General features: G+C 39.3%; 1 protein-coding gene across 3 annotated transcripts; it reads left to right on the top strand.

Moving 5' to 3' along the window:
* The first annotated feature begins 68,768 nt into the window (after window positions 1-68,768).
* Window positions 68,769-143,867, top strand: ENAH (ENAH actin regulator). Of its 3 annotated transcripts, none has more exons than XM_063304193.1 (14): window positions 68,769-69,205; window positions 98,110-98,275; window positions 102,453-102,630; window positions 107,732-107,816; window positions 120,813-121,153; window positions 131,463-132,224; window positions 134,615-134,907; window positions 135,274-135,407; window positions 135,819-135,873; window positions 136,108-136,156; window positions 138,293-138,359; window positions 138,917-138,995; window positions 139,459-139,516; window positions 140,965-143,867. In XM_063304193.1, exons 1-14 carry the CDS (start codon window positions 69,201-69,203, stop codon window positions 141,000-141,002), a joined length of 2,310 nt encoding a protein of 769 aa, XP_063160263.1. In that variant the 5' UTR covers window positions 68,769-69,200; the 3' UTR covers window positions 141,003-143,867. The 3 variants fall into 3 exon arrangements, with proteins under 3 accessions (XP_063160263.1, XP_063160270.1, XP_063160278.1); XM_063304200.1 differs by having other exon boundaries at window positions 68,775-69,205; window positions 132,114-132,224; XM_063304208.1 differs by lacking the exon at window positions 131,463-132,224 and having other exon boundaries at window positions 68,776-69,205.
* The last annotated feature ends 312 nt before the right edge of the window (window positions 143,868-144,179 follow it).

The raw sequence follows: 144,179 nt of genomic DNA, 5'->3' as shown, positions 1-144,179 counted from the left end.
TGTTTTTATTGTTTCTTCATTGTGAATTTTAATTAGTTTGCTTATTTTACTGTGAATTTTAATTATTTATTCAATTTCTTTTAGCCGCATGGCTAAGCTTGTATGATTGAAGTCTGGAGGTCTCAACGTTCCTCTCCCACCTATCTTCCACAGAGTGCCTCACCTTGCATCCTCCCTTAATGTCAATTTGTGAGAGAGATACAGCTCTCTACTCCTCTGCTGCTTTTCTGGTGATTAAAAGATAAACATGGAAAACAATGAAATCATTTATGTAAATACAACATTCTGGTCTCGTAGCTTAGAGATGTGTGGCTAGAGGATCTAGCCCTTCTTTGTTCCTGTTGGGAGATAAACCAATTTCGTAAGAGATAAATGCAATCAACTTCATTAAAAGAAATAAAATAATATAAAATATAAAGCCTGTTTTCAACTTTAGCATCTTAGAAGACAAACATTCAGTAGTACTGGAGGTAATAACAAAGTTGTTCAGATCACAATGACATCGCTTACACATCATTTTTAAAAAAGGGAAAAATACAAAAGCAAATGTTATGCTCTCGTTAGAGCACAAGATGTTGCTGGTCCACTACAAAAGGCTTGTAAGGTTCAAGAAAAGGTTCAAGAAGTCATAGCAGATTACAAGAGGATAACATTATCATCTCTGTGCCCTGCCCCCAAAATGGATAAAGCCTGAGCTTTAAAAATAAAGACAGGACACTTAATATGATACATTAAAATTCATCATCATGTAGATTCCAATTTAAACTCACTACCTATTAATTCAGAACTAGAATACCCTTGAAATTGATATTACTTCTGCCCCGATTACTGAACACTGCCCTGATTACTGGCACATCAAAACTCCCTGAAAGGCTTGGAGATGTGATAGAGTCCCCTTCTTTTCCTCGCTTCAGTCCACAGCTGATGTGGTTCTGCCTGATTTTACAAGGATTCAAAATGTTCCTATCTCCAGCAAAGAGGTAGCAACTGTGGGTATATCTCTGTGCCTAAGTAAAGATGTAGGTTTTGTCTATGATGATGTATAGTCTGTGTCTGGCATGAAGGGCTGGCAGGCAAGTAATCTCACAACACTTTTATGTTACGATCATAGTTTATTGTAAGCCTTGGGCAAACTCACATTTGAAGGGGGGTAGGATTACAAGAATTTAAAATAAAATAAATGCTTAGGATGTATCTTCTAAATTGTAGATGGTACATGAAGTTTACAGTCATTGCAGACTATCTTGCTGAGTCATATTTTTCCTGAAATTACCACACATTTATTCCCTCTCTTCCGCTATTTGCTATATAATGTAATAGTTTTCATAAGAAAATTATTTTTCCTTGCATACTGTTGTGCTTTTAATTTTTTCCTTCAGAAAACCTTAATTAATCCAGCCTTGAAATATATATCCTCTTTTGGGATGCTGGGGGGAGGAGTATTCTATCATATATGGATAGCCAGCAACCACTGAGGACAGAAACTGAAGATCTGCTTCTCCATATGAAACAAGAGGAGGAATTTTTAGACCAGCCAGGATATAATTACCTATGTTGGAAGAGTGCCAAGATCACATAAGCTTAGCAACAGCAAAGTCCTAATGGTGCAAAGGGGATTGAGGGAAGCTGAAAAAAAAACATAATAATGCAAGAGGGATGTCTGTTTTTACCATATGAGTAGCAGGAGCTGCTGGTTACTGAATATATACTTTCAAGGACTAAAATATGAGAAAATTGATCAAAGGCAAGGGGAGGGTGAACCTTCTGTATAGAGTTAGTAGTGATGGGGGACCTATGGAACTGATTAAGAAATCACAAAGGTGTTTTTTCACTGAATCTGCAAAGACTATGCTCATTCCATATTGAGTGGAGTTTTATGAATAGGAGTTAAAATCTGTTCTTGATTGTGTGTGTGATATATACATTCATTCAGTTCCTGTTCAGGAAATAACAGAGTACTGATATACAATTATTCATTTCAATTCCAGTTCAGGAGATAACATGTTACTGACATACAGTAGAATACCGTGTAAACAAATGTAAAGGAATAATTTGATTATATCTTTATTAAGAATGTTAGTAACAGGCTCAGCATGTCAAAGGTCTGGTGTCCTATCCTTGGTATCTCCAGATATGGTGAACAGGGCTATGCAAATCTTTCAGGAAGAAAAAATGCTTTGCAATGCACAGGAGTAAACATGAAGCGCCTTTTCAAAACAATGAAGTAGCTACATCTTCCAGGCTCACAGCCTTGTAAGCTGCTCCCAGATCTCTCGATGTATGCATGCAGCACAGCCATTTTGCTTCAATTTTCCTCCAGCAAAGTTCCTTTATTAGTTTAAAGAGAAGTGTTTTTTGCATGTGTGGCTGAACACTTCTTTCTAAAGGTTTGCAAGAACAGCCTTAACATTAGAAATATTCCTATCTAAAACAAAGAGATGCCACCAGTCAGTATAAGCTGGGTTGCTTAGACCAACAGTCTGCCTCACCATATTGCAGCTCCCTATGTTTCTGGGTTAATACTTTATATAGCATTTTTCAAGTGCCAGTTAAGGAAAGCGGGGCATGTACAGCTTATATTTCTAACAACATGTAATTTGTTTATTGAAACATGGAACATCTACAGCTGTACTGGCTTGTAAGTTGTTCTGCACTTTCAAAGGTCCCATAAACATTAAAGAGACTTCTGTAAATGACTTTAATGCCTAAAACCTGTTCTTGGGGCCTTTCCTCAGAGCTCAGTTAGTGCTGCCCACCTGTCCTTGAGCCAGCAGGAAACTATACTGGCATAACATTTGTTTTGCCTACTGCTGATCTCTGCCTTGCCTCTATAGCCTCTGTTCTGGCTTGGTACTGTACGTGGTGTTCTGATTCCAGGCATATTTGTAGTATTGTCCGATGCAAATAAAGAAGGCCCTTAGAAGAAATGTGACTTCATTTTTCTTGCAGTAGCTTAGATACAGCATATTATAAATAATTTTATTTGCAATTTAATCGTGAATATATTCAAACATTTCCATTTTGTGAAGAATCACTTTCTGTTACTAAAATCTGAAATGGAGTTCTTATTCAAATGGGTGTATCTTCCTTATATCTCGGATTTTATATCTCTGATTTTCCACAAATATTGTGAGGAAGATGTATCTGTGTGATACTGCCTTTCCTAAGATACTTTCTTTACTCATTGACTCTCATCCTGCTTTGTTCACACCAAAGCACAAAGCTCACTGTACAGCCTTATAGTCTCCTCCAATCTCATTGACTTCACTGGCTTTTAGGAACTTCACTGAGCACCTAAGTCAACGTTTTCAACCAGCTTTAGCAAAGCCAGTTCATTAAATATATTCTGCCATTTTGGAAATGGCATCATATGGAAGATGAAACATTAACATGCTTGGAGGAGGCAGCATACTGAATGTTGGTAAGTCAAACATTTCCAGCGAGCTAAATGGAAAGAAGTGTTGTCTTATGAAACAGAAAGGCAATAGCAGAAAAGAAGCCAGTGAGACTAATGTTATTTATTTGTAAGAAAACACTTAAAATGTGGATATTGTACCCAGATTAAAAAAAAAAAGGCTGGCTCTCCCCATAGTTCTGGACAAAAATGGTAAATAATATACAGATGGAACAGGACGAGGGAAGGACTACAGTTCAGTGAATATAACACATACTTTGCCTGCCGAAGATCCAATTCAAAGGTAAAACAAAAGATAATGAGAAATACCCTCTCTTTCTGAAATAGCACCATTCAAGATGGAAGAATGAACCCAGCTGGCAAAACAAACACAATACTACTTTTTAATGTTTGGTAGCAAAGCTTTGTCTAAAGATAGAGGCCATGGCATGTAAAGGCTGGTGAGCAATAATGCAGTCCAAGGATTTCCACAGAGGATTAGTCTGACAAAAAGTTTGTTCAAAAATGACAATTACTGCACATGTCTAAAGGATATATATATAGATACATAGCTTCAAATTAAGGTATTGAATATCTTTAAAAATTCCAGTCCTTATAGTTAAAAATCCCATTACTAACAAACTAAGGTTAGTGGCAAACAAACAGGCTGATATCAATGTTTGTTTTAAATATTGACTGCAGTGACAGGAGCTGTAGTCCCAGCACTTCTGGAGGTACCAAGTTAGAAGAGAGTGACCTGCACTTTGCACTCTTAAAGGGTTAACATGCTTTTAAAAACAGATTATTCAAAGTTGGGAAACTTTAGAATGTAGAACTCTTTGCCTGGTTGCCTTCTTGTTGTCTTCAAATCCAGACAGACTGTACTGAGGTTTATACATTTGTTCATCTGGAGTTTCTGCAACCCAAACACTGTAGCAGTGATTATCATGGAAGAAACTGAATCCAATTAAGCTCATCTGTGTGAAACATGTCAGAGGAGAAAAGGTTTAGCAAGGCAGATACTTGAGAAGAAGGAAGCAGCACAATGTCTTTTATTGTGTATTGGCCAACAGAAATGCAACACACTGAGTAAACAAAAGCTCAAGGAAAATCAACCTTCCAATTTCAGGCAGCTAAAAGGGAATTTAAAATAAAACAAGAAAGTAAAGAGCATCTTATGTCACACATTCTTTTGAAAAGCCAGCATTTAAAATTGCTTAGGTTCTCATGCAAGAAAAAAAAATCATAAGCTTTAATATCACAATTGATGCCAGTCTTCTCACTTGTAATCTTCTGAACAGTTAATCAGAAGCAAGCCCCACTCAGTTCCTTCAAGGAACAGGTCTATAGCATTGTTTCCTTATAGTGTTTTTAGTCTGAAACATAAACTGGTGATTGTATGAATAATTTTAACTTCACACTACTATACAACAGTGTAAAAATCTTAACTTCCCTAAACGCTAACAAATTACTTAAGGCTCTTTGCTGTTTTGTCCTGTGTACAATTAATGCTACCTGGTACACACTTTAACAGATACAATCCCTGTTTAGTATTTGCATTACACAGAATACTTATGCACAGCACCTAATCAGCCCTAGTTAAAGGATTTTTAAGGGGTGTGATAGATACCAGGCTCCTTAGTGAGTTAGCTGTTCTGCCTTTCCATCTCTAACAGAACTTCTGTGATAAGTCGACTGATAGAGACACTATCTGGGTAATTCTGTAAATGAAACAAGGGGATCACACAATAAAAATATTGTCTCAAGGCATCTCTATTCTTTTGAATAAGAACACTTCACATGACAGATTAAACAATTAAAAGATGCTTCCTGAGGGACTGTCTCATCCCCATTACATTGACCTGTCCCACCCGGTCATGCAGAGAGGGCATGTAACCGAGCCTGTCCGTGAGAGAATGTCGATTGGCGGGGTCCCAGAAGCATGCCTTCTCTGCCGTGGCCCTCGCCCTATGGAACACTCTTCCCCCAGAGGTGAGGCAGGCCCCCTCTCTCCTGGCCTTCCAGAGGAAGTTAAAGACCCTCCTCTGCCATCTCGCTTGGGGCAGGAAGGGGGGTTGTCAATCCTGGGGCTGACTCGTGCCTTAAAGTGGTCCCTATATATTTATAAATCTGAGTTAGAACTTTTAACTGCCGTCTTGGATACTATATTATATTTTATATTTATATTTCTACGTTATTTAATGTATCTTATTTTTATTGTATTTTAATCTTTTTAGCTTTTTTTATAAACCACCCAGAGTCCCTCTTTTGGGGGAGATGGGCAGTGATGAAATTTGATAGATAAATAAATAAATAAATAGTTCCTAATGCTAGTAATCAAAAGGCATTGTAGTTGAAAGGAACTCAGAAATTCTAGAAGCAGGGTTACTGCAGGACATACGTGTATGAGTGCAAACATTCATGTGTTCAGGCACATGTGTGCCCTTGTTTTTTCACCACTGTCATCGATTGGGGCTTGCCACAGCACCAGTTCTGTTGGGAACTTTATACTATAGCTTATAGCAATCTTCTTGGGGTAGTATTGTAAATCCAAATTAGTGGAGGACCCTGACAGGTCTCTGGCTGGGCTTAAGTCCAGCCTGGGGGCATGTTAATCTGGCTCTGGGGGGCTCAGAGAGGCTTGTTTCTGGAATAAGGAAAAAGGTTGGCAAGTGAGGGGGAAAGTTCAAGGCTGGCTATCCTCTGTTTCTTCTGAGGGATTTCAACTATGGAGAGATTTACAAAATGTGAAGTTCTCTTTCTTTCTTGCCATAAGACAAAAGTATTGCTAGTACAGGTAGAGAAAAAAAGGAAAAATGGGGTGCAAAAGAGGTGATCAGGACTAACAAAAGGTCGAGCCAAGTTAGATAACTGGGTCAGGGGAATGGTTTCTGGCCTGAACAAAAGAGTTGTTGTTTCTGAACACGTTTTCCAGACTTCTTTTTGTTAGCAAAAGAGGACTCAAGGAAGAGCAGGTGAGTTGCTGAAAAGCACATGCCTACTGCTCTAATTAATAAAAGGAATGGCCCAAACAACATTATCCCTTTCCACCACTGTTTTGCTAAGTTCCAGCAATCAGTGATGCAAATGGGAAGAGTGGAGGGGATGTCTTTGCAATCTTAGTTTGGAAAAGTTGTCTTTGATCTGTTTTTAATCCATTTATTTCCCGTTGCTAGCAGCATTGCTGTATGCAGGAGATCAAGAAATGACTTCCTTTTCCCCTGTGAGGCTGATAGGAAAAGGGAACTGTTCCCTGTAATCATTGGTTCTGATATCTCCTTCTGACCATAGTTTGAGCAATGATCGAGCAAAATAGGGGGTACAGTTTAGAGGGGTGGGAACCAAATCATGAAACAGAATGCTACAGTGGTCAGTCCAAGAAATGTATGGACAAATTGTATGGACAAGGATTTGTTTTACCATGCAGTATGGGGAAAGTGGACATAGTGGGCAGCACATTCTAATAAGAAAGTTATTTTTTCTTGATCTCTTTAATAACTTTTCTGATGCAATTTTCACTTTAGATAAAGTCTGCAAACAAACAAACAAAAATGACTATATGACAAAATAATCTCCCACATTAGATTAGATTTCTTCTGTTCCAAATTGTTTAAAATTAATATGAAGGAACAGAAGTTTTTAACTGAAACAGATCTAGTCTTTGTCTATATTCCTTAACTAATATATAAGTTCCATCATCTTTTTATTTCCTATTATTCTGATTACAGTATTTTCCATGCAGAATTAGCTACAACTATTGTGTTTGCCACTACTTTCTCTACGTTTTACTCTTACTGTTGATAGTGGTCAAAAATAGAAGCAGGGGATCACAAGCTGTCCAACAGCCTAACGTTGTACTCCTTTGTGTATTATGATTTTTTATTGAAGAATTGTTTTTTTACAAAAACAATACAAATTTAAACAAAAGAAAGAAAAGAAAATTGTAAGTGAATAAGGAAGAAATAAAAGAGAAAAGGCAAAAAATAAATAAAAAGAAAAGATAAAAAGCAGTTTCCGATCTTTACAGCAGTTAAAAATGCATTTATATTTTACTCTCTCTCTATAGATATATTGTGGCTTCCCTTCTTTCCATATTCTACCCTTTCTAATCATCAAATCCATAAATCACAAGTTCATTTTTTCCCATTTTCAGCAAAATGTCCATAAAGGGCTTCCAGTCACTGACAAATATAGTTGATGTCTTTTCCCTAATCAAGCAAGTCCTAACATTGTCCTCCTTACATGAATTAATTTGATTTCCAGTCAATTGATTTTGAGGAAGTGCCACTCTGATGAACCATACTGAGCTGAAGACACATCTGTTTAGTCAGCAGCATCTGGAGGGGATAAAAAAACCCAAGGTATTGGTTGCAGAGCAAAGTCCCACACTCTTTTACATTTACATGCAAATATACAAAAGGGGAAGAACTTCATTTGTGCTGTTGCGACTGCCATCTTGATTTTTTTTTCAACCACTCCCACCCACAGACTCTATTGTGTTTAGCGCTGAAGTAGTAGCTACTGAGACACTGGTAATCACCAGAGTTGCCAAAATTCAGAATCAAACTGTCATATTCTTTTCAACAATTTGGGAGGCAAAAGTTTACCATTCATTAAATATTTACAGAAATAAGATTATTTGCTTTATTAACAAAGCAGAATAATTTGTTATGAAACCTTAATTTAATTTTAGCTTGATGCTTCTCAAGCTAATATTTGCAGTCAACCCACAAACCCAATTTCTAGTCAGGAAGGAAGCAAAAGATTTGATCTGGTTTCTTTTTTTATAAGAATTTTATTAGATTTAAAGCAAAGATAAAAACTACAAAAAAGAAAAAACGAAAAAGTGTGAAAACACAAGAAAAAAAGAATTTTGAAGATTACATAAAGAGGTGACTTCCAACTTTTAACAGCATGAGTATACAGCAAATTCCATAAACAATCCCTTACTCTATATCAAACCAAAAACACATTATTTCTATAAATCATTCTATTGGCACATTATAAAAATCAATTTCTCCTTCCCCTTATATTAAAAGAAAAAAATATATATATAAACCTCTTAATCAACTTCCTCCCCCTAAAAACAACATTTATTTAATTATTTCCTTCCTACCACTATTTCTATACATTTCTGTCCACTATAATAAAAATCAAACTAAAAGACATATAAATCGTCTACTTTCAAAATTATTTATTTATTTATATTTTAATCACCGCCCATCTCCCCCACATGGGGGACCATGCGCGGTTCACAATAAAAAGTTTAAAATTCAATAAAAACATAAATAATATCAATAATCAATAAATACAGACATAAAATATAATAAAATCCAAGTAATGGCAGATTTAATTCAACCCAAAGGGGATGAGACTGGCTCCGGCAGGCCTAGGGAACCAACCAAGCCCAAGAGTGTCTCTTCCTCTCCCTACTCCAAGCATGATGACAAAACCAGGTCTTCAACTGTTTTCTGAAGTCCAGAAGAGAGGGAGTTAACCTCACTTCTGGGGGAAGGATATTCCAAAGGGCAGGTACTATTGCAGAGAAGGCCCGCCTCCTGGACCCCATCAGATGGAATTCTCTTATAGACAGGGTCCATAGCATGCCCCCTCTGCATGACCAGGTGGGACAGGTTGATGTAACAGGGATGAGATGGTCCCTTAGGTAATCTGGACCCATGCCATGTAGGGCTTTAAAGGTGATAACCAACACCTTGAATTGGACCTGGAAGCAAACTGGCAACCAATGCAGCTCACGGAGCAAAGGAGTAATATGTGCTGATCTTGAGGCACCTAAGATTGCCCATGCAGCCGCATTTTGGACCAGCTGTAGCTTCCGGATAGTCTTCAAGGGTAGCCCCATGTACAGCGTATTGCAGTCTATATGGGAGATGACCAGGGCTTTAGTGACTGTCCAAAGGGCCTCTCGCTCCAGGAAGGGGCGTAACTGGCGCACAACACGAAGTTGTGCAAAGGCCCTTCTGGCCATGACTGCCACCTGCTCTTTGAGCAGGAGTTGTGAGTCCAAGAGGACCCCCAAGTTACACACTGGATCTGTCTGGGGCAGTGCAACCCCATCCAGAACTAAAGATGGCAAATTCCTAGAAGCCAAGGAGCCATTAACCCACAGCCACTTTGTCTTACCAGGGTTCAGCTGAAGCCTGTTGTTCCCCATCCAGGCCCCCACAGCCCCCAGGCACCTGGAGAGGGTGGTCACAGCATCACTTACTTCACCCGGGATGGAGATGTATAATCGGGTATCATCAGCATAGTGATGATACCTTACCCCGTGGTGATGGATGATCTCACCCAGAGGTTTCATGTCGATGTTAAAAAGGAGCAGAGAGAATACTGAGACCTGCAGCACCCCACAACGTGGGGGCCAAGGGCCCGATCTCTCCTCCCTATTAAAACCGACTGGGACCAGCCCTGGAGGAAGGAGGTGAACCAGCATAAAACTATGCCGCCCACCCCAACTCCCTGAGCCAACCCAAAAGGATACCATGGTTGATGGTATTGAAAACCGCTGAGCGGTCAAGGAGAGCCAGGATGGATGTACTGCCTCCATCCTGCTCCCGCCAGAGATCATCCATAAGCACGACCAATGCTGTCTCTGTCCCATACCCAGGCCTGAAACCTGACTGAAAGCGACCTAGATAATCTATTTCCTCCAGGATCCTCTGGAGCTGCAGTGCTACCTTCTCAACCACCTTCCCCATAAAAGGGAGGTGGGAGACTGGGTGAAAATTATCCAGTACGGTAGGGTCCAGTGATGGTTTCTTGAGGAGGGGGTGCACCAGTGCCACATTAAAGGCCGCCAGAAACACCCCCTCCCACAAGGATGCATTTACCATCAACTGGGCCCAACCACACATCACCTCCCAAGCTGCCTTCACCAGCCAGGAGAGACGTGAGTCTAATTGACAGGTGGTGGCATTTACAGTCTGGAGGATCTTGTCCACTTCCTCAGGTCCAACGGGATCAAACTGTTCCCAGATAACTTGGTAAGCACATTCCCCAGGCATCTCCACAGACCCTGTTCCACGCTTGGAGTCCAACTTAGAGTGAATCTGAGCAATTTTATCCTGCAGATGCTCCAAAAACTCCTCAGCATGGCCCTGTAGATGATTTTCCAGATCCCCTTTCCCCAACAGGGAAACAGGGCCGCTGGGCAGCATTCTGCAGATGCAATACGAGCGGAGAAAAACTGATGTTTCGCCGCTCTTACTGCCACAAGGTAGGCCTTAATCACAGCTCTAGCTTGTGTCCGATTGGTATTGGTCTTCATCTTTCTCTAGCAGTGCTCTAGGTGTCTCTTAATCCTCTTCAGAACCTTAACTCTTCTGTGAACCATGGGGAGTGTCAGGTTCAATGGGATAAGAGAGGCTGCACAGGCGTGATCCTTTCCAAGGCCCCGGCTGCCTCCCTTTCCAAGGCCCCGGCTGCCTCCCTATTCCAAGAACCTGGCTGCCTCCCTTTCCAAGGCCCGACTGCCTTCCTGTAAGACTGCAATTATAACAATCTTAATTCTATTAGACCTAAAACTGGCATGTATTGTTTATACCTTATTAATCTTAATCCAAATTGTTGAAAAAGAGTATGAAGTCAAACAAGCCTTAAAAGCAATCCAGATAAACATTCTCAAATCCTTACCCCACTTTGAAATAGACCAAAACATTCATATATCTCCACAAAAGGCATTTTGCACAGAAAGATCAAAAAACCCTGCACCCCTTAAAAAGTCTGACTTCTCGGCCAAAAATCTCCCATAGGAAAAAAACCTCTTTTTCCCCATAACTTTCCATCAGAAAAACAATTCCATTGCCAATTTGCAACTCAATCTGTCCGTTTAATTCCTTCAGTTCCATAATCTGATCATCATCATCAGAAACTTCATTCTCACTATCAATAGAGACATCTTTAAGGTTGTTGTTGAATTCCTCAACTTCTTCCACAACTTTCCCAGCCTGATGACACATTTTAAAGCTGATTTCTCCAATATCCTGAATATCTTGCAAAATAGCTTGACAGGAGTTGGAAAAGATCTGTTTAAAGGACTGTTTAAGCTCACAACGAAACTCTGAGAAAGTCTCCTTGAGATCCTCCATGTTTCAGGCAGAAGATTATGGTGCCCCCTAGATACTTGACTAGCAAGAGTAGGAGTTAATGAGTTAATGGAAAATTTCCGAAAGTTGTTGACATAAGAGAAAGCATGCTAATAAGCAGCTCCCAAGGAAAGTAGCAACAGAAAGCTGATGTGGATTTTGGTGCTGCCACTAGCTCTCAGAAAGGAGGGAACGCATTCCAGGGAGATAAGAGAACTCTCAGTAGTCCAGGGGCTGTTGGTGGGAAAGCAAAGAGACTCAAGGTGGCTCTGCCCTAGAGTCTCTCAGGTTATTTGTGCTTGGGTTAGTTAGAATAGCTTTAGTCTGGCAAGATTCTGTCTGTATGGTGAGAACAATAAAGAACTAAAGTAGGAAGACACTGACTCAGTGTGGTTTTTGGCCTGGTTCTGACAGCTGAAGATTCAGAACAGCAGATTCAAGGTGTAGAAAAATATTAAATTCTTCATTTTCATTACAAAAATAATAGCAGGGAGGTGATTATTTATTCTCAACCCTCCAATTTGATCTAGTTTCTTGAAAGCTGAAGCAGCCTCCTATTTACTTGGCTTTTTGTATTGAGGCAGAGAAATGAGTGAATGAGTAAATAAATACAGTAAACTCTCAGTTAACCGGAACTCAAGCCACCGGCACTCTCAAGCAACCAGCAAAAAAATTGAAGAAATAATACTTTTAATAAAAATTAAAATACAATCAATTTCTAGTGGAAATGTAAGTTTAAACTTGGCACGCTGCACCATGCCATGAGTAAGCCCACGCTTCACACACCACGTTTGTCTCCCACTCCTGCCAATTCACTGTGTGTAAACATACCGGTCGGTTGGGATCTATTGTTATTCAAATGTTGTGTTCTCACCCAACCCCAAGTATGCCGAAACAGGTCCCAAGTAAGCATAAACGCATAGTGCTGTCATGTTCATCGTTTCAATGTGTCTGTACATCGTAACGGTTCGCATGCCAGAGCGCTGACGCGCGTTCCTAGCTGGGAGGGAGCTGCTGATAAACCTTGCACCGAGTGCTATATCTCTTTGCGCTAAGCAGGAATGTGTTTGGGTTATCTTTTTGTGTCAAGGTCTTTTTGCCCGTTGATCAGCAGAACTCGTTAGGTGCACCTGGGAATGTGAATTTGAGACGATTGAAGCGGGGGGTGGGACTCTGTTTGTAACGGGGCTATTTAGTTTGATTTTAGGCGCGCTTTTCTCATTCTCAGCTTTCTCTGTGTTTGCACTCTATTCTTAATAAAATCAGAACTTAAACTTTGTTTTTGAGTCTGAGCAATTTATTGGGAAAGGCATTCATTACAAGTGCTTACCCTCAAGCAGAAGATAGAAATATGCAAGAGAAAGGTAAGAGTTGTGCAGTGGTCATGGGGGAATTTAATGTTGGTTCATCAATGATCTATGACTTTAAGGCTCAGTCTCAGAAGATAAAGGAGTTTTATGTTAAGTCGGAGAGTGACAAGAGTGTGGAGAAGCATCATACTCTTCATACACCAAAAATGGAAGTGCTTGACCAGGCCCTGTATGAATGGTTTTTGCTAAAAAGGTCTGAGGGTGGTTGTATTTCTGGACCCATGTTGCAGGAAAAAGTGAGAGAATTTCATGAGAAAATGAACATTGAAGGTCAGTGTTCATTTTCAAGTGGCTGGCTTATCCAATTCAAGGTTTATCATGGCATCCGTAAGCTGGACTTGTCAGGTGGGCAGAAATTGGCTGATTTTGAGGCTGCAGCTTCATTTCATGATGTGTTTAGTGAATTGGCTTGACCCCAGAGCAGATTTATAATGCAGATGAGACTGGATTAATGTGGAAGTGTCTGCCTAATTCTACTTTGGCTGGTGATAATGAGAAGGTAGATCACGGGTTCAAGCTAAATAAAGAGTGTATAACTGTGCTCGTTTGTGCAAATGCATCAGGAAACCATAAAGTAAAGGTCTGTGTGGTCGGCAAATTTGCTAAACCAAGGTGCTTTAAAGGCATAACTAACCTTCCTGTAGATTATCATGCACAGAGTAACAGTTGGATGGACACAGAAATTTTTACCAAGTGGTTTCATTATTCATTTGTCCCCAGTGTTAAAGAAAACTTATGAAAGAAAAGAATACCAGAGAATAGTAAAGTTCTGTTGCTCCTGGATAACCGTTGTGCGCATCCTCCTGCGGAAGAGCTTGTTAATGGCAATCTTTTCATATGTTATCTTCCAGCTAACGTCACAAGTCGGATCCAACCAATGGATCAGGGAATGATACAGAATGTAAAAATGTTTTACAGGCATAACTTCATGCAAAAAATGACTAATTTTGACGGGACAATTCTGGACTTTCAGAAAAAAATATAATCTCAAAGATGCTATCTACACTGTCAGTTGTGCTTGGTATTCAGTGAGAAGTGAAATATTACAGAAATGTTGGAGAAAGTTGTGGCCAGCTGTGATGTCTGTGGAATCCTCCCCCTCCTCTGTCGACTTTGAGGGGTTTCCAGTCAATAGTGCAGCTGCCAGTAGCAGAGTTTATGATCAAATCTGTGAGTTAGTTGACTCTAACAATAAAATGAATTTGTCTCGAGATAAACTCAATGACTGGCTTGCTGTGGATGCAGCTATTCCAGTAACTCATACACTAAATACAGAAGACATCATAGAAGCTGTTGTGAATTGTGGAATAATGAATGTTGCAGAGGAGGAAGAGAGTGATGACGATGGGTGTGAGGTAGAAAAAGCATCCTGGCAGAGAGCTACTGCAGCATTTGAAACTGTAATAGCTTTTGCAGAACAGCAACCCTTCTTCACTTCTCAGCATGTTATGCAGCTGCACATCATGCAGAACCTGACTTTGCGTGAGAGGCTTAGGCCCTCAAAGCAAGCTGATATTCATTCATTTTTCAAGAAAGCTGCACGCAATTTTGCCAGTACAGCATCACCTACTAATGTAGTTCCAACACCATCCACATCCACTTCTCCTGATCCTGTCCCAGCTACATCATCAGATCCTGATGATCCTGATGCAACATCTACCCAGTAAACTCTCTACCCCTACTGTAACAATTTTAAGTCTGGATGTGTGTGTGTTTTTTCTAAGTTACTTGAAGTTAAAAAAATTATGTTAGTGAAGTTCATTAAGTTGAAAAGTTTGTTGACTGCCATTTGACTAAAATTGCACACTGCATTCACAAAGCTGTTTTTATAATAAAACTGTGTTACATTAAGTTTGTCTTTATTTGCTTTAATTACTGTATTTCAATATTAATATCAAGTCAATACAGAGTTTGTGGTATAGTATGGTATAGTATGGGGTACAGTATTAGTTAGGCCTATTTTTAATAGTAACTCTCAAGCAACCAGAAACTACATTTATCCAGCATCTACTAATCCCCATGGGTGCTAGTTAACTGAGAGTCTACTGTAAATAAATAAACAGTTTAAAAATAATTAATTCAATGATAGAATCACAGTATACTACTACAAGGATCCCGGCCTATAGTTTCTCCTCAGACAAGGAGGAGGAAAAACAGAGTTCCTTCCCAGGCTTAAACAGAGAGCCAAATGCAGAAGGTCCAGTCTTCAACATGATCAAAGAGGTTACTTTAGATAGCACTTCAGCCCCTGCCCCCACAGTCTCTGGGCTTGAATTAAATCCCATATTTCAGAAATGTTGCTTGCTTCAGTGAGAAAGCCAGAAGATCAAAAGAAGAATACCCTTGCAGGGAGAAGTACAAACCAAGGGCAGGATTACCTGCTTTGAAGAATTATTTTAATGAATACTGAGCTTGGACAGAGGGTGAGAAGGTATGCATTTAAGGTTTTATCCAAGTGCAGTTAGACACTGAAATAACTTCTTGCTACAGTCTCTTCCTAAGTGCCTCAGAACTTTTCTCCACTGCTGAATTCCTCTGCTATCCCTCTATCCATAGGGTTACTCAGATAGTTGAACAGGCAAAGGAGGACACATGGGGGGAAAGGAGGACACACTAACTTTCTTGGCATCTGCAACAAAAATTACAGCGAAAAACAAAACAAAAAGTGGACCTAGGGCTACATGCACCAGACTAGAAACCAGGAGACCGAGAGTTCTAGTCCCGCCTTGGGCATGAAAGCCAGCTAGGTGACCTTGGGCCAGTCACTCTCTCTCAGCCCAACTCACCTCACAGGGTTGTTGTTTTGGGGAAAATAGGAGGAGGAAGCAGTATTAGGTATGTTCCCCACCTTGAGTTATTTATACAAATAATAAAAGTGGGATTAAAAGAAAATCTGGAAAATAATTTTTTAAAAATAAATTACTTCTTCTAGCATCAGAAAGACTGATTTTTCAATCACAATATTTTTCCAGCAAATCTTTATTTTCAAGAAAGTAGTCTAGTGATAATATAGAATTGACAACAATGCACTTTTCAAATTTCACCATGGGAACATATGACAAGTCATGTGATCTACAGACTACAATGATCATATATTTGAAGGGGCTAGATTGCAGTCGATTGCTGGAATCAGGAAGTAAATTAAATAATGCCATAATTAAATAATTAAATAATGTAAATCTAGGCTGTTGAGTGTGTTGATGGACAAGGGAAAGAAAGAAGCAGACAATTTACAAGGTCATAATTGTTGTTTATTCGTTTAGTCGCTTCCGACTCTTCGTGACTTCATGGACCAGCCCACGCCAGAGCTTCCTGTCGGTCGTCAACACCCCCAGCTCCCCCAGGGACGAGTCCGTCACCTCTAGAATATCATCCATCCATCTTGCCCTTGGTCGGCCCCTCTTCCTTTTGCCTTCCACTCTCCCTAGCATCAGCATCTTCTCCAGGGTGTCCTGTCTTCTCATTATGTGGCCAAAGTATTTCAGTTTGGCCTTTAATATCATTCCCTCAAGTGAGCAGTCTGGCTTTATTTCCTGGAGGATGGACTGGTTGGATCTTCTTGCAGTCCAAGGCACTCTCAGAATTTTCCTCCAACACCACAGTTCAAAAGCATCGATCTTCCTTCGCTCAGCCTTCCTTATGGTCCAGCTCTCACAGCCATATGTTACTACAGGGAACACCATTGCTTTAACTATGCGGGCCTTTGTTGTCAGTGTGATGTCTCTGCTCTTAACTATTTTATCGAGATTTGTCATTGCTCTTCTCCCAAGGATTAAGCGTCTTCTGATTTCCTGACTGCAGTCAGCATCTGCAGTAATCTTTGCACCTAGGAATACAAAGTCTTTCACTGCTTCTACATTTTCTCCCTCTATTTGCCAGTTATCAATCAAGCTGGTTGCCATAATCTTGGTTTTTTTGAGGTTTAGCTGCAAGCCAGCTTTTGCACTTCCTTCTTTCACCTTCATCATAAGGCTCCTCAATTCCTCTTCGCTTTCAGCCATCAAAGTGGTATCATCTGCATATCTGAGATTGTTAATGTTTCTTCCAGCGATTTTAACTCCAGCCTTGGATTCCTCAAGCCCAGCATGTCGCATGATGTGTTCTGCATACAAGTTGAATAGGTAGGGTGAGAGTATACAGCCCTGCCGTACTCCTTTCCCAATCTTAAACCAGTCCGTTGTTCCGTGGTCTGTTCTTACTGTTGCTGCTTGGTCGTTATACAGATTCTTCAGGAGGCATACAAGATGACTTGGTATCCCCATACCACTAAGAACTTGCCACAATTTGTTATGGTCCACACAGTCAAAGGCTTTAGAAATAGTCAATAAAACAGAAATAGATGTTTTTCTGAAACTCCCTGGCTTTTTCCATTATCCAGCGGGTATTGGCAATTTGGTCCCTAGTTCCTCTGCCTTTTCTAAAGCCAGCTTGTACATCTGGCAATTCTCGCTCCATGAATTGCTGAAGTCTACCTTGCAGGATCTTGAGCATTACCTTACTGGCATGTGAAATGAGTGCCACTGTTCGATAGTTTGAACATTCTTTAGTGTTTCCCTTTTTTGGTATGGGGATATAAGTTGATTTTTTCCAATCTGATGGCCATTCTTGTGTTTTCCAAATTTGCTGGCATATAGCATGCATTACCTTGACAGCATCATCTTGCAAGATTTTGAACAGTTCAGCTGGGATGCCGTCGTCTCCTGCTGCCTTGTTATTAGCAATGCTTCTTAAGGCCCACTCAACCTCACTCTTCAGGATGTCTGGCTCTAGCTCACTGACCACACCGTCAAAGCTATCCCCGATATTGTTATCCTTCCTATACAGGTCTTCTGTATATTCTTGCCACCTTTTCTTGATCTCTTCTTCTTCTGTTAGGTCCTTGCCATCTTTGTTTTTGATCATACCCATTTTTGCCTGGAATTTACCTCCAATGTTTCTAATTTTCTGGAAGAGGTCTCTTGTCCTTCCTATTCTATTGTCATCTTCCACTTCCGCACATTGCTTGTTTAAAAATAATTCCTTATCTCTTCTGGCTAACCTCTGGAATTTTGCATTTAATTGGGCATATCTCCCCCTATCACTGTTGCCTTTTGCTTTCCTTCTTTCTTGGGCTACTTCTAGTGTCTCAGCAGACAGCCATTTTGCCTTCTTGGTTTTCTCTTTCTTTGGGATGTATTTTGTTGCTGCCTCCTGAACAATGCTGCCAACTTCTGTCCATAATTCTTCCGGGACCCTATCTACTAAGTCCAGTCCCTTAAATCGATTCCTCACCTCCACTGCATATTCCTTAGGAATATTAGTGAGCTCATATCTAGCTGATCTGTGGGTCTTCCGTAATCTCTTGAGTCTGATCCTAAATTGTGCAAGAAGAAGTTCGTGATCTGAACTACAGTCAGCTCCAGGCCTTGTTTTTACCGACTGTACAGATGTCCGCCACCTTTGGCTGCAAAGGATGTAATCAATCTGATTTCGGTGTTGTCCATCTGGTGAAGTCCATGTATAAAGCCGTCTCTTAGGTTGTTGGAAGAGAGTGTTTGTTATGCAGAGCGAATTGTCTTGGCAAAATTCTATCAGCCTATGTCCTGCTTCATTTTGTTCTCCCAGGCCATACTTACCTGTAATTCGAGGTGTCATTTGACTGCCCACCTTAGCATTCCAGTCTCCCGTGATGAAAATAACATCTCTTTTAGGCGTGTTGTCCAGTAGGTGCTGCAGATCCTCATAGAACTGCTCTACTTCAGCTTCTTCAGCATTTGTGGTTGGGGCGTATATTTGGATCACTGTGATGTTAGATGGCTTGCCCTGAATTCGAATTGAGATCATTCTGTCGTTTTTTGGGTTGTATCCAAGCACTGCTTTAGCCACTTTACTATTAATTATGAAGGCTACTCCATTTCTTCTGTGGTCCTCTTGTCCACAGTAGTAGATCTGGTGGTCATTTGATGTGAAGTGGCCCATTCCAGTCCATTTCAGTTCACTGACGCCCAAAATGTCTATCTTTAATCTTGACATCTCACCAATAACCACATCCAATTTGCCCTGGCTCATAGATCTTACATTCCAGGTTCCAATGGTGTGTTGATCCTTAGAACATCGGATTCGCCGTTCACCACCAGCACTGTCGGCCGCTAGCCGTCCTTTCGGCTTTGAGCTAGCTGCGTCATCACGTCTGGGGCTAGTTGAGCTCATCCTCTGTTCCTCCCCAGTAGCATTTTGACCATCTTCCAACCTGGGGGTCTCATCTTCCGATGGTATACCGACATATCTCTGGTTGTACTGATCCATTTAGTTTTCACGGCAAGAATACTGGGGTGGGTTGCCATTACCTTCCCCAGGGATCGCATTTAGTCTGACCTCTCTGTCATGACCTTCCCGTCTTGGGTGGCCCTTCACGGTTTAGCTCATGGCATCATTGAGGTGCTCAAGCTCCAGCACCACGACAAGGTAACGATCCTTTGCTGAAGAAGGTCATAATACATGAAAGTTTATATGAATACTATTATAAAAACAATCCAATTAAAAAAAAACAGGATACTCAAAAAGCTGGACAACATTTGATTTTAAGGCTGTGCCTAACAGATGGAGGACATGAGGACAAAATTGCCATAAGTCTGGTAATCCTATCTATCCATGGGTGGGCCAAAAGGCATACTGGCATGAAATTTGCTGCCCTAATTGGTGACCTTTATGTTACCTTTATGGCATCAGTTCCAAGTCACTGCTGAATGGGTATGTGAATAGGTATGTGGTAAGCAAAGTAATTGGATGATTGCTTCTGCTTTGCTGCATTTCCTCATCAATGTGTTGCTAGCTAGCAGGGAAAACATCCACCAATCATCCACAGCAGTAGAAATGGGGTGGATCTATATGCAGGACTATGTCTGTTATCTCTAGGCTCCTTCCTGTGCCCTTCCTCCTACACCCTAGGAGGTGTTGCTCCTGCAACAGAAACCTGAGCTGAATAAGGATATAAAATTAGTGTAATGAAAGTAGTTGAGTCATAGGTAGACACCTACCATATCTGGGTTGTAGAAGTCTGGACAACCACTAGATGATAGCAAAGAGAAACATATACATGATAATTCTGCACAAACAACAAGTTTATTTAGGATTTTTGTCACTTTCTTTATAAAGATGATAAGTATTGATTTCCACATTCCTACACGTTGTTCAGGAGGCAATGGGGTGCTATCATTCCACTATTGTGTTCTTTGAGCCTTGCACTGAATGAATTAGGCCCTAAAGCACTTATTCAACCACTGGAGCTGTCTAATGCCATTAAATAATAATAACAACAACAACAACAATAGCAGCAACAGCAGCAGCAACAGCTGCATACCATCAAATAATCTCAACTCATAGTGGCTTATAACAACAAAAAATATCTTAACACATCCACAGTAAGAAAAATTAACATGATAGAATATCCTAGGTAAGATAAATTAACTCACAGCCCCAAGTACCATCATTATACAGAACAAGCTCATAACAAATAAAAATCCCAAATAATTCCAATGCATGAGAAAAAGTCATAAAATATTGATGGCAAACAATCATACACCAAAGGCCTTCCAGGAAAGTTCAGTCTTCATTAACTTCCAGAAGACTTTTATTGAGAGGAACAGTATAGCTTCTAGAGGGAAGCTGTTCCAGAGCATTGGTGATAAAAAAAAAAGCAGCACTTCCTGGCCTCACTGCCACCCCCGCCCCAGCTCATGGAACTGGGACATCACTGGCAGCTTCTCCCAGGAGGACCTCCAGATGAATTGACTGTGGTTGGAGCAGAAAGTTTAGAATAATAAACATTTATCCATGAAATAAAATTTGATGGAAATCTAATTCTTTTCATAACTTGTTCCAGAAATTTACTTTGCACCATATCAAAGGCTTTTGCCATGCCTAATGAAGCCATTATAGTTTTATTATTTCTGGAGCATGATGCTAAAATATTTATTAATAATCTAATATTGTCAGAGGCTTGACACCCATTCACAAAATCAAATTGTGCAGGATGAGTTATTGAAGGGAGTTGAATTATTGAAGGAAATACTTTTTGTAACCATAATGCCAAAGTAACAGTAAAAAACTTGGCATCTGGATACACCAGTATCCAGGGATAGACCAAAGAGTGGAGGAGAAACCTTCCTAACTTCACAGGCTCAGATATATGAAATAAACCTATTTCACCCCCCAAAATGATTAATTTATAACTCAGTGGACTGCTTAGGTGTTTCAGTCATAAAGTGAATGTCCACCCTTTGTTTCAGGTACTTGGCAGCAGTTTCCAGCAGTTCCCGAAGTCATAGAATTTCTTCACACCACTGTGCAGAGATAGATCAAAAATTGTAGGGAAAAGAAGGAAAGTATTTACTTGCTGATGTCTGGCAACAAAACAAAGTTCATGTCATTCCCAGTTGTGGACTTCCCTCTGCCCCTAAGACAACTCACCTGTGTATTCACCACATTTTCTGGCACCAAGGGCAATCATCTCACCTCTGACATACATTCAGTTCATGGCCCAGTTTTGGAAGGCACTTTTCCAACTCATAGGTGTTGAAGTCCAATTTTCTCCTGCCCATCATCTTCAATCTGATAATGAGATTGAGAGGACAGATGGCACTCTGGAGTGATATTTTCCTTCATATGTAAACTACCAGTAAGACAGCTGGCCTGAATTTTTGCCTATGGTTGAGTTCACCTGCAATAACTCAGTTCATTCTTGTATTCTCATGTCACCATTTCAGGGCTTGTAGGACTACTGCCCATACCAGTTGCCTAGCACTTCTCCTTCCTTCTCCATGCCTGAAGAGACCTTTCTCCAGGATCCCCAAGCAGCACAAACAACGGCTCAAGAAACTCATCTTAGCTTCCTACAAACTTTGGCAGAGCAACAAATAAACTCTTGATCAGTATCACCAGGAAGGTCTCCACCCCACCCAAAGCTGTTGCAGATTGCATCTGGTTTTCCTCCCCTATGCACGACTGTCTAAAAAGTTGATGCACAACTGTCTAAGTTTATTGGGCCATTCACCATAGTTGCACAGGTCAATCTGTTTGCTTTTTGCCTGCAGCTTCCAGCTACAGTGAACATGAACATATGCTTAGCTTTCCATTTTTTATGGCTGTAATAAGAAGAGAGTTTATTTCCAGGACACCCGGTTCAGTTCCCCACTTTACATCATCCTGTCAGACCCAAAGGAACTATTCCTGCCCCTAAACAACCCCTCCCTCCAATACTTCACTTGCTAAAAAGAAAGTATTGCTCACCATTAACAAAGGCAGAATGAGATTGACTAGAGGCAGCAGAGATCCAGCCCTTGTGATTCCCTAAGGCAGACCTAATAAGGACATTGCAACAAAGTAACTTGACCAGTAATCCCATCAATGTTTCTTCACTCGCTAACAAGGGACAAAGACTTTCCAGTGCCCTTGCCCCCTCTGAAAAGCACAGTGTTTCCTAACAATAAAACGGCTCTTCTTACACAATCAAATTTATCCAGTTTTCCCTATATGGTTCCAAAATCCTGAAAGCAAATCAGTTCCTAGAATTTCCTGTGTTGGACATATCCCACTCACCCCTGCCTGCTCTCTGTTTTCTGGAGGAGATGAAAATTGCTCTACCCCCCACTCCCCTGGATAAGAAGGGAGGGGAGATTTCTTCAGCTCCAGATGATAAACAGAGGAAGGATCACATTCTGTTCTGGGTCTGCACTCCTAAAGGGAGGCGAGTAAATGGAAAGGAAGATGGTGTGAGCTCTAGACTGGGCAAGATCAGAAGCAAAGAGCCAGGGAGCAGACTGGTCTGCTACAATAACAATGCACAGATATCAGCCACTCCTCCTGCCTAAGAATAAGAAGCTGTCAGTAGCTCATTGCAGTATGCTGCACAGGCTGGAGGAAGAGGCATACAGTATGATACAAATCTTGCTTCTTCTATATACAGTACATGGCTTGTTTCTTATGCTAGCGGTTGCTGGATTTCTTAATAGATTTTCTAGTGTCTGTAATAAATTAAGAGAGGTGTCCTTGAATCGCCACCTGCAAGTCTTCTAATTTCAGCATTGGTTTGGATAAAGCCTGACATTAGCTACCCTTAATTTACGATAGATTATAGAGCTGGAAGGCTAGGAGAACTATAAATATATTTCTAATACTGCTGTGATGTTCTAATCAGATGGAGGGTATGCATAAAAGAGGGAAGAAGAGATACTTATGGAGAACACTGACTTCCTCTTGCAGTTATCTCTGAAGGAAACTTGCCATTAAGGTGTAGAGGTGGTTGCAAGCATCACCTGCAATCCTGAGTGCATTGCCATCATGCATCTACCAGTACCAACACTCCCCCAGCCTTTGCTACCCAGTCAATTATTCACTTTGGGGGCCTTCTCAACATGTGGAACTTGGGTCTGATAATGCTCTGGACGTCCACAGTAAGCTCAGGACTTATCTCAAGGACTCCTCTGAGCAATACATGGGGAAAAGGACCACTGTCTGCCTTGTTTTGAAGATGTCTCGGGACTGAAGATGGTAGCCCCTCCGGAAAGCAACAATCTTTTCTCAATGCCTTGTTCAGTGTGGCTGTCAAAACAAGATACAAGGATAGCTAATAGCTCTAGACAGCTGGTTGGGAAGAGGAGGGGGGTCACCTGACCCCAATTCATCACTCTTCATAACCTGCCATTAAAGCAGACTGCCTCAATCTGCATAATGGTAGAGCTGGCCCTGGTCCCTTCTGGATGTCCCGTCTTATGAAGGAGAATCTGGGGAGTCAAGCTGAAAGACTTTAATCCAGGTACCTTTTCTCAAGGAAAAAAAAAAGTGGCTCAGCCACATGGGGTCAAATTAGGCAACTACCCCCTTCAGAAACACCCTTTCTCAGGGAAATTATACTGTCAGCTTAGCCATAAAACATTTAGAAGACAGTTGTTGTTTGTTGTTTATTCGTTCAGTCGCTTCTGACTCTTCGTGACTTCATGGACCAGCCCACGCCAGAGCTTCCTGTCGGTCGTCAACACCCCTAGCTCCCCCAGGGACGAGTCTGTCACCTCTAGAATATCATCCATCCACCTTGCCCTTGGTCGGCCCCTCTTCCTTTTGCCTTCCACTCTCCCTAGCATCAGCATCTTCTCCAGGGTGTCCTGTCTTCTCATTATGTGGCCAAAGTACTTCAGTTTTGCCTTTAATGTCCTTCCCTCAAGTGAGCAGTCTGGCTTTATTTCCTGGAGGATGGACTGGTTTGATCTTCTGGCAGTCCAAGGCACTCTCAGAATTTTCCTCCAACACCACAGTTCAAAAGCATCGATCTTCCTTCTCTCAGCCTTCCTTATGGTCCAGCTCTCGCAGCCATATGTTACTACTGGGAATACCATTGCTTTAACTATGCGGACCTTTGTCGTCAGTGTGATGTCTCTGCTCTTAACTATTTTATCGAGATTTGTCATTGCTCTTCTCCCAAGGATTGAGAGTCTTCTGATTTCCTGGCTGCAGTCAGCATCTGCAGTAATCTTCGCACCTAGAAATACAAAGTCTTTCACCGCTTGTACATTTTCTCCCTCTATTTGCCAGTTATCAATCAAGCTGGTTGCCATAATCTTGGTTTTTTTGAGGTTTAGCTGCAAACCAGCTTTTGCACTTTCTTCTTTCACCTTCATCATAAGGCTCAATTCCTCTTCGCTTTCAGCCATCAAAGTGGTATCATCTGCATATCTGAGATTGTTAATGTTTCTTCCAGCGATTTTAACTCCAGCCTTGGATTCCTCAAGCCCAGCATATCGCATGATGTGTTCTGCGTACAAGTTGAATAGGTAGGGTGAGAGTATACAGCCCTGCCGTACTCCTTTCCCAATCTTAAACCAGTCCGTTGTTCCGTGGTCTGTTCTTACTGTCGCTACCTGGTCGTTATACAGATTCCTCAGGAGGCATACAAGATGACTTGGTATCCCCATACCACTAAGAACTTGCCACAATTTGTTATGGTCCACACAGTCAAAGGCCTTAGAATAGTCAATAAAACAGAAATAGATGTTTTTCTGAAACTCCCTGGCTTTTTCCATTATCCAGCGGATATTGGCAATTTGGTCCCTAGTTCCTCTGCCTTTTCTAAACCCAGCTTATACATCTGGCAATTCTCGCTCCATGAATTGCTGAAGTCTACCTTGCAGGATCTTGAGCATTACCTTACTGGCATGTGAAATGAGTGCCACTGTTCGATAGTTTGAACATTCTTTAGTGTTTCCCTTTTTTGGTATGGGGATATAAGTTGATTTTTTCCAATCTGATGGCCATTCTTGTGTTTTCCAAGTAATGCTAATAAGCTAGAAAAAGACACTGGAAGTGAGCAGAGGAAAGCAAAAAAAAGTAACTCCCTAGAAAGAAACTGCTTATGGAATACTGCCCCTTTGTACTTTCAAAACTCAATTGTCTTGTACTCCCCCAGTCACCTCATAGTTACACTTTAATTGTCCCATTGACCTCACTAGACACATAATGTGTTATATCCAATCAAATACTTGCTGTTGTTCATATCCAATCAAATATTTTGCTGCTGGATCCAATCACATGTATATATAATATATGCAAATTATTATATAATAATTTGCATATATTATAAATGGGGTTTAACCCCTCCCCTCTTTAGGCCTGCCTTTGCCTCCAGCACTGTCAATAAACCAATTTGGACTTGGTCTTCAGTTCAAACCTAACTCTGGGAAAATTCTTCTGCACTTAACTGAACTTTGTCAGCTGCATCCCAAGTGGATTTTTAGATTAGATTAATCTTTATTATGTCTTTACAGCCAGAAGACACAATATACATCAAATATGTATATCAACTGGATATTTATGGGCTACATTTTCTTTTCAGCCTCTGGAGCCCTGAAGATGATGTCCTTGAAATTAATTCAGTTGTGAATTATATCATCTACCTATTTAGATTTATTTTAGGAATGGTAGATTTCCAATAGGTTTAACTTATTTATTTTACTGAAATCTACTTGTAGCACGTCTACTCCCATTTAAAAAACTGTTCAGTGACATCATCTTGTTTCCACCAGCCCTCCCTAAATAGTGTAACCTTTGTCAGTAAAAAGATTGCAGAACCTAAAAGGATACCTCCTGTAGACTTTGGTAAAGATTTTACTGTCTCCATTATGGTCTCACTTGCTTATTAATGCTGTGTATACTGTGCAAACTCTTTAAAAAGTGCTACTGCTTTAAGGGTTATTTTAAATCTAATGAGTGGAGTCTTTAAAGCAGCAGCGTCTTCTTTTCAGGCTAAAAAAGACTGGGTACTTTCCTGTGTAATGGAGAGGTGCTGAGGTCACTCAAGGTCTTCCTAATCATTATTAAGTGTGCATAGCCCAACTGTCTGCTTATTATGTGGCTCATACATTAATTATTATAGCACAGAGGAGCAAAAATCTACTTGCCCCACCATGTATAATTGCTCATTAAATGCTGAGTATTTGCTTTTTAGCATGTTGTTAAAAATAAAATTACGTAGGTTTTACAACAAAACTATTATTAGGGCCAGTAGCAGGCTGTAGGTAGGACAATCATGTGAATTTCGAGCATCTCATTGTGTTTTCTTTATCATTTGCCATAATTCAACTGCAGTATTATTGCTCCTGAAGGATCGCAAACCATGCCCCCTTTCTGGATTGGAATTACTTTTTTCAACATGCATGTTGTGAGCACTAGTCTTAGCTTGCCCTGAGATTACAAAGGGGCTCAGGCTTCCTGCCAATGAAATTGATGACAAAACTTCCTGTGGAAATGGAAAAGAGGAATATAATGAAGATGGCAAAGAGAAAAAACATTATTTAGAAACAGGGAGCAAAAGATGAAATTAAATAAATGTTCTAATAGGCTATCTGGGTTGCAAAATTCCAGACAACCTCTTGATGACAGCAAAGAGATACTAAAACCTCTACTTCTTTCCTCCAGTAAGATAATCATTCTGATTTTTGCAGCCAAGATCTCGTAGCCCTAGCAAAAAGACAGAAGGAAATTCTTGAATGTGACAGCAGTTAAGGGATTTTCAGGAAACAAAATGACCAGGCTTAAATGATAATAATTTGGATGCATTATGCAAAGATCTAACTCTTTTTTATAAGAATTTTATTAAATTTCAAGCAAAGATAAAAACTACAGAAAAACAAAAAACTACAAAGAGAAAAAAAAAGAAACTAAAAAGGTGTAGAAACACAAGAGAATTTTTTTAAAGTTACAGAAAGAGGTGACTTCCGACTTTTAACAGCAAGGATATACAACAATTTTCCATAATCAATCTCTTACTCTATATTAAACCAAGATAACATTATTTCTATAAATAATACCATTGGCACATTATAAAAATCACTAAATACAGTTGCTCCCTCCCCTTATATTAAAAGAGAAAAGAATATACATATAAAAACCTCCTAATCAACTTCCCCCCCAAAGATAACATTTATTTAATTATTTCCTACCTACTGCTATTCTATACATTCCTTTCTACTATAATAAAGATCAAACTAAAAAAAATATAGTCTACCATTATACTTCATAATATTTATTTATTTATTTATTAAATTTTATCACTGCCCATCTCCCCACAAAAGGAGGGACTCTGGGCGGTTTACAGTAAAAGCAAAATATAAAATTCAATACAATTATAAATACCATAAATATAAATAAATACACAATAAAAATATAAAATGAGCTAAAATCCAGATGGCTAAAGATTCTGTATCGATCCATGAGTATAAAGGGCCATTCTAGGGGCTAGCCATCCCCAGGAATGACTATTTCCCTTTCCACTCCAGGCATGCTGGCAAAACCAAGTTTTTAGTTGTCTTCAAAAGTCCAGGAGTGAGGAGGCTTGTCTCACCTCCAGAGGAAGGATGTTCCAGAGGGCGGGGACTACTGCAGAGAAGGACCACTTCCTGGACCCTGCCAGGTGGAATTCTTTTACAGATGGGGTCTGTAAGATGCCCTCTCTACATGACCGGGTGGTATGGGTCAATGTGATGGGGATGAGATCGCCCCTCAGGTAACCTGGCCCTATGCCATGTAGGGCTTTAAAGGTAATAGCCAACACCTTGAATTGGACCTGGAAGCAAACTGGAACCCAGTGCAGCTCGCATAGCAAAGGTGTACATGTGCCGACCTTGGGGCACCTAGAATTGCCCGCACAGCTGCATTCTAGACCAGTTGTAGCTTCTGGATATTCTTCAAGGGTAGCCCCATGTAGAACACATTACAGTAGTCTATATGGGAGATGACCAGGGCATGAATGACTGTTTGAAGGGCCTCTTGGTCCAGGCATAACTGGCGCACAACATGAAGTTGAGCAAAGGCCCTCCTGGCTACGACTGCCACCTGCTCTTCAAGCAGGAGTCATGAGTCCAGGAGGACCCCCAAATTACACATTGGGTCTGTCTGGGGCAGTGCAACCCCATCCAGAACCAAAGATGATAATTTCCCAGATACCGAGGAGCCATTAATCCACAGCCACTCTGTCTTACCAGGGTTTAGCCAAAGCCTGTTGTTCCCCATCCAGGCCCCCACAGCCTCCAGGCACCGAGATAGGGTGGTCACAGCATCACTTACTTCACCTGGGATGGAGATGTATAATTGGGTATCATCAGCATACTGATGATACCTCACCCCATGGTGACAGATGATCTCGCCCAGCGGTTTCATGTAGATGTTAAAAAGGAGCGGACAGAATACCGAGCCCTGTGGCACCCCGCAAAGAAGGGGCTGCAGGCAGGATCTCTTGCTCCCTATCAACACTGACTGGGACTGGCTCTGGAGGAAAGAGGTGAACCAGTGCAGAACTACGCCACTCACCCCCAACTCCCTGAGTCATCCCAAAAGGATACCATGGTCAATGGTATTGAAAGCCACTGAGAGGTCAAGAAGAGCCAGGATGGATGCACTGCCCCTATCCCGCTCCCACCAAAGATCATCCATCCAAGTGCGACCAATGGTGTTTCCGTCCCATAACCGGGCCTGAAACCTGACTGAATGGGGTCTACATAATCCGTTTCATCCAGAATCCTCTGGAGCTGCAATGCCACCACTTTCTCTACCACCTTCCTCAAAAAGGGGAGGTGGGAGACTAGACAGAAGTTGTTCAGTACAGTAGGGTCCAGCAATGGTTTCTTGAGGAGTGGGTGCACCAGCACTTCCTTAAAGGCCTCCAGGAACCCCCCGTCTCCCAAGGATGTATTTACCATCATCTGGACCCAACCACGTCATCTCCCGAGCTGCCTTCACCAGCCAGGAGGGACATGGATCTAACTGGCAGGTGGTGGCATTTACAGTCTGGAGGATCTATACATAATACAGAAATTTTAATAATCTTAGTCATGTCAAACCCAAAACCAGACATTATTTTTTTATTATACCTTAATAATCTCAATCCAAATTGTTAAAGATAAATGAAATCAGCCAAACCCTTAAAGCAATCCAGTTAAATATTCTTAAACCCTTATCCCACTTCAAAATAGACCAAAGCACTTACATATTCCCACAATACATACAATACTTTTTTCTTAAAGAAATCAAACAGCCCAACTGCTGCCCTCAAAAACTCTGACTTCACTTCAGGAAACCTCCCATACATAATAACCCCATCTTTTCCAAGGCACTACATCAAAAGATCCATTTCACTTATGGATTGCAACTGGATCTCTCCCTTTAATTTCTTCAACTCAGCTATCCAATCTTCATCCAACATCTCAGCAAAAGTCGAAGAGATATTCCTGTCATGTTAAATTCCTCAATTTCATCCACGACATTCCCAACCAGATGATACATTTTAGACCTCATATTTTCCACAATGTCCTGAATGCCTTGCATAAAAACTGGGTAAGAATCAGAAAGAATCTGCTTAAAATCTTGATGGAAGTCAGAGAAAGTCTGTTTAATGTCCTCCATATCTCAAGCAGTAGATTATGATGCCCCCTAGGAGCTTAACCAGCGAAAGTCAAAGATATGAAGGAATGTGTTCACTTAAGCAAAAGTGAGATTAGCAGGCTACTTTCCCCAGGGAAAGTAGAAGCAGAAAACTGAAAGTTCAAAACAGCCGATTCAACGTTTAGGAAAATGCTAGTTTCTTCAAATTTAGTACAAAAATAATAACCGGGAGACAATTATTTACTCTCAGTTCTCCTTAATATTTGGATAGAAAACAAGCCAAAACTTAAAAAGAATTTTTAAAAATTAATCCCAAAAATAACAATAAGCACCAAAAGAGCTCGCTTCTCCTTGCTGTAGAAAGCCTCTCTTTATACTTTAAAAAATATAAATTGGGCGATTTAGAAATGGGGTGGCCAGTCTTACTGTCCCTTTAATGCTACAGTGTGGCTTGGAAATGGTGACATCCCAGCCTCCTGGCTAACTCTTACCAGACAAGCGCAAACGCTGTTTGTGATCTTCTGGTGGCAAGCAGCCATCCAGAGGACAGATGGGATGATTACAAGTGTTTTCCTTTCCTGGAAAAACACTCCTGGGCTTCAGGAAAAACCTCCCTGAGCCCCAAAAAACTGCCACGTTGTCAGTTCTGCCTGCGGGCACAGCTGTTCAGTCTGCCATATTCCCACTGGAAGTCCGCAAAGATCTAACTCTCTTGAAAAGTTTTTTTAATTCTGGGAAAGGTGGAAGGAAAGAGAAAAATGGGCAACCAACAGCAAGATGGATGGATGGACTCAGTTACAGTAGTGATGGGTGCATTGCTGGAAGATCTGAAGGATCAAGTTGAGGTCTGGTCATCCTGGAGAAAATCTGCATTTTCTAAGAGCTGACACCAACTTGACAGCACATAATCAAACAATGAAACATCAAGCTCTTTATTACAACAATTCAGGATTTAAAATTTGTTATATATTTATTTTCCCAAACTGTATTCAGAGGAGTGAGCAAAAGTGGGAATGATATTGCAATCCAATGATCCTAGGAATGGTGCCCCAAGGATTGTATGATGCCTTTGGAGAGATCATTTTGAACTTGGAAGGAAGGATCCTGGTTTCTGAGGGCAGCCATTCCTTATGTCAAAATTGTCTGATATCTGAGATAGCCAGAAGGAAATGCATTAGGAAAGGAGCCCTTGCTCTCTCCTACATGCACTCCCTCTTATTACTTGTGGATAAGCTGAGAATTTTAGGTGCCAAAAAACAATCCAAAAAATTGGGTTCAGCCCATCTGTGGATGGGCTTATCTGTATGTATATACAGTAATACTTTTTCAAAGTGCCCATATATCCTGTATATATTCACAGATAAGCCCATCTACAGCTAAGCAGATCATCAAATTTTAACCAAAATACCATGAAAAATGTGGATTGGCTTATCTGCGGGTGGTGCATATTTCATGATATTTTTATTAAAAATTTGAGGGTCAGCTTATCCATGGATGGGCTTATATGTGAGTATATACTGTAGCAGACAATTTTAGATCCCAGACTTTAGAATTTTAAGCTATCTATTCAGTTGTAATTGTGGAGCCCACAACTAATATTTACTGAATCTTCTTCCTCTACTTCACCCTTCATCTGTCATGGCCAGCTTGGACTCTGACAAGGAGACCGACAATGAGCAGCCAGTTCCAGAGTTGCCAGACGAACTGCTGCCTGAGGAGCTGCAGGCAGAGGAGGTTGCGCCGCCCAGGAACCAGCAGGCACAGCTGCCGCCCGTCTCGGAAGAGGAGGACTCTGAGCTGCCCCCCGGCCAGGGCAAGGGCTCACCGTGCGGAGAGGAAAGCAGAGCAAAGGCGCTCTGCAAGGCTCCTAGCAAGAAAAGAGCCTCGCCCTCCAGACAAGCCACACCCGGGTGGCTTCTATTTAGGAAGAGCAGCGAGCTCAAGCCTCTCCGCTGGCAACAGCCCTTCGTTTCCCAGACTCCGTGTGCCTTGACTCCCGACTTGAAACCTCGCGACTGTGGCTCTTCTACGTCATTTGGACCCTTGGACTTCGCTTGACCACTCTTGGGCCCGCTGTTTTGGATTTGGACTCTCTCTCAAGGCAAGCTTGCGGGACTTTGGAGGACTTGATTTCTCTACTATTTGTGCAGGTGCGTTTGAGCTCACATTTCCTTTGCCGCTTGTTTATTTGCTTCACCAACTGCTCAGTAAAGTTTGTAACCACCTCTCTGTGTGTTTGTGGGTGCGTGGCCTGAGACAGGACATTATCACTACTGTCTACTCTTTACGATTCCTTCTACGTTCTTGATAACTTAAAAGAATGCAAAGAAATATTCTGAGCATGTATATGTTCCCATCGTATTAAACTAATATACAGGTAGTCCTCGCTTAATGACTGCCTCATACAGTGACTGTTCGCAGTTACAATGGTGATGAAAAAGTAATTTTGCTACTAATCCTCATGTTTATGACCTTCTCAGGTCTGTAAAGCAAAGGAAAGCTGAGGTAAGATCATAATTACAGTCACAGTTTCACTTAGCTACCACTTTGCTTAATGACTAAGTTGCCAGTTCCAGTTGTCATCACTAAATGAGGACTACCTGTAAAAGATAACACTATCAAGACTGAATAAAGGAGAGTCTGTTTCTTTGGCTCTTGTGGTAAAACAGTTATGTAGAAATAACTGCTAGGTTATTCTAGAAAAGGATACCATATTTTTAAAGGGCAAATTAAATGAGTATTTTTAATCATAAAGCTGCTTGTCTTGGCATCGCTAAAAAAATAAGAGAAGGAAGAAAGAAAGAATATGGCAGTGGTGGCTGGCTGGCTCGGTGATGTCCTAATTAGCCAAGAGGCTTCTAGGTGACACTTTGCACTGAGCTGCCAAACAGACCCATAAACGCAGTCTTGGAACCTAATGGCCCTGGTCCAAATGGCTCCAAGTTCTGTAACTGATCTTTAGAGCCCCAAGGGAATTTGCTCAAAGCTGGGATCTGGGAAAGACTTGTGCTTTTATGCCTCAGAGAGCAACTGCCAGAGCAGACAGAAATAGCGGTAGCCTTATATGTTACTTTATATAAATTGATTGTCCTCAGTTCTTTCTGTTTCATGTGCCTTTGTATCTGGCACAATGAGCAAATGCTCTGCCCACTCCAGAGGGCAGGCTTTCTGAAAGGGAAGGCCTCATCCTCTCCCAACTTGAAGCAGTCCCTTCTTATGTTCAGAAAGAAGTTGGGGATGAAAAAAGCAGGAAGAGGAATGGAAGGAATGGAAACGCAGAGCCTTCGCAGTAACATACCCTGCCTAACTGATTCCTCTTATCAGCAGTAAGTCTCAAAGCCTGGCTTTTTTGGGTGGGACTTGGATAACAACCCCCCTCCCCAATATAAAGGAGCTCTGAGTTTCAAAATGCTGAAGAGTAATACATCTGGCTGCAGCAGAAGTAAAAAAAACAAACAGCACTTTTAAATATGATTTTTTTAAAAGAAAACAGCGGCAAAACTGCTTTTGGAACATTTTGGGACACTACATAAGAATGTGTCGATCTCATCTAAACTGTTATGATATATAACGGTGGAGACTTAATGGCTATGAAATATTCATCAGCAGTGATATATATAAAAAGTAAGTGATACACTGCAATGGAATTTCTTCTTCCAATTACATAGCCGATGTAACCAATGTGGTTGGTGACACAGCTCTGCTAGATTTTTTCCATGTTTATCTAGCCCTTGCTTAGTAAGCACATCATGCATTCCATTCATTAAGTCTGTGCAGGAAAGAATAGAATCTGACCCTAAGCCATATTTTTACTACTTGTGAGCTTGTCAAATGGGGGGCCAGCTTAGGTTTCTGCCAATGCTTTCTGTCAAGCATTCTTTCTTTTGGTTTAGGCCTTGAGTGCTGCCGAGGAGCTATAAAATATCACTCTTAGGGTCTCTCCTACCTTCCAATTATACTGAGGTTATTCCGGCTACTTTTGGTGGAATCGCGTCTGAGAAATCTATGTAAGGAAAACAATTCGGGCTCAAAATATTGTCCATGGAAAAACTTAAGGATGATGCATATTCAAGCCCAAGTGGTTCAACTCTCTTCGCTGTGAAAAGGCACTGTTCCCAAGTTATTTTTATGACAGTAAAGATATTTTAAAGCTGCGGGTGGACAAGCTGTCATGCTGGCTGGGATTTCTGGAAGTTGTAGTCCCAACCCTTCACAGGGAGCCACCAAATCAGAGAAAGCGCCCAGAGTCATCGCTACACAAGATGGGCGGTGAAGAAATTCAATAGACAGACAGACAGACAAAATAAAATAAAATAAAATAAAATAAAATAAAATAAAATAAAATAAAATAAAATAAAATAAAATAAAGCTACAGTAGTGTACAACATGACACAGGCTTTCTTTTGTCCCAAACACGAGCTAGAGATGCTATTAAGGCCTACCTTGTGGCAATAAGAGTGGCAAAACGTCAGTATTTCTCCACTCTTATTGCATCCACAGAATGCCGCCCAGAGGCCCTGTTTAAGGTCACATGATCCCTTTTGAGGAAGGTGGGCTCAGTGACCCACCTACAAGGCCGTGCACAGTTTTTTGGGCATTTGCAGGATAAAATCATTTGGATCCATTCCAAGTTGGACTCCAAGCATGAGACATGGTCTGGGGAGATACCAGGGGGGTGTACTTACCCAGTTATCTGGAAACAGTTTGATCCTGTTGGCCCAGAGGAAGTGGACAGGATCCTCCGGACAGTAAATGCTACCACTTGCCATCTAGATCCATGTCCCTCCTGGCTGGTGAAAGCAGCTCGGGAGGTGACATGTGGTTGGGTCCAGGCGATGGTTAATACATCCTTGAGAGAGGGGGTGTTTCCAACTGCCTTTAAGGAGGCATTGGTGCACCCCCTTCTCAAGAAACCATCACTGGACTCTACTTTGCTGGACAATTTTCATCCAGTCTCCCACCTCCCCTTCTTGGGAAGGTTTTCAGCTTCCTGTGTCATTTTCAAGATCCTTCTAGATACAGCTATCCAGTGAATGTTCTCATGAAGGAACCTCCAACAAGTAATGAGTACTTTCTGATGAACTGCTTTTAAATATATCCTTTAGACCTTTTTGGTCTGGTGAACATAGTCTGAATCCTGAGAACATGTTCTAGGCATGCTTGCAAATGCCTGCTAGGTGGGGCTTGTCTACTCACAAGACGGTTTCTACAGGAGACATAAGCAGGTACAACACACTTCTTTTCTAGAATACCACCTACTTCCTCTATTTACTTTGAGGACACTCTATGATACCTGTTGGCAGTCAGGGGAATCAAGGAAACACATCAGATATAAATTAATAAATAAATAACCAAGCAGAGGTTGATCCCATGGTTTGTTACAAATTAGTTCATGCGGGACACTCTCTGATTAACTGTGCTTGGAAGTACATTGCAGATGACATGAAAATAATGTTTCCTGATAACAAACTGTGGATAGCTGCTTTATACTCATGCCACCAGGGGAAATGGAAAAGAGCCAATAGCTACAAGTAGGCATATTCACATATAGTATAACTCATGCTTCTGGTTTGTTCTGTCATCTAAAGGTGGTTTATGGAATCTCAAATATATTGTGAGGGTACTGTATATTCCCATGGCATTATTAGATATAATGTGGGTCATTTTGCTTTTCTGTTTCACATCCTGCGTGCAGAGATTTGCACAATAGGGAATCACATACAGAAAATAGACCACACATGCTGAACATGTGTTGGTGCTCTGGCCTCTCTGCATGCTTCTCAAAACTACAGGGAGTAGCAGCTGCTAAAAAATCAAGGCCATTGTTTAGGAAACAAATCCATTTATTATAGCTTTAGCCAGTCCTCAAATATCAGGGCCAATTGTGTGGTGGCAACCTTTGAAGTACAGGAGCTCCTCATGAAGTACTAATAGCTGTAACTGCAAGGAGAAACCTTAGTTACTTCCAGGGCATCCAAAATACTTCATTCATCAAATTTTGCTATTATATCTTCAAGATTTCACTACAACCCTGCAGATAGTTGCCTAAGCTCTGTTGAAGCTTACTACATAATTTCAGCTTGTGAAAGAGTGGGTTTTAATAAAAGATCTTCAGCAACTGAAATATAACATTTACTTTTATTTAAATAATGCAAACATTCATGCATATGTTTTTTATGATTTAAATTACTAGTAAAACAGGAAGAAAAGAATCCAATCATTACTTGATTATGTTCTTCATCCTCTGACCTCCCTTGTTAATTTGTACTTAAAAGCTCTGTTACCTCATTCATTTGCCAAGGGAACATGTTTAACAATTATTCTGGTTCTCTAGCAGATGGGTATCATTGCTCATGCTCAGTAAAAAAAAACAAAAAAACCCACAGCTAGCCACTGCATTCTCTCTCTACAGTTCTGATGATGACAACATATCTGTATGCCATCTAGAACATTCAAAACACAGAACTGGCTTTTCACAACAAGAACAATATTGTGATACAGTTCCAAGATTCTTTGAAGTGATTGAAGCTAATCAAACCTTTCAGTCTTGGAATTGTTGCCTGTCTCATTTCTACAGTAATGAAGTCTTTAAAAAGCCCATATGGAAACAATTCATGAAGCTTCTCCTTCCCTTGTACTGAAATTCCAGTGACTGGAGTTTACTTACAATTACATTAATGAAGCGCTTCATATTTTAGAAGTTTATTGCCAAGCCTCAGTTTATTCAGAGGCTTGTTGCTACATAAACATTTCAGATTTGACATTCTTCTAAAATACTTGAGGATGAATGTTTTACTTTGAAAAGAACCACTTTCATTAGAAATTAACTGTATAAAATATTATTAAAACAGCAGGAAGTAAGGACTGCAACATTTACTCTACCTCTCCAGGTGATATTCAGCTTGTATTAAACATGTTGAATATGAAGGGAATTGTTGTTGTTACTACTACTATTACTACTGCTACTATCCTACCTCCAACTTGTCCCCCTTCAGATGGATTGAATCATGCTGTCTGGGAATTCTGGGAGTTACAGTCCAAACACATTGGACTGGTTGGGAAGGATAAGCTTGGGTCAATCAAGGTGTGTTCAATTAGGGTGTGACCAGCTTGCCATCCAAAGCAGAAGTCTTCAGTGCAGTCCTATTTCAAATTCAAGACATCTTCCAGAAATCCTTTCCCTTCTTCCTGGCATAACTATAAATGCATGGCACTGGGACTTAAGCAGGAAGAGAGCAAGTGCAAGACATCACAGACATGGTGTCATGTTCGCCGTTTCAATGTCTTTGATACATCGTAACGTTTCGCGTGTCATTAGCTGGATGCGTGTTTCATCTTTCTCGGGAGGATGGGAGTCTTTATCTTTTGGCTTTACTCTGGAATGTATTTGCATTATCTACTGCGTTCAAGGTTACTTTCCCAGGCTAGCAGCTCTGACGATTGCTAGCACCTGTGACGGGCGGGGCTGTTGTGAGGGAGGCGGGATACGTTTGCACCAAGGGTTTAAGTTTGTATTTGGCGCGCTTTTGCTCATTCTCAGCTTTCTCTGTATTTGCCTTTAGTTCCTTAATAAATCAGATTTCATATAGCAGCCTCTTGTGAGTCTGAGTATTTGGGCTGGGGCAATCATTACATAAAGCTGAGAATCTAAGATCCCAACTCCGCTGGCCCCTGTCCAGGGAAAGACAAGTTGTCTAACCCTGTGAGGGAGAGCGCCAGCGATGACCGAACCCGACATCGTGATGATGGAAGAAGGGGAACCGGACTCGACCGTGAGGCAACCCGACCGACCGTCCCAAGGGGGGGAGCTGTCAGCCATCCTAGAAGAGGCGAGCTCCGAGTCGGAGGGTGAAGCCGGGGGCATGAAAACTGCCCCGGAGACTACCGTAACTTCTCCGGGTGAGCTGGTCACCTGGGATGAGACCCAAGGGGATGTCACGGTGGCGGGGGGCCCATCCTGGAGGCAGAGATACCCATTATCCCCCACCGTGGTTCAAGTGCAGCCAACGGAGGGCTCCCCCACCCCGGATCGTATCCGAGTGCTGGAGTCAAAAATGGACTCGTTAGAAACGATACTGAAGCAGCTGAGTCTAGATGTGACCTCGTTGAGAGAAACCCGGGAAGGATCAAGCCAACGGCATTCAACCCCTTCGTCCCATGGGCAGTCCCCGGAGCGGCGACGGCCGGCGCGGATGCGCGAGGGGGACCAGACGGTCCTGATGTAAATAGCAGCATCGCCGGTGCGGCCGCCCCAGGGCCCCGCGCCGCCGCGAGCCCGGGAAGCACAAACCCCTGTAGCCCCGGTGGCGGGGCACAGCCCGGCGGGGGGCGGGATGAGAGACTTCCCTGTCAAGTTTGATGGGGACCCGACCAAACTCTCATTTTTTCTGACGAATGCTAAAGCCTACATGGAAGAATGGGGCTCGCTTTTTCAATCGGAAAAGGCAAAGATCATCACCATTGCCACCAAACTGAAAGGGAGGGCGGCAGACTGGTATGTCCAGATGTGCCAGTCGGAAGCACCCGAGCTGGAGAAATTCAACGAGTTTCTCTGGGCATTGAGGCAACACTTTGAGGATCCCCTGGCGAAAGAGAGGGCAAAGCGGGCTCTGAAAGAACTTAAGCAGGGGTCAAGATCCGTGGCTGATTATGCGCTAGAGTTTAAAGCGCTGGCTGGGAAGGTGGATGACTGGTCCCAAGCCACCATCATCGAGTTATTCAAGGACAGCCTGAACACAGAGGTGCTGCGCTGGTCCTTGGGGAGGGATGACCCATATACGCTGTACGAATGGATCCAGCTGGCGGGAAGGGCTGAGCATGCCCATGAGATCTTCGCCCATCGAAAGACCGCCAAATCGGGGCGGGAGGTGAAGCCCAGCCACCCACCGAGCACCGGGGGGCGACCAGGACAACAACCCTGGGATGAGGAGCGAGAGAAGCGGTATGCAAAAGGTCTGTGTCTGAGATGTGGTAAGGAGGGGCATCGAGTGGCGGCGTGCCCGAAGGCAAAGGGAGAGGAACGGCTCGGCAAGCCGCCGACGAAGTCCCCTGCCCTGCCGAGAAAGCAGAAAGCCGCGGTGGCTAAAAGCGAGGGAGACGACTTGATGTTCTACGAGGATGAGGGTGAGCCTGAACTACTGCAGCCGGCGGGAAACGCCAGCCACCTGCTTTAAAGGGCGCCACAGGGCAGGTGGTGGAAGAAGGGCGCGAGCCTTCATCGGTGAGTGGCAGTTACCGCATTCTCACGGTGAAGTTGAAGTTGGGCTCCCGATCCAAGACTGTAGAAGTATGGGCCATGATTGATTCGGGGTGTTCCCAGTGTCTAATGCAACCCGATGTGGTAGCGGCTCTGGAGCTACCTACTTTCCCTTTACAGCGACCCATCGCCTTTACACAGCTGGATGGGTCCATGGCAGGGGGCAAACCGGTCACCCATTTCACAGGGCGGGTAGCCTTACAGCTGGGCAGCCATTGGGAAGGTTTGTCTTTTGTCGTGGCTCCAGTAGGGGGTCCCCTGGTGGTGTTGGGGGTGCCCTGGTTGGTTCAGCAAAATCCCCAAATAAACTGGGTCTACCGGACTATCACGTTTAGGGATGGGTTTTACCAAGCGACAGAAGGGAAGGGTGCCCCAGAGGAGATGGTGGGGGTTGCGGCAGCTGCGACTCCGCATTTCCCGGCCCCTCCTCTGGAAGGCTTGCCGCCGGAGTACCGGATGTTTGCTGATGTGTTTGGCGAAAAGGAAGCAGATCAATTGCCCCCTCATCGTAAAACGGATTGTGCCATTGAACTGGTGCCCAACACCCAATTGCCCAAGCCAAAGATTTATTCCATGACACAAAAGGAACTGACTCTGTTGAGAGACTTTGTGGACAAAAATTTGGCACGCAGATTCATTGAGCCAGCGAATTCACCAGTGGGGGCGCCGGTTCTCTTTCGCCCAAAGAAGGATGGGACATTGAAACTTTGTACCGATTTCCGCGGATTAAATGCCGTCTCAGTTTCCAATAAATATCCCCTGCCATTGATCAAGGACATGTTGTCACATCTGGCTAAGGGAAAAATCTTCTCTAAACTCGATTTAAGAGAAGCCTACTATCGTGTACGAATCAAGGAGGGCGATGAGTGGAAAACTGCCTTCAATTGCCCATTGGGTGCATTCCAGTATAAGGTGTTACCTTTTGGTTTGGCCGGGGCCCCGGGGGTATTTATGCAATTGATCAATGAAGTACTGCATGAGCATCTGTTTAAAGGGGTATTGGTGTATTTGGATGATGTATTGATTTATACTGAAACCATGGAAGAGCATGTCTCTCTGGTGAAAAGGGTGCTGAGTAAACTCAGATCAGCAGAATTGTATGCCAAACTATCTAAATGTGCATTTCACCAGACACAAATTGACTATTTGGGGTATAGAATTTCAGATAAAGGCATTGAGATGGACCCTGCTAAGGTGCAGGCTATCATGGACTGGGAAAGTCCCCGCACCCGCAGGCAACTTCAAAGTTTCCTGGGGTTCAGTAACTACTACAGATTATTCATAAGGGGATTCGCTGAAATTGCCTTGCCACTAACCGAATTGCTCCGAACCAAGGGTTTGGGAGACACTCGAAGAGTAAAGAATCCAGGGGCGCTGTTGCGCTGGACGCCTGCTTGTCAAACGGCGTTTGAGCGGCTCAAGGCAGCTTTTATCAAAGAGCCCATTTTGCAACATCCTGATCCCTCAAAGCCTTTTGTGGTTCAGGCTGATGCCTCCGATTATTCTATTGGGGCATTGTTGATGCAACAAGACGGGACAGGATGCCTCAAGCCATGTGCCTACCTGTCCCGCAAATTCTCCGAGACTGAGCAACGGTGGCATGTATGGGAGAAAGAGGCATTCGCAGTAAAAGCTGCGTTAGAAGCTTGGCGGCATCTGTTAGAGGGGGCAAATCATCCCTTTGAGGTGTGGACTGACCATAAAAATTTGGAGGCTCTTAGCACCCCTCGAAAACTGAGCCCGAAACAAGTCCGTTGGGCTCAATTTTTTAATCGGTTCAATTTTCAATTGAAGTTTATTCCGGGGAAAAAGAATTTCCTGGCTGATGCGTTGTCAAGGCAACCTCAGGACTCTGGGGTGGCGCCAGAAGTGGTTAGCACCCTGTGGACGGCGCCCCAATTGGGCATGCAGGCTGTGACGCGTAGCCAAACGCGCGCACAGCAGCCACCCGCTGCAGACGCCGCCCAGCCGAGCGCTTTGTCAATTCCTTCCCAGTTGCAACAAAAGTTTCTAAAAGAGCTGAAAACGGATACTTGGTTGCTTGCGAATAAAGACAATGTTACTTTTGACCGAGGCTTCGCTTGGAAATCTAACCGCCTCTACGTCCCTGAAAGCCTAAGAAAAGAGGTGTTACTACGTTCCCACGATGACAAACTAGCGGGTCACTTCGGGTTTGTAAAAACCTTACACCTTGTTAGGAGGCAGTTCTGGTGGCCCACCTTACGCAAAGATGTCAAAGACTATATTGCATCCTGCACTGTTTGTGCGATGTCAAAGCGCAAGGTGGGGAAGCCTCAGGGACTGCTGCAGCCGGTGGCTGCCCCTTCTTGCCCCTGGGATGAAATTTCCATGGACTTTATTGTTGAATTACCACCCAGTCAACGCAAAACTGTCATTTGGGTGGTCAAAGACTATTTCTCAAAACAAGCCCACTTCATCCCTTGCGTGTCCATTCCGTCGGCACGTCAATTGGCCCGCCTATTTCTGGTACACATGTACAGGCTACACGGATGTCCCTCCCGCTTGATTTCGGACAGGGGCACACAATTTACCTCACAATTTTGGCGGGCGTTCCTCAAATTGTTAGGAACGAAGCAAGCCCTGTCCACGGCGTGGCATCCCCAGACGGACGGGGCCACAGAGGCTTTAAATTCTACTCTGGAGCAGTACCTTCGCGCTTTTGTAAATTACCAGCAGGACAACTGGGTAGACCTCCTCCCTTTTGCTGAAGTGGCTTACAACAATGCGGTTCATCAAAGCACCGGCCAAACCCCATTTCGTGTTGCCCTTGGCAAAGACTTTGTACCTATCCCGGATCTACCGCAACCTCCAGGTAGATCAACCACTCCGGGTGATTGGGCAACGCAACTGGCAGACTCCTGGCCGATGATTCAAAAGGCACTAGCTGATGCACAATTGGATTATAAACAGTATGCTGATCGGAAGCGTGCCCCTCAGCCAGCATTTCAAGTCGGGGACTCGGTTTACCTGTCCACCAAGTTCATAAAGTCCTCACAACCTTCCAAGAAACTGGCTCCTAAATTTGTGGGTCCTTTCACAATTACCGCTCAAATTAACCCTGTGACTTTTAAACTTGACTTGCCTCATAACCTCAAACGCTTACACCCTGTTTTTCATTGCAGTTTGCTCAAACCGACTATTCGTTCTGACCGCTGGCATCGCCAACCTCCACCTCCAACCCCCATCATGATTGACGGTCAGCAACACTTTGAAGTTAAAGAAATTTTGGACTCTAGACGCCTTCGTAATACTCTACAATACTTAGTTCGTTGGAAGCATTTCCCTCATCCGGAGTGGGTGGCTGCACCAGATGTGGCTTCCCCTCTCCTAGTGGCCCGTTTCCACTCTGCTTATCCCACTAAGCCGGGTCCCTAGGGGTATTTTTAGGGGGGCGGTATGTCATGTTCGCTGTTTCAATGTCTTTGATACATCGTAACGTTTCGCGTGTCATTAGCTGGATGCGTGTTTCATCTTTCTCGGGAGGATGGGAGTCTTTATCTTTTGGCTTTACTCTGGAATGTATTTGCATTATCTACTGCGTTCAAGGTTACTTTCCCAGGCTAGCAGCTCTGACGATTGCTAGCACCTGTGACGGGCGGGGCTGTTGTGAGGGAGGCGGGATACGTTTGCACCAAGGGTTTAAGTTTGTATTTGGCGCGCTTTTGCTCATTCTCAGCTTTCTCTGTATTTGCCTTTAGTTCCTTAATAAATCAGATTTCATATAGCAGCCTCTTGTGAGTCTGAGTATTTGGGCTGGGGCAATCATTACACATGGTGTGTGTGTGGGGGGGGGGGAGCAAGAGAGCGTGCTACCTCTCCATTGTCAACTTCTTAGTTACAAGAAGAAGGAACCTAGAAGTGCTTGCTTCCATTCAGTCTGAACTGCACACTAGATTTAAGTATTAACAGTGGCTTAGGTCATGGATAGACAACATATAACCCTTCTTTTTGACAGCCTTCAGAGTTCCTTCCCAAAATCTCACTGTCAACATTTATTAGGACATTGGCAACAATCAACAGTGTATGATTTCCCGTGATTTCCATGGAAATAAAATAAATTACACATATTGAGTCTTCAGATAGACATAAGACATTTAAACATCATTATCTTTCCTACCCCACAAGAAAAACTCCCAAAATAAAGAAAAAAAGCTTGCCTACTGGCATGACATCATTGCGCCCTTGTCCCAGTTGTCTGCAGCAGAGTATGGTCAGCTTTTTCCAAGGCTGCAAAAAAGCATCAACCAATAGATGGCAACAAGGAGAAGCAGAAAACTCTGACCCTTTTTTGCCATCGAGTGGTTCTCCCAGTGTTTTCAGCCCAGGTCTGGCAGCTTTACATAAAATACAGTTAATACAAAACACTATTTACTTCAATTCAGACACAACAATTAAAATCTAAGCAAAGCTTGTGATCGCTACTTTCAACTGCTCCAAAGGAGAAGGGGGAAGAACCTTTTCTGCCATTGCCCCCATCCTGTGGAACATCTTGCCCCCTGAGGTGAGGTTGGTCCCCACCCTTCTGGCGTTCAGGAAGAACATCAAGACCTGGCTCTGCCAACTAGCTTGGGGGTCCAAGAGTGATAAGCAGCCCTGGGGGTGGTTGGTGGCTTAAAGATGCTCCTTCCTTTTAGTTTCCCTCTTTTATCTTCTATTTTTGTACTTTTTCTATTTTTTATAATGGTTTTATAACTTTTATTTGTAAGCCTCCCAGAGTCACTTTTATAGTGACATGGGCGGTGTATAAATTTAATAATAAACAAACTAACAAACCTGGTTGGGTAGCTCATTTACATTCTGCTAGGGACTTACACTTGGCAGGTCCTAGGAGGCGGGCCTTCTCTGCTGTGGCACCCACCTTATGGAACATTCTTCTCCCCGAAGTGAGGTTAACTCCATCCCTGTTAATGTTCCGGAAGTCAAGATCTGCCTATGTCATCAGGCCTGGGGGGTCCCAGTGGACCGGTGACATTCTAAGATGGCTCCATCATTGTAGTTAATATTCACTCTCTCCTGTGACTTTTTATTTTTAATAATGACTGTTCATATTTTTAATAATAATTGTTTTTATATATTTATTTACTTAATTGTTGTACGCCTAGAGTCACTTTTTGTGAGATGGGCAACTATATTAATTTGATAAGTAAATAAATATACATTATGCTAACACACAAGGCTAGAGAGTATCATCATCATCATCATCAATCATTGAATTTACTTGGCCATAATACCAGGATTAGAACTCAGTACCAAAAGCAACATATCAAGACTCTCTAGTTTTGTTTCTGAAGACCAAAGTCTTCAGGCAGATACAAAAAAATCCCTATAGCTGCAAGGCGGTGCCCTTGTAACAATGGAGAGATAGAAACTACAGACCACGTGCTTCTCCGTTGTCCTTTTTATAAAGAGCTCAGGAGTAAACTAATATTACCTTTGATTAGTAAATGCCCTAGATGGAAAGATATAGCTTGTATGCAAATGTTACTTATAGATGAATATCCAACTGTCACGGTGCAAGTAACCAGATTCTGTGCAGCTGCTATAAAGATACGTCAGATTATGATTGGAAAAATGTAGTAATGTATCCCTTGTAATAACTTTGTGGTCTATATAACACATTTTATATATGATATTTTACTCTTTTTATCACTCCTTTTAATATTTTACATATATTTTTATAGACACTTATACCTGATAGAATATTAGTCATGATAATGCAAATTAGTAAGATTGTTTTTAAACTTGATTAAGGGCCTCACTTACATTGTGATCCAAACGTATTTTAACACTTAATTGGAACCTGTAAACTCAAATTTAAAATTATTTTAATTTAGATGGCTCATATTTTATGGCTAATGGCTAATGTGCATATTTTTATAGAATTGTATCTTGTACTGGTCAGTGACCGTAATAAAATCAATTGAACTGAAGACCAAAGTTGCAGTTCTCAGGATCAAGAACATGGGCACACTGAAAGCATAAAGATTACAGGTTTCAGCAGACTTTTCACTAGGGGAGATTTGAGCACATTATTTTGTCACTCTGGGGTATAAAACATACACAATAATCAAATAATTTTATTTATTTATTTAACAAATATATATATAGTTGCCCATCTACCCAAGGAACTTTCAGCAGCAAACAGAAGTGAAAACAAACCAACTATCCAGATTGTCATGTCCCCTGTTGCGATGTATACATACATCACAACGGGGAACATGCCTTCCCGGGGAAGGGGAGGAAGGAGGAAGGAATCAGTGATAATCTCACAAACACTTAAAGACAAATACAAATAAAGGACAAAGGAGCCATACCTTTGTCCTGACCTGAAAAGCCATCACCCTATTTCCCTGACATCTCTGCATTACCACGGGGGACACACCTGCTCCGGACACAGGAAGAGGACAGAGGCAATCAGCGCTAATCCCCCCGATCGCCCATCGAGACTCTGGAATCGCACCATGATCACCCATCAAGACTCCGGATCAGGACTTTGGGACAATAGGGGGTGGGGAAGGATCAGGCCTGCACCGCGGGTATTTATCGGATACCTCGCACGACATGTGCTCATTCCCGTCTTTTTTCGTGTATGCATTCTATTCCCAATAAACCAGAAATCCTTAGCCCTAACTAGTGAGTCTGTGTTTCTTTGGAAATAAGGCAACCATCACACAGATCCATTGAAAAGAAACTGGGTGAAGCCCCTAAAAATCACATTATCATATCCATCAACCTCCCACCCCCACTGCCTGGGGGAAGAGTCTTGTGGAAGGTCAACAGGGTTGGAGCCATCCATATGTCAGACAGGCACAATCACAGAGAAGCAACACTTCCTGGGGCCCACCAGGTGACATTGTTTCACCAATGGGACCTGGAGCATGCCAGCTCTGCTAATCTAGTGGAACGGATAGAACACACCAGGGATAGGCAGCCCTGCAAGTAATCTGATCCCATGTCATGTAGGGCCTTGAAGGTGATAACCAGCACCTTGAATAACCCTGGAAGCCCATGGGAGTAAGCGTAGCTTACATAACAGTGGTGTTATGTGAGTGTATTGTGGTGCATCCAATAATGCAAGTGTTGTTGCATTTTGGTCCAGCTGAAGCTTCTGAATACTCTTCAGGGGCAGACCCATGTACAGCATGTTTCAGTATTCCAAACAGGAGGTGACTAAGGCGTGAGTGACTGTGAGAAAAGCCTATCTAGGAATGGGCACAATTGGTGCACAAGATGTAACTCTGCAAAGGCCCTCCTGGCCACAGCTGCCACCTGCTCCTTGAGCAGGAGTCATTAGTCCAGGAGAACCTTCGAATAGTGCACCAACTCTGCCTGAGGGAATGTTACCCCATCCAGAGTTAATGATGAAAAATCACTGGATAGGGGAGGACACTAAAACCCACAGCCATTCAGTCTTGTCAGAGTTGAGTCAATGCTGGTTCTTTCTCATACAGACCTATACAGACTCCAGATCCTGGAAAAGCACCTCAATAGCATCACTTGGATGACTAGGCATTTCTTATACTGTTTCATCTCCTGGAATTCCTCTGAGAACCAGGGAGTAACCAGGATCTACCTGCATAGAGAGTTTGCACAGGCATGATCTGATCCTTTCCAAGGCCATTATTGCTTGCTCATTCCAAGCATTAATTAAGACCTCTGTTGAACCATGTACCTATGCTTCAGGAGCTACCCCAAGTTCCACCTAGAATCCCACTGGGTCCACTAGGCATCTGAGGTGTACTGGTTGAATAGTCCTTCTCCACTGCAGCAGAGGGCAGCCCTGGAAAACTCCAAGGCTAGCAGGGAGTGATCCATCCATGAGAAAGAACTGATGACCATGTCTCCCAACTCCAGATCATGTTAACATAATCTAGTGTGTGGCCGCCAGTAGTGTGTATATATTCTATGTACACAGTACACAGAATACAGATTATTCATATAGATTGGGTCCAGAGTACACATAATTGCAGATATGATGTAATCTGGAAATACAGTATGGCAGAAGGGGCAGTTTGAATGAAAAAAATACCTGAGTGCAAGAATAGTAAATATAAACCAGCTCAATAAATATAGGATTGCAAACAAAAGGTTATTTCTGACTATTATACAGTAGATACAACATTGTGGAATTGGTTTCTTAGAAAAGTTTTGTAATTTAAGAAACTTACAGATTGGTATTTATTATTTCCATTTCTGGTCCACTTTGGCAGTGGCAGTGGGGATTTCTCCCTGGCCAGTTTAAGATTTGGAGTTATCTCCTCTTCCTACTTCAGGTAAGTAGAAATGCTGCATGCCATACATGGAATGGAGTTTTGTCTCAGTAAAGTTTTCTTTTGGGAAAAAAATAGAGTACATCTTCACATGTAGTTGTTAGATTTCTTAGATCAATATTGCTTTTGTGTGACAAATTTTATGGACAAAGATAGGTGGAAATGAATGCATAATGCTTTTGCAGTGATAGTAGCGATATGATGAAAGAGACATTTTTGCATTAATTATAATTTATGGAAGAGAAGCAGGAAGCTGTTATTTGCACTGACTTCAGAGATACTGGGACTGCAGATTTTATTTTGAGGCTGCCTTTAATATGAGCTTAACTATCTATTTTAAACCTGTTTTGACAGATTATTTTAGCCCTGCACTTTCAGATATCCCCTATCATGTAGCTGTGGTTGAAAAGAAAAAGAGCCCTGATAAATAACAGTGAAAAGAATGTGTGTAGTAACAAAGCGTTGAAAGATTTAAGAGTAAAAAATGGAGCTATTCAGCTTGTTTGCCCATGCCAGTTTCCAAGCAAAAGTGCTAGAGAGACAATGCAACACAGGACATGTCCTCTTATTAGACCCAGAGATCTAGCCTTAAATCTCAGGGGCTGAATTGACAAGACTTAAGCACTCCTGGGACAGAAATTCATTAAATAACAATGGATTCAGCAGCCAATGAAGTATAAACGATTGGGTAAAACCAGAGCAGGAAGAGCTAGTCATGATAAAGAATCCTCTTCCCAGACGTTCCTCCTATGTTTCATGTAAGTTTCTTACACTAAAAACCTTGATAAGTTTCTATGTGCATTTTGTAGCTCAGTACAAATCTATACTATCCCCTAAATGGCTGGAATTAGTAGCACAAGAACAGAACACATATAATTATTTGGGCTCCCTTCTTCACATTTACCACAGTCCTATTGGAGATATCACTGCATGGTGTGTGGGGGTGAATTAGACACAATTGTGTTTTGGCACAGAAGCCCTAACAGGGACACAGTTTCACGCCCTCTGAAATCAGTGTCTGATTATTCTAATGTTTTGCTTCTCTGACATCCCTCTTACTTATGCAAAAGGAACTCTGGAACTGGTAGTTCTTGGGAGTACATGTCATGGAGGGAAGTATAAATCATTCTGTCTCCTAAATTATTTATTTTGGCCCAGTCACTGTCTCTCAGCCCAACCTACCTCTCATCAGGGTGCTGCTGTAGTGAAGAATTGGAGGAGAGGGTGCTGTGCATACTGCCTCAAGCTCTAGAACAAAAAGGTGGGATAGCAATTCATCAATCAAACACATTCTAATGCTGCTTCTGACTGGCTCCAGCAAATCTCAAAGATCTGCACAATCATAGAAGGTGATGTAAGTTTGCTTTAAAGAACCTCAAGTAAAAAAAATGTATTTATCCTTTGTTTTTCTCATGTTAATAGGATTGTAATCTGAACCTCTAGATCTAGATTACATCTATGCTCGGCCTTTGCTACAAAATTTCTAACCAATCCACAGAGGGGAAAGGCTAGAGCAGCTTTAAAAACAAGATGGGGAAAGCATGCAGAGCTATTTCCAATGTCTGAACGTCTCTCTGGGTCATGTGACCTCAAGAGAATGGTGGGAGAGGAGCTTAGAATTGAACAGTTGCCAACATTCCATGGAACTGCTTTCTCCAATAGAGTTGGATGGGGGGGCAGCAGTCTGTATTTTTTTTCTCTGCAGCCCCAGGCCAAATCTGGCCCATTTTCAATCTCGGGGTTTTTTGGGGGTGGGGGGTGCATTGTCCAGCCTCTCCTACAATATCAAATTTGGCCCATTCTGTTTAGTTTCTGGAGAATTATCCTACAGAATTCTGAGATCCTTTACATAATTTCTCTCAAAACTTTCTGCTGGGTTGGAAAGAATAAAGAGACAATGTACCAAGAATTAGTCAAAATCCTGCCATTATCTTGCCTATCCTTGATTGTAACTTATTTCTGATTTATAAACTGTGGTTAAAACAAACCATGATTTAATATGTGTGACCACACTGAGCTCTAGAAGGCTCAATTTATTAAACTACAGCAGGGATGTTAACACCTGCTGTATTCTGAGCAAGCACATGAAACTTACCTACTTCACAGCAAATCATGGTATTTGAATTTCTCTTTCAACCATAATCCCATGGACTTCCAATTTCAACATACATTTTCAACATACATAAACTTTTTGTATACTGATTCTCATGTTTGAATCAGATTGAATACAAATCCAATTTTACACATGGCGAGGGATATAGATGATATCTCCTAGGGGTGCTGCAGCAAAGCAGGAATAGTTATGGAAAACTGCAGTACTATCATTGCTCAAGCCCCTCCTTTATATGCCCATGCAATGACAGCACCTCAGGATGGGGCGTGTGTAGTGATGTCACTGGGTGTGCTCAGCCACCTTCAAAGCACATCTTGTTCCTTGCTTGCTGGCCAAAGCCAGCCCACCTGGCTAGTTTTTTGCCAGTTTTCTGTTGGATGGGGTGATAATACAAGGTGGGTAGATCTGTTTCATCTATGTGCAGGACTATGATTTTCCTTTTTTTCTGGTTTAGGGAGCTTGGGTTTTTGTTTAAAAACATTGACAACAAAGAAGATTAAGCTATTTGGGGAGTTTGGTTACAGTTTTCGTATGTTTCCTGCTTCAAAATGGCAGGAAATTGCATTATTGATTTTCAACACTTGCAGGGACAGAATTCAGTGGTATGATTGGAGGAGGATTGGATGACTGAAACCTGCATGGAGCTCTGGGGTTGTAGGTTGCAGGTTTCCTAGGCTTGTTACAAGATGCCACAAGACCTTGTAAATCAAGTTCCAAGACAGTAAGTACAGGGAAAAGAATTTCCTACAGACAGTTCTACTACAATTCTTTCTTTCTCTACCATTAGAGAACTAGCTCAGGCCTTTCTTTTTATTCAGCTTAAAGGGGCCTGAGGAAGAGAGAATGGCACAGCATTCAGTTGTATCCTGTTCTTCCGAGTCCTATCTGTTTTGTTCTGTAGCAGGCAAATAAGAGGCTTTGTGCCTCTTCTGGTAAGTTTTCTCCTCCAGGAGAGGCCTAGTTCTCTGAATAGCACAGAAACAGAGCAAGCAGTCCAGTGTCACTTATTAAAATGCCAACTGATCTCACAGCAAAGAACAACTTCCTCAGAAAGTATGTTTTTTCAGACAATTGGGATTATATCTACACTTACATATTGCCCTTTGCCACCCTGCCTTCCAAATTCAATTACATTTGATACCTGTCCTCCAAATGCTTGCTAATTCTAAACTCCCAGTGGGTGGTGAGATGCAAAAGATTATGGTGGTGAGATACAAAAGACAGTCCTTCCACTATACTTTTGTTATTAAAATTATACCTTCAGACTTTATAAATCTAATGAACCCAAGGCCTTTCCACATACTGGCACAGTCACTGGAGAATTAATGGTACAGCTTTCCAAGAGTCTTCGCTCAAGGCAATTTCTCTGGACAATTATAGGATTAGGGATGTTCAGCCAGTCCCCACAATTAAATAAACTGAGGACTAGAACATCCCTAAGGCATCAGTGTTATACATTTGTTCCCATAGCTAGACTTACTTCTGTTTGTGTGTCTTCCTAGGATGGCAACACCCTTTCTATAACTATTGTAATGGAAAATGGTGCTGGCAACACAGACAAAGAATGCTTGGCTGGGATCCAGTGAGTTGCCAAACTAGTTCTTGCCTGAGAGGTAACATTTTGGATTTTGTATCTAAAAAAGCAGACTTTCATCTCATGAGCATATTCTTTTTGAAACCAAAGAGAATTTCACAAGCCAGATGAGATAAAGCATGAAGTTCTGCTGTTTAAAGAGGAGGAGAGTAAAAGAATTCCTCTAGGCCTTGGATATATCCACAAAACTGGCTGAATTTTAGCCACTGTACCTCTGAAATACATCTCATGCAGAGACACATTTCACATTTGGCAAAGCTCCTGTTGCTCTTGGGAGGCTGAAAAAGTGGAATGTTTGAGCATGTCTGACTTCTCAGAGCCAACAAAGGAAGACAGGAATGAAGTCTATTTAGTGGCCTGCTAGAACCACTGAAATGGAGCAGAGCTTATAACACAGCTGAGAAGCTGGCACAGAAAAAGGAAATTATCTTAGATAGCTTCAATGAGCATGCCAGAGAAATACAGGTTATTGATCTTACACACTCAGCCCTCCCAAGCATAAAGAATCACACGCTTAGACAGATTAGGTTAAGGTAAGTAAAAGAATTCTTACTGACTTTATTGTTGCTTCTGTAACATCCATCTTGGTGGAAAAGATGAAGTTCCTTTGTTCTTCTGTTCTTTCTAAATACTTAGTTTGCCCTAAACTCTCAGCCCTACAGCTGCCAAGAGCTGTATGAAAGAAAGGGGCAGAATCCTTCATCAAGGCCCGAGCACATGGCCCTGATGAATGGAGAGCAGAGCAACATGCTTGCTTCTCCCTGGGTGAAGAAGGGGAAAGAGAGAAAGAGGAAGTGGGAGTGGCCACAAACAGCTTCCTCAGAGTTGCATTGTGGGACAACTCAATTTACATTCTAATTCACATGCTATGAGGCATGCTGGATTTGCCAGGACTTCCAACAAGTAAAACCTTTCAAAGTGAAGATGATCTTTCTCAACAAGGAGAGCATTTGAAGTGTTGTATCAAATTATCTATCATATTACTCTTGGAATAATATGGTGCAAAGAATCCTCCTTCCACCTTGCTCATGTTCTGACTGAGGCTGGAAGCTATTGAGGCAGAGATTTTAATTTAAATAATTAACGGGCACTGGTATTGCTTAAAAACCAGTCAATCAACATGAAGCTTAAATGAATAAAGACAATTGTTCAGCAGGCCTACAGAACTTTATAACCTACTAAACTTTATAATCTCACCAAACATCTGTTGTAGCCTTCAGATTCCATACCCACCCACCCACACACACACACATCACCAATATTTGCATTAAAAACAGAAGATGTACCCAACTTCTGGATGTTAAATCGCATCTTCATTTTCACAAGGAGGGCACAGTTATCTTTTACTTTAAGATTGAGAAGACAATTAAAAATGTTTGTAGATTTGATTTGCATGAGGTAAGTCCTTTCAGCTCTGACCACATAGTCCCCAGATAAGGAGCCTTTTTATGATAAAGAAGCAATGAAAATGGAATTAAGAGTTGTAGGAGAAGAATGTACGGAAAGGAAAACCCTAATTTTACCAGCTCAGGAGAGCTTTCACAGGATTAACCCACAGGCTGCATATAGGATGAGGCATTCATCCTCTGTATGAAATGTCTGAGAAACAACAGAAATAAAGTATTTTAGTTGTGTAAAAAATACACACACTTACAAGGAGCGTGAAGTTGAAAGTGACCAAAGATTTGCATAAAGCTTTATTTCAAGGTGAATTTGCTGACAGTGCAATACATACATAGGATCCTCAGGCACACCCCACACCATTCTCCCTGGAATTTAGGTCTCAGTCAAAAACTCCCTTAAATCCCCTGAACTCAATTAATTCCCTAAATCTTTCCCAAACAGAAAAATCTTTTTCTGACAAGAATGCACATATCTGCTTTCCAACTGTCAGCTTATGACTGGTCTTCTGGTCTTTACCTTCCTCCATTATAAGTCATTAAAGCATGTTAATTTTAATTGAACCATACTGGACCTGCTCAGGTATTACCATCACCTAGACTCCAGTAGGACCCTTTAATGAACTGATTTTGGATAATACCTAGTTTTGATTTTTTTTATTATGGACTATTCTATCATGTTGCTATCATGTTTCTTTCCATATGTTTTTCAAGTCATGAATCTTAATATAAGCTTCTGCATGCAGTTAAAAGCAATCACTGCTAAAAATTCTGGAAGTTGTAAGTTCACACTTCAGGAGATATGTGAGGGAACATGTACTGTATAAACATGTGGAGATAATTGAATGTGTGGTATTTCTTCAGTTTAAAGCCTTTATAAGTTAAAAACCCAATAGGTGTCAGAACCAAGCTTGCCTCTGACTCGGAAAGTGAAACTATTTCTGAGTCAGAGGAGGAATTGGAAACTTACCGGGCTGGAATTGGAGAAACGAAACTCCAGTATGACTCAGCAGAGCGGGAAGAATCGACAACACTGATTGGGCAAGATCTGGAGGAGGATTTGAATACGCCAATCAGCGCGCGCCAGAGACGGGCTGAAAAATGCGCGAAGGAGAAGGCAGCCCAATGGCTGCAGGAGACTCCAAGCGCGCCAAAGATTGGGATAAAAGGCAGCCATGAAGAAAGCGAGCTGCTGGAGACAACCGATCCTCTAACTCTGCAGCTTCGGGAGAAGAGTCCTTACCGGTATCGGAGTCAGCGTCTGTGGCCGAAGAGGAACCAGCGTTCAAGCTCCACTCTGAAGACGGATTGAATCCTGCTTCTGCTGCCAACGAGGAAACCGAGTCAGCCGTGCCCAGCAGCCTCCACTTCGCTTCTAGCCCTGAATCTCTGTGAAACTCTCAGCAGTGTGAGTTGGTTTCAGCTTCCCAGTGCTGCCGCTTGTCCACAGTTCTACATGACCATGCTTTGCAGACTCCAGCGTGTTCAGAAGTTTCATACCTATCCTGTTTGGGATCTGGATTTGTGGACCAGGAGGTCCTTCCAGCTGAGTCCAGCCTAGTTCCAAGTTCCAAGCCTTGCTCCAGATCTTCAGTCCAGAGGTTCCAGTCCAGTCTGGGACTTCCAGCCGAGCCCAGCCCTGTTCCAGTTTCAAACCTTGTCTTCAAGTCTTCAGTTCAGAGTAACCAGCCTAGTCCAGAACCCCCAGCAGAGTCTAACCTTGCTCTGAGTTCAAGTCCTGCTCCAAGCCTCCAGCTCATCCTTGTCTGCTGTTTGTAGTCCTGTTCCAGGTCCAGTAACTCAGAAATTCAGTGTCAGCATCGTTCCAGTACTGTTCCAGTTCAAGAACTGTTGCCTCCAGTCTTCGTGTTCCAGTTGGATCCAGTTGGCCCAGTTGGGTTTGTTTAACCCAGTATTGCATACCAAGGATTTACTTATTGTAAATAGTTATTAATAAAGAATATTCTCTGAGAACCTGTCTGGTGCTTAGTCTGAACAGGACAATAGGACAAAATAGCAACAAAACAAGTAATTTAGAAAAAACAAAAACTACTATCTTTATCCGGGATGAGTTCTAGGCCAGTTAGGCACTCAGGAGGTAGACCTAAGTTACTTCCGAAGCTGGATTTTTTTTTCCAGGTAACATGTACATTATCAAAGACACTCTGGGAAAGAAAGGGGAGAAATTGTCAATACCAACTGCCACTTAGCAGGTGATTTATCATATGGGTAGGAAGTATATGATGTTAAAAAAGGATGAGTAGGAGAGAATGCCATGAATATTGAAAAGTGACTCATTGGCTTGCTGTACTAGGATCTTGGTGTCTCTTCAGAGAAACAGGAAACTTGGTTGTCAAAATGTATTCAAAACTTAGTTTCCAGATTGGTGTTGTAATGAAGCATTGTTGCCTGCTGCTGAATATTGCTGAAATTAGACTGATTCGAGCAAAAGATGAAGTGGGACCACCTTACTGCAGTAGCATAGGAAAGGGGTGTAAAGGAAGTATTTACCAGTATTGAATTAATGTTTTATCTCCATGGTGGTCAAACTATAACGTCCTACTCTTAAAACTAAAGTGGAGGGCTTTTATGAATTGTTCTTTATAATTTATTTTATAGATCGCACTTTTCCCTGAAGCTTAAAGTTAGCTATAGTAATTATAACATCACGTGTTAGAGTTATAGAATATTGTAGGACACTTTCTGTCTTTTTATAGAAATGTTAATTTATCTGGCAACATGTTTGCAGTGTTCTTTCTAAAACATGGAAAGGATATTTTTGCAGTAGCGACTCTGTGTATTTTGCATCTCATGGATGATTGATCACTTACTAAATTTGAAATCCAAATTGTGAGTTTGGCTATTGCTGATGCCAGAAAACAAATGCTTTAACAGTACAAGAAACAATTATCATCTCTTTAACTTTCCAATTTTAAGCTTGCTTCAGAGTAGTCACATTTTCAATATAGCAATTACATTTTATTTTCAGAAATGACACGATACATAAATATGACATTGTGTGTATGGTTCTTAATGTAAGCATGCACAAAAGAATAGATTTGTAAATGACTCACACATAGGACAATATATATGTTTCCATGTGGTAGGGTATGTGGCTGACCTCAGATCTCAAGGCAGAGGGAAATGGATTTAATTTCCATCTGCTCCATTCCATGGGGTGGAGCAGATGGGTCTGAACATGATATATTCCATTCCAGTATTGAGCCTCAACAAATCTCTGGTCTAATCTGTTTCTCTGAGAAGCAGATAGTAACCATAGGATAGTAACTACAGGAGGAGGGGGGGGGAGTTAGTTTTAGGTGTAATGACTAACAGCTCTACTTTCAAATGAGGATTGCAGTCAGACCACCACTGTCAACCCAATAGTAGCATCTTAACAGATGGAGAGAACATGAGATAGAGAGCTTTTGTAATTGTATTATTTACTCCTTGTGGGTATGCATGAATGTTGTCAGTCTGTCATCCTGATTATAATGGTCTTCTCTGAACTGTATTTGCTAGCTGATTTGACCTACTAAGTAATTTATCCCTCAGAACAGACCAACAAGTTAATCCTTCTGCTTCCTTCTCAGCCTTTAACAATGGTCTCTAGCTTGTTCAGGAAGGGTCATGATTTCTTGTGAATGCCATTTCCTTTGCAGTGTCTGAACTTTGGCATGGCTGTTCCCACAGAGCTACTTTACCACGGCAAATGTCATCACATACTCTCCCCAAATGATGACATTTTGTAGGTTTTAAAGAAGCATAGCTCAGCCCACTTGTACCAATCCCTATGACATTGGCATGTTCAATTTTCTCATAAAACTGTAACTTGTCTGCAAATGTTATTTCAATCTCAATCTAGTGAAAATTTTGAAAAATGTATAGCTGCCTTTATTTTCTTTGTGATAGATTGTGAGAGAATGAGTTATGCTTTCCCAAGCTGGATTGGGTAAGCTCTTCTCACTGCTACTGTCATTCCATTTGATCCCATACAGAGTTCCACACTTGGAAAGAATGGAGACTTAAACTTAGTCATCTCCTTTACCATAAGAGATGACAAAGCCACTCCCATGCTGCCTGACATTCCTCCTTCTGAGCACAAACAAAAAAGTTCAACGAAGTTCGACAAAGTTCAACTAAGAAAAGGCTACCACATTTACCTTCAAGAGTTCCACAATCCATGCTGCCAGTGTATTATCGCAAGCAGTGCATCCAGAATCAGCGTGTGCGGAGAAGATGCCTGCCTCTTTAAAGCTTTCCATGGATGGAAGAAGTACAGTCTGGAAGGGGAACAGTCTGTTCTCATATCTTATTGGAGTAAGAGGCTCATTTGAAGTTATGATAGTGGTGCTCCAACCCATTTCGTCCCCTTCAAAGTCTCCTTCATAGTACTTTGACAGCCTCAATTTTATAATAATTTAGTTTTACTACAATTTGTATTTACTATCTCAGAATTTGTTTTCGTTCTTCTTTTTTGAATTCATAAATGACTGTAATCAAGTTTATTGGTTGACTGAGCTCTCCTTCCATGTCTGTCCTGAATATGCAATTATATGCAAAATCATGTTCCTCATTCTGTATTACTGCATTGAATTATTATTGTTATCATTGTATTAAGTTTATTATGGCTGCCTACTCCAATAGATTCTAGGTAACTTGCAATATTGAAGCATACAATTAAAATGGTTAAAAACAATTGACAGTCACAGGAACATACATAGCACAGCAGAAATGTGTTTGAACCAATAGCACAGAATTCTTAAAGACTGGTTTAAGATTGGGAAAGGAGTACGGCAGGGCTGTATACTCTCACCCTACCTATTCAACTTGTATGCAGAACACATCATGCGACATGCTGGGCTTGAGGAATCCAAGGCTGGAGTTAAAATCGCTGGAAGAAACATTAACAATCTCAGATATGCAGATGATACCACTTTGATGGCTGAAAGCGAAGAGGAACTGAGGAGCCTTATGATGAAGGTGAAAGAAGAAAGTGCAAAAGCTGGCTTGCAGCTAAACCTCAAAAAAACCAAGATTATGGCAACCAGCTTGATTGATAACTGGCAAATAGAGGGAGAAAATGTAGAAGCAGTGAAAGACTTTGTATTTCTAGGTGCAAAGATTACTGCAGATGCTGACTGCAGTCAGGAAATCAGAAGACGTTTAATCCTTGGGAGAAGAGCAAAGACAAATCTCGATAAAATAGTTAAGAGCAGAGACATCACACTGACAACAAAGGTCTGCATAGTTAAAGCAATGGTATTCCCAGTAGTAACATATGGCTGCAAGAGCTGGACCATAAGGAAGGCTGAGAGAAGGTAGATAGATGCTTTTGAACTGTGGTGCTGGAGGAAAATTCTGAGAGTGCCTTGGACTGCAAGAAGATCAAACCAGTCCATCCTCCAGGAAATAAAGCCAGACTGCTCACTTGAGGGAATGATATTAAAGGCAAAACTGAAATACTTTGGCCACATAATGAGAAGACAGGACACCCTGGAGAAGACGCTGATGCTAGAGAGAGTGGAAGGCAAAAGGAAGAGGGGCCGACCAAGGGCAAGGTGGATGGATGATATTCTAGAGGTGACGGACTCGTCCCTGGGGGAGCTGGGGGTGTTGACAACCAACAGGAAGCTCTGGTGTGGGCTGGTCCATGAAGTCACGAAGAGTCGGAAGCAACTGAACAAATAAACAACAACAAGGGTACAGTTTTATGAAAAGAAAAGCTATTAACTGATCTTATTTCAGTGCCTCTGATTCAATCAAAAATTGGGTTCTGGGGGAACTGAAACAAAGGAGTAGATTCAGATTTAGAGTGGAATGTTTCAGATCAATTGGACTTGTTAGGTTAACTTAACCCATTGATTCAGTGGCTCTATATTAACAATGACTTAATCTAGATTCAAACCTAGGCATGACTGACTCCACAGTTGGCTCTTATGAATAACATTCTGTATCAGTGATGGTGACTTATGAACAGACAATGTAATTAATGATATGGAGTTGCAAAGTTTGGTTTCTCCAAATCCCTATCCAATCTGATGTCAAACTACTTCGCCAATATAAATGAGGAACGAATAACTGAGAAAAATTGACAGAAAAACACAAAGGATGAAATTGCATACATAATTGTATGTACTTATATGTACATACTTTAATATACATATAAAGAGACTAATAAATAATACCATTAAGAGGCAGAAAGAGAAATAAGAGCTTAGATCTGCACGTAACAGAATGAGGTGGTGATATCAGACACTGAAATGCTAATGCAAACTATAGGAAATACCAAAAGTGTGAGAAATTTGCAGTGCACTATCTGCAAGAATAAATTATAGGACAAGAAGACCAATACATCAGATGTATTGAATCTAAGCACGCTACAACTTAATGTATAATTGCTATGCTATTGTATGAAAAACATTTTCAGAAGAGACTTTGCACAGGAATTGTTAATAATGCATAGTATACTTTGAAGCAAAAAAAAATGTTACTGTAGAAGGAAAAAATAAATATTTTGCTAGGCGGCTGCCCAATAACAAGTTTATTCTCCTTAACATAGGGGTGTTACCAAAATAAGGAATCATAGAATAAAATAAATTCATGTAGGAAGGACCTCTTCAGTTGGTTATAACCTACAGTGGTTCTAACCTGGCCCCTCAATAAAAAGATTGTCCACTTTTGCATCTCCTCTCTTTCAGCTATGCACATGAGGCAGGGAAACATATTTGCCTGTGTTACTGAGCAGAGCAAATACAGAAAGCCAGGGCTGGCGCCAACACTTAGGTTACCTGGGCAACTTGCTCAGAGATTCAGCAGACAATGCCAGAGGCACATGGCAACTTTGGAGGAGGGGAAGGCCTGCTGCCACACTGCCATTGGCATTAACACCAAATTAGAATCAAGTACAACATATCCCATATTGTAGCATAGTAAGAAAGTCACTCCAAGTATCCGCTGCTAAGCTGTTTTTTGCTGGAGCCAAGCCCACATTTTGGAAGCAGAAATAAAGCTGCAGCAGCATCTGACTCTGTTGCTTGAAGCAGAACTTATATTTAAAAAAACCTGGGATCAAGGACAGAGACAACACTCAGCTGAAAGTGATTTCAAAGAGAAATTAAAGTTTGGAAACAGGACCTAAGGGGTGTGTTAGAAACTGGATGATTGGCAAAAGCTGCTATGGTGCAGGGCTTTCTTCTTTAGCAACTATTACATGAACTGTAACTGATGGTGCACTCTTAAGTGTCCACTTAGAAATAAGACCCAGTATGCTCAACAGATATTACTTCTTGTTAAATGGGTACAAGATTGCATACTGAGTCTGTTCTGATCTTGAATCAGTTGGACCAGGACTGTTATAATCAGAAGCTGGTGTTCTGACTGGGAGCAGGGAAGGAAGGAAGGAAGGAAGGGGAAAACCATGGACACATGGACATATATGTTTAACAAATTACACATGGGTGAAATCTGTCTGCAGCATCTTGTTTCCCACAATATGTACTGGAGAACAACTCACCACCTTCAACCAGTGTAGCTATGCTGCCTTAGGATGATGGTAAGTGTAGTTCAACACAAGTGGAAGGCAACAGAATGAGGAAGTCGAAATTACATGTTTCAAAGTATGTCAGGACCAGTATGGTTTTCTAATCTGTAATGACTGTGTGTTGGATTTATGTTGAACTTCTCTTCATTGCTCAGCAATGAAAGTCATTGGACTAAGGCATGCACAGAAACCCCTCAACGAGTTCAATGAACTTGGGGAAGAATACCTGGAGACAAGCTGTCTAGCCTTGCTGACCACTAAAACAGTACACAGTGCCCCTTTTAGAATGAGTTCTCTTAAGGAGGCACTATGATTATGTGGGATGCTACCTTGAATGTAGGAGCTCTCCCTTTCATTGTTAGCAACATAAATATAACAGAAATCTTGCTAAAATGATTCTGCATATTTGGAATCATAGTGAATGGGAGACTGATGAGATAAACTATCATGATACTATGTTTTATCCATAACAATTAAAAACGTCAGTACCATTCTTTCTATACTAGACATGTCTAGATGAGGACTCACAATGATAAATTTATTTTTCAATAAGAGATGTCTGACAACTGAATCCAATTTATGGAGTGCATAGTTTGATCTATTTTTGATGTACGCACTTATTTCTATAAGTTCTTCAATCATAAATAATGAGGGTGGTAAATGGATACTACTTCCCTTCAATAATTTGCAGGCTTATTAATACTCAAGTATCTGTTTTATAATTCATTTTGGTTATGTTTTTCATACTTGTGCAACATTTTATTCAAGGTCAGAATGTTTTTTTCTACCAGTACTCCCCCCTCTTCCTTTATATACTATGTCCAAGGAAGGGCCCAATGTCTGGGATAGGTTTCATCTATATTCCAAAAAGTAACTTTCAGTAAAAAAAAATACTGGTTTAAAAATACACATTGAATGAAACAAATAGAATTCTAGGGTAGTAAAACGTCTCAACAGGATTTTTTTTTAAATGGAGGAATGGATCTCCATTAAAGATATCTACGCAGAATTAAATTGCAAAATGCCTATTTTATATAAGAAAAACAGGACCTAAGGGCAACCAACTACACTTTGTTACAAATTCTTTAAGCTAATAAAATAGCTGGACTAATTTGTCTATGCATAGCTCAAATAATTTTCCTAAAAGATAATAAGCATTGGATAACACAAAAAGGACATTAGGATCTCAGTTTGCATGCAGCTATATTTAGAACAGAGATGTTTTATACAGGTGATTTTATGTGGTATATCATACATACACATGCAATGGCATCTGTAGGGCCAGTAAAAAAAAAAGTTAAGATGGTATTCATGCCAGGATGAAGGAATCCCTGATCCTTTTGTATGTGAGTAGGTGTCCTACTGCATACATGTTGCACTGCTCCAATTATCACCTCCATTTTTAAAATCTCCCTTAGACACCATTTCCACATGTGTGTGCATACACGGATATGGACTTGTGCAAACATATCTTATTACCAACAGTTGCAACATAGACATGAGTTCTGTATAACCACATTGGGATGGGGGAGTAAGAGAAGAGCTATATACCATGTATGTGCTTTATCCAGGACAAAATCACCATTATAACCAATTAAATATTCCTGACAAGACTCACATGCCATTGATACAAGGAAGAATCCAGTAAACTCAAAACAATGGGGCTGTCTCCAGCATATACCCAGCATTTTCTTACAATTTAAGCAATATATGATAGAACAGAGACATCAATCCTTAAATCCAGCAGTGACAGAATTATTCAGTCCTCATAAGGGTTTGAATCTCTTTTTATGCCATACATATGAATTATTTTTTGATAGAATAACAAGGGGAGGAAAGTCACAAGAGTATACCTACATACTCACTTGGCAGTACTTGTGTGAAGGATGCCAATTAGTTTGTTTATTCATTAGATTTATATCTTGCCTTTCCTCCAGGAAAGCATACATCATGTGCCTCCATTTGCCCCTGTGAGATAGGTTTCACCATGAGGTATTGACTGGTCAAAGTCAATCTGTGACTTTCTATGGCTTTCTATACCAAGTACCATGAGCATAGCATACCTGAGCCAATCAAAGAAGTGTGTCATGAACCAATAGATTGACTAGTTCTTTTGGCTCACCTTCCCCCTCTGTGAAATCATGAAACTGGTCTACCTTCTTGCTGGATACAGCAGTTCTGCCAAGTAGATTTCAGAAGGCCTGTCTTTCTCTTACATCTCTCCTTGACCATGTCTCCCCCTTTCCCCCCACTCCTCCCCTCATTGATTGATAATATCCTATTGTAAATACTGACAGTCCATGTAATAAAAAGAGCACTGCAAAAATACAAATGACCACATCACCTCTTTGTGTGTGTTTTTGTGTTTTAGCCTAATACTTTAAGTACCAACTGACATCATCAAGCTATCTTTCACATTGGAATGCAGGCAGATATATTAAGGGAATGAAGACCATGCACCAAGTGTAATGTAATAACATGAGTTATTTTTAGGATTGTTTTTGATTCAGTCAGTTCAGTGTGCCTCACTATGGACTTTGTTCAGGGAAGGGCAATTGAGTCAGATGTCAGCCACACAAAAGAATAGCTCCAGATGGTCTTGGCATGTGGGGACATGGGTAAAGGTAAAGAAACATTTTGCAATGTGACTTACATCTTATAGTTATTTATTTTACATAATCAATCATTTATATATTGTGTTTTGACCCTCAAAGGATGTAGTTAACATTACAAATTAATCAAACAAATCATTATAACTGGAAAGTATGAAACAAGCCGTCAAAACAAATCCACAAGAAAGCAGTATTAAAAATAATCCTAATCATCTGATTAAAAATGAACAGAGAAGGAGCCAACTAGAAAGGAGACTCAGAATTGGACTGCTAAAATGAAAAGGCTGTGTCCAACCTAGGTTGTTCATGGATAAACATTCTCAACTATTTTTGTTGAGCCAGTCATGGAAGGTCAGAGGGCATGATAGGTTCTTCCTACTGACTTCAGTAGCTCTGTCAGGAAGATTCTTAGTTGAACTATTTTACATTTATTTAAGAAATGGGTTTGAGCAGTATGTATTTCAGTCAAAGAAGATTGAAAGAATCAACCTGACAGGTATACACTAGAGGTTTCAGTCCTCTGGGCATGGAAGGATGATGGTACAGTATTGTATAGATGGTTTGGATGTCAGTGGATTGCCAACTTATTCTGGGAAATAGGAAGATCATCCAGGGGCAATTTCATGAAGATGGAAGCATGGATATTTGTCCTGAAAAGGAGGAGTCAGGAGAATCATTCTGAAAAGGAGGCTGAACTTCAAGGCACTTGGAATTGGAAGTGCTAATGACACCCAGCATAATGGCAGTATAGTAGTGATAAGAATATATCATCCATAAGAATACATTAAAAGGTTAGATTCTGTAAAGTAAACCTCTCTGCAATATTAAAAATGTATACTTTTTTAAACTGCAAAATTGTGAGTGGAGAGAGAGCATATTTTAATTGTTTCCAGACTGTTTATTTTATTTTTTTTCCACAATACAATCTAGTCAAGCCTCCATCCCAAAATAGAGTTGTAAACAGGGAATACAATATAGTAATCCTCAACAGAAATACGTACAAAAAATCTGACAAAGTTAACTCTCTAACTTTCCTTCGAGGAGGACAAAACTGTGGACTGAAAGGGCTTTATACAGTAGCTAGTAAGACCATATCTCCTGGGTCATCTTCCCCTAATAGAGTCAGAATTCTGAGAGCTGTAGTCACAACATATCCAGAGGACAGCAGACTGTTATAGAGAGGGACAATTTCTCTCTATATGGCTATTGATACAGTATATTATTTATACCTCAGTACAACAAAGGGATTTGATTGCAATTCTTCTAACTCATACCTAAGGTCTTTTATCTCTCAAACTTTTGGCCTGTAAGCACCTCAAACTTTAAAATATTATTTTAAAGCAATTTATAGGTACTTAAAAAAAAAAAGGCCGAGGTTACCTCAATGGTATAGTTGAACAGGATTATAAAATACTTTGGGGAAGAGTAGACCTAGCTATGTGGTAGCATTTAGCCAACCATGGCTGATCCCTGAACACTAAGCAGGACCGTTTTTGATTGATATTTGAATGAGAGATCACCAGGAATTATCAGGGCTGTAGGACAGATTGCAAAGTTGCCCAAATAACTCCATGGATATGTCACTGATGTTGTCAGGAGCTTTTCTTTTTAAAATTTGTAGACTTTACTGTACCTGACTACTGTGCATCAAACTGGTGCAGATAGAGTAAAGTTTGTTAATTTTCATGGTAACTATTAAAAATATTGACCCATTTTGTTCTTTCGCTAGTTAAATCTCTGAAACTTCTTTGGACCTGCCGTACAACTATCCTGAAATTTAGTAGTACATTTCAAAATCCCAAATAGACCCTATAGTCAGAGAGAGTAGAAGGCGTGAACTGTACTTGCAGCCTTGACTTCTACTCGTTTACTTTTATATCTTCATAGATAGGTAAACACTTGAAAAGGGCTTTTGTGTTCAGTCTATATAAATAGTTAAATCATAGGGTGTTGGATCCCACGTTATGTTCATTATGCTTTATGATTAACTGTTCCTTTGATTTTAGTAGTATTGAAGCATGGCTAGCAGCGTAAATCCAACTCATGTTGTTAATGGCATTTATTTATTCAGATTCATTCACTTTTTAGAGCATTTCTATCACTTGTGAAGGAAAAACTCAGAGCACTTCCATGTCACCACCATTTTCAAAGCAGTTTGAAAGTGACTTGCAATTGTCTTCATTGCTGCCAGCCTCAAAGGGAACATGCTGAGATCAGGGTGATCCAAATCAAACTTCCCTCCAGATGACCAGGAGGAGAGTGCAAAAATGTGACTCAGCCAGATTCTCCCAGTTTAGTGTGGAGCCAGAAGAAGCTGAGTCAGCTCTCAGAATAAGCCATCTTCATTTGATCAAACCAATCCAGAGTCCATTTTGAACTGACACAATGTCCTCAAGCTGAGATACCCTTTCTCTGGTTTCTATCATGACAAGTTTTCATTCAGCTTTTACTTAAATTGTTCACATGGAGATTTGAAGCCTTTAATCTCTTCATAAATCCCCCATTAGCCAACAGTTCATTTTGGGGGAATGAGAGGCTTAAAAAAAAAAAAGAAGACAGTCTCATTATATGCTAAAAAGCAAGTAGCATGAATAATGATGACATAAGCAAACTGCTTCTCTTGTAAGAACTGATTCAACCAGTAATGCATCAGACATTACTCAAACCATCCAAAATACAATATACAGTGATATTCATGAATGATTACTGGGTGGAGTCATTCTTACTTTTTTTCAATTCTTTGCTAACAACAGGATGCATGATTTAACCATTCCAACTGCTGACAACTTTTCCAGAATAAAATATAGGTGCTTCTGGCCACTAAAACTGAGTAAAACTGGCCCAGTAGAACTCAGATTAAGCATGTTTCATGTTTTAACTTTACCCCTGCCATCTGGAGTGTGCTTTTTGACCCAGAATTGTGATAATACACATATGTAGTTTGAAGTCTTTTCTAGCAAATGCACATGTTTTTAGAATAGGGATAACCATAGTGATACATTTGCCATGGTTCTCACAACCTTAAATAGGTCAAGGATAGAGACAATGTTATGTGAACTTGCTAACCAAGTTAGTTAGTATTAGGCCTAGGTGTCAGTTGATTGCAGACATAGTTGGCAACCTTCTCTGGGAACCTCCAGCTTTCACTAGCATTACAGAGTTGGTACAGAAGCCATTAGAAGAGTAGCTGGCTTAATGAAGTGCTAACTGTACTTCAAGCCCATATTCTGCCTTGGCCAGAAAACAGAATAGGGAAGAAGCTGGGGGAAGAGACTGGCTGGGAACACGTCCTTTGGCGTCACTAACTGGCCCACCCAACTTCTAGGTGAGATTTCCAGTTCCGTGGAGTGATCATCCAGGATGACCAGAACGATTACTCCATTTTCCTTTCCTCTTCTGTTGCTGGTGAAAGTTGGGTGGGGGGGAGGCAAAGCAGGTCTCCTGATCATAGTTCCCCCCACTTCTCCTGGCACTGGGGGGAGCGTGGGAGAATGGACCTGGTCCCCTTTCTTTTGCCTTGGCAGGCCAAGGAAGGGAGCTGGGTCCTCTTTCCCTATGCTGTACTGAACAGTTGCTGTCCTTTGCTTTCTTTCCTGTGGAAGGGAATCCTGGGGTGGGGGTGAAAGATCTTGAGCCAGCACCCTCCCCCCCGGCAGTTGATGAGTGCTAATAATAAAGATGGGAGAATAAATAAATAAATAAATCTTGCTTCCCTTCCCTTACACCAAGGGAAGTGGGGAAAACAGCTCTTCATCTGGCACCTCAAGGCAAGTCATGGGCCCCACAAGGGGCACCAAACGAACAGCCACTCCTCCCCCTCCCCCCCCCCGGACAGCTTTCCCCTGCAGCTTTGCACTGAAAGAGCAGGGGAGGCTTTTACACATGTGTTCAATTGTCTTCTGAGCCTGTATATAAAAGACCCCCCTCCCCCTAGCTGAGGCACTGCAGCTGTGCTATGTGGGGAAGCAGCTCTGCTGTAAAGCTAACATCCCATGGGACTGCCACCTGATTTCTCCTCCTGCATCAAAAAGGTCCACTTCTCCTGCCACTTTGGCAAGAAAGATGGGACAAATTGCTTTTTGGCAAAGTGGGAGAGCCCTCATTCTCCCACTGCCCACAGATAATGGTCCCAAAAACTGCTGTTTGTGTATGTGCCCTAGCCTTAGCCTTACTTTGATATGATGCATTTTAGACAGCCCAGATGGCATGGTTTGTGCTGGAAGAAGCTAGAAAACAATTTATAACTGTAGGAGGAAAAGACCACCTCAGCTGCTTTCCTGGAGGTCAGGGTGAGCTGAATGTAACATTAGCTGTTTGCTGAAGGACCTCCACTTCATGATTAGCAGGTTGTGTGGAAGAACTTAATGTAACTCCCACAGTATCAGCACAATTAAGAGTCAGGTAATTAACCTGTCCAGTCAAATGAGCAGCAATTCCAAGCCCTGCCTTATCAGTCGCCCAGTGTCAGGTAGCTGAAAACACAACTCCCTAGAAACACACACTCTTACAAAACACAGTGAAGCCTGGCAGCCATAAAGCATGCCTCCCCGAGCTTGGTGCAGTCATGCTTGGTGCCACCTGGCTGGACAATGGGGAAGGGACTATTAATGTAATGAAGCCTTATTGTCAGCTCTTTGAAGCAAGCCAGGTCAGGAAAAAGAGATCACATAAACTACTAGAACTCTCCTTCTTTCAGGATTCTGTTACTACTAGGATGTAGTAACACAATCTTGAAAGACATACAGAGTTTCTCCCTCCTTCTTATACCAAACAGAGCCAAGGTGGGGCAATCTTGAGTTTCTTCCTCAGCCTCTCCTGTCTTTCTGGACTAGGTTCACATTCTCCTTACACTTGCTGTATACCTTCTTCAAGGCTATCTCAGCACTCTTCTACACTTGCCAGTCCTTAGACACAGTAAGAGTAGGTGAACTTTTTAATTAATTACAGTAATCTGGTTTCTTCATTGATCATTCAATTGAACAAGACAACTGTCATCACTGAGGATGGGTTCCCATTTTTAACTGTGTGGGAAGAGAAAGAATAAATAATTTTCTAAATGAAAATTAGACTTTAGTCAGGTAGCTATAGTATTGTGCTATTAGAAAAGTCAGTCACATAACTTTCTGATCTGTGTGTTTCCTAATTTAATAGCTGTCCTTATGTGTACATACTTCATTGAATTCAGTTGGGTTATTTCCAAAGGCACAAGTGGACTTTAGCTGGAGCCAGAGTATTTGGTTGCAATTAAATGTATAGTCCAATCCTATGAAACCTACCTAGTGTGAAGCTAAGTTGAAGTAATTATGCATGAAGCCATAACCAAATTTACTTGGAAAAAGTTCCAACAAAGTAACAGAGTTCTTCCTCAAATTTAGAATAGGTTTAGCATTAAAATATGCATTGTGTATTTAGCTACATAAAGATGCATCAGTGAGATTTCATCCTTATATTTAATATATTTTAATGATCCATGGCACAGGAGTGATTTCAGGAGGTAGAACAGGAATGCCTTTTCTGTTGTGAGATAATCTGTACAGAAGCATACTTACAAACGATCAGGAAGCTTAAAGTAGATGTGGCATAAATGACAAGCTGCTTGATAACTAGGTAAGTCAATAAACGATCAGAACATTTAATTATTAAGAAATCTAAAGCCAACTGTAGAGACGACTGTACTTCAACCATATTGCTTGAACGGTAATATATGCAACCCAAGAGTATTCAGCAATTAATACATGCATTATAGGATGCGCGCAGAGGATCAATCAGACAAAGAGACGCTTTAAAAGCGCAACTCTGTGGGAAAAATCAACAAGAGAATTAATACTCCACAGCCACAGATGTATAATCACGACGCACGAACGGCCTACTCCAGACCAGTTTCTCAGACTGCAGGTTTCAAGCTTTTAAGGGGGCTGTAGCCCGCGACCACCGCCTACAAACGAAGAATGGGAGAGGGGTTACACTGAATGCGCGCAGGAGTTTGCAAAGGAACCGGGCAATCACCGAAGAACATACGCCCATCCAACTGACATCTTCCCAGCCGGCAGAATCTCCACGATACCAGTCCCGCATTAGAACCCGCAAGGAACGCACAGAGAATGCAGACCAGCTAAGTAGGCGCGGCTTCATCCGCTCCACCCCTTGGCGTCCTCCTGCGTGCCTGCCGCCGCGCCTCCCCACCCCCCGAGCCGGTGTGTCTCAAGCGATCCGCTTGCGCGTTGCGTTATTTTCTGCTTTCCCAAGTCTCCCACCTTCTCTTGTTCTCTTCTCCTCCTCCCCGCCCCTCGCACGCCAGGCTCGCGGCGCTTCCAGCGTCGGTTTATTCCCTTCCCCCTCCCCCTCCCTCTCCCTCTCCCTGCTATTCCTTCCCTCCTTCGACTCCCCGCTGTGGTCGGGGTGGGCCAAGCAGCGAAATCGGAGGGTGCCGGCAGCCGAGTCAGCCCGAGGGTTGCCAAGGCAGGGACTGGCTGGCGCCTGAAGGGGAGACCCCCCTCCTCCTTCCTCTCGTCCTCGGCGCCTATAGAGAGCAACCGGGCCGGCTCATAAGAAGAGAAGAGCAAGGAGCGGCGGCGACGGGGGGGGGGGAAACGCCCCCCCGGACCTTGAGCAGCAACATGAGGTGAAAGGGGGCCTTCTGCGATCGAGAGAGATCACTGGGGAGGGTGGGGAAGGCATCTCACCCGGGCATTCGGCTCGTCCTTTCATTTGGTGTGGGGGGATGCTTGGGGAAACCGTGTGCGGGTAAGTTTGAGCAGGGGCCCTGCCCCTCAAAACGAAGCGAGGGCTTGACTGGGAAACCCCGGCGAAATGGAGAAGGAGAATCCTAATAGGGAAGCCTCGTGCGGGATTTGACTACTGTAATGTACCTCAGTTCGGAGGAAAGATGCGTGAAAGACCACCATGAGTGGGCTTGGGGGGGGGGTGTTCTCCACTCCCTCCCTCTGCTGGACATGCATGTTCACTATTCACTACCTCCCACCCCGGTATCTGGCGTTGAACTGCGATTTCCCCAGTGTTGTGATTGGGCTTCCTTTCTCTCTAGAAAGTGGGGGAAGTTTGTGTGTGAGTGGATGTTAGTAGGTGGATGAAAAAGGAAAGGGATTGCTGATGGTGTGTTCGCAGGACCAATGGCTCATTTGATATGTACAGCTTTTGTTGCAAACCAGGGTCGTAAAAGAGGTATAGGGATGATAGAAGAAGGGAGGGAGATGAGGTCACTGCATTTAAAGGGGTTAAGGACAACATTTTTAAAAACCGGAGGGAATGATTGGAACCGGAGGAGTGTGAGGCCCTGGCTTTTTTCCGAGGTTTTATGTGCTTTTAAAGGCAAAATATGCACCTTTCTAGATAGTTACCATTACTTCAGAATTTTAGGTGGAGGAGTGAAAAAGTAACACCCCCCCCCCACTTTCAAATCGACGTGTGTTGCATTGCAGCAGCCCCTGCTGGGTTTTCCTTTGTGTAATCGATAAATAAGAAAAAGTCACTCACATAATACCCCAGCAACGGTATGTATTTGCATATAGAATTTATAAAGGGGATTCTTGTCCCCATCAAAGCACCATTATCAGAACTGGTGTTCTCTTTTCTCTCCCCCCCCCAAGGGTTAACCCATGAGGAGATTCCTTTCATTTTGAAACATTTTTTTCCTGTGTATTTTGCATTCTGTGATCACCTCTTTGGCTTTGACGCAATACTTAGAAATGGGACTTGGTAGGCTCTACATCAGCTCCAGGGAAACCTAGCCTCTTAATATAAGCAGTGCAAGTTAGGGATAAACTATCCTTTCTTTCCAGATAGTTGTCATTTTTAAAAAAAATTCAGGGTAAATGTTGGTAAGATTGTAGAATATAATATAATTCCCATGATACAGTCTGTCTTATCTGTTGGTGAGACAAAAACTTGACTGTACATAAAATTTAAATACTTTCTCTTTTAAACTTTTTCTCCTAACAAATTGGTGCCCTTTCTCCCTCTATGACAGCTATATAATCTTCAGGTTATAAATCTGCAGCTGTGTGTGTGTTGGAGAGGTTTTTCTAAGTTTTTTTGTTAGTATTATGAAAAAATCAATTAGCTATATGTACACTGTTTGAGACTACAAGGTATTTATATGCTTTAACTGAACTTGAATGTATATGTTAGATGTTTGGTATCATTAACACATACTTCAGTCAGACTAATTTGGTTTTTCAATACTTCATGAGGTTATGGCTAGATACTGCAAAAACTGTTTTCTGGAACTTGTATTTCTTTTGAGATTTCCTAGGGTGGCCACTATTAATTATAGGGTGTGTCTGTATAATGAGTTGAACACATGGTAAAAAGAAGTATTAGTATGTGCTCCAGTAATACCATCTGTTTAAGTAAATGTCAGCTCATTCAAGCAAATTGTATTCCTTGTAAATATGACTTCAGAATTATCACAATACAACATACACAAAATTGGCTCCCTTTTATCAGTCTGCTAGTCTATTGCCCTGTTTTCTTTAGTTTTGGTCTACTAAGTACCTCTGAAAAATAGACTATAAATTCATTGGATTTATTGTAAGTATAATTAAAAAGGTAAACACAGAGGTTATCCTAATCTAAACAAAGGTCTACTATTTTATGGCTTGTGGCCAAGATGCAACATTAAATAGTACTGCTTATTTTGGGGTGAATTATCTCAGTGGATTCTCTAAGTGGTTAAATAGATTTATAACAATAACTTTTTTCACTATTTATTGAGAACAGATACTCCTTTGATATGTAACTTAAGTTAATTAGAAACTCAGTCCTATGGAGAGAAATTGAAGAGGCTGGGTATATTTAGCCTTAAGAAAAGACAACTGGGATGCGGGTGGGGGGGGAGATATGATAGCATTTTTCAAATACTTGAAACAATGTCATATGAAAGAAGGGGAAGACCTGTTCCTGCTCATTTCAGACTGCAGGACACTTAGTAATAGATTTAAGTTACAGAAATATTCAAATCCCAGTTGAATATTCTTAAAAAACCATTTCCTAACCCTAATAGTAACCTAGCCGTGGAATTAATTTATATAGAGAGGTAGTTGGTTACCTTACATTAGATGTATTCAAGCAAAGGCAAGGCAGCTATCTAGAAAGCTTTTATTTGACTTTCTGCATTGACAAAATTGTTGGGTAAACGTTGATTGTATGCTGTTTCCTCCCATGGTATAGCAATTGCATATATACAGGTAGTCCTCGCTTAACAACCACAATTGGGCCCAGAATTTTAGTTGCTAAGCAAAGCATTCATTAAGCGAATCTGACCCAATTTTATGACACATTTTGCGGCGGTTAAATGAATCATCGCAGGCATTAAGCGAACCACATGGTTGTTAAGTGAATCATCCGGTTCCCCATTGATTTTGCTTGCCAGAAGCTGGCTGGGAAGGTTAAAAATGGTGATCACATGACCACAGGACGCTGCAATGGTTATAAATGTGAACCTTTTGCCAAGTGCCCAAATTGTGATCACATGACCACAAGGATGCTGCAACATTTGTGAGAACTGGTCATAAGTCGGTTTTTTCAGCACCGTTATAAGTCTGAACTGTCATTAAACAAATGGTTGTTAAGTGAGGATAACCCGTAATGGAATTGGAACATCTGTTTAAAACGCTAATGAATGCAGTTAACTTGTATGATAATTTTTATTATATGTTTATATGAAACCAGCGTTGCTAAGATTGTCTATTCTCTCAGGAAACAATGAAGTCCCCTCTTCTACCTTCTATTTAATGTGTGTGTATGTAATATAGCAACTTTGGTTACATTCTTTTAGGACCAAGGCACTATGAAAAATCAGGCTACTTATTTATACTCTGGTGTGCTGTGATAAGATGGTGATGGCAGCAGGCTAATACAAGAAAAATGCACATTCTACTCTTTTCTTCCTTGTTTAGGATTCTGAAAAAGGATATGAGAAAATGCAGAATTCCCTGTTTCCTCTATTAGCTTACTGCACTCTGAACAAAGACTAGTAGTCCAAAAAGGTGAGCTAGGAAGTATAGTAATGCAGAATTACTGTAGTTTTTTCCTTCTTTTATTGGTGACTGCTACATTATGTGAAGTTCTGGAAGTCTGCATGATAAAGCATGAATTTTACAGGTTTTGATTAGAGCTGTGCAAGAATTCTCTGACCTGCTTTGAGATCAAATCCTCAACTTGGAGCTTCATCTCCTATATGTTGCTTAATGGATAGCATGTCTTGACTGCTCTGAGTTCTACAGCCCCCGCTTTTGGGGGGAGATTGTCCTAACAGCCAGGAACCACGCTGAGACAAGGAACTGGTCTCTAATGTTTTATTGCTTGTACATAACAGGAATCCTAACAAACTGAAGAAGCGTGGGAAAACCCCAGCCATATAAACCCCAAAGGTTAAGGCGGTCCCGATCTGTGTCTCTTTGAATGGCTGCCCAATTCCTCAGTGCTACGCATGCGCTTAACAGTCTGGATGGGAGCCCCCTGCTCGCCATCCTTACTCATGACAGAGATGGGTGGTGGCAAAATTTAATAAATAAATATATCTGAAAAAAAGAGAGCCCTGATAGAGGCCTTGCTCTTCCATTATCTAGATGGGAAAAAAAACTATGACTTTTTGTTTTTTATCAGAGCAGGATAAACTTCTCGGGATATTTAGAATAGCAGAGAGGTTTTTGAGCTATATGCTTCTGTTTTTTTCCTTTTTTTAAGCACCCATAACACTTTTCTTTGGTGACAGATTATAATGAAAATTGTATGAAGTTTCAAGCAGGCATGTTGAAGAGATTTTGCAGAAAGAAAAGAGTTGATGGAAAGGAATAATAATATTCCTTTGTAAATGGTTTGGAGCTATGCACAGGAAGAAGTACAAAAGAGTCATTCATCTTTTTTATAAAAATATATTTCTTTAACAAGATAAGTCATCCACAGAACTTCTTACAACTTCTAAGAGTGGGAGCTGGGAAATAGTGAGGTAAACAAACAGTTAATTTATCCTAAGTTCTCTTCACACCAATCTCAACATGCTGCAACTGATGGCCACCTGATTACAGCCATCATTCTGATATGAGGGAAGGCCTGTCAGTCACTGAGTGTAGTACTCCCACTTTCTTCCTTCCTAAGATTTTTTTTTAAATAGAAGAGAATATCTGTAGCTCAGGGTTGAACTGTGGAGTTCTTGGTGTTCTCTGAGCCTGATTGTTTGTTTGCAGAAGTTTCGTTACCCAACTAAGATTTTTTTTTAATATTAGAAAGGCCAAATATACTGGGTTTTTTTTAGTGTCAGCTTTTTTTTATGGTCAGTTACTTCCATTCCATGCAGCGCACTAAATTTTATTCAGTTCAGTGCACTGAATTATATGTGAGAGGAGTTTGTAAAGGACTTGAGTTTGAGGGCAGGACTTCAGGTGTTAAAAACACCCTAAATCGCCCTGTACTTTTTTGGAATAGCTTTACAGTGAGGTGGTGCATGCAATCTCAGTTTTGATTGTTAACATGCATTTGCATAAACAAGGGGTTATATATGCAGATTATATGCTATTGATTATTTAAATTACTTGGGGAAAATTATTATTGCTGCCTTTCAAAACATTGTTTTAATCTATGTCATATTTAGTTCTTCTTGATAAGGCTTTAAATAGGAACAGTTGTTGAAAATAGTGAGATAACATGATTATAAATAATCTGAAATATTTATAGGTAGACCAATCTATATGAAGACCTATTAGTGAAAAAGTGGTATATACAATTTTAAACTTAAGCTTATATTGAAATATTGGTATTAATAATTGATCTTGAACTCTACTTTCAAGATAATTTCTATATATTTATTAAACTTTGAATTTAGGCAACACTATAGCAATTCAAAATGTAAACATTTCCATTCTTAAAAAGAAAGTATTTCACCATTACCTTAATCACAAAGAAAGTAATATTTCTATAATAAGGTTTGTTAACTAGCATTGCTTAAATTTATTTTGTAATGGGGAGAAGTAGAAATAGGTACATATGATCTGGTTTGACCTTGTTAAAACTGCTTATATTTGAATCACAAATGTTTTCTCTTGGGATACAATTGGAATGCAGATGGAGGATAACACTTCTCAAATGCAATCAAATTCAGGCAAGAGCTCATAATCAAGTAGTGATGGAGGTAAGGAAGCAGTTTTTCTTCCACTATTGTATCCTTTGAGTGTCATTCTGCAGTGCTTTCCTGAGTAATTTTTGGCTTTTTAAGGTCTGCTTCACTGGAGATTTGACAGAACCTTTTACTCTGGAATATTTGTAAATATGAAACAAATATATTTACATTTGTTATAACTTTGAGCTCACAGCTCAGATAGTTTAGTTTGTGGGGTATCCCACATCACCATCTGATCACATTTAACTGGGTAGCTTTAAATTTCTAGGGCTAAAGATGACTATAAAGTACTTAGTATAGTTGATGGGCTACCTGCTTGCTCAGTTCTTACCTTGTAGGGATTATTACATCCAATAAGGAGAGGATCTTTTAAACAAATGTATCAGTGGAATATTTATGGGCTGTTGTTAACTTTGTTCTATGTTTCTTTTGATGCACTAAGGAAAGCTATTTTGGCCAGTGCTTGCATATGATAGAAATTGTTTTCTAGAAGATCTGGGAAATACCAGATTGAGCAAGGATCTTATGCTTTTACCAAGGATTACTGTGATATGTTTATTTGTTTATTTTATTTAATATGTAAGTATGGAATGACAGATAATAGCAGAAGCAATATACTTTAATATATAAATATTTGTAAATTAGAAAATAACTATTTCAAGTTGTATATTATAGATACTCAATGCAGAAATTGTGAATTAAATCAACACATCCTTTGAATATAAGAATCTCAGTTTCTCTGGATGGTTGCATTACACAAATACCATTAGTTTCTACTTTGAGAAAAAATAATTAAATTGTTTTATTCAGCAAATTATCAAAAATGCTTTGTTTGCTTTGGAAATGTATGTTTTCCATTGATTTTTTTAAAAAAATAATATTTGATATAATAAAATGCTCCACACTATATGATATTTAAGTCATATCATGTCCATGTATCTATGTTAATCCATTTTCTTCCAAGTTTAATTTAATGGAACTTCTGAGTAGAAGTCTGCCTAAGGGTGGTAAGTAACAACCAAAACACAATTTGTTGGACCAGTTATAAATTGATAAATTAAGTAATAACAGAAATTAAGAAATTTCCTGGGACAGATTGTTTACCTCTTTGTTTACAATTTTCAGTTGGCAGCTTAATATATCCATCTAGATGGTTGGGAAAACAACATATTAAAGTCAAATTTTTTGTCCCTTTTCAATGCTAATAGTAGAGGTTTAATACATGTGAAGCCAGTGCACTGTCAACCCAGTGCACTGTTTTATGTTTTAAGTTGTGAAGAAAAGGTTTGGAATATAACCCCTGAAATGATTTGGTTCATAACTTGTTTGGTGTTAAATATGCTTGTTCCTCAGTTAGGTGTTTTATTTATTAGAAAAGTTTATGTGCCACTTGGTATTTTTTTAAAAACTTCTTGAGAAAGTCCCACACATTTTTCAGAAGCAAAAATACTGCAATTCCGTGATGAGCATATGAGTAGAATAATATATATGTAGAAGCCGTCTTGAGCCATCTATTTTGGCAGCGTTGCCTGACAATAATTCTATAAAACTTAACACTGATTTTTTTAAAACATCAGTTATCTGAGATCTTCTAAAGTCAAGAGGTTGCATACAAAATTGTTCCTTGTCGCAGATAGGCATATGTTCTCTCTAGAAATATAATTTTTATGCTCAGTAGCTATAAAGCTATAAATCCAACTATACTATTAAACAATATCTTATATTGTCATTGACTTTGTTCACCCATAAAACCAATGCAAGGGTTTAGTATGCAGACCTTGTTGCTAGGCAAGTGCAAACCATAATTTGCTTGTTCTGATGTAGTAATGTGATCTTTGAACCAAGCAGGTTCTGACAAATTAACCATGGTAAATGGGCTACCATTTTATGGAGAATGTGATATCGACAAACTTTATTTCAGTGCTGAAACTATAGAATGATAGAGAGTATTTAGTAATTGCCTGGTAATCTTTCCAAGATTGGAAGAAGGATAGAAGGGCATTTTGGTAATTAGGGCATTTCTGTCAGTTAGGAACAAATCATCAAGTTCTATGTTTCTGTGCTTCGGTGCAGGAAAGGAAGACAATAAGTCAATTTCTTTGGCTGCTACACGAGATATTTCTGTGCAACAGTGGCTAAAATTGGCTTGCTCTGTTCTACCTTTTCATGGGGAGGCATAGAGTTCCTTAATTGCTCTTGTCAGAGGGACAAGCGAAATAAGGTGGCAGTCATAATTTTGGTTGGGCTCCCAGTGCTTCACAGAAGACTTTGAAACTAAGCCAAACTGCAGATAAGGAATTCTAAGATCTTTATGTGATATCTAAATCGATGGGCTGTAGTTTAAAATTGATCATCAGAGAACCATCTGAATTCATAGCTTGAAGATTTTACGTATTTCCAACATTTATATGCTGCCTATTCAAGTAACTTGGTTAAATAAATAAATGAATAGCTAAATGGAAATGTATTGTGGTTTGATATAAAGCTTTATCGTATAAAGTTTTATTTTTCTGTGATAGTTAGGATAGGCAGAGTTGTGACCCATGTTTCTAACTGAGCAGTCATGTTTAGCAGTCATTGTGTGGGGTATAAATCCCTGAAATAAATATGCATTCAAATAGTTGAACAAAATGTTTAAGGTCAAATTGTAATTCATTTATTTCTTATAACCTAATATAAATATGCAGTGCAAAAGTTATATGGCTGTGTAACTAATTTTAAGATAATTAACCGCCCAGAGTCCCTCTGGTGGGAGGAGATGGGCAGTGACAAATTCGATGAATAAAATAAATAAATAAATAACAGTATTTTGTTACTGTAGTAAACTCATTAGTGCAGAAGTATTGTTTTAGATTATTTCAGGTATATAAAGATACTATTAAGTTGGCATGCTTTAAAACAAAGTCTCAGGACATCTGTATGAAAATTCCAATATTCAGTTAATCAATCTGCCTAGAAAAGGGCCAGAGGGGGAAGATAAGGAACATTTGGGAGGCTATAGAGGGAGAGGGAGCAATTTTGTAGTGGCTGGCCCTGTCTACTATATTACACACACCCACAGCATGTTCTCATAATTCTAAAAAAATGCCCATTACCTCTCCTAATGGGATTCCCTGACTTACAAGATGAAAAATATGTTTTACAATATTGTTCCTAAAACTGATAACCTCCAGATATGTAAGAGTACAACTCCCAGCAGTTGTAACCAGCATGGCCAATGCTTGCACATGGTAGATTCCCTGACTTACAAAATGAAAAATATAATTTTTATCAGTTACGTGCATATATTGAGAATCAGTTTGGTATAGTGGTTAAAGGTACAAGGCTAGAAACCAGGAGACCATGATTTCTAGTCCTGCCTTAGGCATGAAGCCAGCTGGGTGACTTTGAACCATTCACCGTCTCTCAGAAAACTGCAACTTATGAAGAGTCTTTCTATTCTTGCTTTAGGATTCCCCCCCACCTCCCTCACTCTTTCTTGCAGAATTCTTCGGACTCAAAAGTGTTCTTATGCCTACTTGTACATAATCCCCACTGATTTTCAGTAATATTCAAGTCTGAGAACTATTAAGGCCATTTTATTTTTCTTTTCTGTAATTATTTCATGGTTGATTTGGAGGTATTTCTTGCATTGTTGTGTGGATGAAATAAGCAAATCTATTTTCAGCTTTACCTTCTTCTGTGATGTGGGCCATCATTGCATAGGATAAGTTGATATTTAATTGAATCCATGTTTCCTTCCCCCTGCATGTTATTTCCTGCACCATTGGCTGCCACACAACTCCAAAGCATAATAGAGTCACCCTCATGCTTAATAGTTGGAAAAGTGTTTTTTCTTCAAATACTTCACCTTTTTTTTTCTCCAAATGTATCTTATGTGGTTGTGGCTGAACAGTACAATTTTTATATTGGTCTAGACATTTTGTTCGAAAAGATTTCAGATTTGCGCTTGTTAGGCAATGACTTTTGTGATGAGATCAAAGGCAAGGTTTCCTTCTGACAAATCTTCCATTGCAGATCATGGTTATATAAACAGTGCTGTATTGTATATAACTTCCAACAACCTAAGAGACGGCTTTATACATGGACTTCACCAGATGGACAACACCGAAATCGGATTGACTACATCCTTTGCAGCCAAAGGTGGCGGACATCTATACAGTCAGTAAAAACAAGACCTGGAGCTGACTGTAGTTCCGATCACGAACTTCTTCTTGCACAATTTAGGATCAGACTAAAGAGATTAGGGAAGACCCACAGATCAGCTAGATATGAGCTCACTAATATTCCTAAGGAATATGCAGTGGAGGTGAAGAATCGATTTAAGGGACTGGACTTAGTAGATAGGGTCCCGGAAGAACTCTGGACAGAAGTTCGCAACATTGTTCAGGAGGCAGCAACAAAATACATCCCAAAGAAAGAGAAAACCAAGAAGGCAAAATGGCTGTCTGCTGAGACACGAGAAGTAGCCCAAGAAAGAAGGCAAGCAAAAGGCAACAGTGATAGGGGGAGATATGCCCAATTAAATGCAAAATTCCAGAGGTTAGCCAGAAGAGAGAAGGAATTATTTTTAAACAAGCAATGCGCGGAAGTGGAAGAAGACAATAGAATAGGAAGGACAAGAGACCTCTTCCAGAAAATTAGAAACATTGGAGGTAAATTCCAGGCCAAAATGGGTATGATCAAAAACAAAGATGGCAAGGACCTAACAGAAGAAGAAGAGATCAAGAAAAGGTGGCAAGAATATACAGAAGACCTGTATAGGAAGGATAACAATATCGGGGATAGCTTTGACGGTGTGATCAGTGAGCTAGAGCCAGACATCCTGAAGAGTGAGGTTGAGTGGGCCTTAAGAAGCATTGCTAATAACAAGGCAGCAGGAGACGACGGCATCCCAGCTGAACTGTTCAAAATCTTGCAAGATGATGCTGTCAGGGTAATGCATGCTATATGCCAGCAAATTTGGAAAACACAAGAATGGCCATCAGATTGGAAAAAATCAACTTCTATCCCCATACCAAAAAAGGGAAACACTAAAGACTGTTCAAACTATCGAACAGTGGCACTCATTTCACATGCCAGTAAGGTAATGCTCAAGATCCTGCAAGGTAGACTTCAGCAATTCATGGAGCGAGAATTGCCAGATGTACAAGCTGGCTTTAGAAAAGGCAGAGGAACTAGGGACCAAATTGCCAATATCCGCTGGATAATGGAAAAAGCCAGGGAGTTTCAGAAAAACATCTATTTCTGTTTTATTGACTATTTCTAAAGCCTTTGACTGTGTGGACCATAACAAATTGTGGCAAGTTCTTAGTGGTATGGGGATACCAAGTAATCTTGTCTGCTTCCTGAAGAATCTGTATAACGACCAAGTAGCAACAGCAAGAACAGACCACGGAACAACGGACTGGTTTAAGATTGGAAAACGAGTACGGCAGGGCTGTATACTCTCACCCTACCTATTCAACTTGTATGCAGAACACATCATGCGACATGCTGGGCTTGAGGAATCCAAGGCTGGAGTTAAAATCGCTGGAAGAAACATTAACAATCTCAGATATGCAGATGATACCACTTTGATGGCTGAAAGCGAAGAGGAATTGAGGAGCCTTATGATGAAGGTGAAAGAAGGAAGTGCAAAAGCTGGCTTGCAGCTAAACCTCAAAAAAACCAAGATTATGGCAACCAGCTTGATTGATAACTGGCAAATAGAGGGAGAAAATGTAGAAGCGGTGAAAGACTTTGTATTTCTAGGTGCGAAGATTACTGCAGATGCTGACTGCAGCCAGGAAATCAGAAGACTCTCAATCCTTGGGAGAAGAGCAATGACAAATCTCGATAAAATAGTCAAGAAAAGAGACCTCACACTGACAACAAAGGTCCGCATAGTTAAAGCAATGGTGTTCCCCGTAGTAACATATGGCTGCGAGAGCTGGACCATAAGGAAGGCTGAGAGAAGGAAGATCGATGCTTTGGAACTGTGGTGTTGGAGGAAAATTCTGAGAGTGCCTTGGACTGCAAGAAGATCAAACCGGTCCATCCTCCAGGAAATAAAGCCAGACTGCTCACTTGAGGGAAGGACATTAAAGGCCAAACTGAAATACTTTGGCCACATAATGAGAAGACAGGACACCCTGGAGAAGATGCTGATGCTAGGGAGAGTGGAAGGCAAAAGGAAGAGGGGCCGACCAAGGGCAAGGTGGATGGATGATATTCTAGAGGTGACAGACTCGTCCCTGGGGGAGCTGGGGGTGTTGACGACCGACAGGAAGCTCTGGCGTGGGCTGGTCCATGAAGTCATGAAGAGTCGGAAGCGACTAAACGAATAAACAACAACAGTCCATTGTCATAATTATATCATTTTTATGAGAATTTTTTACATAGATAAAAGATAAACATGAAAAAATATATAAAGAAAGAGTAAGAAAGAAAAAAAGATGAAAGAAAAAGTGCAGAAAACAATATAGATAAAGAAAAAATATTTTAAAAAAACTTCTGATCTTTACAGCAGTTAACAAATTTATTCTCTCTCCTCCCCTTTTAAGTTTACATATATAATTCTCTTCTTCCCTTATTCAATCCTTTTTAATCAGCAAACCTAGAAATCATCAAGTCATTTTTATCTCATTTCAACAAAAAGTCTATAAAGTATTTCCAGCCTTTTATGAAAATAATTCTTGCTTTATCCCTGGTCATCTGAACAGAGTAGCATCTTTTTCTGTTTAAATCTAATCCCTCTTTCCAATTTGTCCCATCAGAATGGTATTCTTTTCTGTTTGACTTTATCAATCAGGAAGATGAGTTCTTTTCTTTCATGCAGTTGCTGTAAAGCCTGGTTTCTTGTCTTCCTGACAAAGTGCACAATGCCTCTTGGTACATTTCTTGACTTTACATATCTTGTATTAATTTCATATACCTTGTCCAGTTCTGCATCCATGTCTTCTTTGTTCTATTCCAAAAAAATTGTTAAGACTTCAACAACCCTCCTTAATATCCTCACCAAATTGTTCTTTTTCCATCTCTTGGTTCTTTGTTTCTATCTTAGTTTCCAAAATTTCTATTTTTCCCTTAATTTGTTCAAGTTTTTAATTAATTTTATTCCATATTTGCAAATCTTTCCTCCATTCTCCCTTCAAGTGTAAGCAATTTTCTCTTAACAGATTCAGTCACTGATGCTGTCACTGATGCTGTGAAACTCTCCCCTAATTCTTCAAACATCCTTTTCAGAATCTCTGGTGCAATCCCTATTGTTTGCTCTGTTAACAATCCCCTCTCCTCTCTTCTTTTGCTGCTTTTCTAGTGATAGCCATTCCTCTCTTTTAATTTATTTTAATTTAAATTCTTTTTAATTTAGAAAAGAAAAGCAACAAACAAAAGAGAGCTCCCCACCCCCTTTCCTCTATGTCCTTAAGTCTTTGGTCCCCTTCAGGACTCTGTAGCTGTATAGTCTATGATCTTTCGCAATTTTCCTTATCTCTTTGTTTAAAAAACTCAACCGATCGTTTCTCTTGCAAAATTTAAACAGTCCTTTTTCCCACGGAGGTATGCATTAACTAATTCAAAAATACGTTAAAGTAACAAATTTTCCAAATTTGACTGATCCCTTTATCTTTTTAAAATTTTCATAGTTCAAAATCTTGGTAAGCTTTTTGCTTTTAATTATTTTTAAATCCTTATAGTTGTTTCTTTGTGTTTCACTTTAATCACACCCCAGGCCAAAGGAACACTCACCAGGTGGTATAGTTGTTCTGCTGCCTAGAAGATCTCTGTAGCTTTTAAATTATTTGTAATGCAGATATGCTTTAGAAAGTAGAGTTTGGGTAAATCCAGTGTCCTTCAGGAGGCATCACTTGAGACTGTGAGCTTGATGTTTGTTCCTCATCTCACATGGCACTCTTACCTGTGGGTTGCCCTCAGGTTCCCTCCAGATCCTGCAGGTTTTCTCACAAAGAGCTGCCTTCTGAAGCACATGTGGGTGATCTGTTAGCTTCTCCTTATCCGGAGAAGCTCTGATGAATTGGGCTTGCTTCCTGGTCACCGGCCGCTGCCTCAGCATCATCTCAGTTCGCCAATTTTCTCCATTTGGAAGTCCACTACTAGTCCATTGTCAGCTAAACTTTTTGGCAGTTCATTTGCAATTATATTTGGGTTCTCTCGCAGATCTATCCAGTTTTTGTGTAGTTTGAGCAGAGATTTTTCTTGATCTTCACAGTAAATGTCCAGCAGTCAGTGAGGAAATTGAAGCTGAAAAGAGATTGGATATTTCAGGAAGACAAGCCAATGATTTGAAGCATAACTCCAAATCAACCATGAACTACTTACAGGAAAGAAAGACAAAGGTTGTGAAATGGCCTTAACAGTCCCCAGGCTTTTATTTTACTGAAAATTTGTGGGGAGATCTCAAATACACAGTGTATGCAAGGAAACCCAAGAATATTTTTGAGCTTGAAGACTTCTGAAAAGAATAGAGGGGAAAAAATCCAAAAGCAAGAATAGAAAAATTCTTCACTGGCTATAGGGAACATTTGAAGTATTACTACAGTATTAATAAGAGATGGTCATATTTAAACAAATGATGAATGGTTATCTCTTCCTGATGTTATAATAGTGGATTCTGGTACTTGGCAACTAGATGATCTCCAAGGTCTTTTCCAATTCTTACATTCTATATAACTACACACAACTGCCATTATCTTCATTGCCCAAAGACATCCAGGAAAACAATTGATGTTGAATTTATAGCTGGCTGTCCAAGGGTTTTGCTGAATAACTATTCAGAATATGAATCAATATATTGATAAATAAAATGGTTTACATTAAAAAGAAATATGTATTAATATATTGATTCATATTCTGTCTTTCTGCTCATAGGGCAGTACATAATGAAGCAGCACTCTAAAAGGTGAATGCTGCTGCTGTGGTCACAAATGGCGATCATTTTATTTAATTATTTAATTAATTATTTATTTATTATTCAAATTTAATTACCGCCTATCTCCCCCAAAAGAGGGACTCTTTTATTACAATTCATATCCTGCTTTTCTGCCATAGAGCAGATGAAGTGGCTAAAAAAAATAAAGCACTGAAATTTCTATTAAAGCTAACTCAAACTGAAAAGGCTTGTCTGAAGAGAATGCCACCTCCTTGTGATTTTATTTCCACAGTGTTAACCAGATGAGATGAGTAGATCGCTCTGAAAGACAGTGTTTGGCCCAAAGTCATGCAGAGAGCTTCCATGAAAAAGTATAGATTTGAACCTGGTCTCCTGCTTCTTCTTTAAAAAATAGAGAATGGAGACCTTTTTAAATCAATCAATAGAAAATTTGGGTAAAACATTGTGGACAATGTGGCCTAATACTACCTTTGAAGAAAGAGGGGTGGAGGGGGGAAATGACCTGGAAAATTATATCCTAAACAAAACAGCTTTAAAAAGAACAAAATTTCTTGAAAGTCTTCTTTTTTGCCCTGTTTTTGGAAAAAGGAAACCTAACTTGCATGCTGATACTAGATTTTCAGGTTAAGCCTAAATATTTTTTTTAAAAGAGTAATAGTATTAAAAAGGCTCTCAAGTTAAGATTGACTCTTGATGGCTTCATGGACAGTCCTCATTTAGCGACTACCTCATTGACCATTCACAAATATGATGGCAATAAATAGTAGTTAAAAAATCATTTTCTGACCAATGTGTGCACTTCCGACCAAATTTCAGCACCTGACAACAATGCACATCAGAGAGTAATGTTGGTGTTGCTGCACAAGCGAACTTTATCTAAGTGAGATGGTAGGAAGCAGTGATCTTTGCTGCATTTTTCTGTTATGTGATTCACTTAGCAACCATTTTGCTGGAACAAATTCTTGTCCCTAAATGAGGACAGGGTAATCATGCAGTGATTTTTTTTTTAATAATATAGAAGTGGTTTGCTGTTGCCTTCTCCCAGAATGTTTTTCAGCCTCCTATACAAACCTGATATTCCTTGGTGGTCTCCTATCTAAGTACCTATTGAGCCTGATTTTGCTCAGCTTCCAAGCTTTCAAGGAGAAGCTGAATTCTGACACTGGCCAAAGGTAAAATAAATGCCCATGATAAGTCTGAAAGTTTTGAGAATTAAATGTACCATTCCCAACAAATAGTTGTAATTTACACAGTGAAAACCTTAAGGGACGCCCATGCTCCATTAACTTCATTAATGGAGTACGCATTTGCTTAAAATAATTAAAAATAGGGAGAATCTCTTAAAATATAAATCAACCTTGGGGTTAATTTATTTTCTTACATCAGATACTCAAAGGACTTTTAGAACTTCTGCCTAGATCTTTTTTATTTATGGCAAATTTGGGGAGAACTTCAAATTTGCTAGTTGAGAAAGCTTCCTAACCTTCTTCAGAAATCTCCACAAAACCATATCGAAAGCTTTTTGACTTCCAACCAAATAACAGCTTCTACATTCAATCTATTTTTAATTAAACCAAATTATTTAAGTCTAAAATGTAATTATTTGAAAGGCTCCACTTTTCCTAGTATCACTGTTTCTCTACAATGCAATAAAAATGTTTGGAATACAGTTCATAATGAACAAAAATCAGAAATCTGTGTTACAGAAGACATGATGAGGTTATTATTTTTTTAAAAAAATTCTCCCTGGGGATTTAGCTTTGAATTATATGCCAATTAGCCTGCTGAGTATTATCAGCAAATTATGTGCCATTTATTTATGCAGGCAATAATTCATTGGAGCACAGAATTGTGTAGCTGATAAGCAGGCATTAGAATCAGTTGGGGATCTTTAGACCATGGCATGATTTAAATAATCTCATAGAGTAACCCATAGCCAGACTGGAGGGAGTTCTGTACATGGCTCAAATTTGAAATGCTTCACTTGGAGTGTGAAATGGGTTGTTCCAAGCTCTTTGGAAATGATTCATGCTTGAAACAGTATTTCACACTTGAAACAGAATGCTTTACATTTCAGACTTTTCCCATTATGTTTGGTTTGTGCTCAGTCTGTTTTGTGCTCAGAACAACTGTTTCATACTTGAAATAGGGTGTTCTGAATTAAACGAATGTTTTGTATTCAAAATTGTTCAAATTCAAAACATTTTGCATTTGTAATAAATACTACCATTTGTAATAAATAGTAATCATATGGAACAGGTGAGATTCTTTATTTCAGAGTTGTTTTGCAATATATCAATACATTAGAAACATTAAATACCCAAATATTTTGGGGTGAATGTTGGGCAATTTATCTTTGCAGTACTTAAAGTTCTTGAAACCAAAGCAGCACTGCATCTCTTACATGGTGCTTCAGTTTATAAATCTGAAGATTAGGATTATTGATATTGTTCAGTTTAATTTTTTGTGATCACTTTTGACCGTGCCTAGATGTGTGCCTAACAATAATGGTGAGGGCATAGTTATACTCTTTCAATCTGACTGAAACGGATTTGTTTTTTTTCCTGCCTAGGCTAACTCTGCTACAAGACATCTTTAAAGATACTGTAACTAGGGGGGAGAATGTTGGGAAAACTTCATCTTTGTGGTTTTTTTCTTGGAATTAATGGCCTCTTTAAGTGTCAGGGAGTCTAAGGAAACTATTAAAAATGAGCATGGGATTTCATCTTCAGTTATATATCGCCATATGGAACAGTAACAAAGTTTTACTTTGGCTAGACTTAATGCTATGACATCAGCAATTTAGTGGATATAAACTTGAAAATCCCACATGAGCAGTAAGTTTGCCCTTGTGACAGAAATGATTGAATTGTTTGGTGGAGGATGTATTATATATAGCACTGTTCCTTTTATAGGCAAGTATGCTACCTGTGCCATGTGTAGTATTAGGAATATTGCCATGCATAGTATTAGAAATATTAAACAAGAAACTTGTTTAACTTTTAATAATGGAAGGTCTGTTTAATTGGTAAGAATAAGTTTAAGGAAGTTAGGGCAGAGAAATTACAAGATTAAAATATTTTTATATGTTTTATCGTCAGCTTGTAATGGAATAGAAGGCTCATTCGTACATATGCCTGTACTGTACAGTTTATAATGTGTTAGTTCTCTGCTTTCTGGTCAAATTTTGTAACAAAACTGATACAGGTAATCCTCGACTTACGACCACAATTGGGACTAGAATTTCTGTTGCTAAGCAATGCGGTCATAAATTGAGATGTCACACGACCACATCGCTTAGCAACCGCAATCCCAGCAGTCCCAGTTGCTGTCGTTAACCAAGAATCATGGGTCATTAAGTGAGTACCCACCCCAGTCTGAGCCATTCTGGGCTTGGTCCCTCCCAGCCCTGAGCCTCAGTAGGGTAAGGGACTACCTCCAACTCCCCCTACCTACCTATCTTCCCCCATCTCTGCCCTTTCGGCTGCCCTGCACCCTGCCTTGCAGAGTGGCAAGCAGCCCCAGAACTGCGCAGCTCTGGGGCTGCTTGCCACGCCCCAGGAAGCTGCAGCCGCCCCAGCCCAGTCCCAGCCACAGTTGCCCTCACCACCCTGCACTCCAAGACTCCTGCTGCCCTGCACTTTGCCACCCCAGCTGACTTTTATTGTCTTCTTGCTCCTGCTGCTGACAAGGCATGCCAGGCCTGGCAACTGGGCCAGGCTGGAGCTGGGCTTCGTGCTGCAAAAAAAAAAAAAAGCCTGTGAGCCACAGTGCCAAAAAGCCATCTCGGTTGCACCCATGGATCGGAACTGCCCACGAATTGCAAGGAAAGGATCCAGTGTAACTAAGCCAAACTGGGGCCTGACTTTGCCACCCTGCTCCTCCCTGCGCCTCCTCGCCCCTCTTCCCAGCCCTCATTCACCTGTTGGGTTTTTCCAGGATAAAAGCAGAGAGCCTCTCTAACCCTAATGTTAGTCTAAGACTGCAGGGAATGGCTTCCCCCCTTAAAAAATATCTGCTGCCAAATGAAGACCCAAAGGAATGAGGCAAACCTGAATGGGAATCCAAGCTCCACGCTTCCTCTTCTCCATCCAACCCTCCGATTTGGAAGAAAGACCTCGAAGAGGGTTCGGGCCTTGGGTTCCTTGCAGCCAATGAGCGCGTGATCGGAGCTTGCTAGCAGATCAAACACAGCCTCCCACACAGGGTTCGGTTCCTGCATGGACTGCCTCCACCACCACCTTTGTTTCCTTGTCTGAGGGGAGAGTGCCTGTCCCTAAAAAGCCACACTTGGTCCGGAACGAATGGTTGTAAGTCAAGGAACCCAAAGCCTGTAATGTGAACTTTTAGCTGTTGCTTATTTTTAAAGAAGCATTTATCATAATATGATCTTGAGCAAATGCTTCTGTAATAGCCTGTATTAAAACCCAGAGAAATTAAGATCCTATTGATGAAACACAGCCCGCACCCCCCAACAGTATATTCCCTCTGCTTAGTGAGGTTATACCATTAACAAAGATGTGTTCCATCCAGGACCAGTGAAAACATGTATTTAAATTATTGCCATATAAGGCAATGGACAACAGGTTTGAAGTAGTTACAGCATTTTTGTCACATATTTAGATGCCAGTGAATAAGTTACCAGGAAATAGATGAAAACTTTTATATACAGAAGAAAAGAAATTATAGTTGTGTGGGGAAGGATTAATGTAATGCCAGATATCTACTTGATTATATTTGCACATATAATCTTGAAGCACAATAATTGAAGAATATAATTTGAGTGGGGTGGTGTCATGACCTAGAAAGAGATCAGGGTCTGATTCATATTGTATCTAGCTATTATATGCCAATTACTTGGTATACTATAATATAGGAAACTGTTACATATTTGTTTTAGAAAGTTGTGGTTGGACTAAATTCAATAATGCTATCCACTCCCAGTTTAACAGTGTGTGTTAAAAACTCTTCATCTGATAGTTTGTCATTAATTAGCTTAGAAAATCTATATAGGTTTGGAGCTTATATGTCAACATTTTTGAGAAAGCTGTGTGTTACAGTTCTAAAATTTATGTTTTTACCTTCCTTGAAATAAAGATGCACTCTTGAGTTGTATGTCAGTAGTAATTCAAAAAGGGATGCCTTATTTCAGTTAGGAGTTGAATGAAGAATTTTTATGGAGATGCACTTCTGCAACTACAATACCATGAGCATAGGAGGTTTTACAGTACTATGCAAAATATTCAAAAGGAAAATTCCACAAAGTATATTAGCACAAACAAATCACCCCTCCTTGAAAAATTTAAACAGCCATATTGCTTGAAGGGCTTGTGTAGCTGAAAGGCCTCCATGGCTGCTTTGTAAACTGTCCTCAGATATTTTGGTGTCAATGTGTATGTCCAGTATGCATGCATACAGAAAGTACTTCTGCTGGGCCCACCACTGAAGCAATTGAGACATGCACATCTACAGTCGGGTAGCTTTCAAAGTAGTTACAAAGGATAGATGTGTGATTCTGGGAAAAGACACAATTTCAGACAGGTGCTATATTCATCCTCCTGTGTACTCCAAAGCATCTTGTAATCAAATTCAAAGCATTTCACAGCCCTTTTACTGACTTTGCAGTTTCTTAGGTCCTCCCCTTCCCCCCCTTTTTGAAATGTCAGCTTCTTCCAAACATAAATATATGCTAACTTCAGAAGATTGGGTTGCAATCTGTCCGTCATTCAAATCATATTATGGTTTGAATTTGCTTTTTAAGCAAAATACATGGTTAGTATAGTTTATTATTGATTAGCCATTAGGCCATATCAAAATACAGAATATAAAACATAGAACATTAATAAGATCATATATAAAAATAAAATAAACAAATTAGACAAGAAAAGGAATAAAAATGCAAATCATACTTCTGAATTACCCCTACAGTTTACCCCAATCAGGCTTACATGTGCAGATCTCAACTGAACTGTTTTGTTCAAATAAAGGGCTTTATTACATGTAATTTTTGAATTCTGACCACACATGAAGTATGTTGTTTTAATATAAGGATCCCAGTAGGTTGTTTGTCTAATGTGCAGTCTAGATACTGATCTTTCATTCTTATACAATTGACATTCAAATAATATCTGTGTTATGTCTTCTATCTCTGGAACATGGTTTGGACGCTTTGTTAGTCTCTGAACCAACTCTACACATCTTCTGAAGGCTAAATTAGATAATTTATGATATAGTTTAGTTAGGGCCATTGAATTTGTTAGGGTCTTTGGGTTAGGTTCAACTCCTGGTGGCTGCACAGACCATATTTAATATAATTACTATGCTATACAATCATATGAGTCTGGTGGCTAACAGCAGTTAAGATAAATAAAACCATAAAACACAATTCCATTAAAAGAATAAAATTAATAAGACCAACTGATAAAATAGATGAACAACAACTTAAAATTATTTTTCCCACTGGGCTTTTGGATTTTAATCTTAAAATTCAAATGCCTGGTAGAAGAAAATTGTTTTAAATTCCTTCCTAAATGTCAGTGGGGGGACCATTGTAAGGAGCAGACTTTTTCATAAAACTAGTCAGCAAGAAAAAGACACTTTTCCTAGTTCATACCCACATATCTGTTTTTTGAGAAGCAGCTACCATGGGCAGAGATTTGAGAAGAAACAAGAGTTTTTCACATCAAATAACAATTTCTGAAATCCAAGTGGTTCTTATTTCTTGACTTTGCTAGCCTCTCAAGGTTTCATAGATGCTTACATTTAAGCACATGTCACTGCAGAAAAAAGATGCAGTGAAACATTTTAACTGATTAATTTGGGGGATAGGGTTCCATTATTCACAAAAGTTGTGTTAAATTGGAAAGTATATCACCTGCATTGATTTGTATCATTTGTGAAATGATGTGATGATGCAAATTGTGTGATTTGTGGCTTGATTCATTAAATAGAGATCCTGTATTTATAAAACATAAATAATAGTAATAATAACAACAACGAGGAGGAGGAGAATGGAAGGTTCAAGTCAGTTTCTGTAATTTCATTCTTGTGAATTGTACATTTAATTTTGCCATGATAAAAAAATAGATTATTATTATTATTTTTAAATTTGCCGTTGCAGTCATGATAGTTTTTCTTAATTTTTGAATTTACCATATTGGAAAGGATAATTTTTTCACTAAACAGGAAATATTTTTTATGTTAGTCTTTAAGCATAAACTCTGACATGTTACACTTTATTAACAATATTGGTCCAAAATTTTGACAGAGGGGATTTTTAATTAGTATTTCTTTGTGTTAGTTATCTAGGCCAGGAACAGTAGCTGAGAACAAGCTTGCTGATGTGTCTTTTTACTTTATTATCTCTATTTCATACTTGTGTTAACTGACCAGTTTGGATTTTTCCATTCTTACGTTAACAATCTGTAGTCCTGTCAATTTTTTAAAATCATGGTGGTGCTAAACTTAGTTTCCACAAACCATTGCAACATTATAGAAAGTTTATATTCTGGGCTCTTGTTTTATCAAACTAGATAATCCTTAGTCCCATGTAGATGTTTATATATTTCTGTAATGCAATATATATCATGAAACTAATTTTTACTGCAGAATCTTTTATCTGATAAGAATTTTAGAATTAATATGACCTTGTTTACAGAATACCTCTAAATAAATTATAGTGAATTTCACTAAGATCTTATTAGCAGTACTTGTATTTTAAATTTTGCAGCTGAACCAAATGGCTGACAAAGCAAATATAGCTATCTTTCCACCTGTTCACAAAGCTCTAAAATAGATTTTAATTTCTATTCCATATGTGTATTTAAATTCAAATTATTTTTGACAGCAAAGCTATAGCTTGAAAATCCTACATTTTCACAGTGATAACTTGCTCTATTTAAACTAACTACTAAAGAAATAATATGGATCATTTTTTTTCAAATTACATCAAGCAAATGATTAGAGTTTTTCATCTTTCATAATGTGCAGGAATGAAACTGTGGCTTAGGTGTTTATTGGTAGAAGCTTCCTATCTAGCTACATTAGACACCTGACATCATTCTGCCTACAGCTCAGTTTCATTTATGACTGATTGGAAAACAATACAGGGTTTTTTGTTGTTGTTGCTGAAATTTTGTGTGTACTAACAGTAAATTACATTGAGGATGGTGACTGTGTTTTAACAATCATACTATGTGGGCTTCCTACATCTTTTGCCTGTATATATCTGATCATATGGATATATACAGGTGAAAGATGTAGGAAGCCTGTATGTAAGAAAAAAGTCTGATTTCCTCAGAGACTATAATTATCATTTTCAGAAGAAACCAGTAGATACAGTGATATTGATTGAATATTCTGACTTAACCCAAAATTGGTAAAAAATTGAAACAGGAAAATAGGATCAGATATTTCCTTTGTGGCTTATAAGAATGGAGTAGCAATGGGGCTAGATGCATATCTGTATCTCACTTTTATAGAGATATGATCATACAAAGCAGGCTGTTATGTTCCTAGAGGAAACAAACTTACCTGGATCCCTTTCAGTCAGGGTTTGGGCCTGGCCATAGAATAGAAGCAGCACTGGTCTCTCTGGTAGATGACCAGTAGATGACTTTTGTGTACCCTTCCTGGTTCTTTTAGTGATCACAATAGGAGTAGAATGTGGAAAGAAGACTGTGGAGATGGAGAAGAAGAAAGAATAAAGGAGGGAAATTGAATGAAACAGAAGCAAGAAGGATAGACCTGTGGCACACAGCAGAGAAATTGTGAGAATATCTGAAGAGAGAGGTACAGACAGAAGAATTGACAGTTTTTTGTATGAGACTGAAGTAGAAAGTCAACATGTGAGAAAGCAAAAATGGGATGAGTGGGCTAAAGAAATCAGTAGAAATCAGTGACCTCCTGCGTCACTGCCTGTGCAGGGTAATGAAGGGATGGTGTTAGGAAAAAAAATAAAAGAAGGTTGCTGACATCATTAGTGAAGAGGCAGTTCAGACTCATGGGTGAGGCTGTGTGGGAACTGCTGCTGCTACCACTGCTGGCAATTTATTATACAGCAGCTGCTAAATACTGAAATTCTTCAAAAAAAATTTGGTAGGAGACCATAGAACCTGGCATGTGTGACTGTCACAAGCAGCTGCTTGGTTCCCTCTGAGAATATATCCAGCAAAAGGTTAGTGGGGGAATTAGGTGGAGGGCTCCCTTTTTTCCAGAATTGGAAGCAAGAACTGAGCAGTGAATTAGAACTGACATTAAAGTGCACCAGTATCTGACTATCTGAGGAAGTACATTTGTTTGTTGGCAGGAAAAAGTACAGAATTGAAGGTGGTGAGTTAGCTGGACTGGCGAAGTTGGTGGTGAATTGGATAAAGGAAAGTATTTATTTACTGGAGGTTTTATGTCACTGTAATCCAGCAGGACTCTGAGCAATGGGGAAGGGCTAGTGTTGGCATCATGAATTTTCATATGGATGAGAGACAAAGGGTGGTAGTAGACTAACATTCCCTTCTGAATACTAGTTCTGGGAAAACCTCCCCTTACTTGACCTTGGTGAGAGCAGAGTCTGGGTTGGAGAAGTTAGGAATTTGTAGGAGATACAAATTGATAGACAATGTCTTCTATTGCCATGAGAGCTTTTGCACAATCACATCTTGTATACCAGCTGCAGCCTTTCCTGGATAGGTGGCTTTACTCGCTGCCACTCGTGCCCTTGCTGCTGGATTGTTGCAGGGTGCTGTACAAGGGGCTGCCTTTGAAGACTGTCTGGAAGCTTCAGTGTGTGCAACATGCAGCAGTCTGTTGGTGCATAGGGTGCACCAATGTTCCTCCTTGTAATACCACTAATACGGAAACTGCACTGGCTGCCAGTTAGTTTCTAGGTACAATTAAGATGCTGCTTATCATGAATGGGTAGATTCAACTCTGTGAACGCAGTTACAGAAATAATGCTGTAGCTGCCTTCACATAGTTGAATCTGCCCATCCAGTAAGATCTGGGAGAGAGAGTTTGTTGAGGATTGTACCACTAAAGAAATGCTATCTGAAATGACTCTGGGCTTGAACCTTCTCAGTAATGCCCCCTCTCTGTAGAACAGCTTACTCCCGGATACTCAAACTGCCACTTCCTTATTACATTTTCAGAGAGCTGTAAAAGGCATTTAAGGACAGATAAGATCATGCTGCCTGAATGGTGGTGCATTGGACTGATCAGTTATAATTAATATATTTCTGTTTTTAATCTAAATAGTTAAAATGTTTTAAAGTATTTTGTTTAGTAGCATCAAAGCCTGACCACAGAAATGTATTGGGATGGGGAGGTAGACTTTATTAAAGATCACAAAATATGTGAGTCTTCCTATAGGAAGATAGGTGAAAGGTCCCCTGTGCAAGCACCGAGTCATGTCTGACCCTTTGGGGGGATGCGGCTTTCACAATGTTTTCTTGGCAGACTGTTGGGGTGGTTTGCCATTTCCTTCCCCAGTCGTCACCTTCCCCAGCAAGCAGGTACTCATTTTACCGACTGCGGAAAGATGGAAGGCTGAGTCGACCTGAGCCGGCTACCCAAGAATCCAGCTTCCGCTGGAATCAAACTCGGGTCGTGGGGAGAGTTCCAGTTGCGATACTGCCGCCTACCACTCTGCACCACACAAAAGTTGGGCATTAAAAAAGAAGAATTGTTGCATTTGAATTGTGGTGGTGGTGAAGATTATTGAAAATACCATGGACTGCCAGAAGAACAAACAAATCAGTTTAAGAAGAAATACAACCAGAATGTTCCCTAGAGGCGAAGATGACTAGGCTTAGACTCTCATACTTTGGGCACATTATCAGGAAAGACCGATCGCTTGAAAAGGACATCATGTTTGGTAAAGTCAAGGGCCAGCAGAAAAGAGGAAGACTTTCAATGCAATGGATTGATACAATTACAGCAACAATGGATGCAAACTTTGGAACAGTCAGGCATATAGCGCAAGACTGAACAGCATTTCGTTCTGTTATACATAGGGTCACCATGAGTTGTAAACAACTCGATGGCAACTAACAACAGCAATAGGAAGATATTCAAGAGAGCAGATTCTGAGAAAATCCAACCTTGGAAGTCCACCTCAAAAGGCAGTAGTGACTGTAGATGAGCTTAATGAATGGTAAGAATCATGCATAGGAAAACCCTACCTTAAATAACTTTCTTGTTATCCTTAGCCCCAAACTATTACAGGCATTAAAATTATTTACCAGCAATTGTATTTTGTCCAAATGCAAATTTGCAACCTCTGTAATGATTTAAATAAGTAGTATAATACCTTTACAAAGAGAAAACTATGGCTGTCCTCTCCCCACATGCAGCCATCCATTTTCAGGGGGCCATGCTACACCCTCATGGACTATTTCTATTCTTGCTACTGAAGGGCTACTTCAGGCCTGGTGCTTCCTGCAGAAAAAGGCAAAATGAATTTGTTTCCTGAGAGGAGGGCATCAGCCTTTTGGTGTCCCGGTCTAACCATTAAGAAGTGATTTATCTCACTGTTTGCCCCACTGTTTGACATCCAGAGGGAAAAAAAACTTCAACTTGGTCATATCCAATCTGACTAGCTCCTTTAGCAACCTTGAATGAAATTCATTTGGTCTGAAGTTTACAACTCATTTTAAGCAGCTAGTAAGTGTTCTTATTTGAAAATCCCTTTTTATTTTTTATTTTTTAATCTGTTCAGTCGTGTCCGATTCTCAAAGACTGCCTGTACAAGTCCCTGCAGTTTTCTCAGCAAGGTTTTTCAAGTGGTTTGCCATTGCTTCCTTCCTAGGGCTGAGAGATGTGACTAGCCCAAGGTCACCCAGCTGGCTTTGTGCCTAAGGCAGCACTAGAACTCACAGTCTCCCAGTTTCTAGCCTGGTGCCTTAACCACTACACCAAACTGGCTCAATTATACTGTATTTTTAATTTTTAAACTGTATTGTTAATTCTACTTTTCCTAAATCAGTCCATTTTGTGAGAGAAGATGAAGTTGCCTGGGAATTAAGTAGTTCATTTCATACCTCATCCAAGCAGTGGATCCCTCCTTAGCTCTTCCTGATGCAGTGATAGTTGGAAAATAGAGCATTTCCATTTTGAAAACACTATCAATGGCATTTTGAGATGTTTGAAATTATTATCTTTTTAAACTTTATACAAATACGTTGTTCATTATGCAATTACTTTTTTTGTAGTTGATCTCTATAACAGATCTTCTAAACAGATTTACTGCTCTTGAAGTAAATAACATAGTATGTTGGTGTTCTCTAAAATTAGCTTAAAATAACTTCTACTTTATAGAAGGTAACTCATAGATATAAAATATAGATATGCAAGTTTCAGTAAACAAGTTATTGGTTTGAGATTCAAGACTGAAATAGAATTGTAATATAGGAAAAATACCATAACTGTTTACTATGGATTGTATGTTCAGTTACCTTAAGCTCCAGAAAAGCTAACTTAATAAAAATCTTGAGCGTTATATATTATGGACCATTATATAATAATGAGGTAATGGGTATAACTTTTGGATGACCTGGGTTGGAGATACTTCATCCCGGAGAAGACCTAGCTGGTTGATGGGAGTTGATACTAACTTAATGGCACACAATAAGATATAAATGAACCAGTGTGTAATACTGTCAGTGTTAATAGTAGTCATGTTTGATGCTACATAATTAATGAACAAGGCTGCTGCATATATATTTGGTGATAGTGGATGCTTTGGAGAAATTTGTAATAGTTTAGAGCAATGACAGAATAATCCTGTTCAACTGAGTGGGGCTTCCGTCTTGAGCAGAGAAATATATGATTATACTCTAACTAGCTAAAATTGCATTCTTCCAAGTTTAAATCCATATCTCAATTGCATAAATTTTAAAGAGCAGATAGAAAGCTGGTTGTAGTTGTGTTTAAATTATATACGTGAATGACTGGATTTCAGTGCCCTTTAAGGATGACATGAACTAAGTCTTTTCAAAAGGCTTTCTAAATTGGACATTTCTATTGATCTGGAAGTCGAACTGTTAGAGCTGAAAAAAAGCTAAGCAAGTAACAGCTGGGAAACTATGCATCAAACACCACAAGCTAGTTTGTCTCACAACAGATGTCACTGAAGTTTCTTTGAGGCTAAACTAAGTATACATTGTTTCTAATGTTTCTTGTTCATATTTTATTTTAAGTCTTAAAGTCATGGTAAGCTTTCCTTGTAGAAGGATAGAACTTGAAAAGATACTTTATATTAAAAATACAGAAGTAGGATGTGATATAGTTTCCTGGCTTAGTACAGTGTTATTCATTTTCTGTAGAGGCTTGAGTCAACATTTTGCTTTCCCTGTCTTAAATCTGTGGAAAACTGCTTCTGAAATCACATTTAAGTTTAATAAATAAATAAAAACTAATATATTATAAAAGTATCCTAATGCTTTATCAATGGCAGAGATTTCTTGAACTGAAATATCTGATGAGGGAAGAAGTTTATATAGGTTTTAGGGGTAGTTCCTGAAAAAAATTAATTACAATCTTTGATTTTAGATGTGATTAATGATACATCTATTTGAGTTGTTTATTCTGATAAATGACATCTTCTTGGCCAAGGTGCTAAAGCATGTGATGAAATATCAGCTCTGGCTGGTATGGGGTTGTCCACTAATCGTTTAGTGTTGCAAAATGGTGACTTCATTTGTCCTGTGGTGGCCTGTATGGAAGTTCATTGAATTGATTAAGCATAGTATGTGTGCTGTTTGTACTGTATTCAGCCATGCTTGTTATCTTCAATTGCCATCTGTGCCTCTCATGAGGACCAGAAACACTTTGGACTAAAGAAGTTGATGGACAAAGTTGGAGCTGATGTGATATGTGCACATTAATACAGAAGAAAAGAGGAAAATGAACACATTTTCTATCCCCAACATTTGCTGAGGAATGGAGGAAAAATAAACATCAACTAGGGTAGTGGGGAAGGAAAAAAATAGACATTTGGGTAGAGAAACCACCATGGTAGCTAAACCTCTGGTCTGTGGTTTGCTTTCTACCCAGTCTTCTTTTTATAACTACAGCTATACTTTTTAAAAGGCTAGTAACTATCATGGGCTTTATAATTATTTACTGTTAGTGCTGTGAACCTTATTACTAGCTATTCATAAGTGGGCTAGGTAATGGTCAAATAGGATTAACATGGAGAATAGGAATTCAGGAACAAATAGTTGTTTTTCAGAAGTTTTCTCCCTGAGAAAAAGAGAACATAATTATCAAAATAAAGAACTATTTATTAATATTATGTGACATGAAATTTAGCCAAGTATGATACAAGTCACTCTGCCCATGTTAGTTCTTTTCAGTCAAATAAAGAAATTATAGAATTGGGTTTTAGTTGCTGAACTGAATGCTACAATAAAGCCTTTGTCTTAGAACAATATCGCATTTTCATGAACATGTAAGATTTGTACTTCTGCTCTTTTCTACCCATTTATTTTCTTTGCCTTAATAGTGAGCAGAGCATCTGCCAAGCACGAGCTGCTGTAATGGTCTACGATGATGCCAATAAGAAGTGGGTACCAGCTGGTGGGTCTACTGGATTTAGCAGAGTTCATATATATCATCATACAGGCAACAATACATTCAGAGTAGTTGGCAGGAAGATTCAGGATCATCAGGTGAGTTATTTAATAATCTTTTTCCAAATAATAAACATTATCTTTTTAGTTGGTTAAACCCAGTGGAAGGAGAAAGCTGATGAAAGGGAGGTTTGTTGTATATCAGATATACATTAGGGTTTTCTAAATATTATTAAGTAGAGAACCAATTAAAATCTGTTGTATCAGTCTTTCTCTGAAGCAGATAATATTAACTGAAGTAAGTGTCAGTGGCTGAGTGTTGGAAAAGTAGAATACAAGGAATATTATTGGGATCAGTATTTCACCTACAGGTAGTCCTCATTTAATGCCCATTCGTTTTGTGACAGTTCAGACATACAGTGGTGCTAAAAAAAACCCAACTTACAACTGGTGCTCACATGACCGTTGCAGTGTCCCCATGGTCACATGATCACAATTTGGTGCTTGGTAACCAGTTTGCATTTATGACCATTGCAGCATCCCATGGTCATGCGATCGCCATTTTGGACCTTCCTCTTGTGGAAAATTATTTTTGTAGCTTAAACTTTTTGTTATGTTCTCATACAATGTAGATAGATATATATCTGCCCAGAGTCTCATTCAGAATAAACTGAGGAAAACTGTAGAAGTTAAGTCGCACCAACATTGGGACCCTACTGTCCTGTCCAGTTCTTCTTCAACTTTGAGAATGATACTATTATTTGAAATGTTCTCAGTTTAAACCTCAGAGCATTCATTTTTTAAAAAATGTTTCTTTGTTCTTGTTAAATTTGCCATGTCTAAGTTTCTGGCATCTCTTCCACTCAGAACGCTAGGGTTGATATTCAATATGCAACAATTGTGGGAGCAAATTTCCTCACTTAAGTAGATGCTGCTTGTGTACTCTGCGCTTACGTAAGAGGCATATTACTAATAATTTGGATAAAGTTTAAGACCACGTTGCTTAAATTTTATTCAGCAAATTCAAAGATTCTTTATAAAAATATGGCAACTAACAGAAATTAGTTAGAGAGAGTATACAGCCTTGTTTCATACCTTTGCTGACCTGGAGCCATGTTTTGCCATGTTCCATCTGGACTGTGGCTTTCTGGCCTGTCTGTAGGTTTCACATGAGGACAGTGAGATATTCTGAGACTTTCATTTTTCCTAAGGACATTTCACAGCTTGACATGGTTAACCAAATCAAAGGCCTTAACATATATTGACTTTTTGGCATTCTTTAGCTTTCTGATTTATCCAGCATGCATCAGCAATAATGTGTCTTGTTCCTCAGTTTTTTCTAAAGCCAGTGGGAACATCTGGCATATCCTTTTCCATGCAAGTCTCTGATCTGCATTGGAAGATCCTACTAAGTGTTATATTGGTATCATGTGATACTATAATTACTGAATTATAGTTTGCACAATGTTAAGTCTCCTTTCTTTGGTATTAGTACATAGATTGGCCTCTTCCAATTTGTTGGCCACTGTGGTATTTTCCAGATTTTCTGGCATAATTTGCCTTTAGATGCTTTACTGAATTTTCTTCTGTTAGTTGCCATATTTTTATAGAGAATCACTTCATGTTATTTGTCCATGTAGTCTTTTCAGTAAAATACAGGAATGGTTTGCCATTGTGCAGTATGAAATAATGCTTTTAATATTGTCACTAAAGTGATCATCTGTCTCCAACAACTTATATTTGCTGCTGATATAAATGCCTGCTTGCTTTAGCTGGGCACTAGGATGATAGCATTCTTCGCTCATCCCTTATCATTTCTTATCAGTTATAGTTATATTCCTTATCAGTTCTAACACCAAACTATATATCTTAGTGACTTGGTACCCACATTTTCTGACTTCCAGATGGACTTTGTGCAAAATATACACATGTTGTAAGCATGTACCCTTACTGCCACAAATCATATAATAGCATTTTTCCCTCATAAAGTGAATTCTTGGATGAAAATGATTAACCACATAATACTGAATTTGCAAAAAGCAAATTCACATAAAATGAGAGGAGCCTGTATTTATTTTCTAGCTTTTAGTATAATGTAATTAGCAGTATAAAAAGTTTAATAAATACAATAATTAAGTCAAAGTAGAATTGTTGTAATCCTTCCAAATTATTAGTTTCTGAGTGCATCTAAAAATTCTACAATCTTTAAGAATTATTTATGTATGACAGTTGTCTACTGACTAGGACTGGGAGGAGATCAATGTCTACAGAGCCAGATGTTTTTATTCTTAGTCTACATTTTGCTTTTGGTGTTGACCAAATTTACTGCTAATTGCAGAAGAGTTTATTACTTCTTTTGTTGATGATGTTCATATTATCTGGGCTGTTCTTCCAGGAGTCCCTGGTGTTTGTAATATATTGTTTTTACTCTTTTAGACTGTAAGCTGCCCAAAGTTGCTCCCGAGTTAGACAGCCCTTGAATGAATGAATGAATGAATGAATGAATGAATGAATGAATGAATGAATGAATGAATAACTCTGCAAAAGCTTGCAGGGCAGCAATATTGGTTTTAACACCCCTTCCCTCTCAGTTTGAGTTCCTTGATTTAATCTTACCTGTCTATGAAAGTGGATTTTCTTAAATTTTATCCTCTGGATAATTTTGTCAGTATCCTTGACAAGCTGATGTTGATACTGTGAGCTAATAGATATATTTTATTCATTCATTCATTCATTCATTCATTCATTCATTCATCTATCATATTTTTATCACCGCCCATTTCCCCCACATGGGGAGATATATGAGATATATGTTATCTCAGTCTGTGCTAAATATAGTCTTATTGACTGTATCACACTCACTTTGGCATAGTGGATAGGTGAACTCTGATTCCATCACAGTGGCAAGTGGTTATACTCATTGGCAAGATAGCATTTATTTCTGAAGTGGTTTGTACTTTAAAAACAACAGCATTCCACCTATTTTTGTCCTTCTCTGATGTTATTAAAAACTCTATTCACTAAATGTGCAGTAAGCATTCCATTTTCTTCATAATGGGTGGCATTTTTTTTTTGAATTTGGCAGCAGCAATGCCTCAGTGTGAGAAATTGTGAGATTTCTGAAAAAGTAACAGGAAAAACTCTAGACATAAAATGATTATTGATGGCAGAATTCGTTAGTGGCAACTTAGTCCAAGTTGTGAAAAGACCAGGAAGAAGAGATTCAAAACTTTCAAAGAGGCTCCATTTTAATGAACTCACTAATAAAAACAAGTTGGATGTGCCTATTTCAATTTTTAATTTTTCCTGGTGGCTGACTAATACCATACATCTGTATAGCGGGGTAAAGCTAATATTTCTTTTCAGGAGTTACTAAACAATTACTCCATCTGAATGCATTATGCATTTCTTCAAGAGATGAGGGTTCTGGAGTTGTGCAGAGCATGTGTGTTTCCAGTACTCCCAAATTCATATATTTTTGTAGACTGAATGTATAAGACACTTTTGGACAGTATTTTCATCATTGCCTTTACACATACGTAATTGTATAATTATAATTACATAATTATAATTACATCATAATTATATAAAATTTGTTTACTGATTGCAAACAATTCGATTGTTTACTTACAATTTTTAGTGGCTGTCAGTGTATTCATACAGCCCACCAATCTCCAAATGAATGAGTCTTTTTTTTCCCCACCTACTGTGGAAGTAGGGGGAATGGGGGTGGGAAATGAAGGCTATACTTATGAGCAGGCAGACGCAGAGCGTACACATCCAGATAACTACTTGAAGAATCATAGTTAACAGATACACAGCCTATCTTTGACATAAAAGGTTGCATACAAGCATTTTTAAACATTACTTTGGAACTGTAACTCAGCTTTTTGTATGCTAAATATTAGTCTTGCATGCTTGTAGAAATCAATTCTAAATGGCCTGGGACCATCATTTCTGGTAGTTCCACCATGAATAAATCATAAGAAAATCTATGCTTAGGATCCTTTCAGCATTTTACAGAGAACAGGACTTTTTCTATTATCCCCAGCATATGGAAGTTGCCTATTATGATTGGTCTCATCCTATTTGTAATGATACTTCAATACTCATGTTTAGCTATTGCTTGGAAGATTGTATACTAAGTATCATTGTATTATTTTAGTTTTGAACTATAAAATTAAATCCATTTAATTGTTTTGGAACAAGAGAGTAAAATTGTGTGCATCATAATAAACCACAATTGGGGCATAACCTTTCCTTATCACTTGTTTAGGTGGTAATCAATTGTGCCATTCCGAAAGGATTAAAATACAATCAAGCAACACAGACTTTTCATCAGTGGCGAGATGCTAGACAAGTATATGGTCTCAACTTTGGCAGCAAAGAAGATGCCAATGTCTTTGCAAGTGCCATGATGCATGCCTTAGAAGTGTTAAATTCACAAGACTCTGGTAAGGCTACTATTCATTTCTAAATAATTTATATATCAACTTCTGTTTCTTTATCCCATATCTATAAATGGGATATTTATAAACTGCTTTAACTTTCTGATAGTGATATAAACAGGCTGTGTGCTATACCTGAATCTGAAAGCATATACAGTATTTCTAAGATGAGATGTTCCCTGTACTGTATGTACTATATTCTGTTATGTTTCTTATACTTTTCATCTATGCAGGCTTTTACTGCTAGCATCAATCCAATAGTTATGAGCCTGGAACTCCACAAGGAAAATAATAAACCTAACAATTTCACCATTAGTTTTTCCTTTAAACCTCAAAAGTATTGGAGAGACATACATAGAACTGTGGAGTCCTTGGTGCTTTCTGAGCCTTGTTGTTTTCTTGCAGATGTTTCATTGCCAGACTAGGCAACATCTTTTTTTCGCAAAAAGTTTTTGCACTGAAGATGTTGCCTAGTCTGGCAATGAAATGTCTGCAAGAAAACAACAAGGCTCAGACAGCACCAAGGACTCCACAGTTCAACCCTGAGCTACAAATATTCGCTTCGATTGGTAATACATAGAACTATTCAGAGAATTTTAGAAATTAAACTTGAAATTAAATCACTTTTTTTTACTAGGTATATCTCAGACTACATTAATGAAAACTACCATAACTTATAACTAAATTTAAGCTAGAATGGCTTTTATTTATACAATGCATCATGGCAAATATTATTTGCAGTATAATTTTTAAGGGGGTTTAAATATTTATAAACACTGCAAATCAGTTGGCATATGGAGAAGGGGGAGGTTACAGATTAAAAACAAATACCTTTTCCCAGCAGCTCCCCCCCCCCTTTTAGTACTCATAAATAATACAGTGTAGACTTTAGTATTAAGTTCAAAGATATAAACTTTTCATATTACAAAATAATTCAATCACGTTGCAATTTCTTATTAATATATTATTAATATATTAAGCATCAACTGTACAATATATGCAACTCTATGTTCTTCCACATATAAGAAATCATATTTAACATTGCTACAGATTTTCTATTTGAAAGCTTTAATTTACTTTAATCATCACAAAATTAACAGATTTCAGTTTCTATTGTAGAGACACCACTGTACTTAGTTTTTATTTGTATTTTATAATGTATTTGTATTCTGTAACCAAACAATTAATTTGGGGGAAAAATACAAGGAAGAATTCTACTATTTCATTTCTCCTACTAATCCTAATGAAATAACTTTTGGTTTCTGGATCAGATAATTCTTGATGCCAGAATCCAGAAGAAAAAAGATAGGAAATTGAAAAAAATATGTCTTGCCTCCAAATTGTTCTCCATTAAATAGTTTATGTAGCATGATTACGTGTGGAAGTAGATTAGCTTCTTACCATTCGATTCCAAAGATTAAGCTTGTATTAACAATAATAAAATATTGTCTTGAGTGGTGGTTCTGAGAAAACTGGGCAGGGTTTCTATGGTGAATGAAACAAAAATTGAAGTGGTACGGTACTTCTATTTTTAGCTAGTATTCAGGGTTTAATGAAAACATCTCAGGCAGGAGTTTTTCCATATAAATACTGAAAATTGATTTGATTTGGTGTTATAAAGAACATTAAAAATGTACATTAGTTCTGCTTAAGAGATGTGGTAAATAGGGTAATTCATCCTGGGTAGCTTTATTTCTATTATGTAGCACATCAAAATCTTTGAGGTACTACTTATCAGCAGATTCAGACTGATATAATCAGTACTCATGAGAGCCAGTTTCTGTTTCTTGAAGCTCCAGCACATTCTTATCTAAGAGGAAGAAACCATGTCTCAAAAGACATATTAAGAGCATCTACATAAATTTTTAATTGCTTCAAATCATGAGAAAGCCGTTTTAAAATCATAAGCACATTCAAAGTAGATGGATTCTCTAAGGTCTCTGAATCTTCAGAGAAATTTAGAGCTAAAATCACTTTTTGAAGTTCCTTGGGGACTGGGACTTTTAACTCAGATACAGATTCAGCTAGCTTAGCTGCAGCCTATTATTGTTCTCTTTTGCCTGAAGAAAGAGACTGAAGCATGAGAGGAGTTTTTTCTGTTGGCATGATTTTGGATCCATAGGTAAAGGTAAAGGTTTCCCTTGACGTAAAGTCCAGTCGTGTCCGACTCTAGGGGGCGGTGCTCATCTCCGTTTCAAAGCCTTGGAGCCGGCGTTGTCCATAGGACACTTCCGGGTCATGTGGCCAGCATGACTCACGGAACGCCGTTACCTTCCCGCCGAAGCGGTACCAATTAATCTACTCACATTTGCATGTTTTCGAACTGCTTGGTGTGCAGAAGCTGGGACGAGCAACGGGAGCTCACCCCGCCGCGCGGTTTCGAACCGCCGACCTTCCGATCGACAGCTCAGCGGTTTAACCCGCAGCGCCACCGCGTCCCTACCTCCTTGGATCCATACCTCCTTCTTAAAGTGCTGTGAATTAAGAAGAAAATACTATCTATCTTATACATTTACTAATTGGTTTACAAAGCAGTCTAAAATTAAAAACTTCAAAGCTGGGAGAGGACTGAGATTATAGATCAGGCAGTCACCATAGCGAACAAGAAATCCTGTTAAAATATTTATTATTATTATTCACATTTCTATCACTGCCCATCTCCCCCTATAACTTTTAGCATCCCACACCATTGACTGCACCAGCTGCAGCTACTGGTAGTTTGAAGTTCAGTAATGTTGGAGAGTCTCAGGTTGCCCAAACTTAATCATATGATGGCCAGAGTCCATGTGAACTTGATCATGAGGCAGCTCTCAATTTTAAAATCACCAAAATCTTCCAAATCTAGTTGATGAGGTAGGAGAAATTCCCATTGTTTTGAGACTATTTTATTCAACATTCCTAATTTTCAAATTTGTAAGTTTATTACAATCTCTTAGAACGAAGTAATATTTACCCAGAATACTTGTTGAAAATTATTTGGCTCCTGAAAGGTTTCATGTTTTTTAAAAAGAGGCTTTTTACCTGGTGGAGGCCATTGTTTAAAATACAGCATTAAAGTGTTCTCATATTTGCTATCTACAGAGAATTATTGGCAAGATCAGACAGCAAGGCTGGTCTGTATATCTAATGATGAATGTGTGAATGGGACCAACTAGTTGATTTATTGTTCAATATATTAAATTCAACTGTCCTCTGAGGCTTGAATAACATGGAACTCTAATCATTCCATGTATTACAACTGCTTGCATTCCTTTGCCTTTTAACTACACTGTATGTGTAAACCTCCCCCCCCCCTTTTAAGAGAAAGATAATAAAAATTAGTGCAACCTTTCCTTTCATGGATGTCTTCTAAAATATAGATATATCCCTGCATCCAATGATACATTGACCAATGTTCTGAATGCAGTTACAACCCTTTAGGACCAAACTAGTTACTGTAGTGAAGATACCTAAAATATTTTTATGCTATTAGCTCTGGGAACCTCTGGATAACTAGCATCTCTGGAGGCAATTTTTGTTTAGATTCCATCTTAACTATGGCATGATCCTGACATGCATTGCATTTTATTTTAAGCCAATTACATGAAATATTTTATTCCATTTTGCATATCATCCAATTAGATTCTTAGACACTGGTCAGCAGATTTGAGGTATCTATAGATGTATATTATTTAAAATGCAAATATGTCGTGCATTTGTAAGATAGGCTTATTGTAGTACTTTTCTTGGAAGGAAACTTAGGAGCATGGAGTTCACCCTTCAGTAAAAGGAAGGGGGTGCATTGTAGTACTTTTCTTGGAAGGAAACTTAGGAGCATGGAGTTCACCCTTCAGTAAAAGGAAGGGGGTGCAGGCTTTTATTTAATTTTGCGATACTAATAAAATCAGTTCATCCTTACCTGCCTGTTCAAATTGTTACTGATTCTTATGGTAGTCATACCCACTTTCTCCTTTCCCTCATTCGTTGTAGTGACTACAGTGTATTAATTAACTGAAGATTAACTTGAATGTTTTGTAATGGCCTGTGGTTACACTTTAATTGACCTTGGTTGGGTTAGTATTGTAAAAAATAACCTTACTTTAAAATGCTACATAAACATTTAATTGGATAAACTTTCTAGGTGCCAGGAAAATGTTTTAATTAAAGAAACAAACTTCAAGGCTAATGGAAGCAAATTTTATCTTAAGGAGATACCTCACTTTCTCCTTATGCTTTTTATAATAAATACCATTAAATTTGGTGACATTTATTTCTGAATTGGGCTCTTAAGTCATCATATAGTACATGATCATGTGCCATTTGATTCAGTACAATTGGTGACTCATTTTGAACTCCTGTTAGCATATTGTAAAACAATTATTCTTCTAGCTGATCTTTAACCAAAAATAAATCATCCTCTTGGGTTTTAGGGAAGGGGTATTTAAGAAGAAATAGATACAGTGGCCTTAATAGAGCTTTCAGTTGTGTGGAAAAAAGATGCCCCCAGGTATTGATACTTAACATTAAAATAATGTTCTACCAGTTGTTGATGTATTAGATGTGATAGTTCATTTTTTTTTAAAAAGCCATTTGCCACAACTTATATTGGAACCAACCCAGATGTCCCTAGATGTTTTTAAAGGTAGAAGTTGCATTTGCTTTTCTGTAGAAGTAGTAAAGAAAGATTAACTTCACTGAAGTGTATGAAATAAACTAAGGGGAAATAATCATATTTTCAGTGATTGGTATGATAAAAATCAGCTGCTGAAAACACACATGCCTTCCAAATCTGATCTGGAGGATAACCTAATTAATGTTCCAAGGCAGGTTTGCAAGATAGATTTATTCCACTGGCCCATTCTGTTTAATGCAAACAAGTTAGCCTCCTGTTCTTTCATTCAGCGGTTTATTTAGGTGACTACTTGACTTCAAACTTTGCTTGCATAAAGATGCAAGGCAGTTTATGGTGATACTAAATTTTATGAGCTGTATATGGTTTTATTTTAAATTTACGAGAAATAACACATAAGTAAAGGGTCAAAACTTGATGGAAACTTTTTTTAAAAAATGGATCATCTTTACAAATGATATTGTAATAAAATATAAAGTATAACTTAACTTTACCCAGGTCCAACGTTGCCTCGACAAAATGCACAGATTCCCCCACAAGTGCAAAATGGCCCAGCACAAGAAGATTTGGAAAGCCAGAGAAGGTTAGTTCAATTTTAAAAAGACACAACTATTATAATGATTGTAAACATACTTAAATGTTTTTATTGAAATTTAACACTTTTCATTGTTCTCCAGAAACTCTGTCATGGCCTTCTCTGATTGGATGTGTAGTGGATAATTTATGAAAAATAGTAAATGTTTTAATAGTAAAACAAAAGTTTGTGAAACTACCTCTCCTCTTCACAATTAAATTTGGGTGAAAATCCTATGAACTTCTGTGCGGGTTTTGTCGAAAAGTACATATAATTGAGATGTTGAATCCCCACATTGCATTGCATATACTTGTAATGACAAGGATCTCTATAGTTCAGTGCATCTGCAGTGATGTTAGCAGGCCCAGTGTAACAATGGTAATTGTCCTTGGTATTCCTCCAGATCTGAAGTTCCATCTGGAATATTAATGGCAGATAAATTTCCTCAGTGTCTTTTTTTTTTTGCAATAGCCAAATAATTAGTTGCAGCTTTCTCTTGGAATTAGTGAGAGCAGCAGAATATTCCCAATAGTTGCACTGCCCTCTAATGCTCAGTACAGTTATGAGGATATTGCTTTACTCTGAGCTTGTAGTACATCAGATTGTGCTCCAGTTTAAAGTAATAGGCATTTTAAGCACTGGAGAAAGACAAAGGAGAAGTGCAACTACAATCTTGAGTGAATTGAAATGTTGAAACCATAGTTAAAGTGGGTATCACTTTTTAATCTTCCTTTTTCTTTTCCTTTTACCCAGAAATCCTTTTTACTGAGACTATACAATCAAAATCAATCTTTTAATTAAAAAGAAGTGGTAGTGTCTCACTGACACAAAATGAAACTATTAATTCTAATGGTTTAGAAACCAGACTTGCTTGTTTGTTTATTTACTTTATTTGTATGCTACCCATTCATGCTACTGCATGAAAATTCTAGGGAGCTAGCAATCAAGATCAGCATAAAATAAAAAAAACAGTTCCCTTGAAAAATAATAAACAAACACATCCATAATATAAATAAAATAATAAACAGAAAATACACAAAGGCATGCTGCCACTCACAATGTGTCCTCTTCTGCCAGGTCTTGTTCAGGGGTCACAAAACTGTTGATGCAGCCTAAAATATGCTTTTTCTTACAGCCATATCACACTGCTGACTCATATGTAATTGTGCTTTGTGTTGTTACAAAACTCAGTTTGTAATTAATTACTACTAGATTTTTCACAAATTTACTCATTCCCAGGGAATTGGTTGCCTTATATTCCTTTACAGCCTTTGAATCAGCTTTTGCTTATTTGGAGGAAGCAGTCACTCAGTCATCCAAAATGGGCAATTTACAGTTCTCAGCATTCTTTGTAAACAACAGCTATTCAAGTAGATATCATCCTGCACTGCTGAGCACATGGTCTTTCAAAACACAGTTTTTCTGATCAGTGTTCTCTCTTGTCTCTTCCTCTTATTGACCTCTGCTACCAAACCCTGCTGTTAGCTTGCAGCTTGCTATAAGAAAAATTCAGACAAACTGGAACAGGTTCAAAGAAGGCAATGATGCTGATCAAGTGACTAGAAACCAAATCTTGTGAAGAGGGATTAAAGGGAATGTTTAAAAGGGTATAGTTGCTGACAGAGAGCTGTTACATTTTGAGATGGAAGCAGGGGGCAAGTGTCCTTGAATATTAGGTCTAATCTGATAATAATGCTTACTACAGATTAAAACTGTCAGTCTATAATCTCAATCATGATACTGGTTTTGATTTTTCTTTTTCTTTTCTTGGTGTCTTTGAGTCAGTGTTGACTTCTGGCAACTTCCTGGATTAGTCCCTGCAGTTTTTCTTGGCAAGATTTCAGAAGTGGTTTGCCATTTCCTTCTTCCTAGGGCTGAGAGAGAGTGACTGGTCCAAGGTCACCCAGATGGCTGTGGTCCTAAGGTTTTGAATTGCATCCAGCTTTTTTTCTTTTTATTAGGTTTCTTGTGAATTTTATATTGCCTACTTTTGCAATATATTGCCTGATGATGAGTGCTAGAAAACTCTTACACAGCCTTTTATATTTGCAGATATTATGCAATATCTTTGAATTTTGGATTTTTATGCAGTTCAACACAACTGCTTTTGATTTGAGAGCAGGGAGGTCCAGGACAGGAAGGAGGGCATGGTGTGTGTGCAAGCAAAGGGAGGCCGGGAAAAGAGGGCTCAGGATGCATGCAAGTGTGCGTGTGTGCAAGTGCAGGGAGGCTGGGGAAAGAGGTCCCAGTGTGTGTGCGAGCGCAGGAAGGCCTGGGAAGGAGGGTGTGGGGTGCGTGTGAGCACAGGGAGGTCGGGGAAAGAGGGCATGGGGTGCTTGCAAACAAAAGGGGGAAGGAGGGCATGGTGCAAGTGAGCAAAGAAAGGCATGGTGAGAGATTTACCCAAAAGATTGTGACCTTCCCTGCCAACTTCCCCATTGACATTGCTTGTGGGGAGCCGGCAAGGAAGGTTGCAAATGGCGATCGCATGACTGCAGGACACTGCAACCAGTTGTAAGTGCAAGCTGGTTGCCAAGTGCCCAAATTGTGTTCACATGACCGTTGGGGCGTTGCAATATCTGGAACTTCGAGGACCAGTTTTAAGTCCCGTCATTCAAATACCATTGTAACTTCGAGTGGTTGCTGAACGAATGGTCGTAACTCGAGGACTACCTGTATATGAAATGATGTTACATGTGCTCCCAGGTTCAGCTTATGGTCATTCACTCACACACACATAGCCTGTTGAGGCATGAGGATCTTGTAAGCCCCCTTTGCTTTCTACCTGGGTTTTCCAGATAGGACAGCTAGAACAGACGACACACACAAACACAGCCTTGGTCAACCACTGAGAAATAGTTAGGAACACAGATTCTTTTGGAATACACAGAGACCTAATGAGTTATAAATAGCAGCAAAAGTTTATTGGTTACAATATATATTTGCAGTCTCTTTCTCTCTTTCTCTTTCTCACACACACAAACACACACACACACATTCTCTCTCTCTCTCTCTTGCTCTCACACACACATTCTCTCTCTCTCTCTCTCTCTCTCACACACACACACACACACACACTCATTCCCACTTACCCATGTCCTTCTCAGCTAAGCTACCATGCCAAGTCTGGATCCAGGAATGGGTGGCTTCAGGACCCCTTTTATCCCCCAAAGTTCTTGCCCTGTTGATTCACAAGTCTGGTTACTCTTGCCTTGTTGATTCATATGTCTGGTAGCTGGGATTAGGGAGTTTTCCGTGTGCTCAGGCCCAGCCTCCTCCGTTTGCTTCAGGTGACATTTCTCCTTTGATAGTTAATAACTTGTTTCCTTCTTATCTACCTCCTCAAGGAATCTTTTTTACAAGATTCCTGGCTTTTGTTCTCTCTGCTTGCATACCTGCTTCATCTTTAGTTTATGGCAGCTTCAGCCTGGTCTCACAATGGGCAGCTATATAAATTTGAATACTAAATAAATAAATAAGAAAATTTGGGTTACTGAAAGGGAGACTGACTTAAGGAAAACTCACTATATTCCAGTTAATGAATACTGCCCTTTAAATGCCAAGTGGAGATCTCTCCCCCACACACCTTTTAATAACAATTTTAAAATTTCTGGTTTGGTTTTATGAACCATGATTATCTTGTTACCTTTAAGCTCTTCTGTATATTGATCTTTTTTGTCCTTTTTCAAATATAAACCCTGCTGAGGATTTCAATAAAACCGGTATAAAATTGCTGATAAAATATTGGATTGTGATATGCATAAGAATATATTTCTATGCATGTTGGACACAATGTGTTTTGAAATCAGATTAAAAGTATTTAAATAATAAAGGATGTTTTTGTTTCCTTTTGTTTTTATATCTTACTGCCTGAGTAATAGATTTGTGAGATTATATATAAATTATTTACCAGCCTTGTTTCAACTTTCTTCTACTTGCAATTTTATCTTTATTGGAAAATTGTGAAGCAATTCAATATCAAATCTGCGGTGCAAACTATTATAAGATAGTTTGCACCGCAGATTTGATATTGAATTGCTTCACAATTTTCCAATAAAGATAAAATTGCAAGTAGAAGAAAGTTGAAACAAGGCTGGTAAATAATTTATATATAATCTCACAAATCTATTACTCAGGCAGTAAGATATAAAAACAAAAGGAAACAAAAACATCCTTTATTATTTAAATACTTTTAATCTGATTTCAAAACACATTGTGTCCAACATGCATAGAAATATATTCTTATGCATATCACAATCCAATATTTTATCAGCAATTTTATACCGGTTTTATTGAAATCCTCAGCAGGGTTATTTTTGTGAGATGAGATAGAAATATCTTGCAGTTGCATTGGTATTGAAATCTTGTTAGATTATAATTGAATAGGGAACTTCCAAAATTGTTTTATGCTACTCTCTCCCCACCTCCTTTGAGGCATTTTAATAAATTTAAAAGATTCATTGGAGATACCCAAAGTTATGATAAAGCATGAAAAAGGCACTACTTGTGAGGCAGTTCTGAAAAAAAAACTAAGAAAATTTAATGGGAAAGTAGGACATTTTAAAATGCTGTCAGGAAGGTAAATTTCAAGAGACATTGCTTTTTTTTTAATGCGCCTACCTTCAAACGGCTTAAGAAATATTGTGTTTACTTACAAGGAAATAAGCACTGAAATCTGTGAGTAGAATTGCAGAGTAGAAATGAATAGGATACCACAGTACAAGTGGCAGTTTCAAAAACTTGGTATTAAATAATAGGGGGATTTTATATATTGAAGACCACTTGAGCACCATCATCAGCCATCTAATGTCAATTCAGGGACCTGATTCCTGTGGTCGTTCTTTCTTTAATTCTGAAATGAGGCTTGGTATTTGAAAATAGAAAAATCAATAAATTTTATTTTATTTTATTCCTCTTAATACAAATGAAATATTTTTCAACTGTGGATTATTTGGGAAGAGCTATAGTCCTTTTAGAAAATAGCATACAGAGAGGACACAAGCTAAAGTACTGGACTTTTTCACTTTATGTCATCTGTCATGGTAATCTGATTCTTTCCAAATATCCAGCTAACATGGACAAATGGTTAGGGAATGTTGGAATGTTGATCTAAAAATTTAGAAAGTATCACTTCTATGTAGTGTTTTCAGGTGTTTTCTTACGTAGTCATTGATCAGACTCAAAGCAGCTTACCACTGAAAAAGGTGTATTGTATATCCTACAGCCCAAACCTCAAAGGAGTTTGTAGTCTAATGCAGCAGTTCTCAACCAGGGGTCATATGCTCCCCCCAGGGGGGTCTAGGATATTTCAAGGGGGCCAAAGGTGAAAAACATGTAATGGGGACATGGCACGTGCTTAGGGGCCACAGAAAAGCAAAGTGTATTATACCCAAATACTGTCTTGTTGATGCCAGAAAAAGAACCACTTACTGTCCCATGTCCATATCTGATACATGGAACCGTGTGTTGTTGCTGGCCTACTCATCTGGTAGATGGTGGACGCTCTCAGTGAATTGTTGATAGACAACTGAGCTCCGACTCATTGAGAAGTTGCATTTCAGTACCTCACAAAAACATAACTGGCTGTTGATCTGTGTTTTTCAATTCTTTTTGCATGATGTCCTGAAAAGCCTGGATGACTCAAGTGGTCTGTCAGTTGCCTAATATTTCTTCTGAAAATCAGTTTCCCTGTCAACTTCACTCATCAAAGAGGGTGCTGTGATTTCAACTGTCATGAACCAAAATGCTTATGAAATTATTGAATCCATCCCTTTGAGTAACTCATCAGTGTCAAGTTGCATTGATGAAATGGCCAACAATGTTGAAAAACAACTAATCTCCCAATTAAAAGTTAAGTTAGCCCTGCAAATTGATCATGTTTACCAGATAACACAGCAATACTGATAGCTTACATTAGTATTTGGATGATGATAAGTTTAGAGAAAAAATGCTTTTTACTTGAAAGCTTAAAACAGACACTAAAACCGAAGCAATTTTTGAAGAAATAAAGAGTTATTTCAGTGAGAATGATATCTCTTGAAAACATTATGGCTTGTGCTACTGATGGTGTGTTTTAAGGACAGGTAGATACAGAAGATTATTTGCCTTTTTGAAAGTTGTTATGCCAGAAGTATTTTGTGTTCACTGTGTGGTTCATCAGCAACATTTGATTAAAAAAAAAAATTGGCAGGATGCTTGCATGAGTCTCTTAAGTGTTGTAATAAAGGCAGTCAAATGCATAAAATCAAATGCACTTCAAGACTGTCTGTTTCAACAGCTTTGCAAAGACAGTGATGAAGACTTTTTAAATTATTAAAATGCTTTTAATTTTTAATTTATTAATTCTTTTAAATTAAAAATGCTAATTATTGCATACAGAATCCATTGGCTATTGAACAGTAACTGCCTTATTGTTTTGTTGCTTTGTGGGATACTGTTGTGGCATTTTTCAGTAATAAACAAATTGAAAAAGAGATCACCTCCACTAAATGTAACATATTTTACCTGTCTGATATTTCTGAAAAGCTTAATTTGTTAAACAAGCAACTGTAGGGAAAAAACTGTGACATTTTATCATGCAAAGATATCCTAAGGGATTTCTTGGAAAACTGAAGCTGTACTCAAACAATATTGGACTTAGAGAGTTTGCCGTTTTCTTCTTCAGCAGCAATTAGTCTTGAGTTGAAAGATGATGACATATAGTACTCATGTATGTGGATCATTTGAAGCAGCTGCATAATGACATGAAAGTTCATTTCCATGACCTGCTGGATTTGGAAATTCCAGCCTTGATAAGGGATCCATTTGCGGTAAATGTTGCTGACATTCATGTTACGTTGCAAAAACCGCTCATCGAACTACACAATGATGTAGATGTCCAAGCAAGTTTTAAACAAGACAAACCTTATTTTTGGGTAAACGGTGCAATTTCCAGAACGTTTCCACAGCTTTGGGAGAAGGGAAAACTGTTTTTCATGGCATTTTCCACGTCATACAGGTAGTTACAACCATCTGTTCAGCAATCACTCGAAGTTAACAGTGCTTGAATGAAGGGACTTAAAACCAGTCCTCAAATTTCCAGCCAGTGCAGTACCCTCTCAGTCATGTGAACAAAATTGGGGCACTTGGCAGCCAGCAAAGTCAATGGGGAAGCCAGCAGGGAAGGTTGCAAATCACTTGGGTAAGTCTCCCCCACACAACCCCACCTTTCTTCACTCCAATCTGCTAGACCCTCCTTTCCCCCCTTTGCTTGCATGCACACTGCGCTCACACTCAGACACACACCCACCAGGGCCCTGAGCTTGCATGCACCCCATGCCCTCTTTCCCGGGATCCCCTGCACTTGCTTTCCCCAGCCTCCCTGTGCTTGCAGGCATGCATGCGCCCTGTACCCTCTTTCCCTGGCCTCCTGATGCATACACACACCCAACACCCACCTTCCCCAGCCTTCCTGAGCTTGTGCCGCACTGCAGCATCTCCCTCCCCCAACTTGCACACAGCCTGTGCTGGGCCTTCCCCACCCCCGTGGGGCACCCCCATGCTCCTTACCTGGGACTCCCACTGCTTCCTGCTTAATTATCCCCACATCTTGGATTATGATGGGAACCAGGACTGCCTGGATTGTCATCGCTGGGCTATGTGGTCACATGACGTGACCTCACACTTTACTACCCCATTGCTTAGCTACAACAGTTCTGGTCTCAATAGCAGTCATAACTAGAGGACTACCTGTACTTGGAAGAATCAGATTTCATTTGCGTGAGTTATTTGTTAACACAGATGTGCAACCGCCTGGACACAGTGAACAGAGGTGATCTTCACTTACCACTTACTCCAGTGGAACCTGACAAAAAAACCTTGCATCTGTTCACCAAGCCCAAGGGTCACATTAATTGACTAATAAATTACATTAAGAGTAACATTTTGTATGTAATTGTGTATTATAAACTGCATTACTAAAATTACTTTAAATAAAAATAAATAAATTCTGTTTACAAGCCAAGTATGTAAGTAGCAATCTTTTTCACCAGTAAGGGGACTTGGATGGGGCGGGGGAGGGGGCACAGGAGAAAAACAGGGTAGGAAGGGGGCCATGGATGAAAAAAAGGTTGAGAAACACTGATATATTCTGTATAGGTATAATGATCAGAATTCACTTAAGTTTCTTAGAATGAAATGGCACTACTTTTCTGTTTAAAATAGAACATTCGTTCATCTTACTACATTGAGTGATTCATGATGTTAATATAGTATCATATCTAGAAGTGGTATAGCGTCATGAATGTAAGTCCATTCCTATATCAGCTGATAGCTCATTTAGTTAATGTCTATAAATAAACCTATTACTATATGCCAATACATATAAAGAGGGGAACAGTAAAAAATAACTACAGACTACAGAATATGAAAGTGTATAGGCATCTCTTTAACATTCAGAAGCATAATGGACCAAATGTTGATTGGCTTCTGCTGTAAGTAATCACTTATATTTTCAAGAAAGTTGAATTAGTATTAAACCATCCATGTAAATAGCCAGTTTGACTGAATGAATATTATTGTTCATTGAAAATAAACAGAGGTTATTACTTCAAAAAATATCAGGGTGATGTAGTTCTGCTTCAGCATGTAGGCATTATGTTATTTCTGAAATATTTGAATAGAGTTGTGTGTAATGAACCAGAACCTGTAGCATTATTTATAATAGCACTCTGCTGTTCTTTTCATAGTTAGTATAATATTGATATACAGGATATTATAATAATATATTGTTTTGCAGTAATATGTTTTTTTAGATAAAGTAATCTAGGAAACTAGTAAATCTAGATAACTGATTATTTTTCTACTACTTGAAATTTAGACATTATAAATTGACTTAATCTCTTGTATTTTGAAGGCCTTGTTTTTTGTTTTTGTTTTAAGTCTGAAACAGGTATAAAGTCAGTTTATAAATGAGGGATATGTAGATTTGAAGCCAGGTTTTTAGATATCAGTGATACGTAAGAAAGGCTTCAGAAGATTAAACAATTGGATATAAGGCTACATTAACATGCTTCAACTAGTCATGCATTTAAGCACTCGGGAGATTTTTATTTTACAAAACAAGGAAAACTGACAAAGTTTTTAAAAAAAAACAAAACCCTTTCCTAACCCTAAGAGTAACCTAGCAGTGGAATTAATTTATATAGAGAGGTAGTTGGTAACCCTACATTAGATTATTCAAGCAATGGCAAGGCAGCTATTGGGAATGCTTTTATTTGGCTTCCTGCATTGAGGAGATTGTTGGAGTATACTTTGATTGTATGTTGTTTTCTCCCATGATACGTATTTGCATTTGTATAGGTAGTTCTCATTTAATGACCACAATTGGGCCCAGGATTTTGGTTGCTGTGCGAAGGGGTCATTAAGCAAATCTGACCTGATTTTACGACTTTTTTGTGGTGGTGGTTAAGCGAATCACCACAGGCATTAAGTGAACCACGTGTTTGTTAAGTGAATCACGTGGTTCCCCATTGATTTTGCTTGCCAGAAGCTGGCTGGGAAGGTCAAAAATGGCGATCGCGTGTCCACGGGACGCTGCAATGGTCATAAATGCGAACCATTTGCCAAGTGCCCAAATTGTGATCACATGACTGCAGGGATGCTGCAACAGTCATAAGTGTGAGGACCAGTCGTAGGTCAGTTTTTTCAGTACTGTCATAAGTCCAAACCATCACTAAACGAATGGTTTTTAAGTGAGGACTATCTGTAGCTCAGACTTTTTGCAGGATAGATTTAAGAAATGCTTGGACATACTTGTTGCCATTGTGACTTGCAGACTTTGGATCTTTGTAGACACAATTCTTTTCTGTTCCTTCCTGATAGTGAGGCAGAGGAAAAAAACCCAAGGTAATCAAAAGACTTATTGATATTGATGCTATCTATTTTCCAGGATCAATAGCATATAATAGAACTTAAAATGTAACTGGCTTTGTGCCGGGGCCTGGGGCCTCGAGCATGTGGATGGTCCTGTCTCTTGGCTGTATTAACATCCATGCATTGCTCACTTGGCCAAAATAGAACCCCACAAATTAATACAAGATTTCAGCATTTCAGGAAGATGTGATAGCAGCTGTGAGCTTTACCTGGCTTAACGCTGCTAATAGGCTTTTTCACTTCAGACACTGAAACTGAGGGCCAATTTCATTCTTTGGGTGTGGGACCATGGGTTCCTCTGACTGAGATTCATATAGAATTCTAAAATGAGCTTTCCAACCCCCCCATGGGAATCTGACTGATATGCAATATCCTGTATACTGTTAATATTGTCATTAAACTACCCTATCATGTACCAAAAGAGATTTCTCTTGAGCTGCAATAGACAGCTGTCACCATTGTTACACTAAGGCCTCTCTTTTCTTAATTTTCCAAAATGATTATATTGTTTTTTCAATTCTAGTTATCTAGATTTATTTATTTATATAATTTAGAGACAACCTGACTCCACAGAACTCTGGGTGGCTTACATCTTTAAAAGCAAGAACTAATAATCAGCAAAGAACTCAGTTGATGTGCATCTAGAAGGAAACCATACATAACAAGGAACCCCTACAGGGGCTTGACAGCCATCTTACTCCAAAAGCCTGGGAAAATAGCCAGGTTTTAAGTGACTGTCTGAATAGCCATACAGGTCTCTTAAGAGATGCCGTTCCAGAGGGCAGGTGCCACAACAGAGAACACACCCTTCCTAGGTCCCAATAGATGACAGTGTTTTATGCTCCCTCTTTCTTACCTAGTTTTAATCTTTAGCTGTGGTTTTAATCTTGCTTAATGCTTATACTTAAACAGTATAATGTTGCATTATTTTATTTATATTTAACTATGTTATTTCTCTATAGCTAGATATTATATTTCATTTGATGCTGGTCATAGACCAAAATAAAGTTATCTATCTATTATCAGGGGATCCCAGTGACTGAAGGGAGACATACACTATAAAACTGGCAATGGATAAACCTTTGATGTGCATTTATTGTCTCTGAATCTGTGCAGAAAGAACCATTGCACTTTGACAAAACACCTTATGAAAGTCCTTCAAAACCAATTGGCTGTTTCATTATTTTCAGAATACATTATTAATGTATCTACCAATAATCTAACATTATCAGAGGCTTGACTTACTTTCTTTAAACCAGATTGTGCTGGGTGAATTTTTGAAGGATGTACCTTCTGTAAAATTTGTCCCCAAGCTGCTGTCAGAGTCTTAACATTTAACAACAATATCAGACAATAACTTGCACAATTCATAGCATCCTTTTCCATTTTCAGAATGACCACTAAATAAGCCCCAGGATATGATAAAGGCAGAATCCCTTTATCAAAAGTTTCAGTATATCACTTCTAATAAATTAGGAGCCAATCTTTTTTTGCTACTTAATGGAAATCCCTTCTGGCCCAGCAGCCTTTCCAGTTGCATTGTTTCAAAAGTATAAAATATTTCCTGCAGTTAAAGATATGGCTAAATCCTTTGAATGTGCTCCAAAACTTTGGGAAGATTTACTGGTTTCAAAAAATCATTCATCTGCTCCATAGATATCTCTACATTTGTTGAATATAAACCTGAGTAAATCTCCGTATATTGAGAAGTAATGCATTTTTCATCCCTGCAAAATTTCTAATACTAGGTATTACATTACTTTGTTTCCTCTGTTTCAAACAAGAAGTCAGCAGTTACCAGTTTTTCTCATGTTCCCAATATATTTGCTTTAAGGAATATTCAGTACTTGAACGCATATAGCACAATTTAACAGATCTAAAAATATTTGGTTCCTAAGTATGATTTGTAGCACTAACATTCAAAAGCTTTGTTTGCATCTTTTTCTAACCTTGTATGATGTAATACTTTATTTTTTTCCTTCCAGGAGGCTTAACTTACTGTCTTACCATGTAAAATGCTTTAAATACATGGCAGATAATTTTCACATTTGCTGTTTTATTTGAAAAAAAGAGACAAGAACATAGTTTATTCCCTGTTGTCTGGCCATGAGACATACTTGACTGGATTCTTTATGGTTTTTTAAAACTCTTGAAGAGAGGTCATTATAATTGATATCATTAGTATACTCCATTGTATACTCCATTAATATACTCCATTAGTATACTACTACCCAGTATATTCCATTAGTATGCTCTGTATATTGATATCATCATCTAGTATACTCCAGAGTAACTGTTTTCCTAGATAGCTACAAAATATTAACACATCCACAACTCGAAAAAGGAAAAACCCAAACAACCAAAAAATCCATACTACAACATGATTTGGATTGTGGCATAATTAGAATTTTGCAGTTCCTCATGTTATGGCTTTCCTATTACATTTGAAAAAGTATACTTTAGCTCTGTTTCCCTTAAAGGTGTACTTTATGGCTATTTCTTTATTCTGCTGTTCTGCTAAGAATATGTGTCCTTTTTAAACCCACGTTTAAATGTTTTATGACAAGTGCAATAGTAAGCATGTGGAATCATTTTGGAGGATTTCACTGTGTTCCGTTCTGCCATCCAGTCATGTTGAACTTCTTCTGGACTCTGCTGTTCTGTGGGTGTCCAGAGGATTTTCAAAAACAAGTCCTCCAAGCTGGGAGTCATTCATGGTGTTCCAGCATAAAACAGGTCTGTTTCATTTGGAATGTTACTCTGTTTGCTGGAGAGCCATCATCCTTCAGAGCAGTTCTGAATGTTGCAGATGCAATTGGTGAAAAGTGCCTCTCGCAGCAGAATTGTGTGGGCAAAAGTCTCCCCATAGACAATATGGAAATAGTAGCAGAATACTATTTATGTTAACTAATGCTTCTGGATCAAAAAGCAAGCTAAACAGTAAATTAAGAAATACTGCTGTAGAAATATTCTGAAGTATATAAGACCAAATCTCTTACCATAACATCCTGTGAATTTAAATACTAATGACCGAGTTGCTATTATTCTGATTTAAATAGTTAGTTTTAACACTCCTTATTTTCTTTATTTTAGACAATTGCAGGAACAGCAACGACAAAAAGAGTTGGAAAGGGAGAGGCTGGAACGGGACAGAATGGAACGTGAAAGACTGGAGCGAGAGAGGCTAGAACGGGAGAGGCTAGAAAAGGAAAGACTGGAACGAGAACAACTAGAACAGGAGCAACTGGAGAGAGAGCGGCAGGAGAGAGAGCGGCAGGAACAAGAGTGGCAAGAGCGCCTAGAGAGAGAGAGGCAAGAACGAGAAAGACAAGAGCGGGAGAGACTGGAATGGGAAAAGCAGGAAAGGGAGCGGCAAGACCAACTGGAAAGGGAGCAGCTGGAGTGGGAAAAAGAGAGGAAGCTGTCAAGTGCTGGTAAGAACTTCACAATTTTTGAAGTGTGGGTTTTGTGATTAGCTGTACTTTACAAAAATAAAGATTAATATTACTTATTTCCCGTTTCCTTAGCTAATTTCCAAAAGCAGTTATATTCAGAATGAATTCATTCTGCTTTTGAAATATAAAGTGTGTCAGTGTGATGATATGCTGGGTTTTCAATATATACAGTAAGCATCTGGAGGGATTGTCGTATCTCAAGAAGTGCTCACTTAATGTTAATTAGCAAACAAGTAGCTTTTCACTTAATAAGCTAGTCTAGCATTCTCTACACAAGAACTATAGATTTTGTGCTTTAGAAAGAATTGAAATAGTTAGATGAGAATGATGATCTGTTATTTATTGGGGAAAAAATTGTTTGTTTGTTTGGGGAGTTAAAATTCTAAGTAATTGCATTGTTTCAGATTTGAGTGTTCCCCAAATTTTATTTCTTATAAATAGTCAGTTTTGCAAGAAATAATGCTCACTAATATAAATGCAAATTTTCTGGCTTCATTAAAAGTATGTGCCATCCTGTACATACTGTACAATCAAAGGCATGCAACTAGCAAAATCTCATGAAAAAAGAAAACATGACACTTATACAGAATCATGATTGCTGTGCAGATATAATTCCCATGAGACTAGAATGTAAATACTCACTTTGTTCCAAAATATCTGTACCTTGTTCTTTATATAAGTCTATAAATCCCTGTTTTTGCTGTTCAATATTTTTGTTACTAGCACTAATCAATATTTTTGTTACTAGTACTAATCCCAGTGCCAGAATTTAAGATCTCTTGTTTTGTTTCATTTCAAGTGCTTTATTTTGGTTACCTAGCTTCCTATTCTTGTCTTTTTTTTATGCTTTTGCATTCCTTTTCTCTTAGCTGTAGCCTCCTCTGTCATGCCCAATAACTAGGCAGCTACTTTCAGGGTTCAATCTGCTCAATGTGCTTTCAGGCTTAGAGAAGAAAAATATAATTGAAGTTATTTTCAAATCAACTGGACATATAAGGGAAACATTGCATGTATGAGGCAATATGAATTATAAGCTAAGCTGAAACTATATATACTACATATTTAATAGCTAGATTCTCTGGCTGTTTTATGAACTAACTTGATAACAGGATAAACTTTGACAGCTAGTTGTCTGTGTAATTGCATGAATAGCATGAGAGTTTAATTATGTTACTAGGCAGATCATATGAAGATTCTTACTTACATATTTTGGCAGCTATATAGATAGTATTTTAGATTAAGCATTCCATGGATGTAGGTTGTATTGTCAGTTCATATTTGATTATTACATGTTTTATGTGAACAGAAAATGGAGTCAGACTTGTTTTAGGAATGTTATTGTGCAGTTTGCATTCTTTCAAAGTTGTTTCAAAGAATTATTGTAGAAATCTGCAGCATAAAAACTATTTTCAGTTTTCAGCAGAAGCATATATGTGTGTGTGTGTTTTTCCTTGAGGTTGAATGGCTCAGGGGTTTGTGTGCTGCAAAATGTAATCCATATTTTAGAATTATAAGAATGGCTTTTAAGAGCTTGTTATCTAGTCTGAACATGGCCATAGTATTGTTAGTTTCAATTTTGGTTAGTGAAAACTAATTAAATACCATACTTAAAATAAAACACAATTTAATATTTGGATGACTGCTCATCTGGACAGTTAAACTGCCATAAATCTTAAACAGAACCAGAGCTTCTCACTATTACCATGAACAAATCTGCACATACAGTCATGTGAAGAAGTACACCCCATTTAAGTTTTTTTCTTTTTTAACATATGTGGATATATCAATATTTTATCTTCATTCAAACAGTATATAAAGATAAGGATGATGTAATTGAACAAAAAAACCTATGAAAAATTTACTTTGTAATCATTTATTCAACAAAAAATGGACAGATATGCCATTTGATTCTGTGGAAAAAGTAAGTACACTCTTGGCTCTAATACCTGGTATTGCCCCCTATGGCAGAAAAAAACCTTGAGTAGGTGTTTCTTAAAACTACCAGTCTCTGTCATTGACTGGGAAGAATTTTTTTTCAGCTGTGTGATGTTTGAGTGTTTCTTGCATGCACAACCTGTGTCAAGTCACCCCACAGCATTTCAATGGGATTTAGATCCAGACTTTGACTTGGCCATTCTAGAACCCTCCATGACTTTCCTTTTTCTTTTTTTTTTTCTTCAGCCATTCCTTGGTGGACTTACTGGAATGTTTAGGGTCATTGTCATGTTCCAAGATCCACTTTCAATTGGTCTCACATTATCCTCAAGCATTCTTTGGTACAAGGGAGAATTCATAGTGGATTCTATGATGGTGAGCTGTTCAGGCCCTGATACAGCAAAGCAGCCCCAAACCATAACATTTCCACCACCATGCTTTACAGTTGGTATCAGGTTCTTCTGGTGAAATGCTGTCTTTGGTTTTTGCCAAGCATGTCATCTGGTACTGTGTCCAGTTAACTCTATCTTTGCCTTATCTGTCCAGATCACATTGTTCCATAAGTCCTGGTCTTACCTAGGTGTTCACGAGCAAACTTTAGTCTTACCTTGATGTTCTTTCTGAACAGCAAAGGTTTCCTCCTGGCACACCTCCCACATAGATGTAATTTTTGCAGCTTCTTAATAATGGTAGACTCATGTACTTCAACATCAGTTGTGTTGTGAGTTACCTGTAGGTCACATGATGAAATCTGGGTTTCTTGGAGCCTTCTTTCAGCATCTTGTGTTCTGCTCTTGGGCTGAACTTGCTGGGACAGCCAGGCCTGGGCAAGTTGACAATTGTTTGAAAACTTCTCTACTTGTAAATGATCTTCTGGACAATGGAATGATTTATGTCCAATTGTTGACAATCTTTTTAAATCCCTTCCCAGTTTCATAACCATCTATAATCTCCTTTCTGAAGGCCTCAGAGAGCTCTTTTGATTTAGGCATGGTGATACTACACACTTCAACAACAAAGAGCAAATCAAACTAAATTCCTGAGGTTTAAATAAGAGGTTCCTCCCAGATCCTCTCTAATAATGTTATAATCATTTGCACCTGATGTGGTGCACTTGATTCTAATTTTAGTTCTTTGAGATAGAAATAAATGTAGATGTGGGGGGGGGGGTTTCACATGCAAAATTTGCATTTGTGTTTATTTAAATGACACAATAGACTACAAAATGTAAATGGTACGTGATATTTGTTACATTATAACTCTTCTATCTATCAATATTGTTGAAATGACCAAATATCTATATGTTAAAATATGTTGAAAAAGTCAAAAATTTCAATGGGATGTACTTATTTTTTCACATGATTCTAAGCCTGGAGAGTAAGTGATGTCAGGCTCATTCTCAACATGCTAAACCATGAATCTAAACATGTAGTACTATTACCTTGTAGCTTTGAAGAACCTTTTTGTCTTGTAGTAAAATGTGATTAATTTTTGCAACTTTGCAAATGTCTATTATTAGCTGACAATTTTTGCCTAGCTTCCCTTCCCACAGTCATTATTCATTCAGGAATATCAACTGCTTAAAAGAACAGATTATTTCAACTAGAAAAAATAGATCCTGCCTTTTAATCTAAAAAGTCTTCTTAATCCTCACAAGCAGACATACAGCTATTTACATGTTGAACTTGCAACAGTTCCTTTGCCCTACTGTATTTCCTCTTTCAAATTAATAAATTATTATTTTAGCTATTCACTTCAGGAAGAATGCTTTTATTTTTCATGCTTTTCATAGAATATTTATTTGAAATGTGCTGTCTACTTTATTTAAAGGAAGTGTGAGATTTCAGCTGCAATTTGCTACTTATGGTCTATAGCAGTTGGCAGCACCTAGCCAATCTTGTCTGATTTTAAAAAGCTAATGATGGTCAAAGCTGGTTAATACCTAGATGGAAGACCACTAGGAAGAACAGAACTTTAGGTCAGACTAGGAAGTCTACATCTTAGAGGAAGGCAATGGCAAACCATTTCTGTGTTGTTGCCAATAAAACCAGATGGACATGTTTATGTATTTACTAGGAATTGACGTCATCCTAAAGGAGCCTTTATTTTTTTAGTGTTCACATATCTGAGGGAAAGTCCCACTGAACTCAATGGGATTTCGTTCCAAATAGGTACAGTGGTGCTTAAAGGTTTGTGAACCCTTTTGAATTTTCAATGTTTCTGCATAAATATAACCTAAAAGGTGATCTGTTCTTCACACAAGTCCTAAAACTAGATAAAGAGAACTCAGTTAAACAAATGAGTCAAAAACATTATACTTGTTCACTGACTTATTGAGGAAAATGATCCAAAGCTACATATTTGTGTGTGGCAAAAGGATGTGAACCTTTGGTCTCAGTAATTGGTGCAGTAATGTCAGTAACTTGGGCAGCAATAACTGCAGCTAAATGTTCTGCTAACTGTTGATCAGTTCTGCACATCGGCTTAGAGAAATTTTAGCCCATTCCTCCTTACAGAACAGCATCAACTCAGGGATGCTGCTGGGCTTCCCCACAAGAACTATCCGCTTCAGGTCCTTCCTCAACATTTCTGTAGGATTAAGGGCAGGACATTGACTTGGCCTTTCCAAAACATTAACTTTCTTCTGCTTTAACCATTTTTGGATTGTAGGACTTCTGTGTTTTGAGTCATCATCTTGCTGCATGACCCTCTTCCCCTTAAGCTTTAGTTCACAGAGAGACACCCTGACATTTTCCTGTAGAATTTGCTGGTACAATTCAGAATTCATAGTTCCATCAATGATGGCAAGCTGTCCTGGTCCAGAGGCAGCAAAGCAGACCCAAATCATGATACTAGCGCCACCATGTTTCACAGATGGGATAAAGTTCTTACACTAGAATGCAGTGTTTACCTTTTGGCAAACACAACACTTTTCATTCAAGCCAAAAATTTTTGTTTTGGTTTCATCTATCCACAGAACATTCTTCTAGTAGCCTTCTGGCTTATCCGTGTGGTTTTTTACAAAGTGAAGATGGGCAGCATTTTTTTTTAAAGAGTAGTGGCTTTCTCCTTGCAGCCCTGCTATGCACACTATTGTTGTTCAGCCTGCTCCTGATGGTGTTCTCATGAACACTGACATTTTCCAATTGCAAGAGAGGCCTTTAATTCCTTAGACATTACCCTGGTGTTCTTTGAGACCTCCCAGAGTATTACACTCCTTGGTCTTGGTACAATCTTGGTTGGTCAACCACTTCTGGGGAAGGTAACATCAATGTTGAATTGCCTCCATGTGTACATGATCTGCCTGACAGTGGATTGGTGGAATCCAAACTCTTTGGAAATAATTTTGTAACCTTTTCCAGCCTGGTGAGCATCAACAACTGTTTTTCAAGGGTGGTCAGAAATCTCTTGTTCGAGCCATGACCCACTTCTACATCCCTCTGCTGTGAAGAGCAGACATTAATAGTGAATACCCAGAATTCTGTTCTTTAAATAAGGCAGGCCCTCCCACACTTATACCTGATTATCATCCCATTGATTGAAACACCTGACTCTTAATTTCCCCCTCAAATGAACTGATAATCCTAGAGGTTCACATCCTTTTGCCACACACAAATGTGTAGCTTTGGGTCATTTTCCTCAATAAATCAGTGAACAAGTCTAATGTTTTTGACTCATTTGTTTAATTGGGTTCTCTTTATCTAGTTTTAGGACTTGTGTGGAGAAAGGATTGTATTTTAGGTCATATTTATGCAGAAATATGGAAAATTCAAAAGGGTTCACAATATTTAAGCACCACTATAACAGGATTGCATTGTTTTGATTCAGAAGGATTGCTTTGGAACATAAACCCATCATCTTTCTGAGATAAATTAAAGCAGACTCATCTTTTTCCAGGATCATATGGCTGCTGCAGTTGTGGGGTTTTGCTGCAGTTGTGCAGTCCTGAAAGTCCTGAAAACAGTAATGGCTGCAAAAAAGAGCAGCGTTTGCAGTCCCACATGTTCCTTTTTAAAACTAAATCCAAGCCCTAGTAGACAGGATTATATTACTCCTATAGTGAAGTCATACCTTCCCTCCAGCAAAAACTGTTAAGATCACTAACCCTCAAAACTGTTAAGGTCTGACCTAGGATGGTTGTTGAAATATGGTGGGAGACAGGGAGTGGGCTGCTCTTGGAGAAGGCGCCCTTGTTGTCTGCTACCAATTCTGCCTTCTAGCTCTGTGTTCTCAACCCCAAGACCTGGTAATTGGATTCTTGGTGACCTTGGTCTCAGACTACAGTAGTGCTGCTTAATGCCAGATTGGCCTGTAATACTGCTCTCATTCAATATCTTATTTTGGAGGAGAGGACCGATCTGGCTTGTATTACAGAAACTTGGGGGAGCATGGAAAGGCGTCCCCTTTTGTAAACGTGACAGCCCCCCCCCCCCCCCCCCAGGATTCAAGTGTGGCATCAGCCTCAATCCCAGGACAGGGGTGAGGGAATGGCTGTTATCCAGGAGACTTTTGTGGCTTTCAGAGGTACTGTCTTATAGATAACTAGATCTGAGATCCTATTTGTGAGGTTAGGAAACAGATGGAATTGCTGCTTCTCTACAGGTACCTTGTCTGAGCTACTCAATTCAGTTGTTGGGCTGCTGGTAGAATGTCCCAGCCTTATGGTCCTGGGAAACTTCAGTCTGCCATCCTTTGGCACTTGAGTGGCTCAGGATCTCATGACCACCATAGCAACCATGCACCTGTTCGGTTCGTCAAGGACCTAATACATTGGAGTGGGTGTCACATGCTGGATCTGTTTTTGTCTCAGGGCAATGGCAACATGATCTGAAGTTGGGGAGTGTTTCTGTTTGTCCCTTGTCATGGACAAATGACTCTTTGATTGCTTTCTTGCTACTTGCTTTCCCCATAGGGAGGTGGGACTTACTCATTTGGTCCACCTCAGATATCTGATGGACCTAATTTTATTTCAGAGGGCACTTGGTGGCATTCCTGAGGATCTGATGCACAGTTCAGCTAAGGCCTTGGTCACCACTTGGAATGAGGGTGTGGCAATGGCCTTAGACTGGATTGCGCCTGGGTGGCATCTCTGCTTGTGGACCCTGGAGGGCCACCTCATTTTCAGAACACTCCATGAAATGAAATGACAGAATAGATGTCTAGAACAGTGCTGGAGGAAAAGAATGAATGAATCTGATCATATATAGGTAAGAGCTATTGTTAAGGAGTGCACTGTGGCAATAAGAGCAACAAAACAAAGATATTTTGCTACTCTTATTGCGTCCACAGATTGCCATCCAACAGCCCTATTTAAGGTGACTCAGTTCTTGCTGGAGACAACCAGGTTGGAAGAGCATTTGCGGGGCTGCTGTGAGGATTTTCCATGGCATCTTTCAAATAAAATTGCTTAGATCTGTTTAGATTTAGACTGTGTAGATCCTGTGGAGTTGGCTGAGGCATGATCTGATGTGGTTAATTGGGAAGAATTTGTTAGACTTGAAAAAATAGACAGGATCTTTGGAGCTGTGAGTGCATTCACCTGTATTTTAAATCCATGCCATTGCTTGTTAGTTAAGGCCTCCTGGGAGATGGAATGTGACTGAGTCTAAGTGGTGGTGAATTCTTTCTTAAGAGAGAGGGAGAGGTCCCACCTATGCTTAAGGAAGTAGTGGTCTACCCTTTCCTCAAGAAGCCAGTGCTGAATCTGACCATGCTGGATAATTTCTGGCCTGTCTCCAACTTTCCCTTCTTGGGGAAGGTCATCAAGAAGGTGGTCATGCTGCAATTCCAAAAGGCCATGAATGAAGTGGATTATCTGGATCCCTTTTGGTCAGGTTTCAAACCTGGTCACAGTACAGCGATGGCATTGGTAGCATTTGTGAATGATCAGTGGTGGCACTCCTTGGCAGCCTTTGATAACACCATTTATGGTATCCTTCTGGACTAGCTCAGAGGTTTGGGAGTGAGAAGCATGGTGTTGAGGTGGTTCTCCTCCTTCCTCCAGGGCTGGTTCCAGTCAATGTTGATAGTGGCCTAAGGCCCCTTTATAGGGTGCCTTAGGGTTTGGTTCTTGTTTCTGTTCAAAATCTACAGTATGTGGGATCACTGGGTGAGATCATCTAAGTACAGAGTTAAACATCACCAGTATGCTGATGATACTCAACTGTATATCTCAACCCTGAGCCCTCCATGTGATGCTGTTGAAGTTCTATCTAAATGTCTAGAGGCTGTAGAGGTCTGGCTGGAGAAGAACAGGCTCAGACTTAACCCTGTTGAGCCTGAGTACTTGTGGATTGTGGTACTGAGAGAGCCATGGAGATGGCCTTGAAAGGAATATTCAGAAGCCAATGCAGAAACAACAAAGGCAGAAGCATTCCTTAAGCCCTGGGAAAGGAATTAGTATTAAGAAGAGACTCAGGTTGGCTTCTCCCTCCCTCCCTCCCTCCCTCCCTCAGAGGGAGGGAAAGTAAAACACAAACAGACTTTCAAGATTCTGTTACTATAGCCTAGCTTAATAAAACATAGTTCTAGTTTTCCAGTGGAGTTAGTTTTCTGATCTGGTCTTCTCATAGGTTTGGGGACTTTTTACTTTTGGTTCTGGATTGGGTTGCACTGTCCCTAACAGATGGTATACAGTTGGGAAGTCCACCTAGACTTGTGGCTCCTGCTTGAAGAGTAGGTGGCACTTGGGGCTCAGAAGACCTTTGCATAGCTCCATCTTTTGTGTCAGTTGTTCCCACTCCTGGATCAAGAGGCCTTGTTCATAGTCACTCATCCCTTGCATTTGGATTACTGCTATGTACTCTACGTGGAGCTGTCTTTGGTGACCACTTGGAAGTTTCAGCTGGTCCAGAATGAGGCAGTGCAGATCAGTATGAATATACCTCAGTATCCTTTGCATAACAGCTGTATTCCATGAGCTGCACTGGTTATCACTGCACTTCTGGGTGCAATTCAAGGTACTTTCTTACTTATAAAGCCCTTCATGATGCAGGGTCAAGTTAGTGGAACTATCTGCCTGTCAAGTAAAATCTGACGTGGTCAACATGCTTCAGGTCCCATCACTTAGGCATTGTCATCTGGCAGGACCCAGGAAGTGTACAGGTAGTCCTTGCTTGCCAACCACTTGTTCAGTGACCATTCAAAGTTGTGATGGTGCTGTACAATTGATACAACCGGTCCTCAAAGTTCTGGCCATTGCAGCATCCTGTGGTCACATGATCATCATTTGCAACCTTCCCTGCCAGCTTCCAGCAAGCATAGACAAAGGGGAAGCTGGCAGGAAAGGTTGCAAGTTGCTCTGTCAAGTCTCCCCCCCCCCTCAGCATCCCTGCGCTTGCACTAACTTGCGCCCTCCTTCCCTTGGCTTCTCTGTGCTTGCGCCGACTCGTGCTCTCTTTCCCTTGGTCTGCCTGTGCTTGTGCTGCACCACACCACCCCTCCCCCAACTTGCATACGGCCTGCCCTGGGCCTCCCAGAGCTACCCCCACCCCTCTGCAGCACCCTAGCACTCCTTACCTGGGACTCCCACCACTTCCTGGTTAACAACTCATCTGTCTTGGGTTACGACAGCAACTGGGACTGCTTGGATTGCCATAGCTAAGTGATGCGGTCACGTGAGGTTGTGCTTTACAACCACATTGCTTAGTGATGGCAATCCTGGTCCCAAATGCTGTTGTAACCTGAGGACTACCTGTACCTTCTCTGTACTACTCCTGCCCTTTGGAACAGCATCCTTTCCCCTGCGATTCAGTTAACCCCTATCTTTCAGAAGGCATGAAGCACCTGTTCCCTCCTCCCCCACAAAAAAACCTTTGAGTCCAGGAGTGGTATAATCAGTTTTTTCCTGGCATTTATGTGTTTGTGTGTTTATGTTTTTAATATTTTCTTTTATTATATGGTTTTTATTGATTTGTTGTTATTGATGTACATCACCATGAGTCATGTGCTGAATAGGGTGGCTGAATGAATGAATGAATGAATGAATGAATGAATGAATGAATGAATGAATGAATGAATGAATGAATGAATGGAATCACTATACTTGATTCCAGTCAGTTGATTTTTCTGGTTACATTTTGAAAGCATATCCTGTAGTGCAGCTTCTTTTGTAGAACATAGTTGTAATTTCAGATATTGATACAAATATACATGGCAAAAATGGAAAGTTTGTTGATACTGTATAAACTCTCTTAACAGCAATTTACTTGTGCCTAATCCTCTGGTACTAACTGTAGTCTGCATTGTAAATATCGTTTGAATGCTGGTTTTGTTGCTTCATTAGCTCCCTTTTTCTCTCTTTCTCTCTCCTCTTTTATCCTGCCTTTGCTGTTGCTACCCATCTTCTGTCCAGCTCCATCTTTTGACAACTCCCTGTATAATACTTCACTTCCTGAATATGCCAGTTGCCAGCCTCCTTCAGCACCACCTCCTTCATATGCTAAAGCAATGTCAGACTCTACTCCGGACTATGCTATAGTGACTTCTGCACAGTCGATTTCCTCCCCCCCTACACCACCACTAAGGCACTCTGCATCACGTTTTGCTACATCTTTGGGCTCTGCCTTCCATCCTGTTCTTCCCCATTACGCTACAGTTCCTCGTCCAGTAAATAAAAATTCTCAACCACCTTCACCTGTAAACCCCCCTGCCTCTTTGCCCCCAACTACCAAGTCAACTACTTGGTCAGCTTCTAGTTTTGCACCCCTTCCTCCTTCACCCCCTGTAATGATTAGCAGCCCCCCAGGCAAAGCCACTGGCCCAAAACCTGTTCTTCCAATTCCTGTTTCCGTTCAGTTATCCCAGATGTCCCCCACTGCACCTAATGGTCTTCCGGAATTGGTGAATTATTCAGTTCCTTCACCACCTACCTCAGGTCCAGCACCACTACCACCATCTTCCTTTCAACCTCTCTCAGTCTCTGGACTTCAAGCTTCCTCTCCAAGCTCCCCTAATGCCTCAGCTCCCTCATCCAAGCCTAGTGTTCTCCCTTCTCCCTCTGCAGCTCCCCCTGCCTTTGTTGAGAACTCTCTAAACTCTGTGCTGGGAGAGTCTTCTGCTTCTGAGCCAGTCTTGCAGACAGCCTCTCAGCCGGCTGAACCTACGTCCCAGCAGGGTAAGGTTTCTGATGTTGATACTAATTAACTAATAAAAAATGCACTCAAACTAATTTGCATCCCAAACTTGATTTATCCTGAAGGGCTAACACTTTGAACGCTGTCATAATCTCAATATACCCAACAAAACTTAGCAAGATGTTAAATTTAACAGGGTGTTACTTTGGAAAAACAGTTTAGAAGAATGGTTTGCCTATTTTGCTGAAATAGTTTCTAAACTATTATTTGTGGGGTAGGGATTTATTGAAAGTAAATATAAGGCTCAATTATTAAATGAAAAATTCTTACAGTGAATTGAGATTTTCTTATTTTAATATTATTCCTTAAAATATTTAGATTTCTTTTTTCTTTTGAGGTCTTTCCATTGGGATTCTGTTGGGAGTAGGGTGGATTAGAAATGGAGATAAATAAATGTTTGTTTTAATTCAGGTCATCTGTGTATATGGATCACTTTAAGCTCCTGTTATTTAATACGTTTAGCTGAAAATTCTTAGGAACCTAACTGATGTGTTTATAAATCAGTTTTGTAAAAAATTCATTGCCCTTCTATCATATTTACCCGAAAGGAAAATGAGGGTTTTTTTTTTCTCCAAATGGGATTGAAATGAGAGAGTTACCTTACAATAAATATTGTAATAGAGGCAGAGGGAACTCTTCAAGAAGGAACAGATATGAGGATGCTAGTCACTGTACACATGAGTGTCTGTAGTGGAAAGTCTATCATGAAGGTTTTTCCAGACTTCGCATCCCAATTTCTAAAAAAACAGAATTCTCAAATAATGAAGAGAACTTCCACGTACAGACAGGCTCTCCATTACAGGCATTTATCGTCAAAAGCAAAGAGAGGAAAGAGGTTACGTAAGTTCTGAATAGGACTAGAAGTCTTAAGCACCTGTCTCTGGGAGTAAGATCTGTTAAATTCAGTGAGACTTACAGAATAAGCATGAATAAGTTTTCTTTGCTTTGTAGTCCAACACACTTGCTTCTCTTTATCTGTTTCAGTTTTGCACACAGTAGAAAAAAAATCAAGCCTTTTCTTAACACACAAAGGAACTCTTCCCATTTCCCACTACTGCTACACAAAATAAACTAGGTGAAACAGATCTGTTTTCAGCATAGTAGCAGTTCATGAATGCTTACTTATGAGTAAGAGCTATTGAACTTTGTGGGATATACCACAGAGTAAACATACAGAGGCTTATGCTTATAAATCATAGCTTTCTACAGATAGTTTCTTTTTTTCTGTATGAGTGTTTGTGGACTTGTGTGGGAGAGAAAATGTATGTATATATGCAAATGGGTAATCAGTTAATTTAACAAATAGGGAGATTTTATTTACAGACAATTAAATTTAATTAGTAATCATTTAATATCAATTCATTTTTTCATTCTGGTCCTTCATTTTTGGGGGGGAGTGCAGCCTATGGCCAGTGCCTACATGCATATACATATGTATAGTCACATGTCACATGGAGATATTTGTTGTGGAAAATAAATCTTCAGGATTTCTTTACTTTGGGGTTGGCAACTCTAGTTGATAAAGTAAGGAAACTGAGCAGACCCCAAAATTTTTACATGTGTTTATAATCTTTTTTTCCCGTTTAATGATTTTTTTCTGGAGAAATTTCTGAAATTCAAGGTCATATTCCTATCGGGTAAATACCATTATGTTTTTGAGATAAACATTTAAGGAACCTCTTTTTCCAAGTAGGTCATAATTCAAGAGAAGGCAAACCTTACAGAGTTGTGACAGTCTATATTCCTAGGCAAAAATATATCCCAATTATAGAATATTTTTATTTTCACTGATGTTGTTGGGGAAAATAATCATTCCATCAGCATGTTAAAATCTTCTAACACACTAATGTATGCTTTATTAATACTTCTGAGGAAAAACGAAAGGCATGAAATGTGAATAGAAATAAAAATATTATTTTCTAGGTATTTTGTTCTTAAACATGCTTAAGTGATAGAATTGGAGGAATTGAGAATATAGATGCACTTATTTTAGGCATACAAAGAAGGCACAGATTATATTATGCTATGATGATATTGCTGTATTTCAGTTGAAAGATATACCTATACCTTCAACTCTAAAATCTTTTCCTTTGTCATGCTTGACATAAATCTTATTTTCATCATTATTTCCTTTTAAGAAATTTTGAGTGCTACTTTTCCAAACTGAATTGTTCATGTTAATTGAAGCATATGAATTAATATGGCTGAATGTTTTTTTCTGAAATGACATTGTCCAATTTCTTAATGAAAGCCTTGTTAGGATATGTAGGGTTTTTTATTTGAAGTAAAACAGAATTCGTTCCTTTGAATTTGACTTGCTATCTCAATTTCTGTATTTGGTTTATGTATGTATCTATGTATTTTTCATTAGGTGTTACACAAGGACCGCCTGCACCCCCTCCCCCTCCCCCCCTTCCCTCTGGCCCTGTTCAGTCCCCATCAGCAGTCCCAGCTCCCCCTGGACCACCTCCTCCTCCACCTCTTCCACTACTAGGGCCACTTCCACCACCTCCTCCTCCCCTTCCTCCTCAGGTTCCTCCTCCACCTCCTGCTCCTCCTCTCCCCACTACTGGCTTTTCCATGGGATTGATGTTTGAAGATCACCGACCTTTAACAGGACTGGCTGCTGCTCTTGCTGGAGCCAAACTCAGAAAAGTATCACGGGTAAGTGCAGTTCAAGTTTTTAAATTCAATTTAAAAGTCTTAATTTCAGGTTTTCATAATAATGGAAATAAGTGTCTATAAAACCCTGTACAGTAACTTCAGTATGTAATGTTCAGATATAGTCCAGGAGCAGCTGTGTTTTTTCATTTTTCAGCCAAATTCAGATTAATTATTCAAAAATTTGTTCCTAGGCTATTCTGATATGTGATGTGTTACTATATAGATACAGATACAGATACAGATACAGATACATATATATATATATAATGGTAGCGTGACAGTATCTTTCCCACATAGTTCAGTGCCACTATAAATTCTTAATAATAACGCTACCATCATCACTGCTTTCTGCATGATCACTTATAGAATGAAGACTCTCCTATTCCAAGTGGAGGAGCAAATTCTGCTTCACCCAAAACAGATACTAGTCGTGGAAATGGGCCATTGCCACTTGGTGGAAGTGGATTAATGGAAGAAATGAGTGCTCTACTTGCAAGAAGGTAAGAATTTAACCAGATTTTTTTTTTTAAATTATGTGCACTTTTAAGTGAGTCTTGATTCTTGGTGACTACCTGGAGAAGTCAGTGCAATTTTCTTGGCAAGATTTTTGGAAGTAGTTTGTCAGTGTGTTCTTCCTAGGGCTAAGAGTGACTGGCCCTAAGTCACCCAGCTGGCTTGCATAAGGCAGAACTAGAACCCACAGCCTGGTAGTTCCTAGCCTAGTGCCTTTAACCACTACACAAAACTGGGTCTCAACTAGATTTTCACAGAACTAAAAGTGATATTACAAAGATGCAGGGCAATTACCTGTTCTCTTATCACTTTTTATCAGTATTTATGTTAGAAAAGATGAATAAGAGAGTCAGATATTGGCAGATGGTAACCAAATATCCTGTTGTCCTTATTTGAAGGAGAAGAATAGCTGAGAAGGGATCATCAGAAACAGAAACAAAAGAAGAAAAAAATGTAAGTTGACAAATACTCTGGCAAATTATGTGACATTCTGCAATCAAATTGTTACAATCAAAGAAATTAATTTGTGTAAATGAAAAACATGGCTTCCATATTTCTAATTTAATAGAGGAGTTTGAAATTTAGAATTATGGTTTTCAAGTTGATTCTGGAATTGTGAGCCTTTTTCCTTGAGCCATAAATTTAAGCGGATTTGTAAAATATTATCTTTTTGTCTCATTTAAACAGGAAGAACCAGAGCCTTTCACTCCCAAGCCTCCTTCAACAAGCACACCTGGTAAGCTGTGTAAATTGTGTAGTGTGGGTTTTCATAGCTGACAACTTTCTCTGTATACAATATTCTACTATATGACATAAAGTTATGGTAAATAATTTTGAACTTGGATTTTTTCTTTTGCTTATTTTTAATATGGTTCATCTAAAAAGAATATAGCTCTGTATTCAGAATTCATTTATGGTTTAAGCAAAATCGTAATCTGTATTCTTTCTAATTCAGTGCATTTACATATTTAGAGTGTTTATTAGAAAGTTCCTAATAGGGATGTACCAAACATTCAGTGTATGAATCATTTAATCTATAGAACAACTGGGCTTGGTGGCCTGTTTCCAAAATGATGAAACATGCCTGCTTCTAAGATTTTGGTCCATATAAATAAAATGTTCTGGTTTGATTGTTGCACAAAACAAGGTTCTTTTGATCTGAGCAGAAATGTTTGTGGGGAGCAGAAAAAAAGCCAAAGGGAGGAGGAATGGCATAAAAGGGGATGTTTTCATCTGAATAGAAGTGGTTGGAAGGGAATGGGGGAAAGCAAGGGACATTCCACTGACTCCCAGAATGCTTCAAAGTGCAATTCAAGGCACTGGTTGTCACCCGTAAAGCCCCCAGTGGCATGGGTCCAGGTTATTTGCAGGACCGCCTCTCTCCAATTGTTTGTACCCATCCCATTAGGTCTGGCAGCAGATACATGCTGCGGGTCCCTTCATTAAAGAACATCATCCGCAGAACCCAGAAAGCAGGACTTTTCTGTCCCTGTGCTTGGCCCTGTGGACACCTGTTCTGCCAAGTGTCCAATCAGTGATCAGGTGCCCAGAGAATTGGTTCTTTTAGATCCAGAGACAATAAGCACACCAGTGGATAAAGAAACTTTAAGCTTTATTATAAACTTAAGCAAAGTTAAATAGAAACACAATTTAAGCAGATTAAACAAATGCATAAAAAGCATAGCATAAGGAAAGAAATCATAACATACCTAAGCAAGGTGACACCTTTATTGCCTTTTGCTGCCAGTAGCCTCCTGACCAAGGCAGCGGGAATACCCCAAAAGGATGGCTTTTAGTTCCACAGCACCCAGCGCGCAGGGCCTGTGCAGAAGCTCCCAAAACTCAAAAGACAATCTCAAGGGTTTTATCAAAGTCTGGCCCTAAAACATCCTGACTCTGTTTCCATGGTACTGAGGCTGCATGGCCCGACCTTGACTGGGATACTTCCCAGGGTCTAGATCAGTTTCCAAGAGCCTAGGAGGCTATACAGATAAGCTAGTGCTTAACAAAAACAATCTGTGGGTTTTCTCTGATCTCCCCTTCCATTCCAAACAGAAATAAAATCAAGCCAGTTAAACATCAGTATAACTCAAAATAAACTCTAATCTTTGTGTAAGGGAGAAAATCAACATATGTCACTTAACTCCTTGAAATAACAATGGTCTTCCACACTGCTACTACAACACCCACTGCTGCCCCAAGATTAGACTGGCTCCAGCCCTGCTGGCTTTCTGAAAAGCCTTAAAGACCTGGATGTGTTCCCAGGCATCGGGGTCAAGAGTTAGTTGAGAGTTGTGGGGTGCTTTTAACTGACTACCTTGGTGGTCATTATAGGTTTTATATATTAGTTAGTTTTGTTGTTATTTTGTATGGTGTTCTTAACTGTTGTTAGCTGTTGTTAGCTGCCCAGAATCACTACAGTGACATGGGCAGTCGTATGCATTGAGATAGATAAAGGGTGGGTAGGTGGGAGGGAGGGAGGAATCTGGTGGATAAAGGGATGGTACAGGGAAATTATGGACAGAAGGCAGATAGATAGGATATGTGGTCTGGGACATTGGCAGCAGCAATCGAAGGGAGAGTAAGAAGGGTAGTTACTGGGAAAATGAGGGCCGGTAGGCCATTGGGATATGCCATACTGGGAGCAGCTGATAGAAGAAATGGGGAGACACATATAATATTGCCCTTCTTGTTCATCTGGATTTTGTTTTGTCTAAGTTTTTTTGGTTTAGCCTACGTTTCAGTTCTGCCAAGCAGTGGCTGATTCAAAGCAATTCAGTGGAAAACACTATTCTCTCTTTAAGCATGGTAATTTCTTTCAGAATTATCCAGTGCATGTAAACCTAAAAGTCAGAGATTTTATTTCCTGCAGAATTAACAAGAAAACCTTGGGAAAGAACAAATACAATGAATGGAAGCAAATCACCTATTATCTCAAGGTATTTATCACTTGTTTTAAAAGATATTTACGTTCCCCACAAATGACTGAAATAGAAGTATTTTAAGTTAGATTTAATTAGTAGCTTTTATATTTAGAAAGAAACATAAAGGCAAGGGAAGAAATAAAGCAATATTAGTGCTTAATATTCTTTTACAGTTTTTTTTAACCATGGAAAGTATCACCTGAGATGTGCCAAAGTGTGGAAAGTTGGGGGGGGGGAGGCTCTTGGCTTTCTTGGAAACAAGCTATTGAAACCTTGGAAATTTTGCAGTGAAGCCCTTCATGAAGTTTGATTCAAATGCTGTATATTTTTTCAGATGTATTTATTGATTTCTATTTTTATGACATAACTAGTTCTACATAGCTTATCTTAGTTGCAATGGGGAAAGGTAACTTCTAGCCCTCCAGCTGTTTTGTACCTCAGTCCCTATAATCCCTGGTCATCACATTTTCAAGTATGCATTAAGAAACTGTTTAATTGTTTGGAAAAATTGCAGTGTGGGGATGTCATAATTTGTTGAGTGCAGTTCATTTGAACACTGTTTTTGTTTATAGACCAAAATCTGCATCTTCTGGGCAACCAAATACTAATGGAGTACAGTCTGAAGTACTAGACTATGACAGATTGAAACAGGTAGATATTTTCTGCTAGAATATAACTCCTTAGCCTACTATGGCTTATTGTATACTTTTAAGTATTTAAGTGCACTAAAACACGTTAAGTATTTTATTTCTGTACTGTGTTTATGATTTTAAAGAACTATGAAAATGTGTTACAATTATCAGTGTACAACCAAGAATTTGAATTATGTAGTCCTAAAACATTTTATCGTAAGATCTACAGAAACAGTGCCCCCCAACACCAAAGACTTATAAAAATGTTTTAACCAGACTTCAACATTTGTACAATTTGAGCATGTGAACATACAAGTTTGTAGGCCCATAAATCTTGTGTAAAAGTAAGGAAAACGTTTCACCTAGACTGTTGAAACCTTTAATTTGGTTACATCAAAGAACAGACGCTATTTTTGTTCAGCTTTGGCAGTTCTGAATACCTTTGGAAAAAAATTTAACTTAACCCTGTTCTAATACCATAGGATATTTTAGAAGAAATGAGAAAGGAATTAACAAAACTAAAAGAAGAATTAATTGATGGTAAGTATATACATTTGTGATTGGGGGGGAGGTTCTGTGCAATTCTAGGAATGGGTTAGAAGTTTGAAAGTTCCGTTTGTCTCATTCTCCCTTCCTAGTCTTTCACTATCATAATTCCAGTTTTTATAATTTGAATGGATCAAGCAGTGGTTTTCAGTTCCTTAGGGAATTATCCAACCTTCATATCAATCATTTTTATTTAATTTAATGACTTCATTTCTTAGCTAGTTTTTGCAACCATCTCTTCCCAAGGTGTAGCTTACAACAAGAAAACAATATAACAAAAACATATTAATATAATATTTTATTTATTTTGTCAAATTTATATGGCCTCCCATGTCTCATGAAGTGACTCATATTAAATAAAAACAATTTTAATTCCAGTTTTTACTACAGAATCAGTATCATAATATACTACAAAATATCCTTTGGCAATAAATATCATAGAAATTAAATGAATTAAATGAAGATTCAGGGAGAAACAAGCCATTAATTTTTCCCCCAACTGTAGAAAGATAGACAAGAGATGCAGTACAGTAACGCCTCAATTTTTGAGCCCTCATTCAGTGGGCTTTGGATGCAGTGGACAAAATCTACGTTTGGACTTCATCCCAAAATAATAGAAGAATGCCACTGTTTAGCAAATCTGTCTAGACAATGTATGTACTGTAATTTATGTGAAATGTATATAGATTACCCAAAAGATGTGTAGTGTGTACATTTTCATCAATTACATAACTTGGATTTAACAGACATCCCTTCCCCTCAAATGATCCATTTAATTGAAGCTTTACTATATTGCAGCCACACTGAGGCCAGCAGAAGCAACAGCAGTAATCAGTTGGATTTCTTCATTGATGCTCATGAACAATAGCAGTAAATACATACATACATACACAAACATACATATACACACTCACGCACACACACTCTGTTCAATTTTGTCTGATTCTCAGAGACTACCTGGACAAATCCCTGCAGTTTTCTTGGCAAGGTTTTTTGGAAGTGGTTTGCCATTGCCTCCTTCCTATATAGTCGTAATTATTCTTACTTTTTTAGATTTTATGCAGGCAATGTAAGCTTAAATATGCATTCAGATTTACCTCTCACATTTTCATGCTGCTTCTTCTGCTTGGTTCACTTTACTATGCAGTGTGAATAGTTGTGTTTACCTTTTTGTCTCTTGATTTTCATCAAATTTCATTTTGATCATGTCCCCTAAAACAAACAGTGCTATTTGTCCAAATACAATGTTCTATGACCTAGCCACTTCATTTCCTATTTACTCAATAAATCAAACTAGTAAGTATTGTGAATCACACACTATAATACAATAATATTGAGGTGCTATCTAAGTTATACTAATAGACAAGTTTTTCCAAAGTATCAGTTCACATCTCTTTCTTCTTCAGTTAACAGACTGTTTTTTTCCCCATTGTCCAAATCAGCAATTCGGCAAGAACTGAGCAAGTCGAATACAGTGTAGAAAGATTAGGACTGTTTGGAGCACTGGTCTTGGCACAAAATCAGCTACATTTTGTGAGCTGCTGGAAGAAAATGGAAAAATATTCTTGGAAGAAGATGAAAAGATTCTGAACTTTCAGACAATATGGTGATACACTATTTCCTTTTGCTGCTGTTTTCTGACTTTCAACACAATGGAAAATAGTCTTAAATTGTGGTAATGATTTATGCTGAAAATCATAAACCTGTTAGGCAGGTGCATTGAAATGTTTCATATCAATATTGAAGCTGCATATTTACAGTGCATTAAGTTTTTAAAAAGGAGAAAAACTTAAGGCTTTTCAGAGAGGTTTTCTTAATGGAGAATTTAGCAAGTGATTCTCATGTACAATTGTATCTCAGGTAGTCTTCCTATCACATTAGGTATTTCCTTGATTAAAGACAAAACATGACTTCAGTGCACAGCATAGATACTGTGAAACACGATATTGATGAATGAGAGATCCAGGGTATGATAGTATATTGAATATTGGATTCTTAGGATAAGCAAGCCTCTCTGGTTAGCCTTCATGAAGTTTTTTAAAGAAAAATGCAAATGCTGCCCAGATTATAAAGATATAGATGCCTTCCTAAAATGATATGCTTTACCAAATCTGAGACTTCTCCAGAATACAAATCAATATGATCAAATGTAAATTGTTAGATTGTTATAGACTTACCATAGGTTTTTGAGCTTTTAAGATTTATGCATGCAGACATTTTTGTAATATAAATAATCACAGAGTTGACTTTTAATTTAAACCATTCTTGCATGCCACAAATATTAAATAGCCTTTTTACAGTAAGGCCTAGTTAATGCCCAGGCAAAACTTGGGGAGGTGTTGGGTTGGGAATTGGGGTGACTTTTTTATTTAAACAATTTGTATTAATTGCTGCACTATTTTTCCTTATATTGCATGCATGTGTAATAATAAGGAAAATGTGATTTATCAGTAAACATGTTAAATAGAACCAGGTACTTAAAACTTTTTGTATCATTTCATTTGTATTTCAAACTTAGTAATGTTTCAGTAGCAGTTCTTGAAACCCTGCTTTTTGCTTCTTTTCTCAGCTTGATATAAAGTTAAGCATTAAGCATCAGGATAATACTTAGAAGTAATTTTTAAAACAGGCAAAGAAAAGTAATAGCATATTATTTTCACATTGGCTACTTGCATTTGTTTATTGAATGAAGTTTTGGTATGATTCTAAAATAAATCATGTGTTATTTTTCCATTCTTCTCCATCACTGACCTTAATGAAGTTTTTTTAACCTGAATTTGTAATTGTCAGTGTCAGTAAGGTGAGAAGAAAAGGGATTGGGGGAAGAGTATTACCCTACTGGTAATTTTACGGGTTGCTCCTGTTTTTGTCATCATGCATTGGATTTAGTTATTTAATAATTAAATATTGACATGTGGAAAGAAAAAAATGGAAAAAGTCTTAAGAATTGATGTAGCATGAATCTTGTTTTAGGAAAAAAGAATTCACATACCCATTTTATCTCCTTCCCCATTTATATACTTGCATTAAACTATTTTTAAACTTTTATGTGTAAACTTGGAATTAAATTTTGTGATTTGGAGAACAAAATATATACTCCCCATTACATCTTAAATTCTCCATGCTGCAGTAGTGGCATATGATTTTATAACCTATGCTGATTTCAAAATAACTTTTGAGTTTAATTACTTGCTTTCTTAGTTTACCCAGTTAACATCCAGTTTAGTTCACAAGAAAGCTTTAACTAGCATATCCTCCCTGAGTATTGGACACCAAAGCAAATTAACAGCCTTTTTGGCTATTTTCACACAAACAGTCCTACTTTCCCTCTTTGTATAAGACAGAAATATGGCTTATAAAATGTAATCAATGGCCATATCTTTAAATAATTTTTTCTACATCCTTTAATTGAAGGCATTTAAATCTCAAAGCAAATAATGTTGCTTGAAATTAAGAGGAGGCATTTTCATCTTTCGAAAGTAATGTATGTTTAAGCAGTGTAAGCTAAAATGCTTATTCTTGTCAGAAATCATGTTTGATTTTGTTTGTAAAGAAAATTCAAGGATGGGCTCGCAGAATATTAAACATGTAAGTGGTCCAAAGGTAAGAACATTAAGTTACTAGATTGTGAATGAAACTGGTTAATGCACTAAACGTTTTGTGCCTTGGTCTAAAGTTAACATGACTTCTGTGTAAAGGGAGAAAGAAAACTGAAACTGAGACCTTGTCTTTCAACATACATAGTTAACCTGATCCTGAACTGGACCATTTCAGGAATTTCAGTTTAGTTAAACTGATAAATCACTCTGTAGTACTGACAGTTATGCCATTGCCAGATATTCCTGTAAGTAAAGTTAGCTACAGGTTATTAGATTCTTTTAATAAGTCTTCTTTGAAAATGTAATGATGGTTCCTGTGCTTTTGTAAGTGGATGCCTTAAGCTGAATATGGTTTAGGGGATCACTTTTAATTCCAGGAAGGCAATGCTTTCCTCAACACTGTGATCTGATCTGTGATAAACCTGTCCTACCATACACAAATGGCTAATAAGTCAATTGAATACAAACTGAATGTACAAATCTTAGTGCTGGTGCTGAAATCTCTTCAGAGTTGTCATGAAACAAAGTTCATTGTTCAAAAGGTTTGCAAGCATCAAGTGTCAATCAAAACTGAAGAAGAAACACTAATGAATGTTACAGTTTCATGCATTTAGTTTTACTTTTTTTTAGTTTCTCAGTTAATTCTCTGCTATTTTTACCATATTGTGTCATTTTAAAATTTCTTAAATGCTAACGCTGTTTTGTTTGAGCAGAAGAAATAAAATTGCAATATATACGTGCTCTTACTATTGTTTGTGAAACTTCATGTTGTTGGGAGGGACTTACACCTCTTTTCTTTACATTACCTTTATTGCCCTTCTGAGTCCATAGCATATTAAAAGTACTACCTCAACAGTGTAACATAAAAGTTTGTAATTCAACACTGATACTGAATGTTCATGTTGATGTTGCTTCTTCACATTGATTTCTCTTCACATTGTGTCTTTATCCTCTAAAATGTATATATAACTCCACAAAACCACTCACAAAGTTTTGCCCAAAACTTTTACCTTTGTTCAGATCTTCACAGTGAATTTCCTGGTTGTAATCCCTCCTTT

The sequence above is a fragment of the Candoia aspera genome, chromosome 1 (assembly GCF_035149785.1).
Source record: "Candoia aspera isolate rCanAsp1 chromosome 1, rCanAsp1.hap2, whole genome shotgun sequence".
Classification (NCBI taxonomy): domain Eukaryota; kingdom Metazoa; phylum Chordata; class Lepidosauria; order Squamata; family Boidae; genus Candoia; species Candoia aspera.
This window is presented reverse-complemented; position numbering and strand designations above follow the sequence as displayed.

Bases quoted from the DNA above. Each gene is read 5' to 3' on its own strand.
- ENAH (XM_063304193.1), top strand. The intron at 98,276-102,452 runs GTGAGTTATTTA...TCACTTGTTTAG, and splicing joins GGAAGATTCAGGATCATCAG to GTGGTAATCAATTGTGCCAT. The intron at 132,225-134,614 runs GTAAGGTTTCTG...ATTTTTCATTAG, and splicing joins TGAACCTACGTCCCAGCAGG to GTGTTACACAAGGACCGCCT.